Below are 144,179 nucleotides of genomic sequence, written 5' to 3'. Positions count from 1 at the left end.
ATAAAATAAAAAAGATTAGAGTTAAAATTAGCATAACGCTGTATATGAATGTATACCAGAGGGAAGCCTATATTTCTTGTCATTTCATGTTCCACATTATAATAAAAAAGAACCAAGGACCAAAGGAAACCAAGGTGCATGCTTTCTAGCTATACTTCTACTAATGTATTGATGCCAGATGATTTCACAAGACTTGGATTTAATGTTGTTTTGTTATTATTATTAGTAAAACCCTGGAGTATGGTTATGTCAGACATAAGAGCAGTGATGTAGGGTGTCTGGTAAATCCACTGACCCGGACAACCAAGGACACATCACTTAAATAAAACGTAATATCTTTGTCAATATAGTTTAGTGTATTGTTCCAGCTAATATCGCTCTGGGTCCCTGATGCACGAGTAACATCGTTACAACTGTGGCGTGGCAGCATAGTGAAAAAAATGCTGTTTTGGGCGCCTGGGTAGCTCACCTGGTAGAGCACGTGCCCATATACAGAGGTTTACTCCTTGACGCAGCGGCCGTGGGTTCGACTCCAACCTGCGGCCCTTTGCTGTATGTCATTCCCCCTCTCTCTCTCCCCTTTCATGTCTTCAGCTGTCCTATGAAATAATCTTAAAAAAAATGCTGTTTTGACAGACAACTGCCAAGCTGAAACTATAAAAAACACAAACTGGTCGGTTCTCAGGAAAGCACAAGCCTCTTTCCAATATATGCAAGTTGATTCTATCTTTCTTCATGACATTGTGGGCAAAATGCAGGTGCATTCATTATCCTGTAATTATCATGCCGCGAGTCTTCTGGTATATTATTCATTACATGCATTCTCCACACAGCGTTGTGACAGGAAAGGTAAAATGTATGAGATATAGATAGGATCAACTACACCAACCTGCACTCCCATCATTAATACTGTGCTACAGCAGGAAGTAAGCTGCTCTCAAGGCCACTGATAAGTGACCGCTCACACACACACACACACACACACACACACGCACACACACACACACACACACACACACACGCACACATACACACACACACACACACACACACACTCACTAACTAAACCTTAGCAATCTAATCCTGAAATCAGATGAGGGCTTGTCCAATATTGGTCTTTTATAAAACCAAATCTCTAAAACCTTTTGTTCAGATCACACTGAGAAGATAAAATTCCAGTCCATTATTGTGGGTACAGGTGGCACTTCATATTTGGAAGTTTTTCATTTTGGTGCAGGAAAGCGCCAACAGCTGGAAAATGTAATGTGTCCGTAAATGATGCTTTGCGCTTGATGGTGAACACGATGCTTGCTGACTGGTAATGTTTCAGGGGTTGAAAGCAGGCCAAATTAAAGGGATTTGGGAGGATGTAGGAAAGAGATGGGACAGTGAATCACTCTGTAGGGATCACTGCACAAGAGGAGCAGCTTCACGTAAATGCAAGCAAAGCTGGGGGAGCTAGATCCCTGTGAAAAAGGCAAAAATACATTGCCATTGTACTTATCCATCATCTCTGCAGTGAACAAAGCACCAACAGAAGTCTAATGGAGATGTGACACATCATTTTATAGAAAGGAAAAACAGATCCAATGATCCAGTTGGAAAATGTGAAGAAAAGTAGAGAGAATGTGATATATATATATATATATATATATATATATATATATATATATATATATATATATATATAAATATTATAACAGTCTTAAACATGTATAACGCAGCCCAATATCTCTAGCCATTCATGTAGGCCATGGAAAAAGTAAAGCTGTTGATGTTGGGGTGGTGCATGGGCAAGTAGTGTGTCCGACTTTCATATACTTTTACTAATCAAGTAACCTTAACCAAGTGCTTACAGTTTTTTACAATTGCTTACACACTAAAATTAAAACTTTCCCACAATTAGCAAAACCTTACACTCAAGGAGCAAAACACTAGCCTAGATTTGCACAACTGTAAGCACATTGTCAGCTTCACACTTTTTGCAAAACATCACACACAGTGATTTGCAAAACACTAAACACACTTGTATGCATTTGACACAGAAATTTAAGGCTTTCAAAGGCTTTCAAATGAACACACCCATGAACCAATTGGTTAAACACAGCTACCAGGTATGAAAACACATGATTGCTTAATTGTAGACACACCAATCAGGTTTAAGCACTATATAAAATGCAGCAGGTAAGTAATAACCTGCCTTCAACCAAAATGGAAGGAGTCAGAAGAAGAAGACTGAGAGTGAGAGGGAGAATCCACAGAGGAGGAGGAGAAGGAGGTAGAGGAAGAGGCCCAGCCAGAGGTAGAGGCCGAGGTGGAGGGAGAGGGAGAGGGAGAGGGAGAGGAAGACCTGAAGCTGGAGAATATGCTCAAAGAAGAAGAGGACCAAATTTATCAAATGAAAGTCGCACAACACTAGTGGACCATGTTGTGAACCACGGATTGAGTGGACTAAGAGTTCAGCCAAATCTTAGCAGATATACAGTGGCCTCTGTCATAAGGATATTCCAACAAGGAAACAGGTAAAAGAAAATCTGTCTACAGTTACAGTAATCAGCTGCTCATTGTATGCACCATATCAGCACTTTTGATACCCCTCGCCGTGACATTTGAGGATTGAGGGTCGAGAACGACAAGGAGGAAGGGGGCCCATATTCACGCGAGGGTTTACGATCTCCGGCCCCAGGCTCAGGTACCCCTCGCTGAGGCCATGGAGGATGCCTGTGACCAAGTCGACGCCGCAGCTGTGCAAGGATGGATTCGATATTCAAGACGGTTGTCTTGCCAATGAGGATATCGCCTGTGATGTTGATGAAATTCTCTGGCCAGATCCTGCTAGGCGAAGAGATAATGTCTAGTATTTTCTGTACTTTTTCAGATCAATTTTTTTGTTTGTCTGTTTTTTCTGTGATTGTAATACTGGATACCGTATTTTATGTTTGTCTGTTGTTTGCGGAGCTAACAGTGTTATGCACACTACTGTAGTAGCATGAAAACCATACCTGTCAAGTATCCCCTTTTGGCCGGGAAAGTCCCGTATTTTACCCTTCTTTCCCGCCGTACTCCCGTATTAGTATTTTCCCGTAAATCTCCCGTATTTTAACCTGCGTTATTAAAAAATAATAATAGCCCGGGCCCGAGCGGAGTAAAAAAAAAAAAACATTCCCAATCTGAGCTCTGTCAATAGCCTCGCGATAACTTCCACCTGCAGTAGGCAGTATACTACTACAGGTACTGTAGGTGGCAGTTGTCGCGAGTTTAGTGTGTGAGGTCATATGATGAGTGACAACGCAGAGAAAAAAAACAAAAAAAACAGAGACGGATGATGGACGCTACGACAGAGACGGTGCGCTGCCAAAACTTATGAAGGCTTTACTATGCATTCCCCATAGCAATGCAAGTTCAGAAAGGGTGTTTAGCATGGTACGAAAGATTGTTACAGAGAATGACGTAAGACCACAGAACTGTTTGCGCTCTACTCTCATGTAAAATTACAGTTTTTTCCAATTGCTAAAACACAATTTTGCAAACTAGTGTGGTTTTATCAAAATCAAAATACACAATTCACAAAACCACACACCCAAACTGCAAAATACTATATATATCCTGCAAAATGAAGCACATTATCAAAATCAAAGTTTTGCACCACATGGCACACACTTCATTCATATTACCAGATTTTTGTCTAACCAACTACACACTATTGGGTATAATGAAAAGCACTCTCATCTTTAGAATGCTTTGCCATAATACTAAAATAGTTCAAATTGTAGAAAATTCGTCAGATTGTTCACATGCACAGACCTTCTCATAGTCATTGCACAGACCTTATCATGTCATTGCATTTCTGTGCGTGATTTTCATTTTTATTTGTATTCTTATGTATGTGTGATATATGTGTGTATATGTGTTTGTTGTGTTACAGTAAGGTTGTCTAAGCTAATGGATCCTAAAATTTCCTTCGGGATGAATAAAGTATCTATCTATCTATCTATTATCTATCTATCTATCTATCTATCTATCTATCTATCTATCTATCTATCTATCTATCTATCTATCTATCTATCTGCAGATACACACACATGATGTTGAAACATTTATGTTTGAATTTTTAACCAAACAAGTCAGTGCAACATATGCACAGCAGATATATTTATATAGGACTGAACAGAAATATGCTCACAACAAACAGTAAACTGAAAAAGAAAATTGCAGAAAAAATATATAGAAAAAAAAGAGGTGCTCACATGTGGTCTTTTTATAGTGCTTACTTTATGATTGAAGTGGTAACAATAAAGCATTGAGGTGTTTGGCCAGGTGGCGCATATGTTGGCCAATTAGCTCATGTAGTGTGATTTTGAATGGCAGTCTTTAGAAATGGCAGACATGTGACTTTATGTCAGATTGTTGTCTCTTATGCAGAGAACCGTGTTCAGTGCATTTAAAAAGGGCCATTTCGAATTGCAAAATGTGTGTAAAGCAGAAAATGTGTTTAGACTTTTGGAGACTTGAGAAGAGGTTTTGCTCTCTGTGTGTCAGTTTAAATAATTGTGCTATGCATGTCATTTTAGCATGTTAGCAATTGGAAAAAACTGTAACCACTCTGGCCCCGCCCACAAATACACTCCTTCCAAAACAGTCTTAAAGAATGCAAAGTCTGCAACAAATTTGTACAATAACTCACTAAAAGAGTAAAGAAAAGTTATGTGAAATGAAAAGAAAAACTGTAAAAGAAAAGCAATATGAAATGAAAAGAATGTGTGGAATGAAAATAAAATGTAAATGTAAAGACAAGCAATGTTATAAATTGTAAAAGTTTTCAGCATTCTGCATCAAGTGGTGATTTTAGCTTTCTTGTACACCTGTCTTAAAATGTAAGGGATACTGGAGCTTGGTTGGGGTGGTGGGACTGCTCGCGGTGGGTGCCGGAAAATTTCCCTAATTTTCAAATCCAAAACTTGACAGGTATGTGAAAACTGGGACTTGTTTTGTTGTGATTCTCCATGTCGACATGTTGACTGATTTGGGTATATGGAGAGAAATAAATTATATTTTCCTCAGTCTGCAGCATTGGTCTTCTGTAGTGTTTGGTGGTAAATTTGCACTTTCTCTGTGTAGTTAATTTACAGTACTCTAATCACTGAGAAGTAAAATTGCTAAAAGTGTTTTAGGTTAGCAACAGCAGTGTGTATCTGGTTTAAACATAATTAAGTCAAATGAAACGTATTTGTTTCATATGGTAACAAAATATGTTTTTTTATAAATTAGTGTATAGTTTTTGCAAGAGTGTTTCATTTTGCAAAGGGTCTGAGGTATTCTGCTAATTGGGTGTGTGGTTGTGCTAATTGTGTGTAGTGTTTTGAAAATTGTGTTTAAGCAATTGAAAAAAACTGTAAGTTGTCTGGAACGTGCAATAATTGTTATATTTCTTTGGCCACTTGGGGGCAGTGCAACAAGCTGTAAACACAATACTGACAAACAGTTGCCTAGTTACACACCCAGCAGACAGAGAACAACATCAACATTTATTTGAAGTTGTGTTTGTGTCCACCTAAGGAATGTAAGTCACATATTCACTCTCCTTTTAGCTCTATTTTTGGTCTCCACCAACTCCTGAGCAAAATATATGGGTCTTTAGCTGCTAACTGCACCACTGTGTTCACCAGCTAATTGCTAACTATGTCTGTCTGTCTGCTGTTTGGTAATGAGCAGGTAATGTACAGCTGGTTTATTAGAGCTTTTTTTTGCTGAAAATGGCTCCCTGCTGGATATGATGCTGATGAGAGCCGTGCGACTGAACCAGTAAAGTTGTGGGTGGCCGTAAAACCAAAACAATGAGCTGAAAGACGCTAAAACGCTCAGTATAGCTGAATTGCAAAGTTGGGTGATTGTTGTCTGTGGATTCACCACTACTTGTGACCTTTTTCACATTATGAGTAGGAATTTATTGTTAGCATAAAAATAGTGTTGAGAAGCTTTGATAATAGTTTATTTGCCATATACTGTAAGATTTGTCCCTACCACATCATGGTTGTTAGTAAATAAATAATTTGAAACTGAACATTAAAAACATTTTAATTTAATGCAATCCAAGGTTTTGCAATAGGATTGGTATAATGTGTGTGTCAAGAGTTTTAATATGTGTTCCTTTATTGCAGTCCTTCCGACAGGGGAAATTAATTATTCTTAAACCAAAGAGAAATTGTGATCAATGTGTCTCTTTTTCTTAGACTTTTCTATAGTATTTTGATATTGTCTCTGCTAAGGTCAGGATTATGAACTTCTTTCATGGTTAGACTTAACAAGTCTTTTGTGCACTACTTTGTCCAGGGCATGTCTTTGGTCGGACAAAATAATTCAGATTGCTCATCAGCATGTTGCAGCGATGAGAAAAGGAACAACGCATTTTTTACTTTCAATGCATTTTGTATGAAGTACGGCTGTGCTTTTAATATCTTAGTGGTGCATGGTGTTATCATTTACTTGAAATCTTTGCAAAGCATAGTCTGGGTGAGAAAAATGTTTCACCTAATGACCAATTATATTGCAGTCTTTGTTTATCTGTTTCCCTGCATGTCTCAGAAAAACATTCAAAATTGATTTTGCTGCAGGCGATCCAGAATTGTCCAAAGGAGTCCTTGCCCGTCCGTTTTCTTTCTTCAACCTGAAGTCCCACTTGGGGTTTGATTCTGGCCCTTATCTTATGCCTTGGTCTGGCAGAGTTTCTGCAACACAGCAACATTTATATTTCAACGGCTGAATATGAATTATGCACAATAAGCAGTGAGAAGGAATTTAATGATGCCTCGCTGCTACAGTCTGCCTCGACAAACGAAGAGTGATTCCCCCTGTCTGAGCTGCGGGGATGGAGATGCTGATTTGAACAAATCTTTGACCTCATCCTTCTTGTTGCTTGAGGTTGGCAGTCAATGCACAGGTTTGGAGAGGGAGATGAGAATGAGGGTACCTCACCCTGTCAGAATATTGATCCTTGCTGACATCTAATGTAATGATTCTTTGTCAGCAAAGAAATGACCGGACAGGCTGAATTTGGGTCGCATCCCCAGCGACTTTTAATTAAGACTGCTCTGCCATCTCCTTTTGACCTCGTCATCTATAGCACACTGCAGCCAATGATAGTGGATTTTTTGTCATCCAAAGAGTGAATGCTTCTTCCACAGAAATTAGATGACTTATCTTCTGTCGCTTAGTAACCTTGATTTGTGAGGCAGATAAAACCTCTGCCTTGAAATCAAATATTATTTAGTAAAAGCAACAATATAAACAAGTTCTTGTATGCACAGAACGATTCCCTGATTCTTGAAAAGCTCTGCACTTGCATCTCTGAGCCTCATAAACAACAGGCGGACTGCTTGGGTTGCCTTCACAAACATTTGCTTTAAACCCAGGGACAAATGTAAACAAAAAAAAACATCCATATGCACTGATACACACTTCCACTGATAACATCAGTGTTTATCAGAGACAGACATGTTTTGTTTGCCAGAAAACATGATATTAAAGATATATCTTTGGCAAACACATTCCATACTTTGATTAGTGAACACAACATAGAATAATCTTTGCTAATCTATTCCAATTTGAAATGTACCAATTTCTTTTGCATTTTGTATTGTAGTTGTAAAAACGACATGATTTTCCATGAAATATAACGACTGCTCAGTCTCTGTTGTACAAATTGTTGATATTGGTTTTATTAACATTCCGACCTTTAACCTTTTGTTCTTTTCCTTCTTTCTTTTTTGCCCGGCCATATTTGTATATATTAACATGTGTTGGCAATACTTTTTCAATTTCATTTACATACAATTCGAAATACTTCATTCATCTGTCAAGTGCCAATTTCACAAACAATTAATTTCATTTCAATCAATTCATTCCATAGCTGGGCTAATGATAAAGCACTTTTATTAATCTATACAACGTAAACGGACCATTTATTTGGCATAAGTGGCTTCTTCATCTTCTACTTGCTGATTTTATCCTCATACAATCTCTTGAGAAGTGAAGGGTTTCCTGCTGTGATGAAGAAACATATATGTTAACCTCTTGAAAAGACCTGGAAACCTCTTATGGTTAATCTTCAGCTTTCCTGCCAACACTGATTGACAAAGAAAATCATACACTGACATGATGCAAAGAAAGAAAGATCTCCCCCTCGTCACTCTTTACGCTTACATATCCAGAGGTTAATATGGTATGAGAGGGCATCTTTGGCGTGAACAGTTGGTACACGCTAAGAGTTTAACATGAGATCATTTCTGCATGAGCAGTTGTTGACATATAATATTAACTATGATGACTTGGACAAAGATTTGTTGGCCCAAACAGCAGGAAGTGGATGAAGGAGGATTCATGGGGTTTGATTCTCAGCCAAATCAAACACATTTAAAATTAGAAGCAGCTGCCTGGTAGTCAGTGTTAAAATAGAAAGGTGAAAGGCTGCATGTCAGCCTGGTGTAGTGCTTCAGGAGGTGTGTTTGTTTACCTGTGGTGCCACATAGATACTAGCTATTAATTTCTGTAATAGCTATTCTTTTCTGTATCATGAAATGGAGAGATATTGTTCAAATTCTTAATCATGCCCTACAGGGTGAATACATGCATAAATGTGTCATAATTCTTTGAGTGTGAATACAAACATGATGTGACAAACAGAATACTATTGTCCTGGCGCCCAGGAAGTCATGCCATCAAGTTTAGCTATTTTCAAAAATAGGTCAGAAAATTTAAAAAAAAAATGTGATGGTGAAGGGTCCTTTTATTTTTCAGGAGCTGAAATGGTTTTCAAAATGTTTTAGTTTGTCTGTGCATGGCCTGAGGCTTCCATTTGATTCAAGTCACAACACTGTAAATGCCTTTGGACACTCACGCATAGTGGTGAGCTATATTCAGTCCACTGCAGACTGACATTCTCCAAATGAATGTTGTATCAATTTAGGGACAGATTCTCCTTGCTGTATGTCTCGTTTGCATATCAGTGAAAAAACAAGAGTGTTTATGCTCAGAATCTTTAGCCTAATAGCCTACGCATAAAAAAAATATCCTCTTCCTGAAACAGATAAGTGATTCAGACACTGAAAGCTAAGTATCTAAATTATAATTGGGAGGTGCACATACTGTAGTACTACTTTGAACACTCTGGCCAGTCATCCACATATTTCTCTAACAATTGAATTAAAGTTTCTACCAGCTATGGATCATAAAAACTTCATTTCTCCACAATGAATCCCCACCTGCTCTGTCTTTCTATTAGACCTCATGGGATGCAGTTATTTTGTCTCTTCTGCACAGCATCCCTCATCCTACTATCTGCTGCGATTTCATATGCTGTCAATTTCCCATTCAATTAAATGATAAGCCTTTTTTGCTATTCAAATTAGGGTGGAGTGTCCAAACAATTTTCAGGAACAGAGGTTATTCTACTACAATTTAAGGTCTTTTGTTCAAACAGATTTATCTTGCTTTGTGCCATTACTGTTCTCAAGAAAGAAAAAAAAAACTATAAGCAGTATGTTTGCAGAATCTGTGTGCACCTCTGGTAATATGAATCCACCCCTTTTTTTTGATTATAATCAAAGTCTTTGAGACCTGGTTTCTGCTGTAAAATACACAAATTGGCATTTCCTGCAGACAGGAGATGTTCTTATTTGTTGAAGACATTAACATATTGCTTGTTGTTTGACAGCATGGACAGCAGGCTGGGAATATACAGCAGTGTAATCCCAAGAAGGTTCATTACACTAAACCTGCTCAAACCTTATTCCCAATGGGACACGTCTAAGAAATACACACATACCTACATGCACATGCAACTCCTCGATATTTGAAGTTGTACTGTCTATTTTTCTTTTTTTTCTTCTTTCAGTTTCTTTGTCTTTCTCTCATTCTCACTTGTCAACATATCTGTATTGCAACATGTGATGCTACATACTGACGTCAATACTCTTAATATGGGAGACAGAGGAGTCCTGGTTCTGTAAGAGACTAACAATGTTTTCATGCACTATCCATAGTTTTCACTTTAGCACTGGTCCGCACGGTTTTGCTTAGGAGTTGGATTGCTTGAGGCGAAAAGCTGACATGACTTCTGCATCATTTATGCTTTGTCGGCATCAGGATGTGATGGTTGCAACAGACTCAGTCCAGTGAACAAACATATTGACATGTTGCCACCCACTAAAAGAATAAATCAGAGGAATTGTTTGCTCCATGTCGTTCCAATGAAAACAAATCAATTTTATTTTTTAATTTTAGGGTGCATTTTACACTGAAGTCTGTCAACGACAGATAAGACTGAAAACAAAGAAATTAAGTGGTGTGTGTGTGTGTGTGTGTGTGTGTGGGGGGGTAATTAGATGTAATTAGAGCTGTTAAAGAATAAAGAACAAAAACTAGCAAACAGCAAAAATCCTGCCGGCATAAAAAATGCATGTGTTGGGAAACATTACCTACTGTACGCGTGCATGTGAATGCATCTGTGCATGCTTAGTGAAAACAGTATTTTGTGTTGGCGGCACAGACTGTTAATATTAAAGTGATGGTTCGGAGTAATTTCACCCTAGGGTCCTTTGCACCATGATCTCGAGCCAAACACCCCCCCAGAAGCTTTTTTCACCTGGGTCGAACATTGGGAGCGTTAGCGTAGCGTAGCGTTATCAGCTGAATAGCTTAGCGCAGAGGCTAATGGATCCGAAGTGTCTCTTAACATTACCCCACTAATAATGCCCGAAATGATACCAAACGTCTACAGTAGTACAAATAGGTTATGCACTCATAAAACGATTGGATTGTAAAATTTGTAAGTACACCAGAAGTTTATGTAAATAACACTTGCCTGCTGGCTTCTGCTCTCTGCTGCTGCTGCTGCTGTTACTACCGGGCAGTAAGAGTGCTTAGGGACATCTACAAATTACAACACCGAAAAGAGATGCAACAAAAATATTTATTAATTTAATGATTAAATAAGGTAATGTCTCCAAACTTACCTCAATTATTACTTGTCTCCTGCTAGTTATACTACAGCACTTACTTTAAAAAATAAGTTAAATTAAAAAATATTTTTGTTGCACTCTCTTTCGGTGTTGTAATTTGTAGATGTTCCCTAAGCACTCGTCTTTACAGCAGCAACAACAACAGCAGAGAGCGCAAGCCAGCAGGCAAATGTTATTTAAACTTCTGGTGTACTTACAAACTTTACAATCCATCGTTTTATGAGTGCATAACCTATATGTACTACTGTAGACGTTTGGTATCATTTCGGGCATTATTAGTGGGGTAATGTTAAGAGACACTTCGGATCCATTAGCCTCTGCGCTAAGCTATTCAGCGGCTAACGCTACTCTACGCTAACTCTCCCAATGTTAGACCCAGGTGAAAAAAGCTTCTGGGGGGGTGTTTGGCTCGAGGTCATGGTGCAAAGGACCCTAGGGTGAAATTACTCCGAACCATCACTTTAATGGACAGAGTTTGTGGAGATCTGCTATGAGTCGTCGAGTTTTCCGTTACAGGCGCAGCCATCCTGATTGCGGATGTGATGATTTTAGACGAGAGGGAGGAGTGAGGGAGGAGCCCTTACCGGCAATTTCCACTGGATGCGAAACGTCTGCGGAACGTCGACGGAGTCATTAGGTTTCCATTAAAGTCAGTGTGTGTATTTCCACAGACTGCGGAACGTCTGCGTCCCGACTCCGTCCCAGTTCCGTTAGTCCGCAGCCCTCCGCAGCAGATACGCAGAGCTTCTATTTTTGACGGACGCCGGAGAGCTACGCAGCAATTCAGCACGCGGCAGATAGTGCGGGACAGGAAGTCGAGCACAGAAACAAAATAAATATCCGGTTAATTTTCAAAATAAAATACACGTGCTAACGGCGGATCATATTTCCCTGCACAACACCTTCAAAACACAGCACAGAGTTGTTTCCCCTCTACTCCTCTGGATGGAAACAAACTGTTGTTGGATTTGTGGTTCTATTCTACCTGAATTCGCGAGAACTTGTGGGTCCTCGTGACTACAGCTGTCAGTCACGGCCGCAGCCGTTCCGCAACAAATCCGGACCCGGTGGGTATTGACGGACGGCGGAGCACGCAGCAGACACGCAGCGGAGCCGGTCCGCAGCTGTTACGCATCCAGTGGAAATCCCCGGTCACACTCGACGTTACGTTACACACTTTCACTGGCAATCACATCATAGCCACGCCCTAAAACACCCCCTGCTTTATCGCCGATTTTAAAATCAACGAGACCATAATTCAAAAAATTAACATCATTCTGTGTTGCAGAAGACTTAAAACTAGCGATTGAGACCATAAACTCATTATGAAAATGTTTACTGAGGTAATAAATCAAATGAGAAGTGGGTCACTTTCGCATAGACTTCTTCAGAAACTGAACTCCTTTTTCAACCGCACGTGTCGCCCCCTGCCGGAATTCAGTTAGAATGCAGGTTTAAGGCACTTCAGCTTTGCAGCACTTTGCCGAACCGGATGCATTGTCCTTTAAAATTTACAGTCAATGGTTGGCGGGAAAGGTTTTTCATTGTGGCAGGCACCACGAAAAAAGTCATATAACCATTCCAATGACTCCGAAGCTGTTCAGTTAATGTAAATTAAGCTAAAAAAACTGCATAGTTCCCCTTGAACATGCCTTTATAGGGTTAGGGCATCAGTTAAGGGTTGATGTTAGAATTAGAGTTTGGCTCAGGATTGAGTTAAAGGTTATGGTGCTTGAATCATCCTCTCAAATTTCCCCTAAAAGTTTGGTAAACAAATGTCCCACACTGTCACATTGTATTCTATATATTTGGCTTGTCCAATGTTGTAGCTTTAGCAGTGAATACAGAATTAATGTTGATGCTTAACCTAATGGTTGTTGCGTAGGCTGGAGCATGTTTGAGAGACCCATAGATGAGGCAGTAGTCCACGTTCAGAATGCACAGCAGTTTCCTTTTCAGTTGTTTTTAGATTTCTTTGTGTGTGTGGTTTAGGCTAGGACACACACAACATGGCTGAAGTCAAACAAAGAACAAAGCAAGGGAATATGGATTCATATCCTCTCGTTTAGCTGAAGTGACTGCATCTGGGGGTGGGGTTCCGAAATCTTGGTGTTATATTTGATCATAATATGTTTCTTGACCAACATATCAAATCACTAACTCGCACGTTTCTTTCAACTAAGTAGCATTGCTAAACTTAGAGCTGTTGTTTCGCAATGTGAACTTGAGATGATTATTCATGGTTTTATATCCGTTTTCACTTGTCTCACCTGTCTTCCCAGGACTGTCCAAAACTCTGCTGCAAGGCTGTTGAGCAGGTCCAACAGGAGGTCGCACATCACTCATGTTTTATCCTTGTTACATTTGGCTTCCGATCAAGTTCAGGATCCAATTTAAAGTTCTTGTTCTTACATAAATAAAATATAAAGCATTGCATGGTCAGGCCCCTGTTTATATCTCTGACCTGCTCCATCGTTACAATACTAACAGGTTCCTCAGGTCTTCTAACCACGCACTCATTTGAAAACTAAAGGTGACCGTTCCTTTGAAGTGTTAGCTCCGACTCTGTGGAACGCCCTTCCTATTAACTTACGTTCTGCAGTCTCGATTGACGCTTTTAGAAAGCAGCTGAAGACACACTTGTTTCAACTCGCTTTTGTCTCATGTTTGTAATTTGGGGATTTTAGTCTTTTAATCTTTTAACTTCATTGGTATTGTATTAGTTTTTGCTTGTTTATTTTCTGTTTTGGATCCTACTGTATTTTAACAAATGTTTATTGTGTGAAGCACTTTGTGACTCTGTCTGTAGAAGGTGCTATATCAAATAAATTATTATTATTATAATCTCCAGAACATTCTGACACTAAAATGGCATTTTTCAGACAGATACATAATTTTGTTTTAAACCTGTTTCTGTCTCAGGACCAAACTCTCGCCAGATTTGGCAACACAGAGAAGCTAACGTCAGCTAACGTTCGTGAACGCCCTAACAAAACTGAAAAAAAAAAAATCTCCGCGATGCTAAATATGTCTTTTAGCTCTGCAAATATCTAACGTTAGCAAAAGAACGTATTAATAAATTATTAAAATATAACTTTTCATCCATCCACACGACGTTCACTACACATTCAAACAAGGCCACGCCCCTTTAGGAGACAGGAAGTATGTACTGTTTTCAGTGATGGGAATAACGGCGTTATAAATAACGGTGTTACTAACAGCGTTACTTTTTTCAGTAACGAGTAATCTAATTGATTACTCTTCCCATCTTAATAACGCCGTTACCATTCATCAGACCAACTAGATCTCTGAGCCGAGAGATTTTTCAGATTTATCATAAATAATTGAACATGCACATGTATTTTAAGTTCCGTTAAAGAGGGGTGGAGGTGGGGTAACATGTGATGATTTTGATTTAAAAATGTATTTGAAAGTAACACAATATTTACTTTCTGAAGTAAGTAGTTACTTTTGTAATTTGTAACTGAGTAACTAATTTAGTTACTATATTAAGTTACATGTTATTTAGCTGACGTTTTTATCCAAAGCGACTTACAATTGCTATATCTGTCAGAGGTCACTCGCCTCTGGAGCAACTAGGGGTTAAGTGTCTTGCTCAGGGACACATTGGTTGATGTATCACAGTGGGAAATATCCACTGCACCATCACCACCCCTGCTAGAAGTAACTAGTAACTGTATCTAATTACTTTTAAAAAGTAACTTGCCCAAAACTGACCATTTTTACCATTGGCGCTGCTTGAAATGCGCTATCTGTAATATAAATCTTTGACTCAGCATTGGCCATCTAACGTTAGCTTGCTTCTTGCTTCAGCTACGACCTACGGCAGGTTAACTCCGACTGTTGTTATATATAGCTATGCAGTGTTCTAGCAGCTTGGGTGGAACGCAGCAGGTAAGACAACTCTCATTATAACCACAAGAGATTTGACTTGGACTCTGAGCATCTATGCATTGTGGGGACTTCTGACAATGAAACTGAGTGAAATATTTGAAGCCTCTGTCAGTCAAAACTTGGCCATACAGCATGCATTAGTAATGATGGATCCACCAGATGGTGGAAGCTATTGTCAGTAGAGGGTTCTCATAGGAATAGAAATGCAATGTAGTATGATCAGGATTGTTTTTGGGACCTGAGAGCAGAACATTAAGTCTTGATTAAACAAAGATATATAGATTATAGAAGATGTAACAAGTCCTAGTTTAAGGTGGAGGGATGATGTTGGTCATTCAACCGTCTGGCCTGAAAAGTACTGCATGTCAGATGAAGTAGTGAGCTTCTACTCCTCCAGCCTAAAATCATGATTCTGGTCTTATTTGCATTCAAGCCTGCTATGCTTTTCATCATCATAAGATTTATGCCTGCCACATGTAGGGTCAAGTGTACTCCCTCAAACTTTATCAGCAGGCTGACGGAGGGAGAGCTGGTGCAGGAGTGGATAGTATATCATTTTGTTACATTTAAGTGGAGAAATTTATGTTGATAGGAAATGTAAACCATTGTCACGACCAGGTGGAAAAGCGAGCAATCAAACATGATAAAAAGATGCAGCTGTCAGCATTCCTGACCAGCTTTGACTCAGGTGTGATTAAATACAAGGGCAATAATAATAATAATGAGGCATATTTTGTCTATCGTAATACAGTATGTGTCCCCTGTAACTCTGGTATGCTATTCATGTTACATCATAATAATGTTTTAAATACATTATACACTACAATAACTATATCAAGATTCAAACATACATTGGCTGAAGACACGCCTGACTTACAATACTGCCCACTGACCACTGGGCTGGGAATCACAGGGTACCTCATGATATGAAACACGATACATGGCTCACTATTACGATAATATCATGACACAGCAATTCTGCTATAATCAATATATTACTAGGCAATCCTATAATGACATCACAATATTGGTCTATAAATCCAAAATGCTTGTGAAAAGGTTAAGTGCAGGTTTTCAGTCTGTAAATTAAAACGACAGAACTATAGAGCAACTATCGGTCCAGAATTTGGACGTAAACATGGCTTACGCAAAGAATTCTTCCATTACACCTAACACTGTCTTCTGATACATTTAAGATTTAAACTGTATTAATATTTAAACCGAGATATATAGTATTTTTTCATCTCCTCAGAACGTTGCACAGTTTGAAGCACTGTATGCTTCACGGTGACATGATTGATGATTCTTATTTGGTGTATCCTTTGCTGTTCATTAAACATTTTATATAGAGAACTTCTCTCCTCCACATACAACCAGCATGTTTCTTTCACCAAGGCTTACTAAACCTGACAGCACAATATCAAGGTCTTACCATTCTGAGCACATACACTTCATGCACCTTTTTTCCAGTTGTCTTGTTTCTGTAAATCTTCCAGTTTGGTGGAGGATTTACTGGACTCCTGTTGTAGGTGCCTTTCAGAGCAGTCAGTAAAAATGAATGACTGTGGAAGCCCATCAACTGAAGCGAGTCTCATGTGAGTACTAGGAGCAAAAACAGTAAATTCAATGTATTATCGATTATCAGAATGCAGGTTAGGTTTTACGAGAAAAGATGCACAGTACAAGCTTGTATTTACGAACTTAGGGGTTCTTTATAGAGTGAATTGAGTTTTAACAGAAAGACATTTTAGTGCCTGGCAACTGTAATTACTATCCCTTTAAACATCACTTACAGTGCACTTACAGAACGAGCATCAGTACAGTTTATCTGATCTTTAATGCAATTTTAAATTTGTATCGGCTCACTGCAGGGTGCTGGTGGAAACTTCTCACAAGAATCACAAACTTTGCTGTGGAACTGTTTTTTTAAATGTCCAAAGAGGGAGCATAGTTAGTGATCGATAGGTTAGGCCTCCTTCAATCCTCAACCCCCTATGAAATAACTTTTAAGATAGTTTCAGTAAACAGAAGATATCAAGGAGATAAATAAAACAGTTTGAATGATCGGTCCATCGGATTAGAAATAAGGAATTCATGTGAGAAAATAAATCATAGTGTCCTGTTGGCATTTATTCTGAGGCAAACTGGGAAGCAGGAGCCAGGTGCTGTACGGTAATTCCTGATTGCCTTCTGCAAAGTTATGAGTATTCAGAGCATGATAATTGTCCTCAAAATCCATGCATGACTACACAAAACAACACAAATAATCCCCCTTGTCACTTCTGGGACAAAACATAGTCCGTGTGAGGTGAGAGATTAGAGCAGTTCTGTTGGTGGTTGGGAGGGGAGAGTCAATAAATCGATCATTCGAGTGTAAGAAGTCAGCTGGACATCATGAAGGACCTCCAACATCGGGAGCCTATTAATTGTTTTGTTTATAGCTCCAATCACAACATACCACACCTCTCCCACAGAAAATTAATGATTACAGGCAAAAGGTTAATATCCACTCAGCTGAAAATGAATCAACAGTGAATTAATGAGATCATTACCTGCATGGATTGATAATGAAATTAGTCTTCTTTCAAAGCAGGACTTTCTGGGATGTGGAGGTATTGACTTGAGAAATAATGCATCTGTTGGTGAAGTCCTTGACCAGATGGCCAGTGCTGAGCTATCCTGACTGTTGGAGGTCACAGCCAATCAAAACACTGTTAGGGTTGGAATGAAACATCCTTCATACTCATTAAAACTTGATATAATTTAATATGATTAATAAGAAATGTATTTTGTACCTTAACTGACCTCAATAAATTAAATAAGCATGTGTTTCTTATGTACATTTCACAAATTTGAAAAGAAATGACTATTTCTTCCAACAGTGTAAAAGTTCTAGTATAAGTCTTGCTGAAGAGTCTCCAGGTTTTTCTTGCAGCGGCCTGTTTTCGCAGTTGAAGAGCTAAACTATCAGCAGGTCCCCACAGTAATTTCAGAAGTGATTCATACACATGAAATATGTCTCTGCAGAAAATTGTGCTGGGTTATTAATTGGCAGGGAGTCAGACAGTACTTAGAGAAGACTCCAGAGATGGGTTGATTCATCTTTCAATTCTTCATTTGAGCAGCACTTCAAAGTTAACCAGTCAAACTGCAACAGAACTGAAACTTCATATTACCAGCCTTTTAGCTGGAGTGAGCATACAGATTTCACAAGATTATAAACATAAACTAAATGTTTGCAGAAAAAACAGCAGGTTACCTCACTTTTTATATAATCAGCCTATTTGGGTTCATCAGCAACCCTGGGAAGATCAATTTCCATTCCACTCAATTTGATACATTTTTAGGGAATAGAATAAATAAAAAGATCAAGTATTTACCAGAATATTATTCCTGGCAGCAAGGTAAGTCCTTGAAACAGCAATTAGACAAAATTGGTAAATAATAAAATGGTAATGCTTTATCTTTGTATTTAATTCCTATCAACCTTCCAGAAATGTATCTGGAAAGAACTATGCAATTTGGAACTACTTAGTGTGTTTTAACAGTTTACTATATAGTAAACTGTTAAAACAGACTAAGTAGTTATATTATTTACACCTCCATGACGCGTTTTCTGGCCTTTGGCAGATCTCGGCCAACCATGGAGTGAACCTACACACCGTTCATCTGCACACACTGCCCACACTTCAGTGAAACAGAACTGGATTTCAATCAGCAAAATATCTCTTTAGTGCCATGGCTGTCAGAGTCTGGCTCAGTGTCCAGATGCCCTCGGACCTTTTGTGCTCAGTGATTAAGAGGATTTTGTCGTCTGGGTTTTGACTTTCTGTTTGCAACGGATAAAAGAGGTTGCAGGGTATAGTATATATTCATGTATATTCTTTGACGTTCTGATGATTTGTCAGTTCATTATTAAGAGGATTGTGTTTTCTGGATTTTTGGTTTTCAGTTTGCTATGTTTTTCCTCCTGTGTTTCTGTGCTGCTTTTCCCTCCTTTGCCCATCTACACACCTGCTCTGAATCTGCATCGTTAGTCCTTCCCTGCTCCCAGAGTTTCACCAGCCAATCAGCTCCCTGCCTGCTCTCCTGTCTAATCACCTCATTCCCCTCACTTTCTCCGCCATTCTCTCCACCTGCACTTCATCCCCTTATCAGATTAGTTTGTATGGCTTTCAGTTCAATCTTTGTTGGATCCTTGGTTTTGTTCTGGTATTATTAGTTTTGCACAAAATGTGAAATATTATATATATATATATATATATATAATTTCTTCAACTTCCTATTGCCTGCAGTCTCCTGCATTTGGGTCCACCTGTTCCGCTTACCATGACTGTGTTAAAAAATGTTAATTTTCTATACACTGTGAAACCATGGGCGGGTGAGAGGGGAATAATTATTTAACTATAGGACGTTTTGTGTGTTATCTATAGTAATAATAATGGTTAATTAAATTGCCAATTTTCCCAATTGTCCAAATTAAAAAACCTTCCAATTTCTTGAGGGAAGACCTCTAAGTTGCCCTCCACAAACATAAAAAGCTTAATATTGAGCCCTATGTGTGGTGCTAGAGAGATACAGTGATTGCGTCTTGCATGTTCCACCAGTTAAACAAACAAAAATCAGTAAAATATATGAGGGTGGTATATGATGTGCGTGGCATTGGTCCATATATTTTCCTGCTTTTTGGTAGCCTGACAAGCCAGACCCACATCAAAATGTTGGGCCTGGGAACTCACCATTGGCAGAGCTCAATCCGAGGGGTGGGATGAATGGTTGTCTTTCAAATTCCCTCTGCATTCATAGCCAACCAGAGCAACGCTAGTTGATAGATTACACTTTTGCCGTATCCGGTCGGCAAAACTTCGAACACATCTTCCTTTTTTAAGAATGACAACAGTCATACAGTCATACAGTGCTTAACTCCAAAACTTCCAGAGCCCATTCATACACGATGTGATTAGCCTGACCATACTTTTTCCAGCTCGCAAGCCAACGGAGAGTTGCTAGACTGACCCTGGCTGCAGATTACATTGGCTGCCGCTAGGGTGCATCTAGATTTCTAGGCTAGCTTTTTGGACCTTTGCTGTTTGTTATTTGTGGCCACAGTGTTTTGTATTTTTTGAAAGGTTTTGTGCAATACTTGTGTGTGGTTTGATGTATGCAAGCAGAGCTCCACACTATAGTCTAGAGATGCTGTCTCCCCTGTCTGCTACAACTCATTATATTGTGCAGTTAATCTGTAACATGATGCAGACATTCGGACAGGTGGAGAGCAGACAGACAGGAGTAAAACGTCCTGAGTGATCATTATAAACAACTTTTAAGGACATTTCTATTAGGCCTCTTTACTTCCACATCTTGAATTGGTTATTTTTCAAAATGTTCAGTGTTACAACCATAATTATAACTGTCCTGGAGAAATGGTTTCTATTGTTGTTTTGTACGATAAAAGTTCCAATCTTTGTCTGACATGAACAGAAATATTATATCTGGTTTATTTGAGGATTTGTTTTGTTTCTTTTCACAACTCTGAATGACTCCAGTTATGCAAATGGTTCCCATTTTTCCAGCAGATGTCATATGACATATACAAATGTCTGCTGAGATCCTAATTTCTTAGAGGAAATGTCCTAATTTTTCATACACAGGCTGCTGATGTTTTTACCATCAGTGATTTAAATGATCACCCAAACAGCACTACTGATCCTAGGAACTGTTAAGCCATGATACCACTTATTACAATTGTTTATGAATGCATACATCACACTGTTAATGCCGTATTTGTTGTTTATTTCAACACAAGCCCAGTAACTTCAAAATGTTTTTCCTCTGGCTTGGATTTTCCAACACCACAGCTCATAAATACAGTACATCGCTGTCCTTCAGCTAACTATAAGCAGAGGCTTTAGAGTATGTTCATCAACACAGAGACTTGGCTTTTGGATAAGAAACCGACTGAATCCAACTATGATGTCGTTGCCTCAGGCCGAATCATAATGCCTTCTGAGGGCTCACCCTTATCAGAATTAAAATAACTTAATAGAAAATGATTTTGAAAAGCTCAGTTCTGCAATTTTCTCAATGATTCTACTCTCACTAGTATAACATTTTGCAGAAATGACAAGAATTGTACACATATTCGAATGTCTTGCATGAGGCTATTTCTTAGATGTCATTTTGGGGATCTAAAGGGGACAAATGTTCACAGAGAACATGAAATAAATAGAGGCAGCATGCACTAAACTCTCCATGACTGTCTAGTACCAAGCCTTCAAGATCAGCAGAGTTTCTGTTTCAACAGTGTATTTTCTCAAGACCTTGAAAAACTAGACACTACTGCTTTTTCTATTCTGCAGTATGACGATCTTCAATTCAAGGTGACAGAGGACCACCTTGCGGGGCTTCATGAAAAGCCCCTGTTATGGCCAGCAGCCAAAACACTCAATTCTGCTCCTCAAGGGCTGGTGTCCTCCAGGTTTTTGATCCTCCTTTTGATCCTCCTTGATAGTTAATGTTCCCCATGTGGTGCTAAGTACAGTAGATACAGACCAGGTGTGGCTTGTTAACTGTCAAGGAGGATCAAACATTTGCAGGACACTGGCCCCCAGAAGACCAGATTAAGGGCCTAGAGCAGAAGAAATGTTTTATTTCTCGCTACAGAGTATGTGGGGAATTAAATGTAACATGTCCTTTGGCAGTTTTAACAGTCGTGTTGCCTGTTGTTTGCTTATCCAAATCACTTGCAGCTACATGTGAAGGTACCAAATACGTCAAGAATTCTTAAGAGTATAAGACACTCAACGGTAATCTTCTTCCCAAGAGAGACATTGAGTATTTCATTTCAGTACAAAAACACTGCTGAATCTTCATCCATGAATACAACAGATTTAAACATGTTGTTTCTTTCGTTATATATATATATATATCATGAGTGTCAAACATGTCCTATTTGGTGAGCAAAACACCCAAATAACTGTTCATCATCTGGGGAGGACAATCAAGGAAAATGCCAAACCCTGATTTGCTTCTAATTACATTTCCCCTCTGGTCATATAGAATTTAATAAAATTTTAGCATTTAAATTATGTTGCAGGAACATTTAATAAACATATTCAGAAGCTTATATGTTTTTTACACCACTGAATTACTAACAGCAATTAGCAATTTGATGTGATCTTTTTTTATATATATTTCTTTCACTACCATTTGAGTCATGATGATATCTTTCCTGAGCAATCACAAAACCCACGGATGTCCACCAGCTGGCTCTGAGGTACACTGAGCTAAACACCACGGTCCATAGGCCTCTGAGGACTAGCTACAGACACAATCCTCAGTCATCAATCAAAACATTGTAAACAAAATTAAAAGATAAATATACAGAACAATAGAGAAATGAAAATAAACACAAACTCCTCTGTTATTAATCCTTGAAGATATCCAAGTAGAATATCTCTCAGAATACAGAATCAGTGACAATGAATTGGAAATAGAAAGAGGGCACCATTTACAATTGGAGAGACCAAGAGAGGAATGTGTTTGTACACACTGCCACCACTGAAACATACATATATTTCATATGTACATAGCCCAAATACAAAGACATAAGGATAAAATATTTTTAAAAATGTGAAAATTCTATAGCAGGCTTCACTGCTTACCCTAGGACAACAAGCTTTCTTTTCTTTGGTTAGGGGAAGATACAAGTATGGCATGCCTAGCAGCTAACTATGTCTTATCCTGCCACAATATCAGTCAAAACAAGTAGAGAATTGTATTTATTATTATTTTTTATTATTATTGTTTTTTCATATATTACTTGTCAAGGGACAGTATTTTTTTATTGTCTTCAATGATACCATAGTTATCCTGTTTACTCTCATTATTACATGTATTTACTCACATTTCCTTGTTATTGTGTTGTTTTTTTCTATGCTTTGGCAACACAGATGTATTGATTTTGTCATGCCAATAAAGGAAATAAAAATTTAATGAGAGAGAAATGTTGTTATTGTGAATATTAATAAAGTAGGAGGGGTGTAGAGACTACTGGGTTAACATTATTCAGTAGCAACTGGATTACTGCACATTATCATCATAGCACAGTTTTAGAAGCCAATGTGATTTTCTGCCGATTTCATTAAACATACATTAATTAGGCTATGTATGCCTAAATTATTGGTCCACATTATCAACAGGTTTATCTTTCAGTGATTAGTGTTTAATTGGTGATTAGATATTAACTGTGACGCTGCATGGCATTTTTTATATCCTTTTGAATGATGATCGTTTTTGCTCAAGCGGACCTTTTAAATATCCCACAATACCTGAACTGAACACAGCATCTCATTAACTAACAGAACACAGAAAACTGATTTGATGGTAAACAACACAAGTAAGGTAAAAATAGCTTAGAGCAAGCGCTAACTTTTCTACAGCCTGTATTTCTGCAAAATTGCTGGCAATCAAATTGACGTTTTAGTCATTTTTGAACGTTTTCTCTTTATTTCTAACATCATCAACATCTGCAGTTGTAATGTTTCTATTCAAATACCTCAAATAGGTATTTTAGAGCATTCAGGCCACGGATGAAATACACAAGATGACTCAAATTTTAGTCGCTGTAAAGATTTCATGCAGGCCTGTGTGTGTGTGTGTGTGAGTGAGAGAGAGAGAGAGGAGAGAGAGAGAGAGAGAGAGAGCCGAGGCAGAAGAGTATAGTGGGGTTGAGGGGATGGAAAATCATTCCAACAGCACAGAGGAGAGAAAAGCTTTTGAGTCAAGATTCATGAGAGGATGCTCTTCCTCTCCTGAGGTGCTTGAAGAGGACGTTCCTGATTCAGGAAGCAGCAGCAGATGAAATGATTACTTCTGCTACTGACTCTGGTCTGTGGAAATGGCAGGAACTGTTGATCTGAGTATATAGGAACCATGTGTGATTGAAGACATTTAAAAAAAAATATATTTCAGTTCTGTCATTGTGGACTTTATGTTACATTCCAGTCTGTAACGACTCTGAACAAAGCCTCTCTCATAAGTTGTAATTGGTATCATACATTTTTATCATAAATTGTTACACTGTATACCTTCCTGAGGTATGTATTCTCATGTCATCGAAGTGAATGAAATGGTTGTTGTGTATATATTATTGTGTCTCATCAAACCTTTAGAACATTGTGAACTGAACAATGTTGTTCAGTTGTGTCACTTTGTTCTCTGAGCTTAAGTCACAGAGGTCAAGCCAGTAGATGATAGGATACAAACCACAAAACAATCAGGTTCAGATTGTTTCATAACAGTAATGGTTATTACAGCAACTTACTTTCAACATCTGTTTCAGCTGTGAAATAGGGTGGAATATAAGTTATACTCCACAAAGCAGGGTAACACTAAAATAAATGTAAGCTTCATGGAAAATGTAGCGGTCCAGTTATGAGGATTCTTGCTGAAGAAACAGAGGGGATAGTCGTTAATATTTGGGTTTTGAATCTCAATAATTCAGTCACCAATGTACAGGTTGTCCTTGGCAACCAGTGGATGCATTGTTCTCATTTTCTGAATGAGAAGCCTTCACTCCTCTATACACCTGAAGACAAAGATATTGGAAAATGGAGAATAAGAAGAGAGTGAGGGAGGGATTGTGCTTAATCCTTATTTTGGTGATCAATAAGATTATGGTGCATGGGTAGCAGCCACATGAGTAACTAAGACACCTTGGGGACATTTCCATGCAGATACAATTGCAGTATGGATAAATGAACGATTTCATTACGGATGAGAAAGACGAGCGTAGTGGGATTATTTCATTTAGTGGATACTTGTTTTGCAATGATTGACAGCTTTTAAAACACCTTGACTGTATATTAACAATACAAATACACATTGTTGTTTTTTATAATAGAATTTCAAACCTTTACAAAACATACATCTGTCTTTAAGGATTTTGGATGTGAATGGGCATCAAAAAAAGGACATTAGAGGCTAAGTCAGTGTATTAGTGGGAAGTTCATTGTAGAAGTGGACACCGTTGTGCCTCTTTGCACAGCTTGTAATCATTCACTCAAATGAAGGGAAAAACCAATTAGTTGGTAGCAATGAAGGCTTCTTCTACAAACATTCATGTTTCTACAGCCAACCTATTCACACTGGTTTGGTTTCAAACTGAGCTTATTTTTGCTGTATCCTTCAATAATTCCCTACAGCTTTATATAATTATAGATCATATAACAGAAAAGTGAACACTTTGAAGCACCTCTCATTCACAGATTATAGCATTTCAGCCCAAAATAAACACACAAGCTGCAACTGCAAATAATTTCAAGTGCATCCAGGTAGCTTTTTCATGCCGCGAATTACCGTTTCAGCTCTTTGCCACATTGTCAGTAATGACAGACAAATATGAATTTGTACTTCACTTTAAAACGATGGCACTGGAGCAGTGACAGTTTGATGAGCAGGCGATGCTCGTCTATCATCGCAGTCTTCTTTACTTGATGTTGATGAACCACATAGTGCTGCATGACCCCCACCGGGAGGAACACATGAAGGACAGCTTAGCATGCCTTTCATGCGTCGCAACTCTCGCAGGATGTATCACAGTACTCCGCCTGCACCTAAAACAAGCAAGAGGTACAAAAGAAAAAAGTGTCTGTGTGTGTGTGTGTGTGTGTGTGTGTGTGTGTGTGTGTGTGTGTGTGTTTCTGTTAACGAGAGGTTGGATCCAAGTTTTGACTTAGGAAAGGAATTCCCTCATGTGTGTCATCCTGGAAATGCAAATGATAACAGGAGTGCATATTCATAGATGGGAAAATTGAGTCCTCATCTGTCCTAACAACACTGTAGGGTGCCTTCTGTGGATTTCTTTGAGGATCTCTACACTGAGTAGGAGGGACTGTCTGGTTTGGAAGGTGGATTATACACGTTTCAAAGCTTGAGGGAAAAAAAAAAAACGTGAATAAATAAATAATGATAGAGGCTTTTCTTAAATGTATGATTAGCATGTCTTGCTTGTAGATATCTTTATACGGAGCGCTGTGCCTTCTCTGAAACCATATCGGCTCTGAGGATGACGTTTGCGGAGAGAGAAAGAGAGGAGAGACAGAGACATTGTCAAAAAAACACACCAAAAGATGGCTACACAGAGAAGCCTCAAAGTGGAAGTTCTGACTCTGGGATAGTGAGACTCAGAGGTAAGTGTTCAGGCTTGGCGCTACAAAGGGCAGTATAGTGCTTACTTTGATTGAATCAGTTGCTCTGTGTAAGTAGCTGCTGGTGCCGGCCTCCCCAGGGTGACAGAGAGGTCTGCAGAGAGTGAACCAATCCAGCCATCCATGGCAAGAGAACAGGGAGGATTAACAGAGCAATGCATCATAGCTGTAGCAACCAGTGATGTGTAGCAGACTGTATTTATTGACTCATTGGCTGTATTGATTGTCTCAATTGATGAAAAGTCCAGAGACAACAGACAGACGCACAGCGATTTATGCAAAAGAAAAAATAAAGAAAAAATGATGGGTCATGTTGGTTTTTCATTGCATGAGTAAAGGAGCATTTCATAGCAAAACCCTGTTATTTTCATCCACCCAGTTAGTCCTGCTGATCACAATTAAACCTCTGATTACAGCACATTTCCCTGCAACACAGCATCTCATTCAAGTTAAGTACATACAGTAATGGCTTGGTAATTTACCTGGGCATGTATGTAGCTTTTCCTTGACAGCAAATTCTCTCTGACATTGACATTGTTCCAGCGGCAGCGGCTTATTTAACACGCCATTAATCTCTAACGACAGAAGACCGCGTCACAGCAGATGTTTGTTAACAAACTTCTGCTCGGTCCTCTGGTGTTGTTCTTCACCCTCATTGACATGTATTACTGCAACAAGAGGAGGGTCATGAGGCAAACAGTCGAGGACTGCAAGAGTTACCTGATATTTTGGGTGCGTTTTTGTGCGACGGGAAATTGTTTTTGTCAAGATGCAGAATTGTTTGATCTAAAGCTAACCCTCTATTTGCAGTAGACAGATTCATTTGTCAAATTATGCCAAAATCACTGATACTGCACAACGTCTGAGTGCATGGTCATCAGTATGCTAATGTTTAACTAAGCAGTGAAACAATCCAATAATTGAATGATGGCCACTGTACATCAGCTCTCTTTTTGACTATGTGTGCAATTAAGGAGTGCAGAGCAACCACAACACTGAGTAAATGAACACTTTGGTAAACTTAGACAAAAACAGGATTGTCTCCACTCAGAATATGAAAAGATTGAAAAGATGAGCACATGTCAGAAGATTATTGTACTATATGTCTTATCATTTTTCTTTCTCTTCTAAAGCAGCAGGACAGTGTGGAAAGACATAATACAGAACACTTCATGGCCTTATCTATTGAAATAGAATAGCTTTTTGTACTTGATGCTGGTGAGTGGGTGTGAGGGCAACAAACTGCAAAAATGAAAGTAAAGGGAGAAGAAACAGGCGGAGTTTAGCCTTTGGGCTCATGAGGTAAGGACACTTAACTTATCGCATGCATTGCCATAGTCAACATGATTTTTATATCAGCTCTATGCTTTAAAAGCAAAATGAATAAATCATCTCCTTTTCACAAATATAAATATATTTTATGTTTAGTATATACAATAATGATTTGCCATCATCAACAACATTAGTATCGAAGGGAGAGAAAAAGCATGTCAGTAAACTCTTGCTAATGGATACAGACACTGCAAAGACAGCCATGATTGATTGGCGCGCTCAAGCACTCTCTCTGAAGAAAAATCGAGACAATAGTAGTTTTACTGAAGAAGGCTGGTGGTGTGGCTGCGCTGTGCCATGCCGCAGTCTACTAGTCCTGAGAGCTACGAGATTCATTGTCCCCCTCCAGCTCCCATTCAAAGTTCTGGCCAGTCATTTGGTAGAACATCATGTTAAAGGGTTTGTAGAACTTGTGCAGCCGCCGAATCACGTCCGGGTCAATTTTAGGGTGAGTTCTCCCTTTAGACTTGCCGAGGCATCTGGGAGTGCTGCTGTCCTCTGGCTTCTTCAGACACGGAAATCCTTTAGTTTTATTGAAGTAAAAGTGTTTGTCTGTGACGATCCGTTTTAGTCCCAAGAAGTCCTGCACTTTGGCCATCTCGCCCGCGGGATCCACAATGAGCCTTTCCCCGCTGACAAAATGCATTTGGGAGAGAGGGAAATACTGCATCCAGCTCTCCAAGTGGAGCGCATATATTCCTATACGCAACGCACTCCATGAGGCGTCTATAAGACCCAGCGTCCGATTCTTAAAAGCCAGGACCTCAAAGGTGGGGATCTCAGGTTTCTTGGACAAAGTTTGTGTGTAGTCTGAAATGGCTCTAGTGACAGGATTACGCACCACTATAATAAGCTTGATGTCCCTGGCCATGGAGTGGATCCGCTTTGGGGCATGGTTAGTCACAAAGTAGCTGGGCGTCTTCTCCATGGTGATCTGCCCTTCCAGCGTTGAAGGCATCAGGTCTCTGGGAACACAAACAGGGGAAGAGAGAAAAAAAAAGCAGCTTAGCACAGTATTATCCTCAACACCTCTTGCCGTGCAAATAAAATACCCAAGGACACAGCGCAAGCAAATTTATTAAGCAGTACATTATGTGAAATTACAAGTGAAAATAACTGTTATTATCACCGGACATTATCTTGTGAGGAGAAACATACAGCTAATTACATCCATGGAGTAATATGCAAGAGATAAAAGAAAGAGGATGAAACGGCAGGCAAGCAAGTATGCTCATTGCTTAATTGACTCCATCTGTGTTACTCCAGGAGCTGTTTTGGAACTTTAATAATGAGTTTGCCGCATATCATTAATACTGGGGTGCCTGGGGTATTGTTTTGTCATACATTTATTATGCATGCAATGCTCATGCTCTGTGCAGGCAGTTTTATTTCTTATGCATATGCACTTCCCCTGCAATGGGTGCAGGCTTTTCTTCTCTTCTCTGTGCTACGTTTAAGGTTAGGGGCTGTTCATTGAAGGAAGCAGTGATTAATTATCAAATTCAAGGTGATAATTTGTATTACAATAGATAAGTCCCCAGCATTAATGTATCTCCGGAACAATGGAAATCCATTTGCCACCGCCGCAAATATTATGTTTAATTTGGTTTGTTGTTTGGTTTGATGAGTTGTAGGATACGACAGTGCAGAGTATATCATACGCACAGGAGCAAGTCTTGTTTCTACCCTTTCTATTTTAGTATCAATAATAAAGCATAGCATTTGCCTCAAGCAAATCCTCATCAAATGTGTACACTGATGTTCATTCCAATCCGTGCTCTTTTCTTTGTTTGTAGGCTATGTGATTCAGTGCTAATTTGGTACATTAAATCCTCTGTGAGACACGCTGTTTATTTTACTACTAACAAACACGAGCACAGGAGCTCCACAATATAATATAAAGTGAAAGAAAATCTGAGCATGCACACAGTTTTTCCTTCCCCAAATTAAGTCATGTTTGCTTAGAAATTAATGTATAAAAAGCCTACCCCAAAATCCAAATTATTTCTAATCTGGAGATTTACAGAGTTAGTGCAGAAGAATTCTCTATAATTCTGGGATAAAAACTATTTCCTCCTCCCTGCAATATTTTTTCCATTAGGCTGCCCTGCACCACAAACCTACAGTTGTAACGATATACTCACATCAATCTTTTGCATCTTGGACATATTCTAAATTAACTGTTCTCCAGCAAAGAATCCAATTTACTCTGCAAAACATAAGAGCTGTTATGCACATATCGACCACCCTCACACACACACACACACACACACACACACACACACACACACACACACACACACACACACACACACACACATGGATACTGGGCTGAAAGTATCACAAGTGGCCTGGTAATTGCATCTCAGTAAGAGTATTGCCTTCCTGATGGGTAATTTCCCTCAGGATTATGTTTGTCTCTTGACAGCATAGAACTGTGGTTACTTCTGGGCCTGTAATGGGATATTTAACATATCTACTGATAGCATAGTGACCAGAAAGAGTATTAGTTTTCATTATATTCCATCACTTTCCACACTTCCTCTCTTACAGTAATGAATGGCTAAAGATTTTTGTAACCTTTCAAGGACTTCAGCTCTGTCTACCATCTAACTCAACTCCAGAGTAGACTAGGTGGTCCAAAGGTGCAACATCACCATGTATGGTAATAAAAAAAAAGCTCACATATACCACAGCAAATCACCTTGAAACAACCGATATCCTACTGTATGGACCTGAGCTGCAGTGTGTCACTGGTTATGTGCTGTGCATCTTTGGAGCATATCCAATTGGCAGGACAGATGTACAATGTTCAAGGTTACCTTTTTGAAGGTGTACACATAAGCTATTGTCCTCATGGGCTCAACGCTAATCATCATGCATTTAATTATACAACAATGGAAACTGCTCGAGCCAAAGACGTTACGTTATATGTTACAGAGGCTCCACTTTGATTGGGAATCAGTCATGGATCATGTACATCTAAAATGTCAGTGGGACGACGAGGCGGGACGGAAATCAAAATGCTGATAAACAAGCTAATTTCTCGGTGCATGGCAAATGACTCCTCTGGCCTTGCAGTCTAGTGGAACTGGAGTAAACAACAGCAAACTGTTAACTCCCGCTTCTTCTTTCTCCGCATCAGCTGCTCAGCTCAACACAGGTCATTCAGGTGGGTAGGTAAATAAAATCCATAGCGCTAAAGAGGCCCTGCGAACCATCTGCTGTTTACCGCCTTAGACCGATGACATACCACATAACATTTACTTTCCTGCATTTCAAAACAAGCCCAAAGCTTTATTTACATAGGAAACAGAAGTGTGAAGATAAAGGCGCCTCTACTTGGAGCATGGAGTAACTTTTAATGATCTCTACGGTGAGAGGCATGCAGGAGAATTACTTGGTTGCATTGAAGTGGATACAAGTAAATAATACAGACAGACTAATAGCAGCTCATGCAGAATATTACTCTGATACTAAAAAATAACATAGTTGAGAGTCATTCAATTCCTTAGAAAACAGCTGAATGTTAGCCTGGTTGACACCAGACCTGTTGTAACTGAGAGTGGGTCTGGGCAAGCTTCATTCACAGCTCATTTCCAAAGGGGCATCACCAACGGACGCCACTCAAATGCCTCTGGGGGCAATTGGATAGTCCTTCAACCAATCACACCAGCGATCCGGGTGACGTAGCAGCGACAGCAGCATCAACGGGTTGCTGCGCGTTGGTGGCTGTCATATTGAATGTAAATAAAAAGGTGCTTGCCGTCGCTGCGCTATCGTCATCATGTAAACCTCAACGGTTGTGATTGGTGCCTCGATTTGGAAAAAATGGAAATGGGCTTGAATGGGCTCTTGGCCAGACTGACTTAAATCTCAAATTTTCTGGAAATTCGTCAGGGTTTTCCCAGGCTAGCTGAATGCTGTCTCGTTACAAAAAAAAAAAATCCCTTGCAACCAGATCCATTAAATGTCACTATAACATTATCCAAGTCAGAAAAATAAATAATAAAGCAGAACATCAACCTTTAAAACTACACTTCTCTAGTTGTTTTGAGATCCTGTACTATAACTTAGGAAGGAAATCCGTTTTAAAATCATTCCACGTGAAATTCAGATCCAGAGGATGCCCAGTCGTCTCTCAAGGTTGATTCATCATTCCAAACGTGCAGTTCATCAAATCACAGCAAATCTTTGTATTTGTTAGGACAGAAACTAATCTTCACTGATAATCACAGCTCTTCATGCCTTAACGCCCACCACAAAAGTGCTCTGGAACATGGCCCAGCATTTAACTCAATGTTTCATTATGTTTTGTCAAACTAGTGTACAGGGAATATTTCAATGCATGATGAGGTGAGGGATCACGCTAATTTACATTCCCAGATACTAATAGGTCCAAGCTGTTTCTGGATGATGAGAGTTTCTCCAGAGAAGTTGAGTTGTTTCTAATAAACTCTGGCAGAGAAATAAAAGCTCCCCCAGTCTCTCATTTGGATTGATCAGGGCTTTGCTGCAGAGTGTCAATCCGCCAAGCTTTCTCCATGTCATGTCAAATACAATCAATTATTCTAAAGGAGTCCACTCATAATAAGCTCCTGAGTCTTTGGAGAGCACATTTTGGAGATGGTGCCAGTGATGTGGGCAGACTACTCTGATCCACTAAATAATTCCTAAAAATAATGAATTGAGGTGTGAATTATACAGCAGAAATGTCATTTTTTTGTTTTCTGTAAATATTGAGACAGAAAATAATCCCTCTGTTAGGACGATTATTTGCCCTGTGCACAAGAAACATATTTCAATTACATTTTATAAAAGAAATGATGAAAGATAAAAGCTAACAGTCATTTCTCTCTAGAAATATTTTTTGAAAAAAACTGGCATTTTTCTCAGTGAACCAGCATCTTAACTGTCAGTGCAGGCAGACAATAAAAAAGAATAACGAAAGGCATTTGTATTGAGGTGTTAGTCCGAGTCTGATTTCAAATATCAATCGAGGGTGTAAGCGGCTATTCATCAACAACAGTCAGTCAGGACATTTGCAGTGAGAGATACAGTGGTCAGTTTGCAATGAATAATACCATTATTACACCCTGAGTGACATGTTAGTGATTACAGCAATACAAAGAACAGAGACATTGGTTTAGTGAGAGGTGGAGAAAAAAAAACAAAAAAACGGTTGGTCGGTCAAATGAGTCATTCTTCACTCGGTTCTCGACAAGTGGATGCGTACATGTTTGGCACACATAAAAAACAAGCCTACAGGCCAGAGCAGAGGGTCTTAGTGGGTCTGTTGGAGTGGGAGGCATTGTTTTGTCAAGGTTAAGGTGCAGTTTTAAGGAGGAAAACAAATACAGAGTATGCTGCCATTCTCTGTGATCAGACCAGGCTCAAGTAATGGTGGAGAGTTTGGTTTGTTTTTGTTTTTCTCAACCCAAATCTGACCTTTTCACATGGGTGTAGTGGAAGGATCCTTTGCTTGCCTTAAAGCTATTCACTCGATCTAGTTATGTAATAATATACATACTGTAGGTTAAATTGGGATTTTTTTTTTTTTACATGAACATTTTCTTCTGTTAGTATCATGCAAGTTCACAAATGTGTATTCCATGCATTTGCAGTACCTTATGACTATAATCTTTATAGTAGCTTCTTAATGGGGCAACATATTTCATCATATCTTTTCTTGTCTTCACATTCTTTCGTTTATACATTGGACCTGAATGAAGCTCTGGTGGAAGCTACAAATGCCGCCTCACCCTGACGCTCCTTATTCACACCTATTACCTGTCCATATTCTTTAACCAATACTTATTTTTCTTCTTTACACATTTTTTCCCAAACCAATCTGTTTCTTTGCTTTGCACTGTTGCTTCTGTGCACCACAGAATTTAGTATAATCTCAATCTAATGACATGTTGGCGGGTTGTTTGATCACTGTCAATCAAATCAGATAAAACCATGTCAAAACAGTCCTAATGAAGCTGATTAGCTGAGTTTAACTCTTAATAGTGTGTTTGCTTATTTAGGCAATACAATTGAGTGTTATAAAGAAATACTTCAGATTTGAAACCACATTTTTAGCTTTAATTGAATCAACACAGTTATTTATTTGCCATGGACAGGCTGTTCTAAAATCATTGAAACAATCTCCCCAAACTGTTCAACACGTGATTAAAGCCTACAGTATATGGTTATCACCACCTCCAGTGCCTGGGGCCTTAATGGATCACAGACTACATGGATTTAAGGCAAATTATATTATATAATTCCTGTCATAAATAAATCTACATAATTATTGTAGTCTATAAGTAAAGTTAGTTTTAGTGACAAGTAAACCATGTCTGTTGAATGGCTAGAACAATAAAACAAGGTGACTTATTAAAACACAACACAGCCTCACCACTCTAAATAAGCCAATTATACTTGTACTTCTGCAGGACTGTGGGCTTCAACAGAATCGTTGAGGACAGAAGTGACAGCTGGTCCTGATCAAAACCTTATTCCCGGCTCTCTTCCTAAGATTCCCTAAAGACCGTCCCACTTCCAACAGTGGGCAAGCCAGGTACTTCTCTCCCCACATCACCAGACTGCAGCGCTGAGATCTGAAGCTGTGTTCAGATGCCCTTTGGACATAAAACATCATGAAATAAAGCGTAGCGACAAGGGAAAATATAGGGATGTTTGGGATGCTGTAGCACCCTGCATCATTTGTCCATAACAGTGTATATGAGCTGGAAAATTAGTTTATTTTTAACTGTCTTAAAGTCGTGGGAGAAAATGGAAGCAATCTTATCTCACATGACAAACTCAGAGGATATTGCTTTTTTTCAACGTCCGTGTCTAGTTTTAACATTACTGGCTATAAAAAGGCACTGATGTCTCCTCAAAAGCTGAGAAATAAATGTACAGTACAAACCCTAAACCAAAAATAAAATTCTTACATAATGGCTCATCTGTGCTGGCTCAACAACAGTCTGCCACTCATCTGAAAGATGATTTTCTTTTTTGAATGTTCTTTGCTTGTTTATTTTTCTTTGGATGAGCTGATAAGAGCTCATTTGATCACAACTGCCCTCAATATTCAATGTTATTGATGTTGCCACTACAAAAACAAGCAGTCGTGATGTGCTGGTTCCCATTTTGCAGTGGCAGCAAACACACCCATGGAAGAAATGTCAATGTCATTTATTGATTTACTCTATTTGGAACACCGAAAGAAAACTACTGCATGAAACAGAACATAACAATATCAACAGGCTATTCAATAGAAAACGGCAGTTACCTTTAGACTACCGTTAGACTTTTTCTATATTAAACACATTATGTTTCATTCATCCCTACATCTTCCATATAGCATAAACCATCTCAAAATGTGTATTAGCTCAAAGAAAACCATAAAATGGCCAACAGTAATTGGAAGTCACACCTGAATACGTCAGAGTCAAAGGCTAAAATTTACATCCTGGAAATGTTGCAGCTCCGGCTCAGTTAAGCAGAACCAATTAATATGACAGTTTGAACATGATAAATTTCCTTGTCTGAGAAAAATGGCCGGCACTTTAGGATGCAATCATTTCACTGAAGCTGACCGCAGAGAAAACTGTGCACTGCCTGACCGCATAAGTTTTACAGGTTTTTCCCTGTCTTGGTCGTTCTTGCTCATTCAGTACATGACATTTCCACGAGACTTTAAAAACACTAGTGTGGTGCCCGTTTGGAGCGTGTGCCTGTTCGGAGGCCAATGGCTTGGTTCCCAGTATTTTGTTTTCCACAACTTTACTGTGCAAATTCTCACAAACAACGTGTCACAAAATGCAGTGATAAAACCCTATTTCCCAGTATTGCTGCTTGCAGCGATGTCGGGTGGCGTGCCCCTTCGAAGCATTCTTAAGAACAACTCATCCAATGGTAAATGGTAAATGGACTGCATTTATATAGCACCTTTCTACCTTACCGGACAAAGCGCTTTACATTTTGGCTCTCATTCACCCAATTCCCATACAACGATGGTGGAGGAGATGCCATGCAAGGCGCTGGCCCGCTACATGGCGTACCCATAGGGTCGCCACTGCTCCTCAGTCAGAAATGACAGAGAGAGGTGAATGTTGCGGCCGCAACAGCGAAATACCTAGCACCTACTGGCGTATCTCTTTTACAGAAAGTAGCTAGATTTGTCGCTGGTCGCTTTTTTTAAACCCGCCCCCGCTGCTGAACAGAGGCTCGTAGGCTCTCCGTTTGTAGCAGAGCCGGTGAATTGGAATCAGCTGTCTATGGATGTAGCGTATGCCGGAGACACACACACACACACACACACACAGAGGTTCCTGTATTTATGGTTAGATATTTGTATTAAGTGGGTTCATCTGAGATGATTGTCTAACAGTATATGTAAAATTATGAAATGTAATGTTGAAATGAGAGCATTCCTGACTATTTCCGATCAACCCTGTGCACCAAGCTTTCAGTGATACAGCATCTGATAAGATGAAAAGATTGAAGGGCATCAATAATTACTGTGTGGATAAACAAGTGGCTACAGAAGATAATAACTTTCCATCAGAGCTAGGCCATATGGCTGAAGCCATCATCAGAAACAAATGGAATAAAACCGGTTATTAAATACTCCAAATTAAACAGCATCTGTGTCTGATTGCGTTTAATAGAGAGCACAAATGATTTCTGTTTGATTTTGAATACTGTTGGATACATGACTCTGGATGTATGTTGCCCTAAGGTATGTTGAACTTAGTGTAGAGAAATCTTAAAGGAAAGAGGGGATGTCTGTCTTTCCTCCCCCCACCTTTTTTCATATCCAATAGGTTATTTTTTGGCAGCACTATCAGTTCAACACCTGGACATGAACTTTTCCAGGAAATTACCTATCAGTCATTTTTTTTCTCAATTTTTTTCCAATTCATTATGGAGCTGTAGGTCAGTGTGACACCACGAAGGAGGAGGCTGCACAAACTCTTTCCATTCTCTGTGCGAGATATTAGAGCATATATCCAGCAATAGAGACAGAACTTGATTCTGAGAATTCGGCAGTTTTCTCCTTTTATAGAAATTTAAGGTAACTCACAAAATGTCAGGAGGAATATCAGGGAATAATTATGGCAGGCAAACTTGTTACTTTTGCCATTTCTCAATCGCAAAAATTGGTACTAAAACCTGTTTTATGGCACACACTGGAGAATGTCAGCCTCAGTGTCTGTCTGCCCAGTGAACAGCATTACATGTATTACCGCTGGTCTACATCAACCTTTAAGTATTTACACTTTCCACCAAGGGAAGCTAGACTCCTTCTTTGTTCCATAAATGCTTCAGTTAGCCTACCAATACTATTTAAAGCGGAATAAGTATAAATCAACAATATAAACTGTAACTGGTTAGCAGCAGTAAATGAACAAAAAATATCAAATAAACACAAAATGCAACAATGCCACAATTATAAAACTATACCAAATGGACTGTAAATAGTCCAGGGTCAGTTTTTAATAATACATGGTGCTTTTAGGAGTTTATTAGCAAAATGGTAGCAGTGAGTTCAAGTCTGTGACAAAATTTCAAACTCAGTTCTCTCTGTCTATTCAAGTTTGTCTCAATAAAAGCTCAAAAGTGCTTTTTAGTGCGTAGTAGTGAGTAGCAACACGAGCACGTTTTCATGATGATTCTTGGGCACAACTTCCCTTCTATAAGCTACACTTTGATGGTAAAGTGGGGAAAAGTATGAATCTCCTTCACGTTCCAAACAAAGTAAACTACTTTCTTAAACTGCACACTAAACTTAAAAATCAATACAAAGTTGATTGTTAATAGATTGTTTTTTTAATTCATTAAAGCACACATGATGACATAGAAAGGCCATTCTGTTGCCAGACTTTTAATCTGAGGGTTGTAAAGTAAAGTAAAGTTGTCTTGATTTTAAAGTTGTTGACATTGTAAGTCAGCAATAATAAAATGTAGGCACCCGATTCATGCATCTTTCCTCGTAGGAAGTTCCCAATTACCGAGTACAATGGAACGCGGCATAATCGGTAGTGATAAGCTCCACCTGTGGCAGTCGGGGGAAAGCCGCCCGTGCTGACTGACGTAAATTGTGTTACTAACTGTGCTCAATCAATATTGTTCTAACGCACCTTTTGATCTATCTATCTATCTATCTATCTATCTATCTATCTATCTATCTATCTATCTATCTATCTATCTATCTATCTATCTCTGCTCTTTTTTTATCATAATTTATTTAATTCTAAATTGAATAATTGAGGTGATTTAATGAAGAACAGAAGTGAAGTCATACCTGAAGAAAAATGTAACTCCTCTGTATTTCAGCAATGCCTTGTGACTCACATTTGACCACTTGCTATAATGGCCACATCTCCAGCAGCACATTGACATGGAATAGCAGTTGAATGGGTATTGATGCTAATATTTAAAGTGCTTAAAATTAGTTTAAAAAATGTTTTATTTCTAAATGTATATGCAAAGTGTCAGCATTTTCCAGCTGCAACTGGTCAGCAACTACAGTATATGTGTTAAACGAAATGACTATCTCTTGAGGAGGGACTGTTCTAGTGGGTAAGTGTGGTAGCCTGCTGCTGTCTGTGATTTTAGATCACCATAATATTTATGATCCTATGCTGCTTTGTAAACACTGTATACCATTTTAAACATGGTGTGAATCGTGTCTGATAAGTTACTGTGTAGCATGTTGATACGTTCAGTAAATTATCAGACTGTTTTTCCTGTAATGGCATCCTTACTAATCACAGTAGGTGATTAATCTAGTAGTGTTCAAATCTAGGCTCCAGATATATATGTAATATATAGGTATATGTTTATACTCCCACATATGTGTGCTTGAGAATGTGTCCTACTTTAGTCTTTCTATGGAAAGCCTCCAAGATTTTGCTTTCAACAGACAAGAAGAGAGAGGAGCAATAAAGTACATCTATAACTTTTGTATGAGAGATTTACCAGGTCCCTGTCTCTATTTCTGTGTCCAAACATATCTCACATAGTTTAATACACACAAAATGGACAGTGTTATGTTGTGTTCTGCAGTCACCTCTGAAATACCAATCAAACACTGTGGTACAAGTTAAATTCTTTCTAGCTGCTGTGGCAGGTTGGCCCACCTGGGTACTCGCTGTAAAATACTGATGTTGGCTGTAGCGATCGTAGAAAGAATGGATGGGATGGAAATTGGTCATCGGTTGATATGGAGGAAGGCTAAATTGTGGTCAAGCTAACATTGGCTGGTTATCGGTGCCAGTTTTAAAATCCCCAGGAGCTTCTTGAATTCAGGATTTGTTAGTTAGTAGTAAACACCAGGACATAAACTGATCTTTCAGTGCATGTATATTCGCCTTGTTTTATATTCAAAAGATCTTTAAATGAAAGTCATCCAACAAGACACTTAACATTTCTCCTTCCCAAACAATGAAAACAACAAAACTGATCAGCTAAGTAGTTAGCATAGCACCCACCTTTTAAAAACAAGCAAAACAACAGAAATCTACGTTTTTTTTTGTTTCAAAAACTGCACAGAAACAACCACAGATTATTCCCATTAACTGGTGCAGGGTAGCCCTAGTCTTCTGAGGCCAAAAACCTATGTTGTGCATCCAAAAGCACAATATTTATCTTATTGCCTCCCTGATGTTCTGCATTCATAAAGCTGTGGGCAATCTGCTAGAAAAGTGCTGCTGCCACATGTGCCACTCATAAGATTTCACTTAAAGCACGAAACTCATAGTAAAAGTACTTTTATACTGAGAACTCAACCCATAAAAGAAAGGTTTGTTGATGTATTGACTAATGTGAAGGATGGGGGCATTAATGAAAATACTGTAATGCACAGTGAAGTGTTTGCATTGTAAATGATAAAGTAAAAGTCCAAAAAAAGAAGAAAGGTCCAAAGCACTCTTCTTGCAAAAAGCATTAATTTAGATGTCTGTATTATATTGAAATTATTAGTACATTACAAATAGAGCTGGGTAGTGGAACAAACAGCCTTTTTCAGGGTGTAATAAAGTAAAGTCCTTACATGTGTGTTCAGAAGAATCTGCAAGCCAGACTACACTTGAAAATGACTAAACCACCCAGCAATTCACATATTGACAGACATTTACTAAAATAACTATAGCTATTTCTGTTAATCTCCATTTCAACTATTTCCCATCGTTAACCACCACTTATAAACCTTTTGTTGTGGCTGTTTCTTTATTGTACTGAGAATCCTGAGCATCACTATGTATTATTATTAACAATACACCCTTGAATAATTGGTGTAGGTGAGTGCACTGAGGTTTACACACATACACACACACACACACACACACACACACACACACACACACACACACACACACACACAAAAACATACACACACACATGAGGGATAATTCACTTTATTATCAGAGTGTTTCATCAGAACAGCTGGAACAGTCTAGAGGGGGCTCTTATTTAAAGCGCAGCCACAAACTGAGCTGTTGAAAATGAATTACAAGTGAAAGGTTCGAAAAATATAGTTTCTGAACAAGGATTTATGGCAATTTAAAAGCAAAGTGTGAACTGAGCTGCTAAATGTCAATTACTAAAAAAATTTTAAAAAAAAAAAAAAAAAAAAAAAAAAAAAAAAAAAAAAAAAAAAAAAAAATGTTGCTTTGATTCAGCAAAGTCACGTCTGAGATGATAACGTGTACAATACATTAAATGTAAATAAATGATTATTGCTTGAATTATTTTACAGCTTCAACTGCAGTGCAGTAACAATTAGGTCTCTTGTCAAAACATATATAGATATTTTAAAAGTTATTTTATGTCACTGTGATCTAAATTTGTGTCAGGCTTAAAGGGAGGCAGAGCTGTTCATACTGTAACATCTGGATGCATGAAAATAGGCTGCTAAGAATGTTATAATCATGCAGACAAGGCCTAAGCTGCTCCATTACGGACTAAGCTGACCTATCAGTGGGGCTTTTGCTAATCCAAATTGTGCTTTAGCTGGCAGAGATTGCTCAATTCAGACGGTCTGCTGGGAGAAAAAAAGAAGCTAAAATAGTTAACCTGCCATGTGAACTGCTATCATTTATAAGATCTTTATCTCTCAGTATCATATGTGCACAAACGCTCAGCTATTGAAAAGCTCATTTTCATGGTGGATTTTCTATTTGCTTACCAAATAAATGCCAGCTATGACCAGTCCGGAGTGCCTTAAGCGTGCTTTCATTCGACACAAGCTTAACAGCCCCAGCTGCCATACTTACATCATGCTGAAATGTCCTGAGTGACAGTTATATTTACAACTGCAGACAGGGGCAAGCACAGAAAAAAAGTTCTTTCATGTAAGATTTATTGTGTTTACTTGTAAAACAAGAGTGTTTTCTCTATCTGACGAAAAGCTCTTCATTTTTGGGAATGCACAGTTTGGCATCCTTGAATGATTTGGTTTTATATTTTTACTGTGACTTTTGTACAGAGGCCCAACATTAGGTTAGCTGCTTTATTCAGAAGCTGGTATGACTACAGCTAATATCAGCAGCTCACAGTTGGCTCCATAGATACACTTTGTTAGCCAGGCTGACATGACACAGGGGAAATTAATTTGCTACAGCCATATAATGGTTGGTTATTTAATCACTGTAAGATTTAATTTAACACATTAATGGCAACAGGCTGCTTCTCCTCCTGGAGTTTCTTACCTGCAAAAGACTTAAGGGATTAGAGACAGTATAAAAAGGACCGAACTGTCAGGAAGAAAACATAATAATAGTGACTAAACAACCACTCAATTAGTGCTTCTCTTTCAGTCATGTTTTTTTTTTTTTAAATAGTTCTCAGGATCAAAGCACAGAAAGCGCCTTCCTACTTCCACTAACTCAAAGACTTGTGACCATAAGATTGGGCAAACACCAACCATCTCAAATGACTGCACAGGAAGCCTCTGCAGGACCTCTAACCTGTTTATTACATCTGTTCCGCATTATTTCTGCTGGTTACAGCTTCAAACCAACAGAAAAGATATTATTTATCGTTGGGAAAATGGACAGACAAACACCTCAACTGTGAAATGGCTGTTGCAAGCCATTGAACATCTCCCATGGTTTTCAGTACTCGAGATGGAAGGAGACATGAGAATGTAATCCTTGAAAGAATCTCGGTGTAGCCCTCAGCCCTTTGAGCTGCTTATTTGGGCACTTCCCGTACCCCCCCCCCACCACCACCACCACCACCACCCCCACCGTACACACCCTTAATCTCCCTAGCAGAGGTAGTTTAACACGTGAAGCGAATCTGCCATAAACACCATCACAAATGCAGGATAATGTTTTAGAGATACACAGATTAACTTGTGTAATCCAGGCTGCCAAAGGGAGAGCTTAAAGAGAAATGTGTCAAATGTTTATAGATAGAATATAACCAAATTTTAAACCTTAATCTCTAAAGACTTTTATCTTTTGTTGTCCTCACATGTTCCGCTATATTCTGGGAGTATAGGGATGATCAGTTACAATTAAATTACATAGCAATGAAGTAAGTAACCTGAATAAAATATATTTTACAAAATGAAACAATTTAATACTACTACTTTTTATTCATCTTTAAACTGCAGAACAACTAAATTCTAATTGTCATGTAAATTAATAAATGTCACCAATAAAAGAAAATCCAGAAAGCTAAAACAAAATTCAGTAAATTAAGTCATCTTCATCCAAATGTTTTTTTCAAGTAATTTCATGTTATGACCAAAAGCTTCATTGTCACACAGCAATTTGTAATTAATTCAAAAGACAAGTGTGTTAAACACAAACATATGTCTGCTGCCCTATAAACAGAAAATAGAAGTTATTCTGTTGGGAGATGTGCAGCCACTTCCATGCTGCTGTATTAAGTGCAAAGTGATAAAAACTGCAGCTTCACTTATCATGTAGTCGGTGCACAAAGTAACCTGTTTTTACAGACATTTTAAATATCCTCTGATGTTGGTTTCATTTTCTGTGCTATTTTAAAATGAAAAACAATGTCCATTATTTCAATGTTTAATGTGCGGCTGCGGGATTTACATAATAACATGGTTTTGTGAGTATGACAATTTATGTTTTGGTATTCTGCATAGACCATTTGGGAGAGGGCATGGAGGGAGAAAAGAATGAATTGCAAAACATATCCAGTAATTAACTCCTTAGCTGGAGCAGTCACACTTGATTGCTCCCACAAACTGCTTTGAGCATCATGAGGTCACATTTTCTCTGACAGCAAGTGAGCAAAATAAAACTAAAACAACAGCTGTGTTTCTTGAGATGTTTTGTCTGAAGGCAGCACTGATAGTTGAGACCAGACACAATTCTGGTCCAAATGATAGCCTGTTGTGCCACATGAGACAATTTACTGACTCATAAATGGCATGTGGGCCATCAACATGTATGTTTCACCATTCTTTTATAGTCAGAGGCAGCTCAAATAAAAACTAACGGCTACGGTTTGCCTATAGCACCATGGAAACCATTAGCTTCCCGGGTAACATATGTTTCATTTTTAGAAAAACCACGCAGCATGCTGCGGCTGCACCACTTGTGGCAATCCATACTGCACTTCAGCCTACTCAACAATGCCACTGGTTGCCTCTATGCACATACACTTAAACATTATATCTTAGCAGTTTCCTCGGGTTGGAGGATGACATTTAATTCTGAAAAAAAGGTATAAGCCACGTTAGTTATTCCCAACTTATGGTAATGGTATACATCATTCTTCACCAAATATGTGCCACAGCTTGGCTGTTTATTTTATAACCCAAAGAAAACTTGCTGACTGGATAATGCAGTGAGAGACATACTGTGTTCCACACCGTCCCCATACACATACTTCTACTGATAAATGCATATTTGCATATTTGCAAACCAATGTTTAGACTCTATGGTCTGTTGAGCCAAAGTTTCTGTTTTCCTTGTACCATGTTTGCCAGTATTTACTGTGTTAAAATGTAAATGAATACAGTAGTTTGTTCCTGCACAAACAAACACATTATTGTACATTTATTGTATCCGATTCCTTACTGTAGAGGGGTATGGCTCTGATTTCATTTTCTGATGGAGTATATCTCAGAAGTCTACCTGATTAAAACCTGGTAAATTATAAAGCTGAATAAACTTCATTACTGCATAGTTTTATATGTTGACAGCTGTGCATTCATTTTCTGCAAACATATTGCTGACCATGAAAATCCCTTATCAATAACCAACACTCAAAGCAGGTATGCTTCCACTATCAGAGGATAAATGAGTTAAAGCAAATTATCCATATGGGCGGAGTAGCATATTTAATTACTTGTGGAACCTGCTCTGCTATCTCTAGCTGTCTGCATTTCACATCAGTATTCAATTAAGCACAGTGATCAGATGATTTGGGAGAGCAAACTGCATTGCGGCTTTTTTAGTGCTTCTCCCGCTGTAACACAAGAGAATCTTACACTGCAGGTATGTTACTAAGACAAGCATTTTTTCGATTGAATGTGGTCCTATGGATACTGTTTTATCTTTGTCAGTGCCCACATTTCCTAGTGAGGCAGTGAGTTCTGTGGTACAATACATCATTAACCACTGTGAGCCCTTTACTGATTTAACATCCAAGAAAAACAAGTCTTTGGTGGGAACACCAGTGAAGCTGACCAATTCTTGAACTCTCCATGTTGCTCTGCAGTGGACCCTCTCCTCATATAAAAGAAATGCTCCGGTCATTTGAAGAATATAATTTCACTATCAATCCGCTTTCATAAGTCGAATCGGACAACGGGTGTGTTATACAATAAATGAATTGCATAATGACTTTTGCACATACAAGCAATATATTCTCATGATAGCAGTGATAGAATAGAGGGCTCCTGAAAGGCTTATGTTTTACTTGAGAGCTTACAAAAGCAGTCAACAAGAGCACTTTGTAGCTCTCTGTTAACAGACGTGTCTTGTAATCTTGTAATGGAAGTTTAGATATAATTCACAAAACTGTGACTTTATATTTTCTACGATAAGGCTTTCTTTAGGCAATAAATGTGCAAGGATGTAGTGTAAATGGGGCTCTGGTGTGCAGGTGAGGGCAGGAAATACAGCTGCTACTTTATTTAGTGTGCAGGAAACAGTTGCCAGTAATACAGTTGTTTGTGTTATTTTCATAATTTTTAGAATACCGGTATTTCCATCTTATTTCCTGAACCACAGGATATGTCAATAATGCTTTCCAGTAAATGATGTGTGTTAGATTTTCTAAACATAAATACAGCTACAGTAAGTTGAGCAGAATCCAACCTAGGTTCACTGTCTGTACAGTTCAAGGCCAATACCTTCTGCTTAGGAAGTTTGGTATTTTATATACTCTGTATATTGCTACATGCAAATGTTGGACTTCATCCAAAGTCCTTTGGCAAATATGTGTATCTGAACACTGTTATTGTACTTTTGGTCTTGGGTGTTTTTTTAATGGTTTGGGCTTGGCTAGTTCCAATTTAAAAAAAAAACATGTAATGGTACAGCATACAAATGTTCCATGAATAAATGATTTTTCCCAGTTTTGGTGTGAAAGAACTTGACTGGCCCATTCAACACTTTTGGGATGAACTCAAACACCAACTGTGAGTCAGACCCATCACCCAACAACTGTGGTGGACCTGAAATTCCTGCAGCCACGTTCTAGAACCTTGTAGAAAGATAGCAGATAGTTGTAGCAGCAGATTAACACAGGCGGTTTTGGAATGAAAGGTTCAACAATCACATAGCCTGCAGGTGTAATGTTGTCATACTTTTGGCCTTGCATCTTTAAAATATAAAAAGCAACAGGCAGTATTTTGAAATCTATTCCACTATGTTCTTCATGGCGCCCAGGGGCATAGCACAACATTCTGGGCCCTGTAGAAAGCGGCCCCTCCCCACATCCACAGCTATTCATTCTAGCACCTTTTAAGGCCCTCACATGAGGGCCCTGGGTCCTCAGTCCCCTTCACCCCCCAGTCCGACATCCCTGGTGGCGCCATTATTCATGCTTGTTTTTGCTCCGTTTTAGTAGAATTTGTTTCAGAGTTCATTCATTTTTGTCAGTTCCTGCAGTTTCTCTGAGCAGATGTTTGTTATAATTAATATACACCACAGTCATCTTTCACACAACAAGGATTAATGCTTCATGGTTAAAACTGGAAATATCAAACTGTTGGCCTGTCCCATCGCTTGTATCTTGAAGAAATGATGAAACTAAGAGTGGTTTAAACAGGGATAATCTCAGATGAGCTGAAATGGGTACAGAGTTATACATTTTTAATGGACAGTTTTTATATGTGAGCATAACGGTTAAAAGCCTGACGGAAATAATTTTCTCCTCAATTAATCCTCTGCTTGGTTGTTCCCATGATCACATTTCAAATGTACGTTTTGAAGTCAACAGGCACTACTAAACTTTACAAACCCAGCTAAAAGTCGTGTGCAAAACCTTTCGCCGATTTGCATGATTCATGTTAACATTCACACACACACAGCGGAAGCATGTCTAATGTGCTGTTGGTTTTTCCACTTGTAACAAGCTCAGGAAGAGTTGCTGCTGCTTGTCTGGGGGGAGGTTTGTGAGCCAGGAGAATTTCAGGGCATATTATGAGAAACAATATTATCACGAGGTCCACCTGATGATTGCCTCATTATAAATGGTCTCCACATTGACTTTTACCTCAGCGAGACAGAAGGCTATTAAAAGATGCTTTATTCTCCTTCTGAATGTTCATTATTTCTTACAGCTAAGGATGCTGACATCTCAAACAAAAACCTTGAAGTGACCAGCCTCAGGCCTGTCAGGGGGAGTTAAGATAAGCCTCATATGCATTCATTTAAATGACCAAGAATGATGAGTTACCATCATGATAATGCCATTTTTCATAAACAGTTTTTTACACATTACGTCTGTTAAACTGTGTCTAACCTGATAGCAAAGAGGAAGAAACAAAGGTCTTTACAGCTGCTTCAGGAATTTCTGGGACAGAATGATGGCGTCTGAGAAAAAAAATATACATTATTGATAAAGATATGGTACAAGTCCCATTTGGACAGCTCCATATTCATGATGACTTCATGTGCAGCTTGTGACAAGCACAACCAATCTCATGACCACGTTGTCAGACATTCCCAATAAAGCCTGTGATTATTCATGTTGCTTAAGTGCTCCGAAGTAGAGAAAGTCTTTGGTGTGACTCATTTACTAAGAGAAGAAAGAAATTGAGCTTTCTTTCTTCTCAATGCAGTTTGAATCCCTATTTAGCGCTGGCAAACACAAAAGGTCTTTAAAGGGATGAGGTGTTGCCGTGGGGAAAAGGCTCTCACTTTATGACGTTCTCTAATTGCTTGCAGGTAATTAAAAATGTTTAAGTAGTGTGTTTGTATACCTTAAAGGTTAATTCTGTGATCCTGCTCTGTGTTTTGTTAATGTCACTGACATGCTGGTAATCAAACTAGACACCTATTATGTTGATTTGATTAATATTTTGCAACATAGTGCACCCATGATATTTCCCTGTTATTCACAGAGCAGATGTTCAGTGCACCACAGGCAAGTTAAAAAGAAGCTGTTAAAACAAATATGAAGGAGCTATTCTATATACACTGCATATTTACTGATTTAATATCCAAATACATTGGATATCATGAATTATCCACCTTTGAAGAAGTAATAGTTATAATAGCAGTTTCTACATGCAGTCTGTTAAACTACAGTATCATCCCAAAGCGGAGGGCAAAAACATTAATAAAAATAAAATAAAGCTCATATGCACTTGATGATGGAACTGTGTTGGGAGTAGCACGTTACAAAATTAATGCAATTACAGTAATGTATTGATTTTTGCTGTAACGCAGTAATATAACACATTACTTATATAAATTGTGGTAATATTATACCCATTACAACGCATTTTAACCATAATCATTTTATGTTAACCCAGAAATAAGTGGTGTTTTGTTTTTTTAAGAATTCAGAAGAAGATGACATGCCTTTATTTATCCGGCAAGAGAAATTCACATTTTCGCTCTGTTGGTACAGTTCTTACACACATTACACACAGGCCTGAAATACACAAACATGCTCAGGACCTATACATGCACTAATGGAGAGATGTCATAGTGAGGGGGCTGCCCATGGATGAGCACCCAGAGCTGTTGGGGGTTTGGTGATTTGCTCAAGAGTACCTTGGAGTGCCCAGGAGGTGGATTGGCACCGTCCTTTGGTCCATATAAGGACTTGAACCGGCGACCCTCCAGTTCCCAACCCAACTCCTATAAGGACTGAGCTACTGCCACCCATAATGTGAAACATTTTGGCACCAGAGAAAAAAAATCGGAGTAAAAAAATAACGTTATTTCCTGTTGCTGGAATTCGATGGTTGAGATGACTACAGAGGCTGATTCTACATTTACGACATGGACATACTCCCATAATTTTCAGGAGTTATTACGCTGTGTTGAAGCGAGGTGCTGTCCCGTCACTGTTCCCATGGTCAGAGCCAGAACCAGAGATGGTATGTCAGAGGGACAGCGGTCTGTCCAGCAACTGACAGATGTAAACATGTTGGGAATTAACATTTAGGCTTTCTACACGTAATGGCATTAGGCCTACATTTTATCAGCAGTGGAAAGTAACTATACCGTACTTACTACTAAAGTAGTAAGTAGTAAGTACGGTATATATAATCCTTTCCTAGCACTTTTGTGCTTGTATTTTTACGTTTTACTAAAGCTAAAAAAAAAAAATACATATCCCAAAAAATACAAAGCTTGACAGGTCTGCCATGCCTAGTTAGGGTTGCTGAACTATGATTAGATGATCACTATTTGAGGGTGGGTTTTAGCAAATGATCAACTATTAGATAAGTTACTGTCTTATCCCTGATAACTTAACTTCATTATTTGACACATAGCATCGCCCTCCTCTTCCATCTTCATAACTAGATGTTTTAATTTCCCCACAAGGCTTATTTCACTTGCAGCGAGATTTTTGTGATGTTTTCATGATATGACACCTTTTCTTGCCGTGTTTTCGAGAGCAGGCTTCTTGGCCCCAGCAACCTCCACCTCGTGCTGCGAACTGAGTGACAGAGTGTCCCGTCTGGCTGTCATTTGGCCTGACCATGACAGAGAAACATATGGCTGCGGGCTGCATACACATTCCTCTGCGTATAATCTGCCTATGACATTGACAGTCTATCTCAGCTGGAATGAACCATTTTCAGACCCTGAAACCCAACACTACTGTGTGTAACAGAAGTAGCTTTAAGGTGGCTCTGAATACCTGTCAAGACACATCATTGTTTTTCCTTTTGTCAATTTTAACCAAAGCTGCAGCACAAGAAACACAATGAAAGCCCCTGCCCACAATCCCAAACATCCCGAGATATAGTGATCGGGAAAAACTTCAAAGCATATCTAATTAAATAATGTGTCATTTTACAACGTTAAAGTTTATTATTTTACATTTGCATCAACTTTCATTGGACTATATTGTGAGTGGAATAAACTGTTTGCTTTAGTGTTACCGGACTAGACTTTGCCAAGTGAATGTTACTATTAATGAAGTTGTTTTAGTGACCTCTAAATTTGATTTGAATTCAATACATCACTTGCCAAGACACTCATAGTTGTTGGCACAAAAGTAGCACCAAGCTAGTTGTCACTGTTTTGTTTCAATTAACATAAAGCTGTTCTAAATATGCTGAACGCTAGTCTTCTTCAATCCCACCCCAGGGGCAATGCCTTAGAGAACAAAATAATTAACAGCTGTGCTGACACTGAAATCTGTGGCGTTTTACTGTTTTCATTATCTGTGTCAAAATCATTTAGCTGTGTCATCTCCGCCGAGAACAAACAGTAAACATTTAACCATTTTGAAATGGCATACGTCATAGATAAATACCTTGATTGAACAATTACATCACAGCATGAATATATGGTTGGACCATGTTTTGTCTCGGGTCAGAAAAAACCTCACAACACCCATGAAAACACATGCATGATGCAGTTTTTCTGCCTAAACTGTCACAAATAATAAGTAAAATGGAGAAAAGATTAATTCCTTTTCTTTTAAATTACACTTATTTGCTTTCATGTCAAGAGTTAGATTAGAAGATTGATCAATCTCATGTCTGTATGGGAAGTAGCTTAGCATAGCATAAAGAGTGGAATCAGGGGGAAACATGTCATGTTTTCCAGTCTTTATGCTAAGCTACAGTATGTTAACCAGATGCAAAACTGTAGCTTCACATTTACTGTGCAGACATGAGAGTGGTAATCCTCTGATTTAACATTTGGCAAGAAAGCGTATTTCCCCAAACCTCAAATCATTCCTTTAAACGCTATTCATTTATGGTTACGGTTGAATTGAAGAAAATCATGGCTCACAAAACAAAAACTGTTAAAACCAATGGAAACGATTACAATCACTCTAATGGTTACACACACTGTATTTTAGTGTTAGAGCTACTGGCTGTGGCCTTCATCCTTTGTCAAATGTGCATCTTTTGTCCATTTCACTACACAAACCACCTGCCAGACCAAGGCCAAATACTGTTCTATCAACAAACTGCCTCTGACAGAGTATAAGAGCTGTATCTTCTCTCGTTAACAGCATAGGGGAAGCTTGCTGTGCCAAAGCTAACAACTGTGCACAATATTTCCTTCTTTTACCTAGTTATTCCAGTGGATTGACTGCACATTTTACAGAGTCTCATAGTCATTAGAGCAAGAGTCAGCAGAAACTGATCAAAAATCTCAGGATTTCTATAGGGAATAGCACATTAAGAGATGAAATAGCCTTCTCGTTTTGCATAACAATCACACTCCAAGAGTATTTTTAAATCTGTCAAGACATGGTAAGAAAAAAAGACACTTACGCTTTTGTTTTATAACCATGTTTTTAGCATATTGTCATTCTGCCTATCCTGTATATCCAAGGGCCACAGAGGAAATAGGTCTGCCTTTTTTTGCCTATATTTTGATGAAGATTATCATGCACTTCTGTTCTTCCCTGCACTCGCATGAACTACTTCTTGTACTTTAACATGAGAAAAAAAAACGTGTTTAAACGGCTGTCAGTCCACCAGAGTAGAGCTATTTCAAAGGTTGCACAAAGGGATTGTGAGGCTATTACCCGCATAGGCAGAAGTATTTTGATAGCTGTCTTGATAGGATGTTCTTGTGCAATCTTGAGATTAAAAATATGAAGAAAATGTCAGTCAAAGCACTTAAATGTCATCTAAAATACAGGATGGATCAGGGCTTAAAACTTCATTGCAGACAATTAAAGATAAAAATGCCACGGAGTGATACGAGAGACGTTAGGTTATCAGGTCACTTCCATTTCATAGCAATTAGTGTGCTGTAGAGTCAAAGTTCCTGTAAAGGCTGAGCTGCTCAGCAGTGTGGTGAGGAGCTCCGCAGACCTGGCACACAACATCAGTTAGCTCGCATCAAAGCCTCTGACCTTTGCAGCCTCAAAGATTGTCGAGTTTTCAGTACAGTCCTCGCTCGGTTGTAGCGTGTACATATCATAGAGAGGGCAGATCCTGCGACCTCAAGGCCACTTTTCACCACTTGCTTGTTGATGCCCTTCATGTTTACAACACGGGGTCTTTATAAGGTTGAAAAATAAAGAAATACCTTAGATGACCTTTTGAGTGTTCTACCATTGCCATGATAATCGACCTGTGGTTCCAGATATTTGCCTCCCTTGTCTTCCAGCACACAAACAACTGGAAAAATAAAGGGCATTAAACACAAGACAGTGTTGTGCAACTTCAGTTCACACAGATGAATAAGTTTGTGTTCATAGTTTACATTTTAGAAGTTCACAGTCCCGTAAAATGAACTAGTTTGTGTTTATTTATTTTCATGTACATTTCTTCAGTTTTATTTTTAAATGAGCTGATCTGAGCTGTTTGTTTTAATGTAGAACCTCCTACTACCCATACATTCCCAGCACCAATCATTGCTCATTTCACAAACTAAATGAATTACGGATTCTGTACTGATTTGTTCATAAAACTCCTTCAAACATTCATTTGAACTGGCTTCAGCAACTCTGGTAGCTGTGTTGTCTGAATTTCCAGTTGCACTAGCCTTGCCAGTGTTTCGGGTTAACGAATGACCGTGTTAACTAGAAACTCAGTCAAATTGCTCTTAGTGACGGCAGCTGTTGAAAACACGCACAGAACATGAAGGTGTCCTCATGAAACTCTTTAATTTTACTGTAATCAACTATACATACTCATCTGTTTTTATTATTGTTGTATTATCTACGCCAAGAATTTATATAATGTACTACAATGAACGCATTCGGCTGAAAGTCACCAGCTAACAGGGTCCCTTGTTAAACCGAAACCGGGTGCCCTAAAGCCGGGTTGATCCTCACGAGAGTTAAGATGCTCATGTTCATTAGTTGCAGACAGATACTTTCAGTTAACCGATCAATGAAAACATGAGCACGTTCATGAATGTGCATGAATGCGCTTTTTTAACACGTTCATGCACAACCCGGGGGGATATTGTGTCAATTAACGCACAATAACAGCAGCAGCATGGTTGATCACTTGTAAAAAGAAAATGACCTCTTCTTCAATATACCTATTTATTGGCCTTAGCAGAGATGAACCTTGTTATCAGGGATCAACATTCGAGCCATGCAGCACATTCAGTTTCACCTTGTGCTTGTTCTTTCCTCTGCACTCGATTAACCTTTGCTCAGGTTTAAAATGCAATGCTAACATCGTTAATATAGACATAGCAAGGATGAATGAAATTTGTACAATTTGTACAGAGTGGAAAGGACAATGTAACCTTCTGTTCCTGTTCTGCACTGTTCTGAAATATTGAATGCCATAGAAGTGATCACTTACTGTATTTACACTTCTGTGACATTATTAAATTACTGGCAAGGAGCATTTGCTAATTTCATCTTCAAGCGATTGCTGTTGGGGAGAATAACGAAAAGCAACAACTGGAGTGGTAGCGACAAACAGATTACCAGCCATTAATTCCCCAACGATCGTGAAAGAAGATAAGCTGACTGATGATGATTTAAACTGAGGGAATGCTGCCTTTTTGAGATTTGAACTGATTTGATAATAAGTAGCAAATGCATGGTGCATAAAATAAGTAAACCTTGATTGATTATGTAGAAGGTGACATATTTAAATGAAACGATCTTATTGATTGAACCGGTGTTAGGATTCATTGGACATTTCTGCTGAATCGCACTGACCTACACATATTGAACACTGTTACTGTGCCTAAGTGCTTTACTCTCTGTGAGTACTAAAATCTAAACAATATTGTTGAAAATTGTATATGTTTGTCTTAACATGTTTATTATGATTGTCTTTGCATTGGCTCCAGCAAAAAATAATAATAAATGCATACTTTTGAGGACCTTGATGCTCCGGAGGCTATTTTGTCAATAAACCTGATGTCCCCAGTGCAATATCAGACTTTATGGACTGTAGTAGCTACAACTGATGATGCAACAATAATCTCCAGCCTAACATTCAGCACACCAGATGTTGAATTATTGATGCCTTTTGTCAGTTTTGTGAGGCAGTCATCCCACTCTGCCTGGAGTTTAGCAGGTTAATCACTCAGCAACATTAAAGCCCAGATTTCAACAGGTGGACGCAATAGAAAAAAAAAACACTTAAATTTGGATGATCTGATGTTATAAATACAGTACCAGCCGGGATGGCCCTCTGGAGAAAAAGAGTCGGAAACAAACAATATCATTAAATATGGATGTTTGTCTTCTCTTCTAAAACAGCGTATTTGACCAAGTAATGGAGTTTTCACATAGGGATTGAGACACAAAGGCTATTCAAGCAAAACAATACGGCCCGTTGAGAGGATATGATCACAGGGAAAATAGTACATATCTTAAACATTACTGCTCAGCAGTAGGGAGCTAGTGTAGTGGACGTGCTTGGGAAAACTGCACACACGCTCACAGGATTTTGGTAGTCTGACAATCTGTCCACAGCTGTTACATTTTAACTTGTAATTTCTTTGATGTTTTATTCTGACGTCAAATGTTCATCAAGTCTGCTATTTAAAATCATCTTTCACAGTCCTTGAGCTGTACTCTGTTAGACGTGCGGTGTTTGAAGGGCCTCTTCCATTTTCCTCTCCGTCCACTAATTGGCATAAGTGAATAATCCACTGCACCAATGACACTAATAGATGTGAATGTATCGATTTTTCACTTACTGTGATGACAGTAAAATGTTTAAATATCTGAATATCGAAAATAAGGCGTATTTCAGCTGTAAAATGAAACTAACCATATTGAATATGTGGGCGGTACAAACAAGATTTATTTATCCTCTGCATCAGTGTCACAACACAGCCTTTCTGCAGTTCACTTAAGGTGAGCTAGTGGAAGTGTGACACCACCGGGGTCATAGGTTAGTGATATCAATATGGATTTATCTGCTGTATCAGTATCAGTTTGTGCCACTATCTTTCTTGATTATGAGGTGTGAAAATTGTCTTCCATGTTGCTATTTAATATACATTAACAATTCACCCATCAATACCATCTATAAATAACCTTCCTTTTATTGAATCTCTTAACATCAAGGTAGAAAATCCTTTTTTGCAGTTATGACTGTCATGATCAACGATATAGTTTTATGCCACATATAAGTATATAATCACTTTTGTCTCCGGTGGCAGATGTAACCTCTTTTCAGTTTTACTTTGAGACTCTGCCTGAGCGGGGCTTACTCACGCCTGTCGTCCAGCATCTACGTGTCAAAAACACTTTTAAACTCGTATAACTTCATCTGGGGAGGGAGAAATGAAATTGCACGCCAAAATTAAATGTGGCTGATAATGACAGCCATGACAGCCGCGATAAAAGGCACAGCACGGACACGTCTACTGATGCAAAAAAAGAATAAAAAGTGTGGCTAATATTTAAAAAAGAGCAATACTGTATATGTACCATATCCTGTAAACATTTCATATCCACGAAAACCTGAGTGAGGGATAAGTTTGCACCTGCACTGTGGGGTTACCATGGTAACAATAAGACAGTATCATACCAGGGCCATCTGTTTATTGGAGAAAAAAATAACATGTAGAGAAAGATAGATAATAGATCATTTATTTTAAAACTAAATGAGCATGTGTTAAAAAGATAATGAATAATTTAATTGTTAAATGTGTAAACTTAAAAATGTGCATATATAATAATATTTAGCAATTAATTATTTTATAGGAGTAGCACACTACTACTGCATGAATATGTTAATGTTATGCATACATATGAAAGAAACACTCAGTACACATTAGGTCAACATATTTAACACACTTTAAGTTTATTCTCTACTATTTCAGCTGTTGCTCATCTTGGAGGTACAGAATAACAAAATAGCCTATTGGGATCATAAAAAAAAATGAGTTTTATTTCAACAAGCTATCACTGAAACTTCCTGTCATGAATTCCAACAATTGTAGGTTTTACTGAAGCACTTTGCAATTGTTAAATTCTCAGTCCAGTGCTTTGCTGCTAATACTCACAACAATGCAAATCAGAGAGAAAACTGATTTCATTAATTATACAAATATACAACAAATTATCTCTGAGAGATTAAATGAGAGAATATTACAGCTGTTTTTGGAAAACAACCTCTTTTTCATACGCTTTAATAAAGATGGCAGAAATGTCCCACTGGACCTGAGAAAGAGCACACACTAATAAATCTCAAACAATCAGTACGAAACAATGCCTCCCCTTTGGTATAAAGTTATCTAAAGTCAACAGACGTTTTGAACCAGTTTGACACATTACAATCACAATATAGTATCCAGTTATTTCTGTTAATGAGAAGCCCTGGGCAATATGAGAAATTATGTGTTCGTTTTTATAGGAACACAAACAGAATATGCATTGATTAGACTGAAGCCACATATAGCATTCATAGCCTCAAGCTAATTCCCAGTGCCTGTCCCAACATTGCCCTAATTGCTAACGGCTGCTTCAATGCTAACACTATGAATTTTTCAGCAACCGCTTAGAGAATGGATCACTGTTGAATTATAAACCTTCATGAGTTTATTTATGACTGTGGCTGTGAAGAATAATGCACATTTAGTTAATGAAATGTATTTACATTTTTTTCAGGGATTGGCCAAGAGGGGAAACACTATAATTTTCACCAAAGTTGAATTATTATGGAAACAATCTTGTCTCACTATAAAAGAAATGAGTTTGTCACACAGCTGAGTCATAAAATGATGGCTTACCCTTTTCAGACAAAATCACCTATGTGTGAGTGTTCAACACATTCTCACACCCAACTCGTAAAATAAGGACGTTCGGTCAGGAGCCTTTCTAACGGGTTGGAGTGTTTTATCAATCTTAAATATTTGTTTTATAGACAGATTGCAAAAGAAATATTACAAAGATAAATTTCCCTTTACAGGTAGATTTGTTTGACAATCACATGTTTTATTTTCAGGGTACTGGTAAAAAGGTTTGGAATTGAGGGTTTGTCCCTGATGCATAACCTGAATAGATTAACAAAAATTAAAAAACAGCTCCAGATTTAAAAAAAAGACTGTAAATATCAACCATTACAAATAATACAAAATCTGGAAATTGTAGAGCAGCACTGAACTGTGTGCTCCCTGTTAATCCTTTAAAACCCAACAAATTCAGGGAATTTGGGAAACTAATGCCATGCTTGACCGCTCTGATATGCCTATGCTGCTTTAGCACAGCAGCATAGTGAACGGAGACCTTTTTTACATCTAAATCGCCGTTTGTCAGCCCGTGCGTGCGGAGACAGTCAGTTGTAATGTGCAGCCACACAGCCTATTGGAATATATCCCACTTGATCATTGGTGTAAGACATGATTTGATTCAAGAATGAAGCAGACAATGATCATTATTAAAATGAATGGCAGAAAAAACAGACCAACTAATTGAGCATGTTAAGTGTCCTCAGACCAAATGAGGTATGACTAAATGCATCCTTGGAAATATGAAGCTGCATTAGGTTTTGGAAAACAAAGAGGCATTGCATTCTTTACCAAATACCGCAGCATGCAGAGGCATGAGGCATATGGTTTCGTGCCAGAGACGTAAAATCAGCAATCAGCAGAAAACTGCGTGCCAAAGAACAACCCCATGATTTCTAAATGTGCTGTGACTATGATAGAAATCCTAAATAAGCTTTGTGCTGTGTTTGTCTTTTTCATTACACTGTGATGTGATGCCATTGAGCGTGCTGAAGGCAGTCAGACACAAGAAAATACAAATGAAAATTCTATCAATAATTTACAGCACTGATGTCAAACATCTGAGCATGAGATACACTTTTTCCTCCAGATTTCCATACCGCAAAATACTGGTCTTTATATGTGTTCTATTCGTTTTACTTCCTGGTGACAATGAAAGACTGTAAAAATAGACACAGTGATCAAAGGCACATCTGGGACTGATAAGAAGAAAAAGAATGCATCAGCAGTCAGAGGAAGTGGGTCTGCTGCTCACTTCTGTCTAAAAGCAAAGTAGAAACTACGGAGGCGCTCCGTGCACATCTCCTCTGAGAGCCAGGTGCTCAAAATCACCCGAGGTCACCAACTCTCCTCCCACGTGGGCCTCCATGCCCTCTGCAGGCGATATCAATGTTTAAAAGCTTTATAAGCAGGGAGAGACTGAGAGGCAGAGAAGGGGGGTTTGCATAATAAACTAAAAGCAAGATAAAAAAAAAACATTAGAGAGAGGATCGGGGAAAGGAAAAGCAGGGTTTAGGGAATTAAAAGTGGATAGAGAAGAGGTGGTCATTTTTGTTCACTTTCCCACCTAAAGTCTCTAAAACCTCTCATTTAAGGAACCTTAAATGAGTCATTTTGGACAGTTTGTGGGACGCTAAATTTACAATTTGGACGAATCCCTCCCTATTAAAAGTAGACTAGGACACAAAAACAAAAGGGATTGATGGGAAACAAAAGATAGAATAATAACAGTCTGCACAGTCTGCTAAACACCGGACAATAAAGTCTAATTTTATTTAAACATCAACACAGCCAGAAGGAGCAGTGCCTCGTAGTGTACAACTGATATAATTAAATACTCCGTCGCTACATACACAGCGGGTTTAATTACTCCCCAAAGCTGTTGATGATGAGAGCATCATTTTTTTTTTTCTGGTGATGTAGCACTTTAGAGGATGACACTCAGTTTTGGTATTAGGCACAGTCACTGTGTAACACAGTGCAGTTATATATTTCCTTCATACAGAGAGTTACTTTTAGCACTAACTGAGATCCAGAAACCTGCGGTGTAGATTACAACAACCACAGCCAACCTCAGCTAGAAGTTGGTTGGGTGAGAAAGCCATTGGAGATGTTACAAGGCGTTACTGAGTGCGAGGGTATTCATGGTAGTGAGCAGCATGTGTGTAAATAAGTGCTTCAGGTTTGAAAAAAGTAATATAGAGACATGCAATGAGAGGGTTGAAACTTGCTGTATGTGTGTTCTTTGACGGAGTCTGAATCACACCCTTTGCCTTGACAGAAGACCTTTTACTTCTGGTGTCCATCCGTCAGATGAAAGTGTCAAGGAAATATTTCACAATATTTTTATTCAGCATGACGTTGGATTGTCAAACAGTCGGTGAGATTTGGAGCTGACTAACTTTTGTCCTGCAGTGTGAAGTTACAATCCACTCCCGTACATATGACACAGCATCCACATGATTGAACGCTGCGTCAAGTGTGCATTTGAAATTCTTCAAGGACGTCATGCCCTCCTGAAACCCGTGTTAGATTCAAAGGGTTGATTCACCCAAAATATCCGTCTTTTAAATGTTTGCCTCCACCCAAATACAAGGCAAAGTGGATTGTTGACTAATTTATCTTGAACGTCATTTTCTCAATGCTCTGAGAACCCTAAATGAAATTCCATTCACATCCACTGTATTGTGTTGGCTATCTATTGATATTAGTGACGAACGCACCCGTTTTATCACTATTTCTATACCAGCTCTCTCCATATATCGTGTGAACTGTATGTAGAGTTCTCATATTCAGTGGACGTTAAAATAGCGTGTGATCAAACTCTACCTCATCAACTGCAGCATTATTAGGCTGAAAGCTTTGGGAGCAGTACTCAGCCATGTGACAACATTATAAGAAATGTGAGGTGCGACTAAAAAAAAATAAAAAATTACATCTCATAACGAATCTTTCTCTACTGGGTGGGCTCATGCTGCGTTTTATGTACATTTCAAGTTGTCAGTGAAAAGCAACCCACTGTGCTGTAAACGAGATGAGATGAGTCCTGTTGAGAGGTGGCAGCACAATCTGTCTCTTTGTGTGTGCCTCTGACCTTCTAATGATCGAGTCACGGGCCCAGGATGGCAACCTTGTCTAAAACTGCAGCGCAAGCCAGACTCTGAGGAGGGAGACATGAACGGTTAAGACTATGGCGCACAGAGACTCATTTCATAGCACCTTGCGAAGCTGATAACAAAATCCCTCTGACATTAGGGAGGTAGCTGCCCTCCCATTTTAATTACCAGGGAAAATGCAAGCCAAACAGTATTACTATAGCCTCCAGATTCTTTGATGGAATTTGTCATTTTAGAAAGATAGGAAAAACTGTCAAGTAGGGCTAACCCCCTCTAAACTGGCACATAGATTTCCAGCTAATCCGGGTGGGAGAGGCAGACAGAATGGATAAACACTGAATAGAACTGAGCAAGCAAACAATTTTAGCTGCTGTTCAAATCATGTTTAAAGTAAAGAACCCAACAAAGGGATGTTCTTAAATTGTCATACCTCGAAACAGTGGTTTTACTTCAGACCAGGGAGTAAACTGCCAACCAGGATGTGCTTTTATTTATTTATTGCACTGCTTTAGTTGTTATAGGACATTTTTTACAGAGGACTCTTCCTCTCAGAATGGCTGAAAATATCCCATGAATAAGACAGGGACTTAAAAAAAAACAGTGTTCTGCCATTGTAAGCAATAAGCCCGGGGTGAAAAGGTGCTAAAAGCTAAGGTCTGCTCAAAGCTCCAGTCTGATCCACAATATGTTTAATAGCATGGAAACACTTAAGGGCAGAACTGGTATTTTTCTTTATGTTTGTGTTGGTAATAGTGGAGTATCTCTACCGGTTATGTATTTAAGTAATAATGAGGTCACAGGATCAAAGTGCTTTTTTAAGTTGTCTCAACAACAAAAAAATTAAGATCTGAAAATAAAGGAAGATGGCGTCTGTTTACATTATATTGTATGTCTTTAGTTTTTTTCAACATTTGTGAGTGCACAAAAATATCTCCATCAAATAGAGACATTTTACATTTTCTTTAACAACAAATAATGTTCAAAGAATCATAATTGAAAATATTACAAACTAAAAATGTTCTATATATTCTCCATCAACTCCTCATCTAACCAAAATGGAAGTCTCTCTGTCCCTCCGATGTTCTCGATAACCATTCATCCGATCGACTTCACACTTGCCGAGTGTATTGCTGAGGACAGAAAAGAAGTGCAGTGTGGAGTGTGTGCTCCGGAGTTCTACGGGACATTTTTATTAGTATTGTGTTATGTACACACTGTTTATGGTATTTAGAAGAGACCCCTATTAACTGTTATACCGCCGAACGACTGCTGGGTACAACTTGCACTCCGCCGCTCGCTACAGTACATTCAAGAACAGATTAAGAAATAGAGACTGTTACATTGTAACAAACTCAAACCTTTCAAGCATCAGCAATGTAACTTTCAGAATTAATGCTTTTATTTCCAAAAAATAGCCAAATAGCTGTTGGCAAATGGCATACTCTAGCATTGCTAGAGGACGGCACTGCAGGTGTATTGCTCGGGACGCAAGGAAGCAAAGTGTTGAGTGTGAAGTTGTTTGGATGAGCGCTTCTCCAGAAAACTGCAAGCAGCAGCAGAGGCCAGGCATTCAGCCCGTTCCAAACACATTTTGAACAGGCACTGCATTAGTTGATTTAAAGAAATAAAATGGTTCACTTTTTTAAAAATACTTCCTGTGTAGATATTAAGTCACACATTTTGAGCTTTCATGTTAGTTTGAGTCTTCGCAAAATGCCTAAACCTTGCTTTGATGTACACTGTACGCTCTGCATTGCGATACATCAGGACCATTCTCAACACAATTGTGTCTCCATTATTCTGCTTACTTTAGTGGCAGTAAAGAAGAAATGAAAGAGATTTTAAGACAAACAAATCAATTAATTGTTCTGGTTTCATAGAGAAAGCAGGTTTCAAACATTGCTATTCTAAACTGTAATCAGTGTTACGTATCCTTTGGAGCTAGATTTTAGCACAGCGAGGTGATGAGGAATGACTCTGAATTAGGATCCTATTTTTCTCCTTGATCAATGTTATCTCTCCTTTTTCTGCTATGTTTTTTGCTCTTTGTTCTTGTCCACTTGCAGTAAGTCTCACTTGAGATAGTGTCAGCGGAAGGGTATGCTGGGCTCTCTAACATCCCCTCTGTTCTTGAGACACTCTTTGTCTTTCATCAAGTGTCCAACCAGACACGGAGAAGCACGCTGAAGGGTTATCGGTGGTCATCACGTACCACCATTAACGATCACAACCTGAGCACACTGCACAGTTCAAACATTGGTAGCTGAGTGACATGGTGGCATTTAAAAAAAATAAAAAGCAAAATATAAACTAATTTAGTTTAAAAATTCAGTTTGAAAGGTGTATATGTGTTTCATTACAGCGTTTCTCCCTTACTGCAGTAAACAACTCTCTCAAACCCTGACTAAACTGTGTGATTTTCAGAAAACTGTAACAAAATATGTCTCAGGAGAGGAGTAAAAGAGAAGTGTGCTCATTTGATTTACTGCAGAGACTGCAAAAAAGAAAACTTGAAAGACAGGTTTACACACAGTAAATTATCTTTTTCACTTTGAAAGTTAGAAGCAGAACTAGAACTAGGAAAACAGCCTTTGGGGGGGAGATGGACATCTGTTAAGAGTGATATAGCTGTGTCTTACATATATGTCTCCATGGGAAATTCTTCAGCACATCAAAACGATCATTGCTTGTCTCACAGTTGTCGTTGTTGACCTTATTTTAAATACATCCAATTACTTTTTATCAACACGACTCTGTACCTTGTGCTGCTACTCAAATATATTGTCAATATTTGTAAACATTTTTTTCCAAAGATTTGCTTTACTTGTTGCGACATTTAGCGAGTTTAAAAGCTCATTTCTACATCCCACATATCTTTCATTAGATGCAGTGAGAAACCATTGAGACAGGGGTCAGCAACTATAAAGTGTGAACCCAGTGCCATTTGTGTGCGTGGGGTATATAAATTGACTGGTTTCTAATTAGGCCTGAAGAGCACAAATATAGGGGACAGTGAGGGATGACAGAGACTTTTTCTTGTCCAAGAATTATCTTAACATTAATGTAACATTTATCATATATTCTCCTTAAATTTCTTGTCATAAAGTACCAGTTCTGTAATATCCCTTCAGTGGCTCTAGAAGTGAAAAGGCCTTTCCTGTGATAAATTAAGATTTCTCTCTCTGCTCCTGACATGTGGTGATGTGGCAAACGTTCTCTATATTTAACACTTTACATGGACTGTGGTTTCCAATACCTTGGCAAAGGGGTAAGGCGTGGTGTCCTAATTTTTTCACATGACTGTAGACTACCTGTAGATCAACTTCTCTCATTTAAAGTTATCTCTGCTGAGTCAACATGTGTACAGTAGGCATGATTTACCCTTCCTCCACTTTTGTGTATTTTGTTTGGGTAAGTAACTTCTTTAAAGTGATGGTTCGGAGTAATTTCACCCTAGGGTCCTTTGCACCATGATCTCGAGCCAAACACCCCCCCAAAAGCTTTTTTCACCTGGGTCGAACATTGGGAGCGTTAGCGTAGCGTAGCGTAGCGTTATCAGCTGAATAGCTTAGCGCAGAGGCTAATGGATCCGAAGTGTCTCTTAACATTACCCCACTAATAATGCCCGAAATGATACCAAACGTCTACAGTAGTACAAATAGGTTATGCACTCATAAAACGATGGATTGTAAAATTTGTAAGTACACCAGAAGTTTATGTAAATAACACTTGCCTGCTGGCTTCTGCTCTCTGCTGCTGCTGCTGCTGTTACTACCGGGCAGTAATAGTGCTTAGGGACATTTACAAATTACAACACCGAAAAGAGATGCAACAAAAATATTTATTAATTTAATGATTAAATAAGGTAATGTCTCCAAACTTACCTCAATTATTACTTGTCTCCTGCTAGTTATACTACAGCACTTACTTTAAAAAATAAGTTAAATTAAAAAATATTTTTGTTGCATCTCTTTCGGTGTTGTAATTTGTAGACGTCCTAAACGCACTCGTCTCACAGCAGCAACAACAACAGCAGAGAGCAGAAGCCAGCAGGCAAGTGTTATTTACATACACTTCTGGTGTACTTACAAACTTTACAATCCATCATTTTATGAGTGCATAACCTATATATACTAGTGTAGACCTTTGGTATCATTTCGGGCATTATTAGTGGGGTCATTTAAGAGACACTTCGGATCCATTAGCCTCTGCGCTAAGCTATTCAGCGGCTAACGCTACTCTACGCTAACTCTCCCAATGTTAGACCCAGGTGAAAAAAGCTTCTGGGGGGGTGTTTGGCTCGAGGTCATGGTGCAAAGGACCCTAGGGTGAAATTACTCCGAACCATCACTTTAAATGTGCATGTGGCACTTATTCACCTTAATGATACATTCATTCATTTTAATGAATTAATTAATACCATACATATAGTAAGCTTTAGCCTTTATTCCCTAATTCATTATTTAATAATGCATCAATTTGTCTTTATTTAGTCTAAGAATAAAACATGTTTATGCTCTTTTCCAGTGGTGGAATGTAACTGAGTATATGTATAAGTATAGTACATGACTTTAAAGTTACCTCTACTTGTAGTAAATGTTATATTTTATACGTCAACCTAATTTCAGAGAAAAATATTGTACTTTCTACTCCACTACATTGAAATGGTTATTTGACAGCTATACTTATAAGTTACTATTAAGATTTACATAAAAAACACACAGTAAAGTGATACAATATAACATATTGTTAAAGATTAAACCAGTGGTTTCCCATGTTTTTATGTTTATGTTTATGAATTGATAGCAGTTCCAACAATGATATACTTTGCCTCTAAACTTAAATGTGCATATAAGTAGTCTAATTGGAAAGACATTTTGGAAAGATTTAATTGGATGCAATTCAATACAAATATTCAGTAAATGTAAATGTACTGTAATGACTACAGTGGGTTACTGTACATTAGGTACAAATTACGGTTCACTGCTGTTAAAATCCAGCACACACAGATGACAAACATGGTTGCTAAACAGAGAATGAATGCTTGGGGTCCACTTTTATAGAGAATAAAGTTGTTTACTTTTGACCAGAAAGAAATCAAAGTATTAATTTTTGTTTGCTGTCATTACCATTTGCTGAGAGCATGTGAGGCTCAAGTAAATGGCGATCCTGAGCACCTGCCTACTTCACCATATTATTTGGGGGGGAAAGCAGGGATTCATTTTTAACATATCTCTTCATTTATTTATTTTGCTGCATGCGCTGTCCCTTTGTGTCGTCCATCCCAAGCTTGAAAGGAGCTTTCTTGTGCACTGCTATAGCGAGTCAGTCATGCAGTGTAATTGTTAGAGCATCCAGCAAGAGCATGTTCAGGCAAAAAAGAGTACACAGTATCCACGGTGAGACACAGGATTTCTGGCTTAACAAATTTAAACAATCTCCTCTTTTATTTTTTCAGCACACAACAGATGCCCACAACTATTAAACCATTAGTTGAATTACGCTAAAAGGCAATACAGAGCCATATTCCCTCCATAGTGTACGTTTGTGAAATGTAACTGGTTAGTAAATCAGAATCCATTTAAATGACAGCAAAATGCATTTGAAGGCAGTCTGACAGGGAGGGAAAAGGGTGATAATTGTGATATTGCAACTTGTCACATGATAATGAAAAGATAATATTCCATATATAGAAATAAGCCATCAAATAATTGTGAGGTACAGAAATAACAGCCTCACCTTACACTGTGATTGCAACTTAATTATTTTTCTTGTCATTAGTCACCTTTACATTTGGCATTTTATCTAACTTGTTAAAATGTGACACCTGAAAAATGTCATTCTGGGTTACAGTAATTGCAACCGCAGTATGGCCATTCAAAGAAGGAAATGTATCAAAACCAGCTCATCTTATGAGGCATTATATTAGACTGCATGCTGAGTAAAGGTGTAATGAATTGTCACAGAATAACAACTTGTGTGCCTCTACACAGGATGAGAACAAAAGACAAAGGGATAACAGAGGTAGTTGTCTCCGATATTGGATATTACACAGTATGCCCGCAGAATCGCTAATGAACTTCATCCAGTTTCATGCTAATAGTTTTCAGGGTGATTTCATTCCCCCAGCCTTTGTGTGTAATTATCGATTGTCCCAAGAAAGGTGGGGTGTACAAAGCCCAGTAAACAGCAGATAATTAGTATTTTTGGACCTTTGGCAGGATAATGTCCTGTGCTGCTTTTGTTAGTATGCATGAAAGCAGACAATGTAAGAATTCTTTTCACACACAATGATAACTGGGACTTGACTCACAAGCTGCTACCTGAAGCTTCATTTTATCTTCCCTCTTAAACATGCTAACAATTAGAAATTACATTTGGAAAATACTCAAGTTTTCAATTGAAGCCAGTAAGATACATAATCTGCTAAGATTCAGTTTTCCATGATAATGGGAGTAGGTGCATTGAAGAACAGGAATACTATAACATTGTATTCCAATATGCCGACATTATTCTCATTATCATGATTTATCTGAAGCTCTTGACAAAAATACAACGTGTGAATCCTTCTTCTCCCAGTGGATAAATAGCTAAAATTAAGTATAATCTAGAAGTTTGCTTTCATATTCATGGGGTGTCTCAGCTTGAGGACCCAGTGGTGGTTTGTGGTATAAGTGATGCAGGCAGGGGGGGGGGTGGGGGGGGGCGGCACATGGAGAATGTGAAAAAAACAGCTTGGTGCTCCCTTGGCACCCCATTTTCTAAGAGTCATGACTCAGTCAAATGTTAATACACAGACATGATACACACTCCTGGAATCAGCCTACACTTTACAGACAAAGTGGTATAAAGATCCATTAATCCACTTAGACACAAAAAAAAGACACTTCCTATATCTTCAGCTCTTGCCTTATAATCATCATGATTATATGTTTTCTTCAGTCCAGTGCACTGCTAAAAATTTTCATAATTGATCATTCTGCCAGGGGATAAAAAGTAAAAAGAGTTTAAAAAAAGAGAAATAATTACCCAATTTCCCAGAGCCTAAATTTCTTGTTTTGTTTGACCAAAAGTCCAATACCCAAAGATATTCCATCTATTATTCTAAATCTGAAAAAAGCAGCAAATATTTAGGTTTGAGACATGACTGAAACTATTACAGTTTTTGCCCGTTGCTTGAACACTATAGACCCATGCTTAGACTAGAGTAACACAACTTGAAGCTTTTGTTACCATACCTCAAACACATGTACCCATACCTTAAACAAAAGCGCTGCTTTGCACTCTAGTTGCAATTCTGCAAAACACTTACACCTTTATGCAACACACTTGGTCCTGCATACTACACTACACATACTACTCTATTTCATACAGAAGACACTGTGAAATCTAAAAAAAAATGAAATCTCAGGGTGCCATTTGGAAAACACATGTATCCAAAATACAAAACACATCGGGGAATTGCAACCACTCAAATACACACCTGAAGGCACTTACTTGCAAAACTGAACACCAATCAGCCAGCTACAAAAAGCCCTCAGTTTAGCCATTTCAAGAACTTTGCAAGCATAGATGGAGGGAGAGCAAGAGGCAGAGGCAGAGGTAGAGCAAGAGGAAGAGGAAGAGGAGGAGGAGGAGGAGGAGGAGGAGGAGGACAAGGTCAAGGTCGAAGAGGCCATGCACGGACCCCTATTTCTGATGATATAAGAGCAACTTTGGTGGACCATGTCATCAACCATGGCCTGACTATGAGGGAAGCTGGGCAGAGAGTCCACCCACATCTAAGCCGCTTCACAGTGGCATCTGTAATAAGAACATTCCGACTAGAAAACAGGTATGTCTTCACCTCTCTACCTTCTACTCTGCTCAGATGGTATTTACAGCACGGTACTACAGTATATCACATTACCACATCACGTGTACAGGGTATTGCAGGGTGCTAATGCTCCTTTTGCAGCCAAAGTGGTAGTTATCGTGAAACATACCATGATTACTTATATTGAGATGTTTCTGTACAGTGGATGATACAGTATATACAGTAAAGTACTGTAAGAAAAAGAAGCAAACCGATGAGAATTTGTGGTTGTATTTCTCTAGAATGACTAGAAGACCTTCTGGGGGAGGCACGTAACGCCTGTTCACACAACAGCAGGAACTTTGCCATTGTGGACCTAGTGAGGGCAGACAATGCCATCCGTCTCCACCAGCTACGACAGAAAATACTTGCAGACAGGCAAGTGTTCAACAACATAGACCATGTGAGCATCACCACCATCAGACGCATCTTGGGAAAACACAACATCACCATGAAGCAGCTCTACAGGGTCCCATTTCAGAGGAACAGTGTCCGGGTCAAAGGACTTCGAGCTGAATATGTAGGGGAAAGGGAAAGGTTCTTTTTATTTTAAAAAAAAAAAATAATGAAAAAAAGAAGGAAAGAAAAAAAAACAAAACAAAAAAAAAAAAAAAGGGTTTGAGAGAGGCGGCGGGGAGGGGGGGGGGGGGGGGGGGGGGTGGGGGGTGGGTAGGGGGGTTGATTTTTTTTTTTTTTTTTTAAAGAAAGGAGGGGAGGGAGGGGGGGGGGGGGGCGAAGACATTTTTTTTTTTTTTTTTTTTTTTGGTAAAACAAAAAAAGAAAAAAAAAAAAAAAAAGAAAAGAGGGAAAAGGTGATATTTGGGTTTTGGGGGGGGGGGGAAGGGTGATTTTATATTATTTTTTTTTTTTTTTTTTTTTTTTTTTTTTTTAATTTTTTATTAAAAAAAAAAAAAAAAAAAAAAATAAAAAAAAATTTTATATTTTATTTATATATAAAAAAAAAAAAAAAAAAAAAAGCAGGGGGGGGGGGTATGGGATAATGTCCGTTTCCATCGGGCTGCTCTGGTCCAGGCCTGGTTCACCAACCACAATCAATTTGAAGTGGTATACTTGCCCCCTTACTCACCTTTTAAACCCTATAGAGGAAGTCTTTTCAGCTTGGAGATGGCGTGTATATGACCGCCAACCACATGCCCGCATGCCTCTTCTGCAAGCAATGGAACAGGCCTGCGGCGACATTCAGGTGACAGCAATCCATGGATGGTTTCGACATGCAAGGGGATATTTTCCCCGGTGCCTAGCGGGAGAAGACATTGCTTGCGACGTCGATGAGGTCCTGTGGCCAGACCCCAACAGACGGCGGGATCCATGAGCCCACATATGCACAATTGCCATGATTTTCTGTGTTTACAGTATAATGTTTTTTTTTTTTGCTTTATCTGAATTCATGTTACTGCAATGTACAGTGCTGCAATGTACAATATTGAGTAGGCCTATTTGCTTTTTTGGTTGTTTGAAAATGTGCCTCCTGAAAATATGCCTTCTGAATAAACACTGAAAATCAAAGACTGCAGTGTTTTATATAAAGTAGACTAGTGTGTTCCCCCTGATCTGAAAGTGTATGCATATGATGCAAGTATTTGTCATTTTGTCATCAGAGTTACATTTTGACAAAGGAATGTTAGGTTTTGATAGCAGAGTTTAGGTTTTGATAGTAGAGTTTCAATTTGACACAGATGTGAATGGTATATTTCCCAGTGTTGTGTCATGTTAACTTGTGTGTAGAGTTTTGGCACAAGGAGCGAAGTTTTGCAAAATGTGTTCAAGCAACAGGCAAAAACTGTAATCGATTATCAAAATAGTTGTTGATTGATTTTCTTTCACAGAACAAATTGATAGCTCTAGCTGTCTGTGCATCAATGGATACAGTTTAAACAGAAACTGCTAATAGCTAATGCAGCATGACTTTCCACAGTGCAAATTTGCCAAACTGTAAACAAATAGGTAATAAAATGGTCCCTTTAAGCACCAGGACCACCACTGTGCGGACCTTTGCTAATTGTACTAATACAGAGCCTGTTGAAAATGTGCCTGTTTGGAACGGGCGATTGCTTGGCCTGTGTTATTGCTGCTTGTAGAATTCTTCAAAACCAAATTGTACCCCGAAATTACTTACAGAAGGACCCCAAACCACTTAATCCATTAACTACTACTGACTTACAGTGTAGGCTACGTCTACATCAGAGGAAGACATTGTAGGCCTACCTACTACTGTATTTAACTGACAGAGAACGGGGCAGATTCAGAATGTAATCACAAAATATCACAATGACAATGTGGAGTAATCAGACATTAGCCTCATGGACTCATGGCAGTGCGCTACCCATCCGGTCCGTTATGAGAGCTAATCAACCATCGGAACTGGACTGTTTGTGTGTGTGTGTGTGTGTGCGTGCATGCAGAGAGAGAGAGAGAGACGGTGTTGTATGATCGTTAACGAATTTAACACTTCAGCAGAGGTGCTCATTTCCATACAGGTGTAGTGGCTTGACAGTTAACGGTGAAGTAAGGGATTTGATTCACGGTAATGTTATTAGTGTTATTAGTAAGCAGTAGACTTAATTAACCGGACCGAGGGTGAGTCTGATGAAAACTGCTGTGTCTGCCCGGTTCAGCTCTGATATTTTCTCGCATTGCAAAGCGCTGTGAGGGAATAATCTCCGAGATTACGTTATGTTCTGCCAGCTCACAGCAACTTAATACGAGAGCAGGAAAAGAGTCAAAGTCTGTAACACCCCCCACCCCCGACCCCCTGAACGCTGTTGTAAAGCGTTCTGCATGTGGCGTCTGCGTGTGACGTGCAGGTTACATTACCCCCAAACACGGACACACATACATACAGATACGTCTCACTTTATTAGATAGATAGCCTGCCTATAAGTGGCCTCACGCTCTGCCTACCACTTGTTGTCTGTAGCTGGTTGTACTTTGCATGTGTGGGATTCTGAAACGTCCTTAAATTTGGGAATTGTCGTTTGTTTATTCAAAGTCAAAGTAGTGCAACTTTGCATATTTTTGTGGGTCTGAGGTGTATTTCACATTTTAGCTGCCAAAGCTCCGCTGCTTTCTTCGACCCTTTCTATGTCCGGTCCTGCGCTGAGCTCAGTCAGTGTACAGTGTGAGAGGGGGAGTGGCAAACGCCAATGTGTGCTTCTTTTACCGATATATATTTAACGATATCTTTTGGATTTCTAATCCAAACAATGTCAAACTTGGCATCGCACTTACTTGTGCCCGTAGCAAGACACCTGTCAAGTTTGAAATCCATCAGACTAACGGTTCGAGAGATATGCGCATAACACACACACACACACACACACACACACACGCACACACACACAGACAGACGTTCCTGCAATTTATAGATAGATGTCACATCTCATTTTGCCAAACACAACTTGCATTTGGAAAAAGGGGCCTGTTTTTGCAACTTTAAAATACTTATTGCAGTCATAGTCTTTGCAGTCACAAATTCTTAGATCATATCCACATTAACTGTCCTTTTCTTTAGGGACAGAGAGAGCAGAATAACTGTTGTCTGTTGTCTGGTTTCAACTCCATTTAATAGCTCCCCTTCCCCCAGTCCTAAGCACTGATTACCAAACACTCTGCAGGTGGGATACACAGTGTAGACTTTGCACCAACAGAGCATTAATTCAGCATCATGACAATGTGAGACTATTACCATGTGTGTTGCTCATGGAAATGAAAGTATTACCTTCCATCATGGGAAGCTGCCACTTATCAACCATATCATAAACCATTTTTTTTTTAAATATCTTTCATGCAGGGTGAAATGGAAAGCTCATTTGTGCAGCTTGGTGAAGCATCACCTCTGCTGGCATGGTGAGGGTGACCGGTGTTGAGCTGGAAGAATACAACAGACTTTCATGAAACGCAACACACCATTAATGGACATTTGTTGTGGATCACTCACTCCAAAATGTCAACACAGTTACAGGCTGCCACTTTTCTTCTCTTTGCAGTCCTGGGAGCGAGGCGACGCAGGGTCACTATTAGAAAGCCCCTGCAGCACTGCATGTGCATGCATCATTCATGGGCTGGCAACAATATCTACACACCAAATATGATTCTAGGAAAACAGGAACATCATTGAAGTTTGTGAAAAGATGACTGTGTGTTTGAAATTTAAGGAGCTCAATATACTTTATTAGTTTTCTAATTTTTTTTTGAAAGATTAGTATTATTTTGTTTCCTTAGCCTTGTGTTACACTCTGTCCTGGACGTTCGAGATAGGCACAGTTCCTAAATCCAAGAAAACTTTGGATGTCTAAAGTTTTTGCCAGGTTTCAAAAGAACTATGCACAAACATCCAAATGAGTCAAACCTTTTTTTGTCAACACAGGTGGTCGAAATACATGCAGGATATATACTTTAAAGGAATTCCTGACTTTCTCCATTAAAAACCTTAATCCTGAATACATGAGGATAAGCACTGGTATACATAATAATAATAATAATAATAATAATAATAATAATAATAATAATAATAATAATAATAATAATAATATATGTATATAATAATAATAAGAAGAAGAAGAAGAAGATAACAAACAAATGTTAAAACTCTGACTATCAATGGCTTTTAGTTGTTTAGTTGTAAATCTGTGTATGTGAAGAAACAGACATAGCCAAAACAAATGAGAATATATCTAAATTCTAGTGTGTCCTTTTAGTTTTGGAAAAACAATATTTCTTGAATGTATTCCAATGTGGCAGGGATACAGAGTCTGATAGCATAAAAAAACTAATATTTTTATTGCCAGTGTTTACTTTTACAGCTGCATCTACAAGATGTTTGTATGTGTGTTTATTTTCAATACCAGACAAAATCAAGAGGAAATTTGTGTGGATTTAGTTGCATGGACTTGCTGTTGGGTAGGTTCATAACAAACACCACCTGCAATGGCATATGTTGCCTCCGTCCTCCTTCTAGAATAAATCATGTGCAATGATTTCAAAATAAATCCAAAATCAGGACAAAACTTTTATGCCTATGAGAAAAATAAGTCTTAAAAATTGCTGGATAATTGTAGCTTTGTGGGACTTCAAATGACTAATCATTAGAAAGATTTTGTTATTATCTTCACATTTTTATGTTGAGTTTTGTACTCAATATCACCCTAGTGAAGCTCTTTAGCACCCCTACCAAGCTGAACCCCCTTTATAAACTGTGAACTATTACAACTGGTGTCTGCATGAGTTTCCTGTGAAGTAGGCTAAAAAAGCTTCAGAGTAAACTGTTAAATCTTTCAGAGATATTTGCAAATCCTCTGAGTGGGAACACAAAAACCAACTCTTCTCTGTGTACCTTGATGCATTATTTAACCACCTTCTAATGACACTTAACCGTCTGAAAATTGAATAAACTTCAAGGAGGCACCAGCTAATTAAAACAACCTTTGTTTGGAGGCAGTGCAGGTATAGTCCTGTGGCCTGCAATGGCTGCCACGCTCCCTGACAGACAAACAGCCTGGGCTCGGCTGTCTCCCCCTGGCACCAGATGACCTGATTGATTACAGCTACTGCCAGTCTTCCTGAGAACTGCCAATGTCTTGCCAAAATAAAGGCATCAAGTGTTTATCTCCAACTACAAAGCTAAGACACTCTGCAACTGGACTGCAGACTCATCCCCATGTGATGCCTGGAATTTCATATGCTCCAGGCTGCATCTTTCCCTTGGATTTGGGCCTCATTTTAGGGAAGATTAGTCATTACCAGCTTGATGCTGCTTTTGGTAAAGTTAAAAGAGAGCAAGATAAGCTGAAAACTTGATGATAAGGAGCCATCCATAGAATGTAAAAAAGAAAAACATATTTTCAGCTTTACAAGGTATAGGATAATTACTCCAGTTTTTCTCCCCCTCCTTTCATCCACAACTTAGATGTTGCCTTTGACAGGATATGGAGTCCAATACATCATGAAAGGGAAGTTATACCTGTGCCCCTAAAGAACTTTCTGAGTGTTATATAAAGACGAAAAACACACATTATTAAAATAGACAAATGTGAGGAGTGGTGAGATGTGAACACAAAACAGGGGTATGTATCAAGACAACACACCTCTTTCTTTACTGTAATTAATTATGTCCCACAGTTCTCACTATAGCATCTCAGATTACAGAAAGCAAATTGCTATATAATTACATGCTAAAAGTAAGACAATTACAGCTATCCTCTATTTTCTACAGTAACAGCTGCATAGTCACATGCAAATTAGTTTTGGGGGCTTATATCACTTTCCTATGTCAATGGCATGCTGAAATCACTGAGGGGCAATTTTACTCTCAAATCACTTATTCTGCTATTAGGAATAACAGAGACTCATGTACTGAGAATGATAAAGAGTTGGGTTTTTAATGCACCAAACACTTCTTAAGGTTAAAACACATCTCTGGTGTGATAACACTTATGGTTACATCCTGTTCTCTAAATAATGCAAATGTAATATTAGCATTAATTTGGTTATTTGGTTAGTTTACTTCTCTAAATGTTTTAGTGTTGTTGTTGCAGAGAGTTACTCTAGCAAATGCAGGGAGGACTTCTTTTCAGTTTCTCCACTGCAGTGCCTCCTGGCGATCACTTATCAGCAGGCAAATCAGCCCAGTCATTGACCTTGTGCCCTCTGGTACTCATTAGTGCAGCATGTGACAATGATGGAAGGGTGGGCTTGTCCTGGAGTACGCTGCTCACATGGGAAATACATGGGTCACAGCTAGTGGGTGGCCAGATTAGTGTGTACCACAGAGAGCTCTCTGGTGTGCATTGCTACGGGCAAGCTTTTGCCTGTTTTTGCCCACCCGCCAAAAAACCCTCATTCCACCTATTATGTTCTTGTGGACCTGGATATCAGAAGAAACTAGAATTGGAGAGTGGCCAGGCTGAGTGATGTCATGTTGCTCATGCAAGCACTCAAGGCATTATGGGCCCAACGTGCTGAGTGAACCAAAATAAGAAAGGATCAGCTGCAGCTTTCTATAGCATCCTGGTCCATGCATAGTATGGCATCTTTGGAGAACCCCCTGGGGTGACTTTGGCAGTGCATATATGGTGTGGCTGTTATTGACTAAGGCCAGCAAAAAGGACAGTGCACCTTTAATAGTATTCAGGGATGGACACAGTCACAGCAGTAGCTTTAAAGGGGTGATAGTATGGTTATATAGGGTATTTCACACTGTTCCTTAACCTTTATTTAATTTACTTGTTTTGTTAAATAACTATATTTTCTTAAATTTACATTTTAACTATAAAATTATTTATAATATTTTTAAACTATTTTTTTTATGTTATTTTTACTACAAAGCTTCATCTTTTATTTATTTAATTTTTATAAATTTATTTCTATTTTTTTTAGTTCACTTATTACATTTTAATATTTTTCACTTATTTTCCATTTTTTTTTTTTTGATTGTATTTTATTTATGTTTTATTGTAAAGTCCCTTTTCCTTTTCTAATTTTTATTGTAATTTTTAATTTCTACTTAATTTATTTTTACTTAATAAATTTATATTTTCTAAATTAATGAAAATTGTATTAAAAATTTTTTTAGTTCATTTTTTATCGAGGGTTAAGTCTCCGAATAGGGTATGTAACATTGGTTGGGCTGAAAATGGCCCGGGTGCTGTTCTATGTGCCCTAATGCAACCCTGTTAAACAGCCCTATATGAAACAAGAGCTTTTCTGCCTTATATGGTATGCTCATGAATATTTAGATGAGCTGCGCGCTGACACACACACACACACACACACAAACACACAGACATTGCACAGCAACACAATCCTTTTTTTCTGACTGTTAATGTTACCGATAGACTACAGACATGCTCAGACATGTCCATCTTCCAGTGTGTCGTGCGCACACACACACACACACACAAACACCAATGCAAAGTTTGGACACTTTCATTACAACTAGTGTTGTTGTAACGTTACCCTTGGTACATAAAAAAAAAACTCAACTTCCAGACAAGGAATCCCAACTCACCCTGTGGCTAGTTCAGTGTCTCAGTGCGGGGACATTTAGCGGAGAGTGAAGCCCACAGGCATGTCCTCTGCGCCGCTGCGTTAGATCCACACGTCCCGCTCCATTGTCCGATATCTACTCATTCTAAACACTTTTCTCTGGGCCAGTACTCCGCTGTACAGCGTGAAACACTGCATTTACGACCGTGGTTCATTTTCAATATCCTTGAAAAACTTCCAAACTTTCTTCTTTCCAAAGTATACAGTGCAGCTTGCAGCTAAGCTCCTGTGTGAGATCCTGATAGAGCGCCAGCCAGCTCACAGCGGGTCTGTGAAGGTAGGCAGGCCGACCGGCGAGGCAGCAACCCCGGCATGAACTGGCCACTGTTACATCAGACTGTGGAGCTTCTCAAGTCCGACACAGTCGTACCAAATTTGCAATTAGCCATAAGTTTTTGTAAAACGGCCCATATTTGAGCTCTACATAGTTGATTTCTCGCATTAAGAAAGTCTCAGAAGTGAATTTAGTAATGAAATAGCAGACAAACAATGTATAACATTTCTGAGATCTGTGCAACCTAGATTCAGAAGACCAGCTGTCGTCAGATCAGTGGTGTATGTAAATTTTGGGGCGTGACAAAGGTACAGACTAGAGCCAAATAAGGTACAGCCACCGAGTTGACGTCAACTATTAGCTTTGTTGAGATTCGCCCGTTTTCAGCAGCAGTTGTGAGATTTGCATAGGAAAGGCATGTCAATGGTTCTATGTATGCCCTATTAACCCAACTGTCGTAATTCAACTATGACAAGGTAAACCTGCTTTTGCATTCTATCACCCCTTTAAATATAACAATAGTTACATTATTGTGACTCCAGATTCTATGAGTATAAGCATAGCCCTCTAAGAGCTGTTGCTATTGGGTTTTATCCCTCGTGCATGCGCATTCATGAAGATTCATTTCGCACTCTTGTGCCCTGCACGGGCCTCTCTTAAGTCCGCAGTTACTGTATATTACTGCTGCGAGACCAGAGATCTGCTCCCAACATCAGCATTTTTCTTCAGCCAATGTTGGTGAAGCAGGTGGCCTGAATCTTAGAGGGCTATGCCTATACTCATAGAATCTGGAGTTACAATAACGTAACTATCGTGCTATTTCGTATAGACATCGCCCTCTAAGAGCCGTTGCTATTGGGTCAAGGGCGAAGCTGATGTAGTCAATGCCACCTACGACAAAAGGTCCACAAGTAGAACATAAACTATTTCCTCTTCCTATTCACACTGAAAAAGTTTTAATGTATCAAACAACATATTATTTTGATAAAAAACCTGTCATGATCATGAATTGGCCTATTACTGATTGTAAGGCCCATGTTATCTAGAGTGTGAAGTGCAATATAATGACAAAAAAATAATATTACAATAAATAACTGCAAAAAAACGTCATTCCTCACAGCCACTCAAGTGCAGGAGGATGGAGACAGCAGCGAACCAAATCCAACAGCGCATCAGTGTGGATAAGACCGAGTGAGTCATGGAGTACTCGGACGGGCACAGGGATGCCCAGGAAGCTGCTGTGCAGAGGTCAGCCACCGTCACGCCTCTGAGGAGGGCCGCGGACGCTGATATCACTCTTGTGGAGTGTGCCCAGATGCCCTGAGGGGGTTCCACTCCCTCTGTGCTATAGGCTTGGGTGATAGCTTCACACAGCCAGTGAGACAGCTGCTGTTTCGAAAGAGCTGCACCTTGTGAGCGCTCTCTGTAGTGGATGAACAGCTGCTATGTTGTTCTGATGTCTGCCGTGCGTAAAACATATTGCTGAGCCATCACTGCAACAGTGTTAGCACGTAGGCTACTTCCACAATGCGTATTCATGACTCAACCAACTCCTCCTTGTCGGTTATTGGCTGGAACATTGTTTGTTACGGTTCGTGGGGCAGGTTGGCGCAATTTGTTTTTGTTGACGTTTGTGAAGCCTGGGCTGTCTACAGAGACCGCGTTTTTTTACAGTGTGTTCAGGGGACAGGCAGCTAGTGGATAGTGAGGAGATGTTTGCTGTATGTGACAAAATGTTGTAGCCTTAAAACGCGTAACATCACTTAGAGCACCTTTAAATATCAAATTATTACAAACTTCATTGCTGAAACACAGCTAGACAAATAAAAAAATCACCTTGTGACACATTGGGCCCTATTTTAACGATCTGAAACGCAAGTGTGAAACGCCAAACGCAAGTAGCTTTGTGGGCGGATCTCTGGCGCTGTTGCTATTATACCGGCGGGATAAATGACTCTTGCGCCCGACGCAAATCTTAAATGGGTTGGTCTGAAGTAGCTAGGTGTGGTTTGGGCGTAACGTGAAAATAACCAATCAGAGCGTCATCTCACATTCCCTTTAAGAGCAGGCGTATTGTTCCGTGGCGGGTTGCTATTATGACGGCGGATTTGCCTGCGCGCCACGCAGCGGCTGTCCGGGATGCGAAGTAACAAATGCCCGTCTTGTCCGGGTGATGATGTTGCTGCGGCCTCGGGCGCATCTCCTCAAGTCTGGAGAGGATTGCTGCACGCCATGGAGCGTGCGCGCGCCCCCCCCCCCCCCCTTGTTGTGCCCCTTCCTCCTCCCCCACTCCATCTCCATCCACCCGCTCCACCAGGAGCGCACCGTACATACTCCAGATTCACCAGATTCCGCCGGAGTGTCCAATCCCACCGTAGTTCAACATCACGTCTCCTTAAGTCCTCTAATATTTCCTCATTTATGTCATCAACACATCCATGATTCATGGAAATGTTGTGTAAAACACAACAAGCCACAAAGAATGCTGCGACTTTTTGAGGACTGTACTGTAAAGTGCCTCCTGACCTATCCAAACACCTGAAGCGCATTTTCAGTAATATTTTTCTATGTAATTATGTATGGTTTTCAAAAATGGGAACTGCTGTAGATGAGAGAAGTGTATGCGCGTTGTGCACACACTACATTATGGCCAAGCATGCGCCCCTAAAATAGCATCTGAATAACGCGCTACTGACTTTAGACTAGCGCCACTGACTTTAGACCAGGTTTTTCCTGGTCAGTGGCGGAATTGTTTTCTGAAACTGCAAAATATGACTACGTAACGTTTGCGCCTGAACACGCCTCCTCTTTTCGCTGAACCGCCCCCGGGAGCGCAAATACATTCCCTAATTTACCGACGTGCGTCTGTGGAGGGAAAAGTCTGCTGTGCGTCGGGTGCAAAATAGGAATGATACATGCGTCGGTGTACAAAGGCAATTGCGCTGAGTGCAAGATAGGGCCCATTGTCACAATGAAAGGCACTTGAGTAAGTCCTTCACATTTGTTCATTCTGGTTTTTGTTTTTTTATTCATCGGGAGGTTTATTTTCAGATCCCTCTCCCACTTCCTCAGTCCCACCTGGAGACTGGATTTTCAGTGCTGATACTACTGTATGTAGGTGCAGGCGCGGACACATTACAATTCTTCTTGTAGCTTTAGGTGTCTGTTAGCTGTGCTTCCTTAAATGACACAAAGTACAATGTCAACACATTAAGCTTTCCACAATTGATATAATTACTGTGTAGAAAAAAATACATACAGAAATTGCAGAGAAAGAAAAGACTTGAATGTGTGGGATGTGTGGCTAATTTCATTCTTTAGTATAGGCGGGTGTGAACACTATGGAATGGTGTTCACCCACATACTGTATTGTCCAGATTAAGCTGGTTGGACAGAAACTCCCATGGTATTTAATCAGCTTCTGCAGACCATTGCTCCAGTATGGGGGAGTGCAAACACCCAGTATTGTCTTTTCTCTAATTCTATGCTATCTCTTATTAAACCAGCATGACAAGAGCAGACGTGGGAGTGGCGGTTGTGGTGGTGTGTGTGTGTGTGTGTGTGTGTGTGTGTGTGCGTGTGCGTGTGCGTGTGCGTGTGTGTGTGCGTGTGCGTGTGCATGTGCATGTGTGTCCCCAGAGGTTTTTTCTCTTGCATGGCTTTAAGGACTGACAAGAGCAAAGAAGGTCCACAGAGAGAAGATAAATAAAGGAATATCTCAACCTCTAACAAGGATTTTAATTGGCTATTCAACAATATAATTACACATACTTTGAGTAACAATTACTCCAAATATATGACCTTCAATGCTGTTAACAGTAACCAAATTGGCAGCGCAACTCTATAGCTGTGATGTCCCTAGAAAAAAGAAATCATCCATTAATTAAATTATACTTTATTTGAAATGATAGAGGAGAGTGTGAAGATGAGGGGAAATTAATTTTTCCCCATTCAATTTGCACCTCTTTGACTTTGCTTCTAATTGCTGGTACCCTACCTCGGTGGACTGGTTTATTCAGACAAAGCTTTTATGTTTTCTTTATTGTATCTTACCTTGAAATGAGGTAAAAGTAAAATTTTAAAAAGTAAAAAAAATATATCTTTCTTTTACAAATTCAAAAAAAGCCAGAAAAATATGCAATGTTTGTGATGTTTTAGTACAGACTGACCTGCCTTTTTTGCAATGGAAATACTTGGCACAGTCTCTTACTTAAAAGGCATGAACATCATTACATGCCACTTTAGGAACAAATGTAAATTGAGACGCACAATTGTGTACAAACTTCAAGCGTTTCAAGTATAGTTAAAAATGACAACACGGCTGGAATAAAGTGTTCACCTCCAAATACCTCACACTACGAATCATTATTCAACTGAGCTAAATGTTTGTTTTTTACCTTCACTAATGAATCTAGTATATGTTAATCTAGGCTTAACATGATTGAATGTACATCAATTATAATAGTGATGAACATTAGCTGCTTTTCACAGTGGCAGTCTTTTTTGTGCTTTTTTAGTGCACTTGTTCCTTTCAAAACAAGCACACATCTGAGCTGAGAACTCACTTAACAGATCAGTATGAGGCTTTGTCCAGTGGAAGATCAGCCTGTGGAAATGGCACAGGGGACTGGCCGACACAGCTCTTTCCTTCAGTATTGGGTTAATGCAGTTGTGCCACTAAACCTGTCAGAGCCTGTAACAGCGGGGCAGATGAACAGCTGGAAGCTCTAAAATGCTATTACTGGTGCTACAGTCAACAATCATATAGAGATAGCTACGGATGCAGAGTCATAAACCTGGTAGTTTAAAAAAATCCAATTAACATTAAATTATTTTTCATTATGGACTATTTCACCAGTTGACAGAATGTTTTTATATATAACAGAAAATGTTCAATTCTGTCAATGTTTACTTCATAAATTCCAATAAATGAATGTTGCTTGGTTGCATGATTTTAAACCTTGTCTAATTTTAAAACAATGGCGTGATCATGTGTGTAAAGTTTGGCTAGAACAAGCTGCTGTTACCTATAAAGATTTACCACAGACTGTAGACTTCTGTCTTGCCGTATGATGTGTCTTTGTTCTAAAGATAAGACAATTTGAAAGCTATATCCCGCTTTCATCTCAGACTGACTTGACTTCACAGGCTGGTCTCCACAAATACAGCTACAATTTAAATGAAGTGTTTAGTGTGTGGATCCATCCGCAAGTCCAAAACAAGGACACACTAACATTATAATGCAGACAGAAGCTGGCCTACAGCAATAGGACACCATACCCAAGAGCATTTTCTTCCCTCCCAAACCATTTCTTTTTGTATCCATTATGTTTCTGATTCAGAGGCTCTCAGAGGGGAAGACAAAGAAGATTTACTTTGTGCAGTGCAATGTAGGCCATAAGCCTTAAAGCAAGGGTCAAGCCCCACAGGATATTCTCTGACCAACTCTGGAAGCGAATCAGAGAAAACCACCAAACCCAGACTTGTCTGGTATTTTTTTTACTCTCTGCTCAGTTATTACATACAGTAGTAAAACAAACAAATCCATGCGTGAACACAAATAATTACATTTGCTCTTATGTAAGTAAATCTTTCCCTTTTTGGTGCCTCTCTCCTCTATGATCTGGAATTAGTATTTCCCATGAATAAAACTAACTATTTTCAGTTTGCTTTTTTCTTGGCAGTAGCCCTGGGCTGCAAAGGATTTAGAGTGTGCAACTTTATTGATTGATTAAACCGTCTAACAGTTTAATAATACATTATTAGAAGCTAATTATTCTCACAAAACCAGGATTTATACAGGGTTTCATGGCTTTTAAAGCACAAATAGTCATTCTAAAGACAGAAAAAGCTAATAATAAACAAATAAACAAAGTCGTACAATCAAACAAGGTCATTGGGTTTTGCTTTAAGATTAAAATTAATAAACATGAAAACCACATGCTTTGATCAGTTGCTGTCTTTCTAAAAACTATACTCTATGCTAACATGTTAATCCTACGTGGATTAATGTATAATGAATCATTTTATCAGCCATTATTTACTCAGATGTTAGTGAAAACATTGTTTGAAACTTGCAAAAGAAAGCCTGTGAAAGCTGCATTAAATAAATTGAGCATGACCTGGAAATGAACTTAAGCACCAGTCAGTTACTGTTGAATGATAACAGCCTTGCAGTCTTGTTTCAATTTGTTATACTGTTGGGAAAGAGAAACATTTAGTTTCATGTTGCTGTAAAACTACAAAGTAAATGTAAGCCATTTAAATACAACTGGTATGTCTCCAAGACGAGATTAGACAAACGTGACTTTATTGCTCACATTATCTCCAGGATATGTTGACTTTCACAAGTGTGCTGTACATCTGTAAACATCTTGTCTACACATTTAGCAGCACTCACTGCCTAAAAGAAAAGATGTTACTACTGTATTACACGTGTTAGATGGAAGCAATTAAAAAAATGTGTTTAGTTTCTAGAGTCTAAAATAAAAATCTATTGGATCAGTTTGGGCATTGGTATAACAGTTTTTCTCGATTGCTAAGACACTTATTGAAACCCTCACCCATTCTTTTCAAAGCTGTAAACACAAAACAAAATTCTCAAATTATGTTTACAAAACATCTGACTCTGCTGGCAAAATCAAACAATGCTTTCAGATCATACGCACAGCCAGTCAATAACTAAACACTACAAAATTACCTCAACAATTCGAGAACACAGTGTCCAGGGCATGTAGTCACAGATTTTCTTTTTTTTTAACAGTATTTCATACAGTGAACACATATTGCAATGACAACAAAAAGTATATCACTTCTTGTACAATGAATATCTTGTACACTGCAAGTAGTGCAAGTACTACAATGTTGAATGTCTGTATATTAGGCACTTGTAGAACAATACAGTACTCCAACTGCAAAAGGCCAAAGAACAAAGAAAACAAAATAAATAACACATGACAGTACAGTAAAACATATTGAGAAACAGCAAAATCGGACAACATGAAATGCTCCTGTGCCACCTGTGCACTCTGAACTGTCTAGAAACGTGTGTACAATTTATACAAATACAATACAAAAAGTTGTTGTGTGTAAACGATGATAGTTGTGTTTTGCTGCCTGCGTTAACCATTTTGCAACACAAGTGCATTGCAGTGTGAAATGTATTTTAACAAGTGAGAATGTGTTTAGAGTTGTGCAAGATGAGTGATTGATTTGACAAATGGGTTTAGGCCACTGAGCATTTGGTTCAGAGAATGGGGTTTAGTGTTTTAGCAATTCAGAAAAACTGTAAGTACATACACAACTGTTCATGCTGATTCCCTGTTATCCCTCTTCTTTTTGCATCATGTCAGTACTTAGTAAAAGGAATACTTCACCACCAAAATTATCATTTGTATGTTGTCACCCTGTGTTACCTGCCTCTACGCGAACGAAGAATCCAAATCCTTAATGAATTGAAGTAATAGGGGGGCGTTTTAACAACTGCAAACTATATTAAAACATCTGTTTACAAACTCCCACACAACTCGTGCAGTATAATCCAAGTCGTATGCTCAGTACTTTTCTTGCATTCTCCCTCAAACCTTACTAACGCCTCACGCTTGCCCATACACACTTCTCGTCCATGCACATTTGTTTAGGAAGTGCTAAGCATACGACTGATTTGGTTTGGTTAGCTGGTACTTCAGACAACAAACACATTCCTCAAAGCCTGACAAGATTGATTTTCTTGTGATATGTGGTCCTGCAATTGTTGTGTGATCTCGTAATATCGCGAGAATTCAGGTGAAGTGAACTGCTTCAATTAATCTTTTAAAGTGTTTGGATTCTTGGTTGACCATGGAGACATGTGCCAAAAAACAATTTTTTTGTCAAGAAGTCAAGGTAACACGGGGTGAGTATACATCATAATTTTTCGGGTGAAGCACTCCTTTATAAGATACACCAGAATAGATTCCTGGGATTTTCAGCACATTTTGCATTCATATGCAGCCCTATTTACCCGCCCTCACAGAGTGGCAAATTACATGAACGTTCTTCAGCTGAATAATGTCACAAGCTGCAAGACTCATTACTTTCCTTGATTCAAGGGTAGTTCTTTGGCTAATCTGTTGTGCAGTGTCAAGAGCTGATTTTGATTAGATAGCTAGCTGAGCGAAAAAGGTTTACTGTTGCCATGGAAAACTGTGTTTCACACATTGATCATCTCATCATTTCAAGAGCATTTTGCTCCAGTAAAGTTCAAACAATATTGCATCAAAGTAATCACAATGATCAAAACATTCATAACCCAGATACCCAGTGCAAATAGAATCACGTGTGCTAACACTTGCCTTTGTTACTAGTGATGCTACTGTGTTCATTAAGATTTAACAAACAGTACATGATATTTTAGTATCATTTCATGAAGCACTGTGATCTAAGTGATCTTCACACTCCAAAGTAATATTTAAAAAAAATTATCAGCAATTCTTCTTCATTTACAACCAACTATTAACATGAATACCAGGTTTGCTCTTTGCATTGCAAGTGTTACACAGAAAAGGGTTCAAATGAAGAAAATGAAATGCACTTTTGTATTTGGAAGTGAATATGCACCTTAATTTCCTCTAATATTACAGATATACTGCCATAGATTACCATTTAAGGGTACTTTGTGCTGGGTTGCGTTTAAGTGACTTATTGACTAGATAGTCCCATAATGAGTGAATGAATGATTGCACACATATATGTGGTATTGCCAGATGTGGGTAGTAACGAGTTACATTTACTCCGTTACATTTACTTGAGTACGTTTTTGAAAAAATTATACTTCTAGGAGTAGTTTTAAATCACTATACTTTTTACTTTGACTTGGGTAGATTTGTGAAGAAGAAACTGTACTCTTACTCCGCTACATTAGGCTACAATGAGCTCATTACTTTTCTTTTTACCTCTTTGGTATTCTATGCGTCATTATTTTTATCCCCCACCCCCCGCATACGCCTCATTTTAATGTTTTAATGTTTTATTTTATTTTCGTAGTTGTGCAGTCTCGTCACGTGACCATACTCAATCTCAGCGGCGGGACGGGTTAGCTTTACAGTCATAGCAAAACAAAAATGTCAGAATCAACCGTCGGCAATTCAGACACAAAGCACGTTGAAAGCATGTTTACCTTAGTAAAAGTGCGAAACAGCAGCTAAATTACCTTGTTCTAGTTCTGCCTGCAGAGCCTGGTAAAAAAAATATAAAGGTTTGGGAATTTGTGTTACTTGTGCTTATTTATTTTATTATTGTTATATATATAAGTACTTGAATTTACCTGGATTATTTTAATTTAAGCTATTTTGTAATTAATCAATTCATTTTAATTTATTTAATTTATTGGATGAACTATAATTTGCCTAAAGATGATTATTTTGTATTTTTGTCTGTCTGATTGAATGCTTGTGTTAAAAAATAAATCAGACGTTACTCATCAGTACTTGAGTAAATTTTTCACCAAGCACTTTTTTACTCTTACTCAAATAATTATTTGGATGACTACTTTTTACTTTTACTTGAGTTATATTATTCTGAAGTAACAGTCCTCGTACTTGAATACAATTGTTGGCTACTCTACCCACCTCTGGGTATTGCGTATCCTAATTTAACAGGGAAGTGGAAGCCAGTCAGGTCTGTGAAAGGGTTCGGTGCATCCCGCCTCTGGCTTTGCCCTGACAGCGCTACTGTTACCAGTGATCGGACATGCTGGCCTCTATCAGGAAGGATGCAGCGGGCATTACCACGAACAGGTATCACTACAGCCACGATTAAGTAATTTAGTGGTGTTTTTTGTAAGTGTGAGGGAGTTTGTTGATTTTCATAATTATTTTCTCATGCTTTTTTCTTGTGCTGCGAGCAGAGATCACTAGATGGTGGGTATCATACACTGAAACTCTTCTGAAGTATTCATCAAAATGCAACAATATCTTCAAAATGATGAAGGTGTGATTAAATGCTACATGTTGAGAGAGGATACCATATTAATAGGGATGTAACAATTAAGTTGATATTTCTGTTTTGCTGCACAGGCAGTGTAACAGACAGATTTGTCCCCTTCACTGTTTTGAACAGTGGAGTTTAACAGATGGGGAGGACTGAGCAGAGTGTAGGTTAACATACGCTAAGGCAGGATGGTAATTCCCATATCGGTACAGAGGCACACTGTTTACATAATATTCTAAGGGGAGTTGTGAACCACATACTGCATACTTCTGAATATCATACACTCCATAATTACTGGGCATGCAAACAGCTAATTTTAATCAGTGAGTCATACAGTGGCGTTGTTAGGCCTAGAAGTCCGAGGCTACACCCCCGAATGTTTTATAATTAGCCCCGGAATCTAAATATACAATAAAATATATATACACACACACACACACACACACACACACACACACACACACACACACACACACTGGTATACATATTGTATAAGAAATGCAGTCTTAAAATATGTCTTTAAACTAACGTGTGTGCGTGTGTGTGTGTGTGTGTGTGTGTGTGTGTGTATTTATTGATGCAGTGTGCTGGTACTGTAAAGGTGTCGCTCATATGAATGACTTTATATAGCCTACTGCTGCTAGTTTAATCAATAATAATTGATCATCATTTATTAGTTGATTTATATTTTGTATAAATAACCTCAATCTGCAAAGTAACTAAAGCTGTCAAATACATAAATGTAGTTCAGTAAAAAGTACAATATTTCCCTCTGAGATATAGCGGAGTAGGAGTATAAAGCCACATAATATGGAAATATTCAAGTGCAAGTACCTCAAAATTGTTTAATGATAGCAGTTCTTCTACTAATACTAATTATTACCGACTACTAATATTTTTAATATCACATTTCATAATTAATCTGGAGTAGGCAACAACAGTTTTTGAGGTACAAATATACATTTTTTAATGATTAAGGCATGTACTTTAAATGTAAAAAGGTGCCAGGATGCATAAAAAACAAAAATTAGTTTGTTCATAAAAAACAAAAAAATCCCCTCTACAGAGGTCTGGGCGAAGCCCTCAATGTCCCCAAATCCTATGTCCTGTAATCCTGTGCCGCATGGTAAAAAAATATTGCATGTGTGTAAAACACACGGGCTGGGTTAAAAGGTTTATCAGCTGTTCATTGAAACACTCGAACAGGCAGGACGTGTGATTGCAACTTTGAACGTGTCATGACTGTTGGTACCAGACTCCCAGAAACAGCTGATCTTCAGGGATTTTGGCAAGCTCTAGTATCTATACTTAACTGAGAATGGCGTGATGAGCTACAATAAACATGAAGTCAGGGCAGCGTGATGAATGAAATGTTGCAGGGAATGTTTTCTTAACACAGGCATAGGCTCCTTAGTATCAAGTAACCATCTGAACACCACAGCTTACCTAAGGCACTGTTGCTATACGCATACCATCAAGGTCTAAGTGTACCGGTTTGAAATGGTAGTCAAAGAAGAAGGTCTCACACAATATCTCATAATTATCTATTTAAAAGAAGAAAAAATATATAGATAATTTTCTTGGCGTATAACATGGAAGTATTAAAGCTCAAATTGCAAGGATACATGTATGTGTTACTGAGAAAGAGGGGAAGAAAGCAATCATAACACTACCATTTTCGTTGATGTATACAGAAAAAACCCTTGCATCGCATCTTATTTGTTTTAAATATTCTTTAAAATCGCACATTTGTCGACCTGTTGAAACGTCAGGCTATCAGTTTTAGGAACGCCTTGTCATAGTCATGCCCATGGGCAGAGTGAATTGAGTTGCACAGCTGGAGTTATGTTCAATGTAAGGGGAAGTGACAGAAATGCTAATCAAGTATCAAAACTGACACCGTATTCCCATCGATGCACATCAGACCTTCAATGATTTATTAGTCAAGGTGAAAGCATGTGTCACCGTGTTGAGTGCTCATGGGTAAACACGGCTTCAGCCAAGGTGGACCACTTAGCAGCTCCCCCCTCCGCTTCCCCTCGAACATGAACAGCACTCTCCACAAGGGCCGTTTACAGCGCAGTTGAAGAGTAACTTTCAAAACAGGTAAGCCACACACAATATATCTAAGCAAGTCACTAAACAGTGTACTAAAGGGCTATTATAAGAGCAGAAGGTACTACTTCAAATGGGTTCTTCTGCTGAGTAAGCCCTGGCGCCCCTGTCCCCAGATCAGAGAGAGGACAGAGAGCTGCAGCAGACCCCAATTATCAGACCGTCATTCACAATCCTTCCTTTACCTCCTGCTCACTACTGCATTAATTTTAGTCAGGATATTCCTGCCAGAGCCTTGGGGAACCGGGGGTGGAGAGGTTAAAGACTCCACAGTGCAACTGAGTTTTGGCATAAGAACCAAGGGGACGAGACATAAAAGAGAGCGGGCTCTGCTTTTTACCATTTTGGATATTATTTGCATCATGGACAGAGGAAGAAAGTTGTCTGTTTGCTGTGTCTTCACTTTGGTGTTGCCAATTAATTCTGGATTTCTTTGTGAGTGGATCGCTGGAACAGGGCCTGGTTTGATGGATAAACAATGCTTCAGTGCATAATTTAGTGGAGCATGGGAGTGAAAACACAAGATCCATTCACTCTCACTCTCCCAGTTGTATTCTTAGCATCCACTTACGCTGACTGCAGGGTTGTAATGAGATTATTGTGATTGAACAACTGAAAAACTGATAATTGGACACTTTTCTTTTGTCACTGAAATGTTGTTATGCATCAGCTACGAATAATTGGGAATTTTAAATATATGACGTGTATCACGCCTGCTTTCTCCTATGCAATAAAAATATCACATATAGTAATAAATATTGGAATAGCTGCTTTTTGCAGAGAATGCCTGCCTCCACCAATACATTTAATTGGCTTGAAAATCAAGACAAAGTCCCTGATGTCCAGTCCCTCCAGAAAAACGCGATTATGCAATCGCATAATTCAATGCATAATCAGCCAAAGTCCGCATATTCATGCGTGGGGCCGCATTTTTTCAAATATGCCGCACTTTCGCTGCATAAATTGCCGATTTCTGCGCAAAATATGCGGTGCTTGCATGATTTCATAATCCCCGCATTTTCGTTGCAAAAAAGTCACATATATCTTAGCAGAAAGTTGAAAATATTTTGCGTTTACTTCACACAAGAGCAGCCATTTTCCCCTGTTGCCATGGGAACGTTATGAAGTGACGTAATTACGCGACGTGAACATCATCGAAAAGCAGGTGTTGGAGGTTTATACTTTGAGTCTCTTAAGTTGGTATCCAATAAGAAAGCTATCTTAATATCTGATGTCTACTCAAATTTCTTTGGTTAAGTGCTCCTGCTGTCTTTTATTAACGATTCTCTTTTGTATCTTTTATTTCACTCTGTTTAGACTATTACTTTTATTTTTACTTTAATATTATATTATTTGTATATATTTTTGTATCTTATTTGTTTACTTATTGCAATGACTGAATATCTGTAAACTATTTTTGGAAAGTTTAAAAAAAAGCAGGGTGTTGGTGGAATCACTTTTTCTTCTCTTTTTCATCAAACCGCAATTTTTGCAAGTTCCCTCATTTTTTGCAAGTTCCCGCAATTTCATCGCATAAAATTGCATAAATATCCCGCATATTCCATCGCATTTTTTAAGAAAACATACCGCATAATCATGGATTTTTGCCCGCAACAATCACAAAAAAACTATTTATATATTTAAACTATAAACTATTTTATGCTATAGTGGGTTTGTTCATTTTTAATAGCAAGGGGAGAAAAAATAGAAAGGCATGTTGATCATTCAGTTAGGCAGACCAACATGTTTGTTTTCCTTGCGAAAAAATTTATTCATTACAGAATTATGGACTTATAGAAGGCGCTGTCCTCGTGCCAGCACACACACAAACACACACACACACACACACACACGTGTGTAAAATAATTGCCCAAAGATCCTATTTGCATTAAGTTCTTCAGGAAATTTCAGGTGTTTATCACCATTAACAAGATTCCTTTCTACTCTAGGCAAAATGTATTTCTACAACAGTATAATTATCTCTCCAACCATGAGCAGTGATGTCCTATGTATTTTTTTCTTTTCCTAGACTGATTCTTTTATTCTTGGGGAGCAGTTGTGTGAATATGCTTTCCTCTGTTACAATATGGACAGTATGAGCCGTTGTTGCATGACAGTAGCCCGTAGCAATTCATGCTTTCATGTGAAAATTGAAGGGGAGAATGCTGTGGGAGATTAATGGTACACAAACAATGTAAATGACTGTGTAAGCATAGAACCAGTGTCCTGTGCATGTTTCTTTTATCTTTATGCATTTGTTTATTTATTTAGTCTCAGGCAATTCTGTAAAGCATAAGCCCAGACAGAAACCTTGCCCAGAGGTTAACATCGCCGGTATAACTATAGGACTGAAATATGCAACATATCTGGCGCTTGCACATGTAGACCTTAACCTCAGTGATTAAACATTTGCTATACATTTCTACCTAAAAGAAAAAAAATCACTTCCTGGAGGAAAAGTTGGGTTTCATAACCACAGCCAGCTCTGGCTTTCTGGCCAAATATGAAGTCACTCAGATCTAAGTTTGGGAAATGGTGAACATCTTGCATCATTAAGCCAATTCTCATTCAGTTGTCTGGTGGCCCATTATTAGTAATTTCAGTCAAATAAAGATACAGTGGGACACAGTTTATTTCCCAGTTCACATCTGTGCTACAAACAATCAGTTTGTTAAGAGCAACAAGACAAGATATTTGGCATTATTCAAAGTCTAATCTCAAAGGAAACATGAGGGTTTTGATGGCATATTTGCGTTTGAATAAAACAAAAAGTTGCTTGCTGGGTTGATTATGCAGGGCCTATTTGAGATAAACACATGCTGACAACAATAATACTTCTTCTCTCTGTCCACATCCGTATCATTGAATGATGAAACAAAATCTGAAATGTACACGTGCAGAATACAGGCTGCTGCAAAAGGTAAATCTCTGGCAACGTACTGCTCGCTGAGAAGACTCACTTAACCCTTTGTTTAATTTTAAGTAGGTTAGTTACAAATACTGGGCTCCAAATAAGCAAATAAACGTCACGTTAGTTTATGCTACAAACTAGATCAAAGCCTCGATATTATGTATATTTTTGTCTGCATTTTTTCATGAAGTCACCTAAAACAAAGAAAAGGTGAGAATAATTTGTTGAGGATTTTACAGTGAGTGAGCAATATATGGTCTTATGAATCTTCCACAAATTAATTTGAGGCCCCCTGAGAGTTTTTAATGGAATGCAAATGTAAGCATCCCACAGGGAGTAGTGCCTTTAATTAATTTGGACATGGACCACACGTTTTGGACTTGGGATTGAGGTGTAAACAGATCAGTGTTCCGCAATTTACCTCCTTGATGCAATAAAGATGTCACCATAGCACTTACAAATAGCTTCAATATGCAAGTGAGGAAATTCACAATGTGCCCTGATTTATTTGCTGTTATTAATGGGGCGGTGTTGAAGGAAGTGGTCTGTGGCTGCCAGCACAATATCTGACCTCTGAGAATGCATTAAATCAAGCCATTAGGGAATGCAGTAACAAAGAGGCCAGCTAAGGCACTGAACCTGCTCTAAAACATACAAACCACAACTCTAGTGGAAATGAGGATGAAATCACACCCAGAAGCTTCTCTCATACAGAAGGAAGCCAACATGGAAGCCCACCATGATGTTTCAGTACAATGGTAACAGATGCTAACTGTTCATTCTCAAATGTTAAAGGTTAGGCATCATTTACAGTTTTTTTCGATTGCTAAACGACAGTGGGCACAACTGGAGTCACATGTGCAAAACTCAAACTACAGTCTGCACTACCTACAGTCACCTGAACTAAACAGTTCACATCACCTGCAAAACTCATTCAAAGCAACACAACTCTTAACACACGTCTCAAACAGTATGCACAAGCCTCACTGAGATAACACACACTGTCACTCAGAACACACTGAGAGTAAAAACACTAGCATCAAACACCAATACAGAAATTACAAACTTTCTCATCTTTACAGTTTGAACAATTTGAGTGACTTGACACTACTCAACAGTTTATTTAAGGAAAAATATAGATTGTATAGCATACCAATTTTTACATAAGGTAAACAAGAAGGAATGAAAATCATCATTTTCTTCAATAAAGTATTTTGTCTCTAGTAATTTATGGAATTACTGGGGAAAAAACTAAAGGTACATAACAGCTACACGAATAGTGTGACTAATCCTGCCTCTCTCCCGCAGCATGTGGCAAGTTCATCACATTGGATGTATGCATTATCTCTAAATACAAATTACTGTAATGTGGGTGTTTCTATTGCTTTACACCTCCATTACTTTCTGAAAAACAGTAAGAACACAGTTTTACTATTGTAAAGATATAGTGTTTTTCACTTTTTTATAGGCGCGTACATAACCTCAGACATCTTACCTGGACATATTGGTATCTTTGCTCTTTTACCTGTTTCTCTCAAACGGTACAGTGTAGAATTGTTTTTTTTTTCTTTTTTTTTCTTTTATACAAAAAGACTTTCTGAGCTTTGCGCTGTATAAATAACATATTGCATATACTGTTCACTTACTAGTCTAAAACAAGACACCTGCTTAGGCTTTCAGCTAAAATTGCAATCAGCAGTGTTTGATAGGCACCAGACTGAAATCTATTCTGTTTTGAATGTGTGGTTTACAGTTTTGACAGCAGTGTGTTAGCATTTGAACAAAGTGCTGTAGATCTACAGTGTTGTGCACGTTGTGGTTAAACTCATGGGATAAGTGTGTAGAGTTCAGAAAACTGTGTTCAAGCAATGAAAAATGAACTAGAGTTTGGTCCACATGAACTGCTGCTGTGCAGACTGTAGTTAGAGTTTTGCACATGTGACTCCAGTTGTGCCCACTGTCGTTTAGCAATCGAAATAAACTGTAACACAAAAAAAACTCATTTTTTTCCCTTCTGAGTGCTAAGATAAATTAAAACTGCCTTAATAAGAAAACCTGTTCCCCTTATTGTAGCAGGATTTACGTCACTTCCGGAATATTTTGCTGATTTTTTTTAAACGTTATTACGGTGCATAACTTACTAGAACAAAACTGAACAACATGTTGTTGCTGGTGACAAAACCACTGATTAAATATGTACATTGAAGCAATATTGTCGTTAAAGACCCATTGATCGCTGTCCGATTCTCTGATATGAATGCCTGCATTGCATTGTGGGATATCGGCTTTGAATGCATCCAGCTCGGCTCATTTTGTAGGCTACTGTTCTGTCTTAAAGCATACTGTAATATTTCACCAGTAATAAGACCGTAATAATATTATTAAAATAAAGAAATTAATACCATGATACCATCTAAATAAATGTTGATAGATGTAGAAAATATCAAAAAACAACAAAGGAATCCAGCGTCCCTGGCCGAAATAGACCGAAATAATAACATTAAAAGAAATGCATATAAACCATGATAAGATCTGGTGAATAAATGTTGATTAAAACAGTGGTTATTGGGCTAAAAATATCAATAATAGCAAAGCTGTATACAGCTTCTATGATGCAGCCTGACTGGAAGAAAGAATTGTGCTGCGATCAAGAAAGATGCTTCCTGTTGAAATATGTTAGTTTAAAAAACTTGACCGCCATCACAAAAATCTTCAAAATATTGTGATGCCATCACGAACTGCGGCGAGACTTGGTTGCATAAGAGCAGTAGGAGGAAGTTTGGGGTGGTATATGAGGAGACTGGTGTTTGTGTCCTGTGTGAAACCAAAAGTCAAAGACTTTTGTCAAGTTAACTGGCGTTTCTTTAAACCAATCACTATCGTCTTGGGCGGACATAATAACGGTGCCTCTGCAAAATAGGGAAGGAACTTGTTTTGGTGCTCGTTCAAAAGTTATTTTAGTCATGCAACAGAACTCAGATTGGACAGATAGTCTAGCTAGCTGTCTGGATTTACCCTGCAGACATCTGAGGAGCAGTTAACCATAGTCCTCATAAATCCACTGGAGTTTGGAATGCCAACACAAAAAGCGGAAGGTGAGGGACATACGGCCGAAAATGAGGGACATCCGGCGGATCTTCCAGCGGCACCGGAGCAATCCCATGAATTAATCGACATCGATATAGACTATTCTAACTCCAAGCAAGTGGTTTTATTGCCTAAACCTAACCAAGCAGTTCCATTTCACAATGTTAACCATGTGTTTAAAGCCGTGCATGTTTCACAATGTTAAGTAGAACGATAATATATGTTGTTTTGGGAGTCATTGGCAAACAACCTAGTCTGTTGTTTAGGTATGAGGACATGTTGATAGAATTCTGTGCCAGCCAGTCCATAGATGTCACTGCATGAAAAGTGGGATTTTCGTCAGTATGCGGCACTGTAGATTGTCGTGGAACTTCAGGTTTACGGCTGTATACGGCAATTTACAGGTAACACCGAAAACTGCCGTGAATTGTCGGAAATTGACGTGGGCCTTGCTTGGCAGTTGTCCCCCCCATAACCCCCCTCCCTCTAATTCTAGGGGAGGCTTTCACATGTAAATTAAAATGCTGTGAGCTATACAAATGCAAATCAGGGTAGCAGGGGGAGTTTTACCCCATGTGACATTTTTCTAAAAGGTATTAACTTAATTTTAAGAAAATCTCTTAAAATAGATCAGATTCAGTATAGCCTAATTGTAGACTCTTTAGTAGATTTATTTGATGAAAGTATGCTAGATTAATTACTGTGTATGTCATTAGTAATGACTAATTAGATGTAAAAAAAGATACACAAAATAATTTATTTCAACAATTAGTTTTAATCAGGCTTTGCCACAAAAGGTAAATTGTGCAATCCATGATTCATTCACAGTCTCAACCACTGTACATAGTGACATGACTACACTGGCCTTTCTTTGGTCTTGCTCATCCAACATTGTCTGGTGGAATGGAGACAGAGGCTCCACTGTACAGTTTTCTAAGAGAAGTCTTTCTGCTGACACCAAAACACTGGGCTTCACATAAAGCATATCAGGTTTGTCATTGCATGACAAGGTCCCAACCATTTGTGTTCTTAAAATACTGGCAAATTCAGCACCATATTCACATGTGCATGGCATATGAAGCTGTTGGCTCTGCTGAAATGGCCTCATAATCTAGACATCAATTGTCCTATTGTTATTAAACTTTCCCAGTATTCCATTAAATCTCACTGTAATTCACCTCCACACCAGTGTGTGCGCTGTTCGCGCCCTGCTGGTTAATCTGCTCCTCTTTGTCTCTCTCTATCACTCTACCCCGCCCCCTACCCCCGCCCTCACTGCTTCCATTTGAAAATTAGTGATGTGACAACCGGCTCTTTTACGCGAGTCGGTTCAACCGGACGGTTGTTGGTTGGCGAACCGAGTCTATAGATTCGGTCAACGGTTCACGTGCCTGCGGCTGAGGCATCCGGCTACTCCCGGTCTCGGCAGTAGCCTGGTGCCCGCCCGGTCTGCTCGTGACAGCCTGTAACATTCACTTCTCTAACATTTAACTTAACATAACTAAGATAACGTGTGTATTTGTATGTGATGCACTTCCCAATCAATAATGTGTGAATTTCCGAACACAATCACCTAAGATGCATCAGAAACAAGGCTTGGTTAATAATTCAAACTTGCCGAGAACCGTTAGACAAACCGTTTGCTTATATACTCGAGCGGTTGTTAACGGTTACATTCGGTCTCGACTCTCGGCAGTGCAGACTCTCGGCAGTAGCCGGGCGTACGGTCTCTACTCTCTTAACTCTTTCGGTCCAATGAATCGTGCTGCTCGAGGTAGCCCATTTCCTGATTGATTCTACCACCACTCCAGTGGAGGCGCTAATGAGGTAAAAAAACAGGAGTGAGTCGGTTCATTGACGTATGGCACTCGATTCTCCCGGCTCAGTGACACGAATCGGGTTAATAACCGGCTCTTCGGTCAGTTCGTCATCACTATTGAAAATAGCGGCGGAAGATTGCGGGAGATGAGTCCGAGAGTTAGAGCAAAAGCTTCCGAAATATGGGAATATTTCAGGCCAACTGGTAAAAGAGTTATCTGTACACTCTGTCAAACTTCACTTGGAAACACACAGGAGTTGCTCGAGACATTTGGAGCGTTTTTTCTCTCCTCCATATCACCTCCGGGGCTCCAGAGATGCGCTCACAGAAAGAAAAAGTCAATGTAAGTATATGATTATTAATGAAACGGCGAGCTAGTCTGTACTGTTTATTAACTCTTGATCGTACAATGACTGTCTTTGGATGTTAAACAGGCTACTTAGACTTAGCAGTAATGTTTTAAACCCCACCAAGTTTAAACGCGAGCAGCACAGAGCTGTGTGTCTGGGCAGCCTGGCTGCTTTCAGCGCCATTCATTATTGAGGCAGAGCTGAGCGGGTGAGTTGTTTTATAAAAGTGTATTTTTTGATTTTGTAATTTACAGAAAGCAGTCCGCCGTCTTCACAACTCGGAGACAAACTGTAGCAGGCGCTACTAACCGGAGCAAGGGTAAGATTTAAAGAATATGCTTTCATTGAATGAACTTCATTAATTTTTCTGTATAAGGACATAGATACCGATCTTAACCATATTTTTTTTTTTTTTAACAGACTAACCTCGCCTCATAACGAGGCTGTGACCTATATTTGCTCGGAGCTGTCTGCCGGTCCAGATTTACATGACGCTGATAATTACGCCATTGTGTGTAAGTATTTTTTACTTTTTCATCTTTCCTTGTTTAATTTTACTGTAACTTATGTTTTTTTTATTCATGCCACTCTCATTTAATTGTTTTCCAGCTGCCTGTAAGACATATTAGGCCTACGAGACAGCACGCAGGAGCTTCAGCTAGAAACAACCAGATGTGGAGCGCGGGCAGAAGCTGTGAAGAGTTCAGCCTCGAGTCGGTCGAGAAGAAAAGAGGGTAAGACTAGATCCGTTTGGTTAATGTGATTATTTTAGGTCGGTGCATTCATAGGTGTGTTGTGGTAAGTAGTGCATTGCGCAGTACTGATTGTCTTTATTGATTGATTTTACAGCTGCTGGAAGCGAGACAGAGTGTGCTGGCTGCGGGGTTGGGACATTTGGAAGTGCGCTACATAGACATCCAGGACAACGCACCACAGACGTCTGCTACATGGACCGAATTTAGACCGAATGCTGCCGGTTACCAACAGCTCCGAGCCGGCCGCGGGTTAGATGTGGACGGTGCTGCTTCTCGTGAGCGAGGGATATTTGTTGTGTGTGCTGTGTGTCTCCGATGCTTTGTACACAGTTTTTTTCTGATTGCGTTTGTGTTTTGTGTCAATAAAGCTCTATCTTTGAATAAACACCACGTTCCTGGCAAATCATTTTAACTATGATAATCATGACATGAATATACAACATAGCATATATTAAATATATATATATATAATTGTATTATAATAATGGCCCAGGTTGACCAATAACCTAACCCGTGACAGACCTGTTTAAAAGTAGTGGTTTCAGCCAATAGTGAGTGAGGAAATTCCAGCCAGGCCAGACGTTCTCTGGCCAGGCGCCAATTCATATTCTAATTAGATCCATTAACACCTCCGCGGGGGCTCTCCATATATACGTCACGGTTCGTTTCCGACAATATGTGGCACAGACGAACGTGACGTTCGCAGCCTGTAAATTGTCGATAACTGCCGAAAATTAGGGGGATTTCCGGGCGTTTACAGGCGTTTACGGGGACGGAAATCCCACTTTTCATGCAGTGTGTTGTGATATTTCATTGAAAAGGTGAACATTTTGAGATGATTTCAGCACTAGGTTAAGGCAAATTACTTACCATATTTCGCTAAACACAGAGATTGTGTGAAACTATTAGTCCCTTGCAAATCGGTATCTGTGTGATTTGGGGTCGTATTTGCTGCGTTGGTAATTATAAATGAAAGTTTTGACAGAGCCTTGACATTGTATGCGGAGGATAATATCAGTAAATTCCAGTAAAATACAAACTTCGCTTATCCTGTGTGAATGCACGAAACACAAACGTGGGGGGATAATTTCTAAATCACATGAGATGCCCTTGTAATACTAATCCTGTGCGAATAGGGTTTAAGACAGCAGGTATCGGCACTATTCATTTGCAAAATATTAAAGGCTATGTGGGAACAGTATTAGTTAAATTGCATCCATGCTTTTCTTCATTTGCTTTCCTTTCGTCTTAGTCCATCCCACCGAGAAAGCATGGGAGAGATGCGAGAAAATCATGCGAGGAGACAGGAAACGAGGAAATGTGTCATTAGATGGATGAGACGTCTGTAGTGTACGCTGGTTAATAGAAGAACGTCGGAATGTTCAACAAGTGCCGTTTACTTCAACAGGAAGCATTTACATTATTACAACAGTACTTAGTACTTAATAGCAAGCATGGTAGCAAAGCACGGTACATTCAGTAGTCGCCATCTTTTCTCTCTGTACTCAGGGTCTCAACTAATACCTGCTTTACAACAGTGCCACCTACTGGTAGAATGCAGCAGACATATAAAGATAGAACACAATAACGTCCTTTTCCTCTGAAGCGTTTCGTGAATTCGTCAGCTGCATGGGCGGAGTTAGCAACAGCTTTCAGCTGCACGGCTTCCTGTAAAGCTGCTCTCGTGTATAGCTCCTTAGAGATCCCACCTCGATCCTCTGGGCAGGAATAAGAGCATTGAGATGGCCTTCACAAAGGAGCGCCAAAACACTTTCCGGTTCAAGCGATAAGTTATCAAATTAGAGACTTATTTTTTGCCTATTCAAACACTGAATATAGAACTGAGTCATTATGTAGAGGCTCTCAGTCTGAAATATTGTGCTCGTTAGGCCTGTTGAGCAAGTTTTAACTGGTAGCAGAGGCAGCAATTTCTCAGAGGTCAAATCGGCGTTAACTAACAAGGAAGAAAACTCTTCAGAGTATCCTAACATTTTATTTAAAACATCATGACAACAGAGATCCACACTTTTGTCAAAAACTGGCAACCCTATTGAGTTAACATATTGTCATTTCTCATCAAATTTCCCCAAAGATCACAGAAATGCCTCAAAATAAATTTTTCAGTTATTAAGACTTCGCAGTGACGTTGTGGTAACTTGGTCAAATGCCAGAAGTAGTGTGCACACACCCGGCAACCATCTGCTCCACAACTTCTTCCTCTCACAGACTTAATAGTCATTATCGCCAAGACCATGCGTCACCTCACTTAGTTCCCAAGGGCTGTCGCTATACACAAACAATAGCGTTTAGATGGAGCCTCAACATAGCCAAACAGCTTCTTGACTCCTATTCATATCTATTTGATCTGTCTGTAAACTCACAATGATTGCACAATACACTTTGATTGACTCACACACTCTGCCAATACTCTATAAAGCTCATGTATATATGCTCAGTATATTTGAGTTTATATCCAACAGTCATTGTCTAATATGCGAAATTCATTGCCACAGTGACACCCAATTGGCTTTTTGAATTTCCTTGGGTAAACAGGGAAATTGTGCTGCTCTACTGTTTGCCTGTCAACAATCCTCAAACTTCATCATGGCCAAAAATGTACAAATCAAAACTGTGTTTAAGGCATGTTATAGGAAATTCAGATATATTGTAAACTTCAGTGAAGATACATTTCTAGTACAATTAAATGCAACTATATTGGCTTGATGGAGGAGCTGCGAAACATGATGAAATATGGTCTTAAAGGTACTCTAAGCGATGTCACGCGTTTTTTAGGCTACAAATTTTTTTGTCACATACAGCAAACCTCTCCTCACTATCCGCGAGCTGCCGGTCCCCTGAACACACTGCATAAAAACGCAGTCTCTGTAGACAGCCTAGGGTCCACACACGTCAACAAGAAGTAACGTCATCCAACGTCGCTTAGAGCACCTTTAAGTACTTCACCGTGCATGCTAAATATGCACATGAAATTGTTCTACCATTTAGGAAGAAATTATACATTACATCTTTGAAGGATGTCCCACATTTGTAGTTAATGATGGTCGACTTTAGAAAGGTGTGCTGTGTTCAACATTTCATAGAGATTCCATTATTTTGCTCGAAAAATGAAGCAAAACTAGTTTTGTATAGATGCTAGATTAGATGCTAATTTTTTTTATCACTTTTCCACATATACCACACTTTCTTCATAAAGATAAGACAACGGCAAACTCTCACACCTTTTAAAACAATTATTGCCCAAACTCCCTCCAGTCACAGATATTCTACCACTTACAGTAGTTGGTGTTGAGGGATATTTGATATGCTCATACCCGCTCCAAGACCTGACATTCTTTTTCTTTTTTTGTAATTGCGTCAAAACAACAGGAAGCTGCATGATTACATTAATTTCCTCCGTAAGAGTTCTCTGCCAACTTTCAAAAATTGACAGAACATGCGGTGGACATTGTTGTGCTTTTCACATTTTAAGCTTTCACAAGTCACACAAAAGAACTTGGGAAACAAAAAGCAATGAAGTCATGGAGAAAAATAGCTATATCTGACTCTGTGGGTTAGCACTTATACAGGGCAGGGGGCATTGCCTCTCAAAGTGTCTGTGCAACCCACTGTCTCATTATATGTCAGAATAATTTCCCAGCACACCTATGCAGACATTCCTCTGTGAATGAGAGTAGATTTTTTTGTTGACATTGTTCTGGCTGCATTTATGAAGAAATGTAATCCTAAATTAGTTTTTTTTTTTTAAAGAAAACATCATGCTGAATTGCTGGAGAGCAATTATAGTAGACAGATTTGGAAGTGGACTAGTGTTTAAGGTGCTACTTCTCAATCCAAGCCCTTTTGGACCTGAAGGCCTGCTGGTTTTCACTCTGAGCATGTAATCAGGAAGTGGTTTACACCTGGGACGCCAGGTGAAGGCAATTAGCTGCAATCAACTACCTGGCAGGTGCTCTGTGTCCTCAAGACCAGAGTAGCAAATAGGTTTGAAATTAAAATAATGGTGCATTGAACATGTTGTAACAAGGTGTTTGCTGTTAAGGTGGTTTAGAATGCCATACTGTATCTTCATATTTTAAGTTGTTTTTGAGGAATTTGTAGAAAGCATTAATGCTCTCTGGTTTACTGATGTTTTTTTTTTTAATGTGTAAACCAAGGCATTTTTGCATTGAGTACCAAAACAATACTCTTCAAACCACATACAATTAAAGTATTAAAGTACAATCAGTGCAAAGATCCTATAAAACATGGCCATACTATACATGAGAAATTCATACAGGTTGACCATATCCTCACAAATAAAGATGTTTTGAAATAAGTAGCTGCCACTGTGCCAATATGTGATGATCCATCTGTTCAGATGTGACAATACAGCGCCAGGACCAAGAAACAAATGCACATTACAACCGAGGCAAATTACACTATATATATTATTAAAATCAAGGTGTGAAATTCCCTCCTCTAGCATTGCTTAACTAATTGTCATGGCACATTAATTTTCTAAACCCTGAAGCCTTTGTTGAGTTTACCCAATGTGCAGAGCGTACTTGTTTATTCCTGTAAAAATGAGGTGTATTACAAAACAAATTTAAGAGAAAGAAATTTGCTCTGAGCTGAGACAACAGAGCCAGCAGCTGCTGGGACGCCTTCATTTGTATTCTACAGATTGCATCAGAAATTTGGAAAATGTTAATTGGAGACAATGTGTGAAGAGGCAGATATGGTCTGACATGTAGCCAACATAATAGTATTAAGGATGAATTAATTATTACAATATGCTGAGGGGGGAAATAGAATGCCATCCTCAATCCATAGAAATACATAATAGGTGGTAAAGATAGCAGTGAATGCTAAACATTTGCTTGGAAAAATGTGCCTTTCGGCTGACACATTGAAATCAAAAGACACTGGTCCCCCCACCCAACAGTGGACATGTTGACAAAGCCCTCATTTATTACAGATTCCCAGCCCGGCAAGCACAGCCACAGCGTGACGCTGATTAGAAGGCTTGTACGTAATAAGCTTGAGAGCACCATTTTACCACAAACCTATATTCATTTAGTTCTGCAGATTTATACATCCAACTATCTAGGCATGAAAATCCAGCATGACATGAGAGTGTATTCTGGCCTTTTGAAAAGAGGGTTAATCTCTCTTTCTTTCATGAAGAAACCTCAATCTTACAGTGACCAGCATGTCTCATATGATGCAGCGGCTGAAGCAATAAATTGAATTAAATAAACCCATTAGTTACAGCAGCTACCTTCTCACCTTGGCCCAAATACATTTTCATGGTGAGTTGGTCCTTTATAAAGACCAGAGGACACAGCTTAACACTGTGATGGCAAAGTGACCTTGAGTCAAAAGACAGAAAGCATGTCCTTGTTCATTACTCAAATCAATTAAGATAGCCTGTTTGCGGTGCAGCACAGCCCCAGTTTGTTCTGCAGGTGTTTAAAAGTAAATGTATGCTCATTTAAAAATCAATTCATACTTAGGATTCTGCCTCCCCGTCTTGTATACATGAAACAAACTAGAGGTCGATTAAAACAGAGAGTGATTATTGGGAGATTTGCCATGGGCGTACTTAAAATGCATGGAATGAATAACCAATTGCAGTTCACATACCTTATGAAAAAATACCTAAAGAAGTCAAGGATCCTAATCCTACAACAGCCTGAAAGCCTGAAATGTTTTTCTGTCCCTGACAGACACATCAAATAAAACATATACTGACATTTTGCCTATGTTTTTATGCATATAGATATGTGTCTTTAAAGTAAATAATAATATCAAAATGCTCTTCTGACTGGTTGGTTGAGTTGTGAGGCAGTTATAGACAGAAATTAATACAATCTTGGTGATTTGGTAATGTTACTAGGCATAAGAATTTCAAACAGGTCAAATACATCAAGTGAAATGTCTGTTGGTATCCCTTAACTTCCAACAGAATAATATAAAATAAATAAAGGAACATATCAATAAAGCCCCCTGTGTATAAGATTTCCAACTTTTGTGACTTCTAGTGGTAGCACCAAAAGACTGAATGGGCTGAAAGCAACACGTGGACTACAATTTTCACATATCAACAAACACTTTGACAATCAGCATAATTAGAAATATGCAAAAACAATTGTACATATGGCACTTTCTAGTAGAAGTAGGCTAGTATCTTTGCTGCATGATATGAAGTAGAATGCTATATTGGTGTAGTACCCTTTTTAAGGTGTGGTGAAGATAAAAAAAAACTACTTGGTTAAGATTCGGAAAAGATCACCCTGAAGGTTGGGATTAGAGTTACAGGTATGAGCCACACTGACCTTGGTCCCTTTGACCGTAAAATATGAACATTTAAAGCATTTGAGCAAACAATGTTTCTCTGGTGAGTCATGGGGCTTTGGTCCTGACTCATTGTTGTTCTGTTTTTCTTCATTTTGGGCTTATGGCATAATCACTACATTTTGCCTCCTCGCCATGTCACTTATTGTTATCTTCAGAATAAGAAATGAGAAATGCCACCATGCCAAATACCGCATAGTCAGCCAGTAAGCTGTAACCTGAGCCCTTCTTTTTTTTTTTTTTTTTCGCCTCCTAAACTTTTGGTGAATATGTCTCTAACATTCAACTATCAGTCAAATTCTGATTCAGAAAAAAAGTTGGAATTTGATATTATATGGGTTTAAAACAGATTTCTAGACATATATCCTACATGAATATTGAAGAACAGGTATTAATGGAAAGAGAGAATATAGCAGTATGTTAAGACTTAAAGGAAGGGCTTTGATTTCTGAAGCAAAATATGTCCATTGGGTGCATGCAATAGGCCCTGTGTTGGCATCAAATAAAGATGCTAGCATAGCATGAAAAAAATACCATCAATGTTTAATATAAGAAGATTCAATTTGTGATTTTTTTTTGTAAAACATTTCTTCACACTTGACAGTTACTACAATACTGCAGTGGTGTTATATATAATAAAAAAAAAAAATATATTATATATATATATATTTTTGATTGTGTACTTGTGTGGTGCATTATGTGTATAGGAGACATCACACATATCAAAGGCCTCACAAGGGAAGAGTTGGCTTCATGGTCAAGGGAGAAGGTAACAATCTTATCGGAAAGGCAGAACACATCAACTCTCTCCTTAATCTGTAATGCCAATATTCCAATTTGTCCAAGAAAAACAATCACTTCCTCATACAGCCATTATTAATTAGCATAATCCCTAAAAGCATCTTTTTGCAATTCATTGTCTTAATCCAAGTCTCAGGGGAGTTTGGCAAATGCCACAGCTTGTGTTAATGACTTCCAACATACCCAACGCTCTGAGAGTCCTGGTGGCGAAGATGTTGGCAATGTGTTTCATCACAGAGTTATGGAATCAGGATTTTACTGATCGATGTGTCTGTCAATCCATCCGTATGTAAAAAAGTGTGTTGAGTGCAATTTACAAATCTAATACTTAGCTCATACATTGTCTCACACTGTGCTAAAATTATTCAAACGGAATACCCCATGGTGATTTGAGGAGAAGAAAGAGCATGAATAAGTAAACAACATAAAGCGATGAGAAGCTTCAAAGGCGATGGGACAATCACAGCAAACAAGATCCTGGAAGCCAATGAATGTGTTTGTCTTTGTTTGTGACAGTGACTCAGGGGTGTAAACAGAGGAATTAGCTCACACCTCCAGAGTCTCAACACATCACACAGCCATAATTGAATTAAGTCTGTCAGGTTGTTGCTGAACTGTAGATGCGACGAAGAGCACAAGATGCATTTGGCCCCAAAGATCACCTCTATTAATGTTCCTAACTTTTCATTTAATCAAATCCTTGAAATAAATGGTAATTGCCTGAAAAATGGGCTGAAATGGCATCTATGTTTGGCGGCCAACGTTAGATGCTAATTTCTGTGCTTTCTCAAAATTGCCAAGGCTTTCTTGATGTAAAAAAGCCATATGCTGCATATATTGCTGCATATGTTGACTGCATAATGGTCATATGATAATGCTGCCTATTCATACTAGTGGGAAAAGCCAACATTTCCATTCCCCATCATCTCTCAGCATAACACACTACAGAGGCACCTATCAGCTCGTGGACACACATTTGAAACACACTCCCAGCAGTCTCTGTATCTTGGCTCCATGACCATTCCTGTCAGGGTTTTCTCTTTGACTGAACAAATGCATCAGTTTGTGTCATGAGACCACATCCCTCGCAGCCAATAAGAAGCAGGAGCAGCGCAAGTGCTCCAGGAGATGTGGAAGGAAAATTGGAATCTTGACAAGTGTGATTGACATGCGTATTTGTCCCAAGGTAGTCTTATTTGCAGAGATTTAAAGACTTCTGTAAACCAGAATTCTGCCGAACAGAATCATTGTTCCTCCAGACTAGAAAGCACATCACAGCAATTCGGTTGCTTGCAAATATTCTTTTGGGAGAGCTGAATCCCTCTGAGCATAAAATTACTTTAGCTTATACTTTATTTTGGGTCCAAAATAAATAATTTAACAGATGAAGCTATGTCTTTCATTTTCAGACAATCTGTCCATGTCATGGAGCAAAAACACAAGCCTAAGTCCTCCTTCTATTCCCTGCGACAATGGAGGAGAAGGCTGCTCTGAATCTATCCGGCTCCATTGATGGACACAAAAATAAAGTGGATATGAGGCTTGATGGTGAACCATAACCCACGGCCACTTCATAGCAATGGAAGGGGAAAAGACGGTGAATTAAATTCTAACCATAAGTAAAATAGACTTCCACTTGAAAGCATTGGAGTGTAGCTACAGCAGGGCAGGAGAAAGAGATGAATGTGTGTGTGTATGTGTCTGTGTGTGTGTGTGTGTGTGTGTGTGTGTGAGAGAGAGAGAGAGAGAGAGAGAGAGAGAGAGGAGGAGGATTGCACATGAATTCTGAACAGGACCAAAGGCAGGATGAAATTGGCTATACCCATTAACTTCTCAAGAGGTTTTTTTCTCTCCATATGCAAAAAGGACAGAGCGGTATTACTTCTTCCATAATTCCCATGTTACAATACAGATCGCTACAATAAGATCAGACCAATCTGTAATCCTGGAATGGAAAGAAAAAAGGAGTGTCTATTCAGCCAAAACAAAACCACTCAAAGGAAAAAACCTCCTGAAAGGTAAGTCAGCACTGTGCTCTGTGCTGATCCACCGTATTAGGATATTTGCTGCAGAACATATGAAACCTGGAGAATAGTCTTGTTGTAATAGGGCTGTACTAATTAGCTGTGCTGAAATAGTTGTTGTTGTGATTTTCACTTTTTTTTTTTTCACGATTTTCACTCGTTTTTGTATGGATTAAAACAAGACACCCCTTATATAGCCCTTGGACACAGACAGGCTAACTGTTTCCCTCTGTTTCCAGTCTTTGTGCTAAGCTAAGCTAACCAGCTGCTGGCTGTAGCTTTATAACGACCTCACAGACCTGATATTATCATCTAACTCTTGGCAGAAAAGCAAATAAGCTTAGTTCCTTAAATGTTGACCTATTCCATTAATGCAGGCCTAAAGTGTAGCACACTGTCAAAAATAAAATTGCGTATCATTTTTGGATCATTAAATGTGGTGGACAGCCATAAGACAGAGACTGTCTGGGATGTTGAGCAGTCAAAGACACTCCTGCACAGACCTTGAGAAGTCAGGTTAATGTTTATCATATTGAACCACATAGGGGTATTACTAATAACCAGGTTTCTTATGTTATAATGTTCTAAATAAACCAGGATAGACGTGTGTGTGCATGTAAATATACTTCTTGACAGACTATTGGTTAATGGCATTGCACTGACATTTAAAATAAAATATTCTAAAATGACCATCATTTTATATATATATGTATTATACCAAGTCTCAGGGTTTTCAGTGGGTGTCTCTGGACATAAACAATATTGAACCGATTTTCACTGAATACATGAACACACAAATACATACACCATACATGCAGTGCATACCAATAATGATTCACGTAACCCGATACAATCATATACACTTTTTCATATACAAAAGACCATTAACATTATAACTAGAATTAAATCAAGAGTAAAATCAGTGGATATGCAGTTTTACCTTCGAGACTGAAAAGGCACTCACTGCTGGTACTCCACCATTACCCTTAACAATCAGCTGCATGTTTGATAATCACTGAGGAGTGCCTCTTTACAATAAGAAGTCACATATTTGCTATGTGAAGATGACTTCATCATATTGTTGATTCAACAGGGTGGACAGTAATAACATAAATGTATAGGCTTAAAACAACAAGAGGCCGATTATTCCACTCGTATGGTGTGTTTGGTTGTGATTTATATGGTGGCCTACTGTGTGTGAGGTAAAACAGGCTGCTCTTTCAGACTGTAGGATATTATGAGTAATTTTCTTCTGCTATGCTGCATCTAAAGGGATCCCCAAACAGAGAAACAAGAAATAAACATGATTGCTCTTGTGGTAACTGGAACCTCAAAGCTCCATGATACTTGGGAGTTTAATCAAATGGAAAGAGAGAAGCCAATGAGAAAGACTGTACTAAAGCAGTCCACTCTCTTGACAGTGCTGGGGTATGCTACTAATTAAAAAGTTTAATTCCACAACTGCAGCATTGGCATCAGAGCACTCAGAGGTGCTTCCTTGTGAGTCTTGGCGACGTCTTATCAGGCGTAGGCAGATTCTGCCATGTTGGGAAGGCGCAGGACAGGGAGGCATTGCAGCAGCACGCAGGCCAAGCTGGACGGGATGGCATCCTGCCTACTCGGGGATCTGGCCCACCTTGCTTTTTCCCCATCTCCCCACTGAGCGGAGTCACAGGTTCCCAGTCAGGTGGCAAGAGTCAGGGGCTAAGCTGCCCATGGAGCAGCTGAGAGAGGGAAAGAAGGGCTAAACAAGGGATAAACGCTGGATTTAGACTTTCTGCTGCTGGCTCGGCAGTGGGTACATGTCTTCATTACACACCTCCTATCACCGGGTCCTTTCTTACGACCGGAGGTTGCAGGTACACTAAAGCCTGCAGTACAAATTGTTCCTGAAAAGTCCCACAGCAGTTGAATCACACATGATACACTGACAATGTATCCATGAATAGACTGTAACATTAAAAAAAGTAGGTGCATTATTCACAGGGCAATGAAAGGATCAGTTTCTTTGCTGAGGTGAGGAGGGAATGCACTCTATCATATGACCTTGAGCTGTGTAGGATCTATTGATGAGAGCACATTACAACTCGCACAATGAGAAAAGTCCATGGAAGTGACAAGGCTAATTAAAAAAAAAAAAAAAAAGACATCTTACAAAGACAAAGATGATTAAAAAAAGTCAGAAACAGAAGTAAAATAGTTGAGTATGCTGGAATAAAAACATAATCTACTGGGACTAATCACCACAGAGCCGGAAGCTACTGCTGACTTATTTCTCAGCACAGGGACGCAGCCCTGAAAGGATAAGAACACTGCTCTAAAGATTTATAAGCCCATCCCCTCAGCTTTTATTGCATAAGGGGTTAAAGTGTCACTTTAATAACACAGAAATATTAGAGCTTGCAAACCTCAATAAAGTGTTAGTTCTTGTTCACAGTTAGCTTATTTAACTTGTGTATAAATACTTTGCAGAGAAGACAAAGGAGACACAGGAAATGTTACGCAGACCTGTGCAGTGATTTTCTCACATGTTGACCAGAAATATAAATTTCAACTGACTATCATATTATTTATTAATGCTGGTAAATCAGGTTCAGGACTTTGTGCAGTGCGATGAAAGTCATGAAACTACCTCAAACTAAAGTTGTTTAGCTTATGACCTGCCGCTCCTTCGTCTTTTTCTCCCTAAAATATGCTCTTAATTTAGTGCTGCCAGCCCTGACTGTGGGGCTAGGATTTTGATAAATGATGTGTTCACCCCATAAACAGGTGAGCTTTGCAATAAATCTTTTAACACTGGATCTAATCTATAGAGTCAGTGTGTTAGCAGCAGGTTGACAGAAGGATAAGCTATTTGTGGTTTGATATGCAGGATCTACACTCCTGTTCTAGAAAGGGACAAATGTTACTTCATACATTCTGTGTTGTCTTTCTTCTGGCTGCTGTTATGCTCTTAGTGACAGTTATTTGATGAAGAACAGTTTATAAATCCATTTTATGTCCTGTTAAGTCTTATACTGCAGAATTTTATGAGAGAAGTATAATTTATAGCTTTTGGACAATTATTGCGGTACATGAAGTGAGTGTAAAACTATAAACAGGCTTGTTCAGATTAAATGGACAACTCATTTCATTGTGATTCAAAGCTGATTCAACAGGATCATATCAGAGAATTCTCCATCAGCACCATATTATTCTATATTTTGACACCTTTTAAATTAGTGACAAAGTAAATGCCACTAGTATATTTTACCTTATTGTTGCACATTTTGCACAACACAGTTGTTTAGTAGAGATTTCAGCGAGTTTGACTTTCTTCCGTGTACAGTAGGATTGTTTTGAGGAAGTGGATGTTTTATAGTGGGTACTGTGTGTCACATGGGATCGTACTGTAGCACACACATATAGACACACACACACACACACACACACACACACGCACACACACACACACACACACACACACACACACACACACACACACACACACACACACACACACACATACACAACACCAGAAGCACAAGGACACAGAGACAGAGTTACTTGAAATTTAAAAAAAATGTTTGATGAACTTCATGCAGAATTTGGTTTGGATCTGTGGTTCTGTGTCAATAGTCTTGTATTGATTTTTTTCATAGGTATCAGTCCAACTTTTGCACCTCTGGCAGATATAGATATTGATAAAGCCTAAAGTAAGAGTACTAACACATAGAGTGTGAAATGCACTTTTGAATCTTAGCTTTTGCTCATGTATCACTGAGATGTTTGACAACACATTCATACTTCAACATTCAATATTACTTAATTACATTTTTATTTCAATAATTCCATTATTACACTGCGTACTATTACACAATTGCTCCATACCAGGTTCTTTGAGTGTGAAGAAAGCCATTCTTGCTCCTTGTGAAAAGACTGATATAACTGCTCCCACTTTGCTGACTCTCCAGTTCACCCATCAATGCAGAGCAGAATTCCATTGAGCCTCAATAGATGGTGAAACCTCATTCTCTCTGATGAATTATTTAATCTGGTCTCACAGACTTTTCAACTGGAATTAATCTAAATCTGACACTTTCAAAATGGTGTTATTTTTAACAATGTGGTATAGTGATACTTCCAGTTAATCTGCCGGTTAAATCAAATGTTAAAGTGCTTTAAAATATGTACTTTGCAATTTGGTAATGTAATCAAAAAAGTTTTATTGGCCATGTTTTCCTACCTGTCTCAAATAATTATGGCAAAGGTTTACAAACAGCAGTTCAACATTTTTGTGATTATTTTTTGTTCTTTATAGCTTCTTGCTCTGGCAGTTGCTGCAATCAAACCCTATTTGTTAGCACTAATGTAAACACATTTTTTGTCATTTTTCAAAAATGCCAAAAATACCAAGCAGTCAATCTAACTAACAAGCCCTCGTCCATTGCACGCATTGCCTGCAGCAACGTGCTCAACTCCCTGTCTTTGATCCTGTTGTCACTGAGCTGCAACACACACCACTTTCTTGCTTTGTACGCTTTTCTTTTTTATGTAATTGTACTTAGTACAACAGATGAAGCAGCTCTTCTTCTTCTTGCAAGGATGTAGCCATTTTGATTTGATTTGCATGCGCGGGAAACATCTTCCTGTAGATGGCGAACTACTGCGCATGTGTGGAATGCATCCTCCAAGTGGACTCTAGACACATAACTAATTGCGACTGTGGTGTCCATAGCTGTCCGTGTACAGTACGTGTCCGTTTGGGAGTATAATCCAGGCTTTAGGGTGGTCACTAACTATTGTGAAATCCTGGTGAGAATGCTTACCCACAGCAGGTATAAATGTTCATGTATGATCGATAATCAATGACATTCTTTAACACAATTTATGAGACACATTACCTTTCCACTAAAATATTTAAATGCTGGCAAAGAGCTGGAGCAACATTTGTTGTATTGATCACCATGCAACTTTTCCTATTCCAGGATGGGCATTTGCACCAGGTTGGGTCATGCTCAGGAGAATAGATAAGTTAAATCTTTGCGGTGGTGGCCGATATTCAGAAATAGAGGCAACATTATAAACGCCAATTGGCTGATGAAAGTCCTCTGTGTATGGTGACGATGGCACTACATTGCTAATTGATTGTTCAAGTAAGCCCAAAACACACTGAGAAACTGTCCAAGAGTGCTAAAAACAGGAAAGCCGCACCAATCACCAATCTGGGATCACCTCTGGAGGCTCATACCAGACCCACAATAAAAAAAAAAAAAATCCTGATGTGAATATTAGACGTGTTTTATATTTGTGCAGACATTTTTATGGACATGGAAGTCTGTGTTTTCACAGAAGGCTAAAATCATCATGCTTTATAGACTAAATTTAAATTTCAAAGCAAACTCTCCAAAAAAATAAAAAGGTTCTGAAAGGATTGTTTTTCGCATTCTCTTCAGGAATGGGGTAACTTTAAAAGTGTACTCTGATATATATTATGGATTACCTACTTTGCATTTTATGCTGAATAGTTTGAGTTACTTTTGCTAGATCCCCCCAGCTGCTGACAGAGTAAGTAATGGGCCAGTTTGTAAACTGTAAAAACAAACTTGTGCAATTTTTGAAGCACAATCAAATGCAAATTAAGTCATGTAAAATTATATATGTTCATTTCTTTTAAAGTGATACAATTGTGATTTAGTCTGCAATTTACTGTGCATTGTCTCATAAAATAACAACAACACAGAGATTCTAAACTCCCAGAAAATGTTTCAGGTGCAGTACTTTATATAAGCGCAGTTATTAAGATTATTACTCTATATAAAGCCGTATAAACTGCCTGTATTTACTTCAGCGAGAGCCTGGCGTTTTTTTTTACCTCCCAACACAGCGGCTATGGAATTAGAGGGGGCGTGTGCTGCTACCTACATAAAAGAGCACATATTTCCTTTTTTGCTACTGTTTGATCCCTTCAGACATTTGCAAGGATAATCACAAAATCTTTGGATGGGTCTTTGTCTAACCTATAGAAAAGTGACAACAAAAAGTGTTTACTATACTACTCTTGGAAGAGGGGTGGCAACTAAATCTTCAAGATTCAGCTGAAAAGTAGCATGTACACATGTATACAGTCTGTTTTAGAGTATTATTCAAGTGCACTAACACTACTTCCCATACTATCTCTACTGTACTACATACAGTGCCTTCAGCGGCAAAGGATCCAGGCAAGCCTGAATAAATCCACGCTATATATTTTCAATCAATGGCTTCAAGGTTCTTTAATTCAAAGCACAAAATTCAATGGAACTTTTCTTCGTGTTGCTTTCTTTCCTCCGGAGCATAACACAAAGTAAGATAGTAACAGAAAATGAATAAGAAATAACAACAACACAAACACAGACACACAATCTCAATTATTTTTTTAAGTTCACTAAACCTGAATATGTGAATGGACAAACATCATCAGTCAACACAAGCTTTGAGTGCAATAACACAGAGACATTGTATTCGCTGTGTTGAGAACAGACTCAATGTATTTGAGTATGTATGCGCTTACAAGTTGCCTTTGGGTTACATTCCCCATAGTCTATCATATCCATCAAAATGTGGAGCAGGTGTTACTGCGACAGGCCCAAATTTATGAATCACATTTTATGAGATTGCTGGTCTCATTCAACTACACCAATGTCAAATGGTTGCAAACATCTGTAACTGATCATAATTTCACTTCCATTAAGTCTACATTAGCCAGAGCCTCACAGAGGAGAGAGATGCAGTATAATGCATCATTTAGAAGCAAACAAACAAACGTGGTCTGAATGGATTTTAATATCAGTGTCTGGTATCTGTTAAAGTGGCTCAACCCGTGATTAGTTTTAACCATTTCACCATCAAATTTGACAACATGTATGTTTCTTTCTCCTTAACGTATCATTCTGAGGTGAGCGGTCTACACAGGACAATGGTAGATATAAAATGAAAGCTCCATTAGGGGTTTGTTTTGCCCAGGGGCCCTAAAACACACGAGCACACTTATTATTATTTATGTAAGCATGTCATCCTCCTGTCTAATGAGCCTTTCACCGTGAGCGTAATGAAACAGCTTGCAATAACACAGGCTAAATGAACAGCCGAGAGCTCCCATGTCTATGCAGCAAGATGAAAGCAGATGCTCTGCAACCCAAACACCAGCGTAACAAACCCACGGAGAAACAGAGGGGACTTTGAGTCAGCGTCATTCTCATCAGCTCATTGACTTCATTAAAAAAATCTTGAATTCCCCTTGGTCAAACATCATTATGTGAGAACGACTAACTGAGCCATGACCAACTGACCATGAATAAACCCCCAAATTGATTTTTTTTCTCTCCCATAAACACAGCGATGATAAACAAGTTCTTCTCTGGCATATAAACCTGGAGTCAAAGTGAATGTCAACTATCACTAAATGGTAGTGTAAACAAATTCACGCTTATTTGAGAACCCGCTGCACAGCAAAGTTAAAAGGTCTTTCAGAAAATACAGCACTTATAACATGTTAGATTATATGCAATTTAGCCTAAAAATTGATGGGTGAAATGTTCTGTTCAGATGAGAAAGAGAGAATACTGGCTGACTTATATATATATATATATATATATATATATATATATATATATATATGTGATATGCAGTGATATGTGATATGTGATATATGTGATATGCATATTACAAAATCTACTGTGTGTGTGTATATACTGTATATAAAAAAATATATATATAGAAAGAGAGTGTAAGGGAAACTAAAACCGAGGAATAATTAACTAAAACATAAGACAATTTCTCAGATAAATGGCATCTAGAAAGGACCAACATTATATACATTATTTAATGTGGATATGACATTTTATATTAATGACATCATAAGATTATTCTCTGCGATTTGTGTTGTGTATTTTACTTTTACCAGTGGACACAGGAACCAACCTGAAGCACACAATGGCTCGGTTCAAAATACTCATGTACCATTTAAAACAAAATGTGATTTTGGTTTAGAGACTAAACAACTTAGAATCAGACATTTAAAAAAAAGCTTAAAACAAACCATAAAACAATATATTGACACTCCTGTGTGTGTATTTGTGTCACTACATGTGTGACAATATTGTGCAACACTCTAAACTTCAGCTAACTTGATATGTGATGGACAGACCTGTTCAGCATATTCAGTTTGGTATATAATAATACACCTTATGATTCATGAACAAGGTAAAAACTGTACTACTGGGTTCATATGCACATGTATACTCCCAGACTCACACAAGAGTATAGAACTCACTTCAGTTACTGTGGCAGTGCCTTAAAGGACTCATTTTTACAAATGATATGTGAATTACTAGCCACTTTCCAAAACAGCCATCATGCATGTCACTATATGCTAAATACAAATTAACTTGCAAATAGTTCCTTCCTGGACTGAGTTAAGCCATCATACATACTCCAGTTCACAGTGAACAAAAAAAGAGTTGAGTTTATTTTTCATCAGAACCAAAAATTAGCTCACAATAATGTAAAGCGGCTGAAAGTACAGAGAGTAAAAAGTTTGCATCACCACGCAACAATGTTAAGTTTGACGAACACTGTGATTGATTAGCCTACCTATCAAATTGATTTCCTTACCTCTAAGAAAATGCAGACCTGTGTCTATGTGCAAATCATTAAAAAAGCATTTAGAAATATATAAACGCACAGGCATTCTTTGGAAAATGGTAAACACCAGCTTTAAGTATGCATTAATTTGTAATAAATCGGGTATAAACAAAACACTGGCGCTAGATAAGACTGAAATGGTAACTCACCGGTACCAGTCCAGCCCCTTCTCGTAGTTCCTGTCAAAGAAATGTGGCTCATTTCCAACGGCTCTGACGTCCGGGTGCACCCTGAGAGCCTCCAGCAGGGCTCTAGTCCCCCCTTTCTTCACCCCGATGATGATGGCTTGGGGAAGTTTCTTCTCTCCGTAATCCATGGTGCAGTTCACCCTGAGTTCGCTGTCCGTGGTGCTGAATTCCTGATGCTCCTTCTCCACCGCGGTGTTGTGATACGCCGCCGCCAATTTAGTTGGAGACGCCTGAGTCCTAATCCATTCCACTGTCCTTTGTTCGGCCTCAGCATGATCCTTTACGGTGGAAACCGCGGTGGTTCTCTCGGCCTCGGTGAACTCGGTTAAGCCCTGGGAAGCGGAGTAAAGTTTTTCCCTTAATGTCACAAAAGTTGTCTCCTCCGTCACCAGCCTCCCTTGATACGCGTAGTTCTCTTGCAGGGGGAACTGCAGCGAGTTGTAGCAGCTCATCAAGCTATAGAACAAGTAGGTGACAGATAGGGAGAGGGTGAACATGAATAAGATTTTCCGGGGCACTTTAGAGGTGAAAATCGAAGTGCTGGACCAAAATGCCATCTCTGATAGCAGTGATCCTCTCAAAGAAGTGGCCAGACATGTTTCCACCCCGAGTCTTGCATGGACAAAATCAACAGCAATAATCAGTCACTATCAGCGCTTCTCCAGCCAAAAAAGCGTGAAGCTGGACCAAACCAACCTAATCCAACCAAATCGCATATTTATAAGGATAGCGGGGAAATGGGTCGTTAAAATTCCGGAAGAATATCGCGTCGCTATTCTAGAGTATTGGTTTTATAAATCCAAGGCTGAAAGACAATGTCACAATTTATTGGACTGAACTTGCAGATTTGAGAGGCTGGAGGTCTGGCGTCCTTCCAAATGAGCAGCCTGGCTTGAACTGGACAGGACGGAATCCTGACATTGTATAGAAGGGGGGAAAGAAAAAAAGAAAATGAACAGCTGAATGTTTAAGTGGGCTTCTTCTCCTCAGCTGCTTAGTCCGAAGTCCAGTCTAGTCTGCGATACAAGAGTGGTTCACATCCATCCAGGCAACCTAAAATCCATTGTATCTTTCCAAGAAGAGACGAATGCTTTTTCTGTTCTCTTACTTTGTGTAGCAGAAAGTCCGCAGCCTTTGCACAAAAGCATCCACTCTTTCCACTGACTATCAGGCTGCTGCTCACCGTCCTTGCGTCTTCTCAGATTGGTAGAATCCTACGATGTGCGCATCGGCTGAGTGAGCTCATCTGAACTAAAGCACCGTAGAGCCACACAGCACAACTAGTGTGTACACCCACTTTTTCCTCTATCCGTTAACAAGTAGGGCTGTAAATGTCAGATTTCTTCATCTGAAATAGTTGCATCTCCTCATTCATGTGACTGCTTACAGAGATAGGAATCACAGTGCTGAGATATGCGAGATCTTATAACATTGTGAATTGTTTCATACTGTATAAAGTTCACTATAAAACTCAATCTCAGAAAGATTATTGTAATAGTGATAACATTTTACAGAAAGCTCATGTCTGCACCCTGCTGGTTTTCTGTGGAGCAATGCATAAAGTAATTTGCAAAAAAACAGAAAAAGAAGTTTATTCTGATAAATATAAAAGCATTTCATTAATCAAGATGGATAATAAACAACACTGCATTTTAAATTAAAACAATGAGTCATGGGGGGCGTAGTTCTCCTCTACATATTTCTAAATGCAAGAGAGCACATGCAGAAAACATTATGCTGAGAACGGGTATGCTGCTTAGGCGTATTATACACTGAATTTATTATACATGGGTGCAGACTATAATTACTGATGAGAATATTCACTAGACCTTAACTCGTACACTTTGTTGCTGCAATATGAGAATTTAAAATCACATGCCACTGTCTCCCTGTATTAGAGAATCTCATTCATCACACACCTCCAACACACCAGGAGAGCCAGCGTCACACTAAGAACTGGGTCTCAAATAATTTTCAATCCCTACATCTCAGAACAGCACACTGTTATATTTTAAGTTCAGTGTTAGGAATTCAGAACATAATTAGATGTATCTGTTGCTTGACCAAATTTGTCTATTCTAAATGTGTGCAGCCGGTTTGGCATGCAAACCAGGGGTGACACAAAGTCATTTGATTATGTGAGTGTTGCAGTCTTACTAAAGGACAACTCTTTTGCAGTCAGCTAGTGCCTTTCCACCGAATCAGAAAATCTATGTCACCCAATGAGAGCTACCAGTGCACAGAGAAAATATACAGTCTTAAACTTTTTAACCCAAAAAAAAAAAAAAAAAAAAAAAAAAAAAAAAAAAAAAAAAAAAAAAAAAAAAAAAAAAAAATGGGGAACCTAAAAAAACAAAAGGGGGGGGGGGGGGGGGGGGGGGGGGGGGGGGGGGGGGGTTTTTTTGGGGGGGGGGGGGGGAGGAAAAATTTTTTTGTTTTTTTTTTTTTTTTTTTTTTTTTTTTTGGGGAAAAACCCCCCGGGGGATTTTGGCTTCAACCCCCAAAAAATTAAAAAAATAAAAAAAAACTAACCAAAAAACCCGAGGCAAAACCCCGGACGCAAACACAAAAAGGGCAGCAGGGGGGGGGGGGGGGGTGTGGTTTTTTTTTTTGTTTTTTTTTTTTTTTTTTTTTTTAATTTTAAGTAAATTTATTTAATTTCCCCCCCCTCTTTTTCCTTTTTTTTTTTTTGTTTTTTGTTTTATTTTTTTTTTATAATTTTTTTTAAAAAAAACTAAAGGAGTGTGGTTTTATTCGCCCCACCCCCTAAAAATACATCACTCCAATTTTAAAAAAAGGCCTTTTGAACTTTTCACATTTTTTTTTTTTTATTTTTATGGGGGGGGGGGGGTTGTTTTGTTTTTTTTTTTTTTTTTTTTTTTTATAATTTTTTTTTTTTTTCTTTTTTTTTTTTGTTTAAAAAAATATAAAAAAAAACAAAAGCGTCCCCGGTTTTTTTTTTTTTGTTTTTTTTTTTTTTGTTTTTTTTCCACCTAACAAAAAATTATAGGTTTTTTTTTTTTTATTTTAATTTTAAATTATATTCTCATCGCTGACTTAGCTAACATACAGTACAGTCAACAATTTTTGCAGGTGTTGTCCAAACTTAACTTATATATACTTAACTTATATTTTTGAAAACAATGTGTCTAGTCTACAATGTGAAAGGGGTCACTTAAACTGAATCTCCCCTCGGCATTACAGAGCTCTATGACAAGTTTCAGCTCATTGTGTAGCTTTCTGGACAGCAACTTAACTGTTTTCTGACTGCTCTCATAGTGTCGTTTACGGCCGCAGCAGGCAGCTGTTTTTAGCGAAAAAGCTCTAAAATCCAATTGTACCTGCTCAGCACCAAATGGCAAACAGACACAGTTAGCAACTAACTGGTGAACACAGTGGAGCATTTTGCAGCTAAAGATCAATATGTTTCCCTCAGGAGTTGGTAGAGACCAAAACAGAGCTAAAATAGAGTGAATATCAGTCACTTGCATTCATCAGGGGGCCAGAAACACGACTCCATGGACTCATGGATGATAATGTTGCTCCATAACTGCTGGATGTGTAACTAAACAACTAACAAGTTTGCCATTTCAACTTAGAAGGTGTTATGTCAACGGTGTGTTTATAATTCACATATTGCAGGTTAACAGAAATAATAACATTTTTGTCAAATAACCCTGCATGATGCTCTCATGGCTTGTAGCAGAAGAACCTGACATCAACAATCCCGAGAGGAAATTCAGTTTTATCTTCTTGAGTGAAAACCTGATCCAGATTTTGTAAGGATTTGTCAATTCTGATATTATTTCCAATGTTATGTCCCAACCAATATGTAATATAATGTTATTGGCAAACTCAACTTGTATACAAGCAATGCAGGTGATTGGGTGAGGGGGAGGAAAGCCTGGACAAGTGTTTGGAGCACAATGCTTACTGGGTGTTTGGCATTCAAGAGAGCGTGGGAGAGCTCAATGGGTTTGTTGAAATTGTTGTATTCGTATAATGCCACTCAGAGAAGTGGAGAGCTCTCTAACAGCGAATTGCCCCGTTTGTAAATGCTCACTATTATCAGACTTCCTACCTGTCTAAGAGTCACCCTGTCAGTGATTTCTGAGCATGCTCAGACACTGGCTGTGGAGCAGTTGCAGAGGAACGTGTCAGTGTTAACAACACACAAAAGTGAAGTGGCATTAAGATGGCTGGCACTACTTAGTGCTGACAATAAATTATTATCAGAGCACAAGAGGAAATACATTGACCCGTTTTATCTTCCCTTTGTTGTGTTTGTTATCTGAACCATTCATAAATCGCTCAGACATTTTCTGGTCCCACAGAAGCTAAGTGCTCAGATTGTGTCTATTTACATTTACAAACAAGAAGTCATTCATGAAGAATTTAGTTCATTAAAGTTTAGTTTAAGTCATGGCAGCTGCTTTGTGAAGAAAATAATGCAATGGTTGTGTGAAAAGGCCCATATCAAATTGAACAACAGGTTTAAATGTTTTAACAGGATTTAAGATAAAGGAAGTTAGAAATGACTCTCCTATGTCATTGTTTCAGTAAATGTGACACAAGCTAACCACTGCAGTTACAGTCTAGCACACGCTCCGTGTTCAGGACGAAGCTGTGAGCCATACAAGCACAGGGGCCTCTTTGAATCTCGCATTAACATTCGCCTTGTGTCTAGATTGTATTCAGGTATGAATTATCCATATTACATTTATACCCAGAATTAAAAATGTGTCTCAGCTACACAATATTATCTGCAGTTCCAATTCAATTATGATCATCAATCCTGACAATACACTCACCGTTCAGGCAGAATTATTTGTTGAGGCATCTAGTTTGTTAAAAATATCATCTCGCAAGCTTTAGAGTAGACTGCAGCACTGAGTCTACTTTATCTTGGTAACTTATAATTACCGTCACTAATGAATTGTAAATTGATAGTTAATTAAACAATAGTAGTTTATTTACTGTTAACAAACAATACAATTGTAATTAAATTGTTGACTTATTATTAGCAATGCTGTCATTTATATTATTAGCTGTTAATGATTACCAAATGATTTGTAAACCTTTAAGAAATAATTTGTAAATGTCAATAAAATGATGACCTAAAGACTTTAAAGCAATTCCTGTCCACATTTCGAAGAACAAGCCACACATGAAGTTCCTGTGCTGTCAATGCAAAATAGTGTACATCAGGCCCCTAGCACTTTCTCAATATAGTTACAGCTCAAGAGCTGCTGCACCACCTTGAGATTAGGGTTGTCTAATATCAAATGACCTGATTGTGAACTCTGCCACAGTCTGAGCCTTTCTGGTGGAGCTGAAATGAACGGGCCAATGTGGGGAGATTTTGGCAGGTACAGCCGTCTGGTCTGTTACAGTGCTCAGAGTAATTTAAGTCAGAGCACTTTCCCTGTCATTCCCCTGGGGCTGACAGCAGAGATGGTTTACCACACTACAATTAGACAGAGGATGTGACTGTCCCTCTATCAGTTAATTTCCCCTACTGAGGAACCCCAAACAACGACGAAAGGGACGGTACAAAAACAAGCAAATTTCTCTTGAAATGTAGTTAAATCTAAACACTAAGTAATACAAAAAAACAAATGTCAACCTCTGAAAGAGTCATGTACTATAAAGTTACAATAATGTTACATTCTTATGAAGAATTATATCAAGTAAAGAAGCATGGATGAGCCTGGGCTCTCGACACTGTTTAGTGCTGGATAAGGTTCAGTATGAGCCTACAGTCTTGTTGTCTGCATTTAATGAAGATAACAAAATTCATGAGGAAAATGCCTCGAGTGATACTTGAAGGCATTTTCCTCATGAATGTCTTTGAAGAATTTCTGAGCAGAAAGATTGGATAAATAAAGATTTCTTATACAGTATTGGACCATTAGTAGGATTGTTAAAATATGTTATAGGTTGTTTTAGTCACATATATTAATAGAGAACAACAGTGTGGAGCAAATCATTTGAAACTACTGAGAAAAGAATGAATGCCTATAGAAACACCAAACAGGAATGCCACATTTATTGCGACTAACCACTTTTACGTTCAGCCTGCCCAATGAGGGATGTGAAAATGTCATGCTTTATTTCTAAGCCTGGCAAATGCATTTGGATCACACACACACCTCTGAAGAAAGCATTTTGTTTCCAGTAGCATACCAAATATAATCAGAAATCTGGTTAATGCACATGTGGAGGTAAGCTGAACAACAAGATGGGCCAAGAAAAGATATCAATTCCATGCAGAGACCTAAATCATGGGGCCATGCATATAAAGAAAACCTGGGATGTATAAACACAAACACAATGTGCAAATATGTGTGCCACCCTGCAGCTGTGCACCCTGGGTGTGTACTGTACAGTTTGATAAGAATTTGGTTGGATGACAACAGTGAAAGAAAGGGTTGGCTAATGGATTAATTAGTGTGTCTTAACTAAAATTGCTTTTGTGTCCCAGAAATACAATACTTTATGCTTGTATACATTGTGTGGAGAAATTATCTGGAGCAAAAGATAATACAATTCATGTAACTTTTCAGACTCCTTCAGTGTGTCTTCTCTTGATAGATTTTTAACAGAAGTCTAGTAAAGGTTTCGCTATGATGGTCAAGTCAGTTATTGTTCTGTTATTGTTTCAAACAATGTAGTGAGCAATGAGTAATGGCAGTGAAGGAATGGGAATAAAATGGAGGCAGACTAGAGTTACACTCAGTATTTTGAGCCCATAACTCCAGGCTACAACCCTGAATTTAGCAGTATGCTTGGGTCATCAGCTAGTCTGGCTATCACCAGACCAAGCTCAATCTTTTAAGATTGAACATTAGTCTGGGGAGTCTGCTCTGTATTTTCTACTGCACAAGAGGCGTGATCAACGGGCATAGTTCAAATGACTGTACGCAATTGGATAGTCCTTCAACCAATCAGACCAAAGATCCGGGTGACGTAGCTGAGATCCATGCTTTTGGCCACCCGCGGGGGTAACTGGTAAATTAGGCTTTTACCAAGTGAAGCCAAACACATCCTTCTTTTGTAGGAATTGTTCCAGGGCAAGTTTCTTTTCCATTTTCAGAGAAAACTTGCCTTTGGAATCTTTTAAAGGGGTGATAGAATGCAAAACCGATTTTACCCTGTCATAGTTGAATAACGACAGTTTGGTGGGTAAATAGGACATACATAGAAGCTCAAAATCCCACTGACACCCCTTTACTATGAAAATCTCATATTTTGAAACTGCCTCTGAAAACGGGCGAATCCCAACAAAGCTGAGTTGCTTGCGTAAGCGTCTCAAAATCCGGAACCTTAAGAGAACAGTCACGCCCCAACATTTACATAGGCTACACAACTGACCTGAGATCAGGTAGTCTTCTGAATCTAGCTAGTTCACGCAGATCTCTGCTATTCCATTACAAAATTCACTTCTGAAACTTTTTTATGTGAGAAATCAACCATATAAAGCTCGAATATGGGCCGCTTTACGAAAAAATGGATGGCTATTACAGAAATTTTCTCCGACTGTGTGTCGGAGTTTAGTGCCGGTGTTGGTGCGGCTGCCGGTTGCTACATCGCGCCCTGACCGCAGTGTCAGCGAAGCTTATTACGCCGCGAGTCTTTTACCGCAGCCCGCAGGTTCCAGTTAATCTTTTAATGGGTATGTGTGTTGAGTTATTTAAACAAACAATCGGGGAAATAAACGCCTCTTGTCAGCGAGTCTCATTGATAGATCCGTGGTGAGATGGAGTCCATCAATGAGAGCTAGCTAGCCTCCTCCTAACTCTGACATTCACAAAAATACATTCAATTGAAATCCGAAATCGGACAAGTGTTAGCTAAGCTTTGTAAGACCTTGAGGAACCTGTAATATTCATGCCGTGACGAAATTCAAACTGTAAATATACTTTAGTTATGCGAAAGTGAGCAAGCTGCGGTATTTCCCCATTGTAATGAATGGGACATATAGCAAGCAGCTGTTCGTCCTACAAAGACGCCTTGCGTTCATAAAAATGCCTTAAAATCAAATCGGACACAACGGTTAGCTTTATAAGACATTGGGGAATGATGTTGTATAAGTGGCGTGACGAAATTCAAACTGTAAATATAATTTAGTTATGGCGACAATGTAGCTAGCTAGTTGCGGTATTTCCCCATTGTAATGAATGGGACATATAGCAAGCAGCTGTTCGTTCCTACAAAGACGCCTTTATGCGTTCATAAAAATGCCTTAAAATCAAATCAGACACAACGGTTAGCTTTATAAGACATTGGGGAATGTGTTGTATAAGTGGCGTGACGAAATTCAAACATAAATATAATTTAGTTATGGCGAAAGTGTAGATAGCTAGCTGCGGTATTTCCCCATTGTAATGAATGGGACATATAGCAAGCAGCTGCTTGTCCTACAAAGACGCCTTGCGTTCATAAAAATGCCTTAAAATCAAATCGGACACAACGGTTAGCTTTATAAGACATTGGGACATTCAAAACCGTAAATGTATTATTTATAGATATAGTTATGCCGGCAGCTGGCCGCCGGAGCCCGTAGTGCAGTATCCAGCACAGGTCAAAGTGACTTTGACCTGGGTATGGAGCCCAGCAGGCTGCCGCTTTCGTCAGACTGTGTGGAGCTCCTAAAGTCCGACACGTCTTACCAAATTTGCAATTAGCCATCAATTTTTGTAAACGGCCCATATTTGAGCTTTATATAGTTGATTTCTCGCTTAAAAAGTCTCAGAAGTGAATTTGGTAATGAAACATTGCAGTGTCTGGAATATGAGATTCTGTCGCTTCTCTAATGTATGTGTATTGGGGATTTGCCAACCAATCAACGCCGTCTCTAATGTCTGGCGGGCAAGTCGCTCAACCAATCACAGCGCGCTACATCTAAATATTCATGACCATACCATATTTGGAAGAAAAGCTCTTGTTACAAATAGGGCCAAAACACAGGGATGCATAAGGGCCCATAAAATATCAACCAGGCCATTTTCAGCCCAACCAATGTTACATACCCCATTAGGAGACCATAAGGAACAGTGTGAAATACCCTATATAATCATTCTATCACCCCTTTAAAACAGCAGCGACAGTGGCATCAACAGATTGCTGCGCTTCGGTTACCGCCATGTTGAATGTAAACAAAAAGCTGCTTGCCGTCGTCATTGTGTTAAACCCGCCAATAGCACACCAGTTTGTGATTGGTCCCTGCAGGTTGTTTAACGGAAGCAGGATAGACAAATGTACAGGTTCCAGCCTGAGCTGCAGGGCAAAATCAAATCATCGGCAGATCAGGCTGGGTTTCATCCTATTGGAACCCGAAATGACGGCCCGATCTAAAGGTTTCTGACACATGAAGAGATCTTTTTATTCATCTGTCATGTCCCATAGGACATTGGGGAATTGGATGCACCTTAATTCAATCAAGAGACTCAAGTGCAAAAGTCCTATTGATTGATTTTTGGTGTGATCACCAAAAAAGAAATTAGTACAAAAATCAAGGGAGAGGAGTAACCGTAATACATTTTTACCAACTGGCTTTAGAGTTGTAACATTTGTTCCTGTACTGAAATAACTAATAAGTAAAAAGATGCAATGCCTGCGTTGGTACTCTTAAACAATGGCAGAGTTTGGCAGGAAAGTGGATTCAGACATAATGCTGATTTGTTTGTTTTTTTATTGTCTTGATTTAGCAGATTTAATATTGCAGCTTTTGACAAAAATATTTTGCCTTGACAAATTTGAGACATATTTGAGCAAATTAATATGTAAGGATCCAAATCTAACCCATTTATGATATGCTGTTGAATGTGGATGTAGTGGAATCCGGTTACAGAGAAACAGAGACCCAAACAGGGAGAAAGAGAGGCATTTAAAGTAATAACAAATTATGGCTAATTGTTGGAGCAGACAGCTATTGATTTAATAAGCGATTAAGCTTGTTCCTGTGCAATGTACAATTTCACATTATTGTGATTTATAGCGATGGTCATTTGCACTGATGAGATCATTTTGTAAATGAAAAAAAGTGTGTGTGAATTTTTGCCCCCGATGTGCGAACTGATCTTTATTGGTCATTCTTCACACACACTCTTACCCTGATGAATGCTCTGATCATGCAATAGATAAATCTGTTTGATTAGCACGGTTTTGCAGAAAATGCACATACTCCAACACTCACACTGAATAGTTACACTGTACACTGTCCTCTTGTTGTAATTGTTGCATAGCTGCAATAACTCCTGCATTACTAAGTGGGCTGTTTGAAACTAGATAGGTTATCTGTCACTTTAGCCTATTATTATTGCTAGAATGCTGTTTTTGAATTGCCTAACTTGCTAGCGCGGCTCAGCAGGGTCAACTGTCAGGGTGACTAATTGATGCTGGGATTGATGGTATTGATTTGTTTGTTCTTACATTACAGATCTCAGTGGAGATGGTTGTAGCCGTGTCCCAATCAGGATCCGTCATGATTCGCATTTGCAAAACCAAATACATCAAAACGGGTCTACAAAGCTTGTCCCATTTCAAAGGCTACTCCAAAAGTGGTTAACAATGGCAGCCTTTTTTGGCTGAATTTGGAGGACACATCATTTGTGTCCCTCGGCATGCATTTATCCCTTGCACCTCCGCCAATTATTTACTAGATAGAGGAGGTCAAGTTAGGATAGCACACAGACAGCTCATATTCATCAGTCATTTGTGTGGCCATTGTGTCGACATATGAGAACCACCAAATGCTAGGTATATATATATATCTTGTTTGTAAAAGAGATGCAGTTTCAGCCACAAACTTTAAATCCTCTAAAGGGATACACCTGTTGGACCTTCGAATTGGTTGCCAGCTTTGCATGTCTTATCATGTCACGCCGTCTACAGAGGGAATTTTCTGTCTATTGTTAAGGAGGAAGCATTGTTACATTGCATCACATATCACATGAAAATCCATCTTGTCAGGCTTCAATATCTGCTTCTTATATGGTTCTATGTAACAAACCATCTGGCACGTCAGGTTAGAATCATTAGGAAAATATTCATGATAACCACTCATCCATTTCATGTTTCATCTCTAACTTAGTTTTATGAGCATCCACCTATATGTTGTGGCAAAATGATGAATTATATGAATTAAAAAAAATTAACATCAAATTACAAGTCTTTTTTTTAGCAGAAAAACAGCTGCAGATGGACTTTAACTGACCTTTAGTTCAGTTTTTGCTTTCCTCAAATTAAAAACTGATGAGTAGTGAAAGGTAAATTCTCCTATCTAATACTGTTTCTTCAAGGGTTTTTTCCAGATGTTACACTTAGACTGTATAAAAAAGTAATTACAAATATCAAAATGTACTTGATTACGTTTTGAGTGAAGTATTGTATTTTGCTACATTACAAATCCCATCCGTTACTGAATAAAAAAAAAACGAAAGGAAGAAAAAAAATCGCGCCCGGAATGACTACACCAGACGAGCTATATCACTCTGCACCAGACCACAGACTGTAATCATAGACAGTATATAATGGACCAATAGACCCCGTTGCTCTGGACGAAGACCAGTGAAGGCTATTAGAAGCACTTTACTGCGCAGCCTCCAACTGAGAGAGACAACGTAAATGTGACGTGAGCAACGTGTCTGAAAGTTGTAAGTCTTCTGGTAGCTGTGCCAAGAGAAATCTCAATCATTCCCAATCTTACAGAGACGGAGAGTGTAGGTATATGTAAGGAGATAACATGGGCACAGGCTAATTATTGCTAACTAAAATGCTAGTTAACATTAGTAATTAAACCTAAACAGCTCATGTAAGTCGAAACTGCCTGCAAGCTTATCCTGTACTATACGGTAATTCCTCTACTATGTGACACAATCGTTAGCCTATTTTTACAAAAATGTCTGCTACAGAGCCATAACGTGAGATACAAGGTAATGGAGCCTTTTATACATTGTCATGTTTATTTAGAACTAAACAATAGACAAATAGAGTCTTTAAACGCTTCAGATGTAAAGTTATTCACTGTTAAGTGACGTCAAAATGAATGCTACTCAGTGGAATGCTAATGGGATGTGATGGCTTTGTAGCATCAAAATGGCGCCATAGGAGGTTCGATTTCTGAAACCCCTTGACTGTAACGCACCAGCATTCTTTTTTTGTGCTTCTTCTTCTCTGGTTGCAAGTTGCAATTAAAAAGAAGTAGAAGAAGAACTGCAATGTGTCATTTATAGACCTTTTCACAGATGTAAACAATTCCATTGAAAAGGTCTATATACTGTTTATGGTCGGACCGTTCTCTTAATACATCCATGTGTCTGACCCATGGATGTGTCGGCGAGCGGCGAACTGAGCGGGAGACATTAGCATGGACGTAAATCATCTGAAGCTTTGCAAGTTACGCTGCAAAAGCAACAAGGCATCCAGGGATGCAGCAGTCAAGACCAGCTTTGTGATATCCCACAAAAACAGTAAGCCATTTTCTGAAGGGGAGTTTGTTAAAGCGTGTTTGGTGGACTCTGCGCTAATATGCCCAGAGAAAAAAAAAGGAGACGTTTGAGAACGTGCCGCTTGACATAAAATTCATATTGAGCAGAATTGAGTTTAGCCTATTGGTCCGGCACTCCACAACAGTCCCTGATTCTAATGTGGCCCCTTGGGAAAATGAATTGCCCACCTCTTCTGTAGGACAATGTATGTAGGACACTGGCTAAATTAATACATCTAATTAGCTCATACGGGCTATTAGGTGTGTAGAAGCTAGCTGCTAGTCTGGGCTGTGAACATTAGGGTCTAACCATAGATTGTTAATATTAATAATTATAATTAACAGTCTTACCCATTTATGGAGTCAAAACACGTGATTTGGCCTTGATTTGCATTATAACTTCTTTATGTTTGTGAAGAAAGGGATGGCCTCAGAACTAACAATGTGTGGTACTTTCACTTTCAGTTGATTGTTTATAAACGTTTTATGGGATGGTCTGAACTAAAATTGCACATTATACCTTTCTAAGGGTCTTACATGTCATGTGTGACATGTGTTATGCAATTTCAATGAGAAAAACTACAGTATTATATTTCACATTATGATTCTAAATGCAGATTGCTTATTTTTCTCCAGTTGTGGTGTTTATTATCCCAGTAGTCGCAATGCAAGATCAACAAGTCTATTAGTCGGTGGCCCAAACAAGGAAAACAAACAAATGGTCTCTTTTTTGAATGGCAATCATGATTTCATCGCACTGTGATGTGGCTATATTGTCTTATCTGTTTTCAAATGGCTGGAGTGTCGATGCTGAGGTGAAAAGATAGATACTATCCTTTACTTGATCAATAATTCTGCTTCCCTCCGATGTTGACCAGGCTGCCACACAAAGGACTAATTAGATGATAAAAAGTGATGGATGGAATGTGTATTAAATTCAGCTGCCCCTTAAGAGAACTCCTTTGGGCTTTGTCCCATTTCCAGCTGACCTTTTGGATCCCAACTTTATTGTAGGTGAATGCAGTTACATAAATTTGTTGGATGTTCATGATGCAGCAATTGTTGCATTGATTCACTAAACAAAAAACAACAATATATATAATATAATATAATATATATTATTTAGTATATATCGATAGATAAAGAATTGATAAAGAATTTTGAAAAAAGGCACAATGAGTCAATTTTCACATCCCACCTATATGAATAAAACAAAGGATAAATACCTATTGATCCTCACTTCAAAGCACAAGATAACGAGATTTCATAAATTTGCTCCCAGATAAGTCACAGTAGCGTTGCTGCAAGAAAAGGGACAACGTATGCCTACTGCAGATTGTTGTGCCAGATAATCCAATAACCTCAATGAACAGGTCTGGTATGTTCAATAGCATCCAATGATGACGTGAGGACCAGTTGACCATTACTGGAGGGAAAATGAAGAAGGCGTAAATCAAGGCTGCTTGGAGTTGACATGGATCATCTATTCCCAGCACGATCAGTGAGAGGCCACTACAGCAGAATGCCCTTACACATTAACTCTAGACTATTTTAATATGGCCTATTTTACCATCAAGGTACAGTACATTTAGAATATTTTAAGCATATTTAATAGATTTAAAAATTAATGCCTTGAAGCAAAATAGTTAATGTCTCTCAGGGGACAAAAGCAAGATTTCTTTCCAACAGCACAAAATGACCAATACTCTGTTTTGGAGCAAAAACCCATTTCAAGACTCACCCAATCTCCTCTTCTCATCTACTCCCCACACTTTCTCAGCTGCTCACTGACAACAATTCAACCACCTTGTTCTCAAGCCAAAAAGGCAAACGTGAAACAAGTTTGTTATCAGTGTACAGTATTTTGCAATAAAATATCCAAAATGTAATGCACTCTATCACTGGCTTTTGCCTTTTAAATATAAAGATACCAACTGTATGACCTTGAATGCTCCCTAATGCCTGGCTCACACTACAGGAGTTTTAGGCCGATTTATGCCCAATTTACCCCTCCCGAGAATCTGGGAAAAAATCTTGTCGAGGACCTCGATCGGTTCAGATGTTCGGCGCAGATTATCTGGTAATGTGAGGCGTTCACAGATCGAATCTTGCACCTCCCGATCTGCTCGTAGACATATCGGGACCGCCCCGATAATATCAAACATGTATGATATCTAGGACTATAATCGGGCGTGACACGACTATGATTACGTCTGTACTTCCACAATAGCCAATGAGAGACAGGTCTGCAAGGACACGGAAGTGACGGAAACTTTTGAAAATGTCCGCGAAAGCAGCTGTAGTACGGGTCCGGTGGACAACTGAGTTGGAAGAAAGGATGGTGTAGATGTGGCAACAGCACGAGTGCCTGTTTAATGTATCATCAAAAGAGTATCATAATCGGAATGATAAAGAGAAGAGCTGGGGAGAGATCGCTTCAGATTTGGACCTACCGGGTGAGTGTACAAAGTTGCTAGTGCACTAGCTAGCAAATGTAAACATTAGATCTAGGTCAATGATCATCTGCTACATTCAGGTCTAACAAAAGATGCCGTGACACAGTATCCATTTTGTTTACATGCGCTTCCCCGTGAGCTTGCGTCACGTGAGGTGCTAAATCTGGCAAGATAATCTTAAGAATATCTTGTAGTGTGTGATGCCCCACTATTTTCAAATCTTGTAGTGTGAGCATGTTTAAGATTCGAGGGAAGAAAATCTGCAAAGATTCTCCTCAAGTGTGTGCTGCAACCAGATTTCAAAATCGGTTAGGATTTTGAAACTCCTGTAGTGTGAGCCAGCCTTAAAAGATGATGCATTTTTGTCACTGTTTTGGAGGATGGTGTTTCTCTTCGTAACGTCTGATCAAACAGTTTGCAGAGGATTTAGTGTTTTCTTTTTCCTCATATTGTTTACTCATGCATTTTGACCCCATGTTCTGTTTTACTCATCCTTCCATTGTGCAAGTGTGCTATCTTTAGGGTGTTAATGTTATAATGATGCAACACTTTGCCTGCTGTGATTTTTTTTCTTTACACATGTCAGAGCACAGCCAAGTAATGGGGTACAATTAGAACAGTGCTGAAATTGTTCTGTTTGAAGCATCATCACAGAAAAAAACAGCATCTTGAATTACTTTCTTTTGGAGCTGTCCTAAAAATCCCTTTCCTCTAATGACCTATTAGTGGAAAATGTCTTGAATTGATGATATCCATTTGCCCTTTCCATAACTTGTGCTTCGGAAGTCAAGCCCAGCTATAATTTCCTCCACGGAGTTGCTGTAAAGGCTCACTTTTCCCAAGGCGTTCCACAGTGGCGCTGAGACTGGAGCAAACTGCCAGTGGACTGCAGGCCATCTCCTGGGTCGTTGTTCCTGAGTTAGCAAGACGTCCCCCGGTGCCTCCCAGGTGTGGCTCCCTCAGCATAATTAAGGTGGGATCTGCCAGGGCTTCTGGGCAAGGGTCATTCATCAACTGGATCACCCGCAAGATTAATGTGCACTTGCTGCAGTGCTCCAATGGATTGCTGCCACTTGCTGAGATCATTAGCGCTGGCCTCCGTATGACTGCAGAGGGCTCCGCTCAGTGGATGGGGAGATTTGCAGCTTTGCATACTAAATGAATAGTCCATCATTGCCTAATTAAGGGATTATTGGAGACACTTGTGTCCAGTTCCCCGGACAGTAAACCATAACTGAAGGGCAAACTAGATAGATTAGCTCCACCTGCTGATTAGCAAAGTGCAAACTACTGAAACTGCTGACAAAAGTAAGCTCAAAGGAGAACGAGGGGGGAGTGCGTCATTACACAGCATGTAAAGCCTAAAGGGACTCGGATACACTGTTTGATAAGTCACCGTTTTTACAGCGTAAGGAGTCAAGATTGCAACATTTCACCATCCAAGCACAGTTTGGCTAACATTGATTCTGTTGATAATCATGCGCTGCCACTTTAAAAAAGACACAGAGTTTGAAATGTGTTTCATGTGAGTGTTACCTAATCAGTGTTACCTAATTAATCACACCGTAGCACTCTTTGTAGAGTGTTAATATATCTACTAATCTGATGATTGCAAAGCAAAAACATTATGAGCACTTTATTACCTGATAGACCATTCAGACTGCATCAGCATCGGCATTTCAATGTTCTAATCAAATGCTAACAGATAACAGCAAGCAGTTGATAAATGTCTGATATTTACTCTCTTTTAGCTCTGTTTTTTGGTCTCCACCAACTCCTGAGTGAAATATCTGTCTCTTTAGCTGCTAAATGTTCCACATTGTTCACCAGCTAGTTGCTAACTGGGTCTTTCTGCTGATTGGTGCAGAGCAGGTCGTGTAAAGTGGGTTTTTAAGAGCTTTTTCAGTGAAAAGAGCTGCAGCCGAAAAGGATGCTATGAGAGTGGTGAAAGTGAACTAAAACAGTTGTGGGCCAGACAGCTAAACATTGAGCTGAAACTCCCTATAAAGCTATGTAAAGCTGAGGGGAGCTGCAGATTTTAGTGATAACTCTACTGTATGTAGCTTTATCACTAAAAGTGACCCCTTTCACATTGTCATACATTGTTTTTACATTGTCATTTGATAAATTAAATTTTAATACATTTGTTATGTAATATTAAGCCTTACCCTCATTGAAATAACTGGAGGTGGCGAATGACCACACTGCGGTGTGAATGGCCCTTTAGCTATGATTTTATCTTGCTTGCTGGAAATAGATGCCCATTGCTTTATTTTTTTGGGGGGGGCGGGGGGAGGTAAAGAGAGTGTGGAGACTAAACCATACTATCTTTGTGCAGCTTGGGACACCAACACATAAAAGCAGCTACAGCCTCTATAGTGCTGCAGAGTTGGGTTTATATTGCTTGAAGGGTTAAATTGCATTACATGCATTATTTATTTAGCTAGATGCTTTTATTCAAAGACACTTCAACCTTTATAGCACAACAGCTAGATGTCATCAAAAATATAGATTATTATTTTCTGCATGCAAAACAATACTTGCATACAAAATCCAACGCAAATTTCAAAATGACCAAAAATGAGAGGAACCTCCACTTGTTGTGTACCAAGTTTCACACTGAGAGGAGAGGGGAGGCTGAACACGGCTTTCCTGGCTGTAAGCCTCCCTGTATATGAGGCTTGTTTTTCATTGACTGTGTCAGGAATCAAGAGGGCTAATCCCTCTGAGACTTCAGATGAAAGTTTCAAAAGAAATAATGAAAGGCATACTGCCTGAGGGTGCATATCGGGGTGAACATACAGCAAGCTGGAGAGAACAGCAGCGGCGCACGACAAGCAGCAAAGGAAGAACATAACAGCTTCCCTTGCTGCCACCCCCACCAGTCTAACTATAAATCACATATTCTGTCTCCAAGACATAAACAAATACGTAGCAGAGCACATCAGAAACTTGGCACAGCATGAATACTTATAAAACGTAACATTTTGCAGCTTGTACTTTTAAAATATCTGAATGATCCATAAAAATGAATAGAGACTTTATAAAAGGGAACAAGAGGCCATGGATTTTTTTTTTCTATTGGCTTTTTATCAAAATGTCTTCTTCCAGTTTTGAGAAATCTTCCAATATGAAGGCTTTGCATATTTAGTAACTAAGATATGTGTAATTACATGAATGTGCTCTATATGATACAAAGCCATTGCATCTGATCTGGCAGCACTGTGTGTGTGTGTGTGTGTGTGTGTGTGTGTGTGTGTGTGTGTGTGTGTGTGTGTGTGTGTGTGTGTGTGTGTGTGTGTGTGTTTGTGGGTGGATGCATGGGTGAGTGTTTGTGTGTGTGTGTGTGTGTGTGTGTTTGTGGGTGGATGCATGGGTGAGTGTTTGTGTGTGTGTGTGTGTGTGTGTGTGTGGGTGGATGCATGGGTGAGTGTTTGTGTGTGTGTGTGTGTGTGTCTGTGTGTGTCTGTGCGTGCCTGTGTGGGTGCATGGGTGAGTGCCATGTGGAATCTGTCCACATTGTTAGGTAGGTAGGTAGATGTTGGCTTCACACTCTGGGAAAAATAAAACAATGTAAAAATGTAACCTGATATACGTTTCTAATAAAACAACAATCTTTCTGTGGAGTTAATGAGAATTTCAAAAGCCGGATAAATAGGTAGATTTGGTGAACAAATCTCCTTTTCCTCCTTTCACACCTCCCCAACAGTATGGCTGTGTCACTGCTTTTAGCTGACTCTTTCTTACTGCACACCATCTGCAGACTTGCAACAGGCCACAGAGTCGTTTAGGCTGCTGGACGACTCCATGTGATTCTTTACTAAACTGACCCTCACTTCATTTTTAGGTTGACGTTCCTGCAATTTGGAATGACAGCATATATTCCTAGCATTTCTTTTGAATTGAAAGACATGAGTCAGTGTCAGACGTTACCAATTTCACCTCAAGTTGGCTTCATGATGTGTTTCACAAACAAATCATTCACCCTGAACTCCTTCAGTAGATGAGACATGTAGACTCTGACTCGGGGGCATGAGCTACATATAGTGTGCACCATACCTCTTAAATTACCAAATTGGAATGCCATACTGTTCACAAACCATGTGCAGTGAATGGAGAACACCCCTAATAGTGCTGGCAGAGAAATGCATCTGCATTCTGCTGGTCATGCATATGTAAATCTCTTTTTTTTTTCTTCACATAGTGATGATTTGTAGGTATGGCCAGGCAACTTGGCCAATAACCCTTGCAATATTAATAATGTGCAAATAAGATTTTTTTGAAAGATTAAATTTCTTTATATAGTGAGGTCTGCTTGGCTTGTTCATAATGGTTGGTATTACTGCTGCCAGCCCCAGGCAGAGCAGACAAGCCGTAGTTTTATAGAAGCTTAAAGCATTGCTCATAATGTAACTTCTAACAGTATAAAACATGCATTCAGCTTGGATTAAATTACTGTGTGCACAATCATTGTTAAATAATAAAATTATACTGTTGTTTCTCTCAACCAATTTCAACTTATATTCCTTGTATTATTATTTATTTATTTCCTTTCTCTTTTCTTTTTTATGGTAACTTAGATGGACACTGTGCATTCTGCTCACTCCACACAATTTACATTGTAGCCCAGTATTCAGCACACAGAAAGTTTGTAAAGTACAATGGTAATATGCTTTCTGCTGGGAACAGGTGCAGTTTGATCAATCAAAATCAAGCGGCTTCCAATCAAATGCTTTTATAATAGCTTCTATATTAGCATAGGGCATTACTATGAATTTCCTAAAATGGCTTTGGTATTAGGACTCTTAACCTAAACATCATTTTCTTAACCACCTAGCAAACTACTGTCACAGTTTAGCACCCAGCAGGTTAGAATACACATATATATAAAAAGGTGATTTTACATAGTGTGCATGTTTTGCTGGCACCTCTAATGCAACAAGCTAAAATGCTCTAAGTAGTTTGGTAGTTTGAGCTTGCTCTAGGTCTCAGTCTGCTGGTTTCTCCATCTGTTAGTTGATCCACCATTTCAGTTAAATTCACTGCAAATATTCATGGTGCCCAGAGGATTACTCCTCATCACTATGGTGATCCCCTTAGCGCCACCAGAAGGTCAACGTTTTTACTTCTCTACATCTATTTGATGGATTGGCATCAAAAGGACTTTGGTGAGTTACTTCTTCTCTAGCGCCACCATAAGGTTGACATTTGGCAGTCCATCCAACTACTGGATCCAACTATTGGATGGAATTACAAAAAATTTAATTTATGTTCCCTACAGGATGAGTTGTAATTACTTTGGTCATCCCGTGAAAAGCAGCAAAACTAATGCCATTTCCATCCTCAGCTGTATTTTGTGTTAAGTGCTACAGTAATTAGCAAATCTTAGCATGCTAACACGCTTAAATAAGATGAACATGGTGAACTTTATACTTGCTATCAGCATGTTAGCAGCAACGGCCTCAGTCCTCTGTCTGTGTCTACACAGGACACCTTGAAACACAATATGGAGTGTAGGTCACACATGTTTTTCCAGCACATAGAACCCAATAATAATCACTGCAATTATGCAGGTAAAATTTAAAGAAAATAGACTTGGAGAGTAAAAATGTGCTTTGGATTGATATACCGTACATGTGTAAAGGGCGAGCCGTTGCGTGGCTTGTGTAGATATTCGCAATGATTAAAGGAATATTTCACCATTGGAAAGATGAATATATATTTAAATTGGGTCACTTATGTAGTAGAAATGTGAATTTTTTTTAGAAATTGGTGGCTTCTAGGCCAAGAAAAGCCAGAAAATGTGTTTTTGGCTCATGTGTATGAAAGACACCAAATCCCAGAATGCACTTGCTTTGCTGCTTTAGCGTCTACTCCCAAGCCACGCCTACCCTTTACAGACAGACAGTGAGGCGTCAACTCAACAAGTGTTTTTATTGTCATTTCAACCATATAACCGAAAAAACGTTTCAAGTGCCGTTACACATTTAAAATATATACTTTTTGCCACAGCTGATACATTATCCGGACTTCTTTCAGCGGATTGATTGATAGCTCCAGAGTGAACAGAACTGTGTCCATGGCAACGCTCTGCTATGCATGGCAACGGTGTGTTATCGCGCAGCGGTCTATTATCAAGAAAATAACAGACCTACATTAGAATTCAATCAAACCCGCAAAAGAAGGCTAACACATAGCTACTAGCATTAGCTCTTGGTGGGCTGCGGTATAAACATTGAGTATAAACACAGCTGTAAATTTGCGTGGGATGTAGAATGGTCGGCATTTTACAGTCACAAACTCCACCAGCAGTTAGCAGTTAGTTGGATACAAATCACCCCATTTCTGCAACAGGCAGTCCGTGGTAACACAGCCCACCTCCACTAGCTTACCCGGTGACAGAGCAGCAGGCTGGATTGTCAACAGCAATATTTCCAACAACAAAAACACAGCAGTCTCTGAACTCACGTTGGGAGTTTCGTTGAAGTTGGATGTAGTCCAGTTTGTTTAATGAGCGGACACTTGGAAGCAGGATTGGTGGAACAGGTGGCCAGCTAGCATTAGCTTTCCACCGGCACACTCGTTCAACGCTCCCCGCTGATGAGGTCTCTTTACCGGCCAGAGCCATCGAGCACCACCGCTGGTCTCCATGCAGGTGAAGCTCGCGTAGTGTGTCGAGTATTGCGTCTGTAATAAAGTGTCCTGCATATTCTCCGATCTGTACCAATGTATCCCGGTGGTACACGTGTGCAGTAGTTTGAATGCACATAATTGTTGTTCTAAAATTTCCTTCGGAATGAACAGTTTCTGCTCCTGCTGAGAAGCTAAGCGAGGATTCAAGATGGCTGACACTCGTTTTTTCCTCGGCAATCTCCGGGTAAAGCCGACAGTCCAACCCCCTATGGGCTATACTGGCTGTAGTCTTTTGCCTCTGGGCAAAAAAGCCTCAGATGACGCAAAAATCGTCATTTTGCGTCATCTGAGGCTTTTTTCCAGAACCACAATACAGAGATCTCCCCTCTCAGGGGGACATGAGGGAGGGAAGTACAGTCATTCAAAAATACTACCGGGTTTCTACTGATACAAAGCTTAATGCTAAATCTGTGAAGTGTCCCTTTAAAATAGGAGTATACCTGTTTCGTCAGATGTGTGAGATGGACGCAGAAAAATGTGCCTCAAATGTTGTCTGTGCAGCCATGGTTAGTTGTCCCATTTACTTTACTTTTTCAGATAAAGTGTTTGTAAACAAAAAACAAGCATAATAAATAAGTAATAATAATATACTCATAATCCACAGTTTAATGTCTGTTTACATAGATCAATGGAAAAATCTCTGGCAACAAAATTACATATCTCCTGACTGAATCTGTTTAAAAGTCGGCATGACAGTGCTTTCTGAAGGATGGCGGCCCAGAGGAGCACTGCACATTTTCATGCAAAGAAAGAATAGTGGAGGCAGCTGTCTCTGATTCTCCACCTGATTTGCCAATAACTGACATGCAGAGCGGGTTTCCACAATTGTTCTGCTCTGCTGGGCTGGGATTTAGTTTCACATATTGCATCAGATGTCAGATAAACAAGAGGGTCAGTGTTTATTGCAGGCATCAGAAAGAATTCAGATTCAAATCTCCCCTTGGGTACCTTCATACCCAACCTGAATCTCTTCTTCCTCAACACCCCCTCCTTCTTTTCACAGCCATTCCTCAATGTATTGCAGTGTTACTGAGAATGAAAGACACATAGTTAAAATATCTGAAAACTACATCTTGATTAGAGTTGAAAGTGCAAATCTCTGTGCTCTGTTTTCTTTCAAAATACTGGTTAAGACTGATATAATATAAGGGCTTTAACCATTATATTGTGTTAGGATCAAGTTTGACCCGTTTTCAAGTTCAGAAGTGTAAAAACTACCATTTACTTTTTTTATTGGAACAAGGCCTCATGATATCCTCAGACATGGCTATTCTAACACAACAAAAGTTGTTATGAAAATTTTAGTAAATTTGAAATGTCTCTAAAAGAAAATTAACATATGTGGTGTTATGGGTCAAATATGACCCGGCAGAGATTATTGGCAGTTGTGGGCTGCTTTGTAGATGAAATTTAGCTCAAAGGTCCCCAACCACACCACACACACACCCACACACCCCTACACACATACCCCCCAGCCCCACCCCACCCACACATACACACACATCGGCTACACGCAACCTACCCCAAAATCCTGGGAACACAGGCTTTCTCGCAGGACATCAATACATTTTGACTCAAAATGAACTTGAATGTTAACACACCCCCACCACACACACCTTTAAAACTCACACAGAAGCACTTTTTTTTCTTTAGGGGAGTGGCATGAACGATATACAAATCAAAATGGTCATTGATCCCTCATAACACCCAAGGCGGAGCACCAACTGAGCATTTGAGTTGTTCATACTGCCATCTGTTGAGAAGATCCAACAACAAACATGGAAGGGTGTTTGTTAGATGGAGATCAACAAAATACACCTGGATGCTTACATGGGGCTGTTGCTTCTTGCTGAGTTTTACAGATCCTCGAATGAGGATACATGAATGGCAAATGATCCACCCATTTGTCCCAAATATCCCTAATAGGAGCAAGTTTGTCATTCACACGGTGAGCAACTCTAGTCTCCCGAATGTGAAAGCAGATAACTCTTGACACAGAGGATGACACATAAAAGTCTGAAGTGACATGGTAGCATGCAATATACTCTGACATGACTAAGCATCCCATAAGCTGTAACCTCATTCCAGGATCTGTACACCTCAGCAAGAAGCAACCGCCCCATGTTAGCATCCAGGTGTGTTTTGTTGATCCACATCCAGCAAACACCCTTTCATGTTGGGTTGATGTTCTCAGTTGGTGCTCTGCCTTGGGTGTGATAAGGGATTGACGACCATTAAATGTCAGTTATTAATTTAAAGAACTCTTTTTAAGGATCTGGGTCATTTGGACCCTCCTCTTCATTAGATGTGTATTCTTGTTCAAATACTTACCTTCTCCTAACCTAAATCTATACGGGTCAATTTTGACCCGTAACACCACAGATGTCAGTACAGTTAATAATATTAAGTTGAAAAAGCCCACATGAAAAAATGCTTGGAGGTGTGTTCTAATAAGTGAGATAACATATTTACCCATTGTCTTCATTATTGGAAATATTGTGAGTAAATTTAAAAAAAATGTAGGTTAAAAACGGGTGGTATATTTTAAGATCAAAGGCCAATGGGGCCAAAAAAATAACATTTAAAAGAGTGTTTACATGTAAATAGGTGGGTAGATAGCCAAAAATTGTACTCAAGTAAAAGTACTGTTACTTCAGAATAATATGACTCAAGTAAAAGTAAAAAGTAGTCATCCAAATAATTACTTGAGTAAGAGTAAAAATGTACTTGGTGAAAAAACTACTCAAGTACTGAGTAACTGTTGAGTAACGTCTGATTTATTTTTTTAACACAAACATTCAATCAGACGGACAAAAATACAAAATAATCATCTTTAGGCAAATTATAGCCTAGTTCATCCAATCAATAAAATAAATTTTAATTAATTAATTACAAAATAGCTTAAATTAAAATAATCCAGGTAAATTCAAATACTTAAAAAATAAATAAGCACAAGTAACACAAATTTCCAAACCTTTTTACTTTTTTTTTTACCAGGCTCTACATGCAGAACTAGAACAAGGTAATGTAGCTGCTGTTTGGCACTTTTACTATGGTAAACATGTTTTCATTATGAGGCCAGAGGCCTGTACTACGAAGCAAGATTTGGTTTTCTGTATCACGAAGGTGGATCACTTGTTACCGGGTTCAATCGCCGTGGTAACTAATGCTATACGCCTAACCTGGTCGGGAGCAGGTTATGTTGGAGATCAGAGATCAACCGGTGTAAAAGCACCGCCTACTGACCAATCAATACTCAATTGATAACGGCGTCACCGTTCTTAGAAGATCAGGCGGAGCTCGGTGCGCGGAGAGAGAGAGAGAGAGAGAGAGAGAGAGAGAGAGAGAGAGGGGGGTGCGCTCATACAAAAAACATTTAGAGACCGACAACCCCGTTAACATTCCCTGATGGGTATATTTATGAAATATATAGATTTTAATGGGAGGGAATTACATATTGGCTATTTGTCGGCTTCTTGAGCCGTGTGTCGCCAATGCGCACAGCGGTTTGAATTAAGTTTTTTATATTTTTTAATTGCTCTCACAATCGCTTCCACTGCCAGGGTTGCAACTGAAATAATAGGCTAAATCAACGGCAGTTTATGGAAAGCACAAGTGTAATTATGGTCAGATGTTGTGCCTGACTGATGGGGAAGTGATATTGATAAGCGTTGTGATGTAGGCTAGCCTACGCATCTACATCTACGGGGGGGATAAAAACAATGACGCGTAGAATACCAAAGAGGTAAAAAGAAAAGTAACGAGCTCATTGTAACCTAATGTAGCGGAGTAAGAGTACAGTTTCTTCTTCACAAATCTACTCAAGTAAAAGTAAAAAGTATAGTGATTTAAAACTACTCCTGGAAGTATAATTTACTTACTCAAGTAAATGTAAAGGAGTAAATGTAACTCGTTACTACCCACCTCTGTAAATGAATACATAATAAGTTAACTATGGGGTGAAAAACAAAATTGGATGATAATCATTGTTTTATGAATATTTTTGGGGCTGAGTTAAATCACGGGTCAAATTTGACCCGCTAACACATAACATGTGTGCAGCTTTCTAACACATTACAAGGGTTGACTGCAGCAGCCCTGAGACTGTGTAATAGAAAGCCCTCCCCAAAGCATCAGATCAGCCAATGGTTAAACTGTTCTAAAACCCTATTCTTATTAATTTGCTTTTCACTGTGCCTGACATGTTCTCTTTTTTTTCCTGATGTACCTTTTAAAGCTTTCAACCACAGGAGTTTTAACCTTATGTCTTCATTATACTGACAATTGAAATGTCCTTTCTTTCACATAGTATAGTGACTTTAAAGTAGACATTTCTTCTCTTCTCTTTTCGCCTCATCAGACTTTTCGAGTGAAAATGCACATTGCTATTTTGGTTGTATGTTTTCACCACAGTTTGTTCCATATAGGTCATATTTCTTTACTGTGTGTTGGCAGAACTGTGAGCAAGACTGACATGTTTTCTCCCAGTGAACAAGCATGCAGTAATTTGAAGATTTTATGATAGGCAAGACATGCTGGGCGCAAAGGAAACATTTGTCCAGATGTGAAATTCAGGATATATAGTACCTCTCCATTCAGAGAAGACCAGAGGGCAAATGTTCACATGGACAAGAAATATGGTCCTGCTCACTGGAGTTTGATAACACCCAGACAGAGGTTAAGTTTATCCACTATGTCGAGAGATAAAAAATTGGTTTTTCTATTTCTTCCAGGACTGAGTTCTTATCACTAAAGTGTGACATGGTGGAAAAACAGAAAGCCTAAGATTGTCGGAACATCACTCTAAAGACAGCGTGGTTGTGATTATATTGGTTATTATTAGACTAGAGTCACATTGAGTTAATATTTTGAAGCATAACAAATGCAGATGCATACTATTTAAATTGTTGCCAAAATTGGATAAATGCTATTTTCCATGGTCACCTTAGGCAAACATTTTTATTTAATTATCCCATTTATTGCAATATCACTGTGTCTCCTTTTGATGAAAACAGTACAATAATTGTGGGAGATACAAACACACGTTGACCCTCCTGTACCTGTTGACTTATTTAATAAACTATGCAATCTTTCTTAAGTGTGCACTAACTGAAGGTGATGAGCACAAATTACTTTTTTTTTAGTTAAATGTAAAGAAACATTTTCAAAAATGTTTTGCACATGCATTTTTCACACATTTTTGTAGGTGTTAGGAATTAGGAAATCTGTTCTTTTTCAAACATAAACAAAATAGAATAAAAATGCACTCTTATGCAGCTGTAATTGATAAATGCAGTATCTCCACATTAAAATGATTGTTTCAGGCATAATATCAATATTGGTCCCAATATTGAAACAGTGTTTCAATATATTGTCTGATAATAATAAGCAGAATGATGAATTATACATTTCAGTAAAGTCTAACCAAACACTACTGAAATTCTCTCTATAAAAACATACAATCACCACCTTGAAGTAGTGACACGATGTGGTTTCATGTTATTGTTTAATTTATAATATTGTTGTAGAAAATGAAATCTTCAAACCATTCTAACCACAATTTAACCTTGCCTGTGTGAGTGAAGTGTATGGAGCGTTTCTGAATGGCCCACATATTAAAAGGAACTAAAAGAAGCAAACAAAAAACAGCTCAGTGAAGGTCACAGGGAACTTGCACAAGCTGCGCAGGCACCTTTATCAATTCATGCCACGTTTTGAATGAAAAGCAACTCAAGCCATACCATCACTTTCAACTGTCCAATTAGTCTTATCTGTGCTTTGCAAGAACACAAATGTGTCATTTAATAGAAAAATGTGACAGAAATGTGTGAATGTAACTGTCCAAAGAATCAAGAACAGAATATTTCACCAATTTATTACCTAATTCTAAAATAATTTCAAAACTCTGCTTGTGTCAGTGTCTGTTTTATGGGGTGCCATGGGCGATTGTACCCAATATGACAAACGAAGATTCCAATTAAAGATGGCTTTCAAGAGGGAAAATGATCCTGGTTTTTCTTATAGACACAGTGTTACACAGCCAGTAGGTGCATTATTCAATCCTTAGAGGCGCATTAAACTGCTGGAGAAAGTGATATGAGTGAAACGCTGAGATGAATCAACCTCCTAAATGGCAGCACAGCAATTTAGAGAGGAGAATTCATAAGGAGGGTTTTGTAGTTTGACTGATTTTCTTTTAGTTTAACCACAGCGGAAACTTACAAGATTGTGCCCATATATTCTATCCGTCATCATAGCTATATCAAGGTCCATCTGAACTATTACAAATATTAAATTTGCTGTCAAGGTAAATGTTTTCATGGGAGTGATGGCACTGTAACTGTAATAAAAAGTGACTGGCATGCACATCTTCTTTATCAGATGATCGACATGTCTGAAACAAGTCCCGGGCAAATGTTTGCACAGTATTATAGTGCATGAATTTCAGACATCAAACAGTGTCATTATGTCTGCTGGCATCAAGGGCACCTCTTGCATGAAACAATTCTACACTCCTCTGCTGGCAAGTTGTTAGTTCTCGGCAGGTGGATTGGAAGTGTATAAATCATAGAGCGGGAAGGCTGTCAGCCGTGATGACACTCCTCATAAACACAGCTGACCGCTGGCCATGGCATTGTACTTCTTCATCAGTTCTCCCCATCACAGACGAGTGCTGAAGGCGCCATCCGCATCCTCACTAGGGAAGCACCGGACTCTCTGGCTGACAGGAAAACAGCTCTATACTCTGGAGTGCAAAGCTTTGAATTGTAGTGATGTTTCCTTGGCAAAATTTAGGCCCAAGTGCCCTCGGCGTTGATATAGAAAAAAACTAAATTTTATTGCAAGGAGTTTACATCACACTGTAATGCGGCACAGGCTTTTATCAACACAAGCAAGCTGGGCCACTATGATTGGATGTTTGCTTCACATTAATATTTTCTCTCAAGGCTATTATATTAATGAATATGGAAGAAAAACACAGACTGTATGTAGTTCTACACAGCTAATGCAGGGTGATGATAATTCAGCAAGACGGCAGCAATTTGATTTAATGGTTTTCAGATATGTTTTGCTGCACTCTATGACGCAGTTAAGGTTTACTCACATGCTTTAGGTTGTGTATTTAGATCAAATGCAGTAATAACAGCAACAGTAAAAAAAACTATTGAAAACAGCACCAGTTCTCAAGAGGGATTTTCTCAGCACCTGTATCATCAGAAGCAGAAGCTGCTTTGAGTGAAGGAGAATGAGGTTACCTGCTATATCACATTTCTATTCAAGTTTAATTTAATTTGCCCGCTGTTAATCCACGCTGGTTTTGGGGCTCCAGAGATGTCAGTCCACCACTTTAGTCCAAACTGAAATATCTCAACACAAACAGGATGGATTGCCATTATATGTTGTACAAGCATTCATGGTCCCCAGAGATTAAATCCTTTTGACTTTATTGGTTCCCTCACATTTCCTGTAGTGCCACCGTTTTAGTCTTTTAGTGAAATATCTCAACACCCATAATATAGATTGACATGTAGGCTATTTGGTACATACATTCATGGTCTTCAGAGAAGAAGTCCTAAAGACTTTAGTGATCCTCTGACTTTTCATCTGGAATCATGTCTAGAAATTATATCGCGATAGGCTACTACTAATTTGTTTTGCTGATTATGCTTTTAACTCTTAGGGCCCTATTTTAACAATCTAAGCGCACGGCGTGAAGTGCATGGGGCAGATGCATTTAGGGCATGTCCAAATCCACTTTTGCTACTTTGATGGTGGAAAAATGGGTCCGTGTGCCGGGTGCATGGTTCAAAGGGTTGTACTTAGTGTCTTCATTAATTCATAGGTGTGTTTTGGCATAACATGCAATAAACCAATGAAAGTGTCATCTCCCGTTCCCTTTAAAAGCCAGGCGAGTTTGTACCTTGGCGCATTGCTATAATGATGGCGGATTTGCACCGTAATATTTTTATTTGTAATCTTTTGCATGTTTGTGTGCTTCTGCACTTCCCTGTGTGTGTGTAACAAGCATAGTGCGTGTGTTGTGCATAAGCCTATGTTAAAATAACAATGAAATGCTGTGCTATTGACTATAGACCAAGTTTTTGTTGGTCAATGGTGCAATCACTTCCCGCTGTCTCAAGTTAGCAATACGCCAAGAATTCACCTGAACACACCTCCCTGTAAGACCAGCACGCCCATGGGTGCAAAGATGGGCGTAGATGCATTTGCAATTTAAAAAACGTGGGCGCTGGACGGTCGGGCTTGCTCCTCGGTGCATAATTCATAATTCAATGAAAACATTTTCAAATTATCATTTTACATTTCAACTTTGCTTTGTTAGTTTCCTTTTTCTTTTTTAAAATCAATTATCGCATGATTTTTCCTAGTAGTCTAGGAAAATAA

General features: G+C 38.9%; 1 protein-coding gene across 1 annotated transcript; it reads right to left on the bottom strand.

The window, feature by feature from the left end:
* Positions 1-26,322: 26,322 nt before the first annotated feature.
* Positions 26,323-115,392, bottom strand: hs3st4 (heparan sulfate (glucosamine) 3-O-sulfotransferase 4). Its single transcript, XM_039823665.1, has 2 exons — positions 114,099-115,392; positions 26,323-28,437 (listed from the first exon to the last, which is right to left on the bottom strand). Exons 1-2 carry the CDS (start codon positions 114,692-114,694, stop codon positions 27,783-27,785), a joined length of 1,251 nt encoding a protein of 416 aa, XP_039679599.1. The 5' UTR covers positions 114,695-115,392; the 3' UTR covers positions 26,323-27,782.
* Between the last annotated feature and the right edge of the window lie 28,787 nt (positions 115,393-144,179).

This window comes from Perca fluviatilis, chromosome 15 (genome assembly GCF_010015445.1).
Source record: "Perca fluviatilis chromosome 15, GENO_Pfluv_1.0, whole genome shotgun sequence".
Lineage (NCBI taxonomy): Eukaryota > Metazoa > Chordata > Actinopteri > Perciformes > Percidae > Perca > Perca fluviatilis.
The sequence above is the reverse complement of the archived record's forward strand: the minus strand, read 5'-3'. Positions and strand labels throughout refer to the sequence as shown.

Excerpts from the sequence above, each read along its gene's own strand:
- hs3st4 (XM_039823665.1), bottom strand. The coding sequence starts at position 114,694 with ATGGCATTTTGGTCCAGCACTTCGATTTTCACCTCTAAAGTGCCCCGG. Across the intron at positions 28,438-114,098 it reads AAGGGGCTGGACTGGTACCG|AGACCTGATGCCTTCAACGC; the intron begins GTGAGTTACCAT and ends TTGTGTTCCCAG.